The following is a 119,748-nucleotide window of genomic DNA, read 5'->3' on the forward strand; positions in this document are numbered from 1 at the left end:
GTTTGATTAAATTTCACTTCACAATGTCTCAGTTATGAGAGTTCATTTTTTAATTTAAAAATAATAATAATAAATAAATAAAAATGTAAGCAATACACACTCAAGCACGCCACACCGATGTGAGGCTTGAACCGCTCACCACTCCAAAGAGGAGGAGAGCTCATACCACCTAGGTCAATGGCCAATGGTAGATTTGATGAGGTTCCATATACCATCCACCTCCTTAGTGAAATTTATGAGTTTCTAATGATATGCTCCTCAGGCAGTGGATAGAATACAGAGAGCTGCACCGAAGGATTGTGAAATGACCCTAGATGATCTCTTAATTCTTTCTTGTGAACAAGATTATGCTATGTGTGTGCCGTTCCTTGAGAAAGGTATAGATTTATCCTCCATTTTTCCTTTATTTGAGACTTATCAAAAAAAAAAAATTTCCTTTATTTGAGACAACCAGTGATTACTTGCAACATTTTGGAATTTACTGTGCTATGGCAGGAGCAGCAGTTTACAGTTCAGAGCTTCTACTAAATGGTATAGTGATCCAGAAACTAGAATTTGAGAGGTCAGTATGGCAATGAAATAGTGATTACTGTCTTGTTTTCTCCTATATAGCAATAGAATTGGAATGTTACTAAGCCATATTATTTTAGGTGCTTAAAAACATTTCACATACCCATCTGTTTTGCACGCACTGAAGCTGGTAAGAACTTGGTAAGAACTTGCTCCACAATGTTAAGCAGCTAGTGTCCATCAAAGTGTTGTCTAATTTGCATTTTGGACATACTTTGTCTGCTTTAAGGAGCAAAATTAATAATAAAAAAAGAAATAAGTTTTTTCATTCTAAAGCCTGAGAACTACTTTGAATTGCTTAATAATGATTAATTTCTCTCTAGTGTTTCTCCGACTGATGGACACCTTTATAGCACCAACTTCCAACCACACAAATATGGTTTAAAAGCAAATCAATTCTATACCAATTGGGAGCAGATTTTTCTTGTTGGCCTCATCCAGGTCCACTGAGAAATTGACCTGGAAAGATAACCATTCACTTTAGAGACTGCTCAACCTTTATTTTGTTGTTGTGCGACCGAAGCATCTGGATAATTGATTATTCATATAGCCTACTTCAACTGAAGAAAAATTGCAAAAAGGAATTATTTAGAGAGCCAACATGATGCTGAGTCCGAGTTTCTACGATTAAATCAAATTTTTGCCCATAATTTTTTTAGTATTATAAGTGACCTTATGTATCTGGCTATTTGAACCTGATACACAAGCTCTAATACTTGGGATAAACTGAATATTAATATAGCTAGTGGGTCATGTGCTTTTTTGGAAAGATTACTGTATCAACTTATCATTATCATCCTTACCTTTTAATCCAATATGAATGGGGTCAACCATATGAATTCTCTCTTCAATCTCTTTTATTACATGCCATTTCACCTATTTATAATATTTAACTTATTAAAGTCATTTTACTTTGGATAAACTGAATATTTTTGTGTTTCTCAATGACAGACATCACCTCTTCACAGATCATGTCAAGAAGAAATGCTCTTAACATACACCCGAGGAAAGATGGTTTCAGTTTCTCCCTGTAGCAAGATGCAGATAGTTTTCCTTTTTGTTGCCGCATTCCCGGTGGTATCTGCAGATTTCTTTTTTGATTTTTCCTTTTGTTTTTTTGTTTTTTTGGCAGGGCTGATTCTTGTACAAAGACAATACAAAAATTAATATGTCCTTCTAAAATTTTCACCCTTCATGACTTTGAAGATTTTGACAGTGAACTATTGATTGCCTTTAGGACCAATAGGTCAGTGAATATAATTTTATTGCTGTAGAGGTCGCACTTTAGGGGAGGGTGTGTGTGTGTGAGAAGCGGTAGTTTTAGTTAAGCAGTAACATAGACTAATTTCATGGGGTGATCTGTCTCTCTTAAATACCAAAATTTTAAGTTGTGGGGTTGTAATTGGCAGTTTTCTACTGGATTTTGAAAGGTTATGTTTTAGCATCCATGGGTGAGCTCTTGCTCAGCATGACATTTGATATCCATGGAATGGGAGGTCCAACTATTAATTAGGTCACACTAGCACAAGTTTGTGCCAGTGGTAAAGCAGTCAGTTTCTCTTACATGCTAGTATTTCTCTCTCTTATGGTCTTTTTTTTTTTTTTTTTTTAGTTGGCACCAGGAACTCCCCCACGTAGGGCCCCACCATGGGCTACAAACTTGGGGGTGTAGGGCAACCCTTACCATACACCGGGTGAGTCGACGAAACTAAAAGGTTTGGTAGAGGACTCAAACACTGGCCTTGTGTGTGCCAGGCCCAAGTCCCACCATCACTGCTAGTCCGCGGGGGCTCTCTCTTATGGTCTTATATGCATATGTGCACTGCATTTTGGGAGTATTGTGTGAGATTATGACTCGGTCGCGGTTTCCTTGCTGAGAGCACATAAAATTGTTCATTTTGAACTGGATAAGTTAAAAAAAAATCCTTATATAAAAGTAAAGTAAATTAAATTACCCCAAACTAGATTAAAAATTGAGTAGGTTACGAATTACTCGAGATTACGGTATTCTTATATCTTAAATCAGTTGAGCAGTGGAAACATATTTTTTATATTACTCTTTTTCAAAGTTGATGGGTTCAGATATGATATGGGAGAACGCATGAATAATATATATATTTTAATTAAAAACATTTTGTTACTTACATGCTAGTATTTCTTTCTCCTATGGTCTTATATGCATATGTGGTGTGCATTTTGGGAGTATTGTTGAGGACATGGCTCGGTCGCGAATGTTGAGAGCATGAGCTCACGTAAATTTGTTCATTTTGAATTTGATAAGTTAAAATAATAATAATAATAATAATAAATAATAATAATCCTTATATAAAAGTAAAATAAATTAAATTACTCCAGATTAGATTAAAAATTGGATAGGTCACGAATATGCTCGAGATCACGGTGTTTTTGTGTCCTAAATCAGTTGAGCAGCGGAAACAGGTTTTTTGTATTACTCTTTTTTAAACTTGATTCATTCAAATATGATACGGGACTACGCATGAATAATATATATATTTTAATTAAAAACATTTTGTTAACAAAGGTATGAGATATCTACTTCTCTTTTAAATTGAAAGGTAACGAGTTTGATTCCTTGCGAGAGAATTGTAGGAATTATGAAATAAGGTTTGCTAGCAACAGTCGGCTAGGGCGACTGCTACTATCAGTCGTGTGATTTTATTGGTCAGTTTTGAACCCAATATTACAAGTTAATTATTTACTCATAGACTTTCTTGATTTTAGAAATCCAATTTGGAGATCTAAAAAGTGGTTTATTTATCTTGTAATTATATTATTTTATGAAACACACTTTGAAAAGAGTCTTTTGACTTACCTTGTGACCTGTTCTACCATGTTCCTTTGAATAACTTGTATGTCAAACAAATTCATATATGTATGTTAAATAAATTTTTTCTCAAATAAATATTTCATGAGAAAATATATTCATTCTTTTTCACAATTTTGGTTGTCATTATAAAAATTAATTAATAAGTTAATGTGTATATGGATAAAAGTAAAATAATAAGTTAATGTTGAATTTTGAAAGGTGAGGGTTGAAATTTTTCTTAGACAAAATGATTGTGGAGGTTTTTTTTTTTTTTTTTTTTTTTTTTTTTTTTCAACAATAAAATTAAAATTAAACTGTTGGAGGGAGTAGATTGCTGTTTCCTAAATTAGAGGGACAACAAAGCAAAAATCCACCAACATACTCTTTTCTTCACCTTAGAAAAAAAATAAAATAAAATAAAAAAAATGTAAGAAAAGACAACCCAGTAGAACCGGTCACAAGATAACTCAAATGATTCTTTTCAAAGTGTGTTACATAAAATAATATAATTAAAATATAAATAAATCACTTTCTAAATTCCCAAAATTAGGTTTCTAGAACCAAGAAAGTCGATGAGTAAAAGTGAGCTTAAAAAAAAAAACCTCTTGTGAAATTGTTTGACATGATAAGAAAGGGGAAAGGGAAAAAAATCTTATGGAAAAAAGAAAGAAAAAATCATTTTCAATTTACATTATTTAGAATGCTAATTTTTATATTTCAAGAAATTAATATAATTTTTATTAGAAATAAATAGGTCTATAATATATGATGTCAATACTATATAAAACATAAAAGAAGCTGGTCACATCATGAACGAAAAAACTTTTAAAAAAAAGAAAAGAAAAGAAAGAAACCTAAAATGGGCCAATGACACGAATAAGAAAAAGTCTGAACAGGAAAAGTCTAAACTAGTTGTCAAAAACTTGAAAAGTATCAAGAGAGATTTATTAATAGTTTTGCTCTCTTGAAGAGGATGTAATTAGGGAAATAGACTATAGTTTTTACCAAAATTAGTCAAACTTGGGATTTCATAAATTATAATTAGGGAAATAGATCTTCCAAGTCCAAACTGAATTGGGGAAAATGGAAATTTTCTACTTAAGTAGCCTAGCCATGGCCAATGGGTCCTACAGTCGCCAGCTTCTGTTTACTCCGTTTAGAGGGAGGAGAAAGAGCTTACTTAATCAAACAAACATCTTTCTGTTATGCAACTGACGACTGCAAAAAATGAATGGCAAATCATCTTCCAGGGAGCATTCGCCTTCAGGTTTTCTCCATCTTTCGCCTTCAGGTTGAATTTTAGTTCCTTCCTTCAAAATAAACAGATCTGTTCTTTATCTGATAAATTGGTCGCATTTTTGAAATCGTTTAGCTTTATGTAAATTGTTCCTTTCTTGAAAATAAAGAAATTATTTATTTGCTTCAGTTCAGGATACACCATCTCTAGACGCCTGCCAATGTATATAATTTTTCTCGGGAAAATGTCTTTCATGGAAATATTTTCTGCCAAAAACAGAGCCTTGATTTCATGTTTTATTTTCTCGTCTCTTTTCTATTATTAACATTATATGTTTGTCTTAGATTAACACATCTTGTTTTCCCTTCTTTGGTTCTGATGTGCGAATTTTTTTCTATATGCGTAAATTGAATAATTCAGGATCTGTGAAAGTCATTGAGAATCAGAATTACACAGTTTCTCCATCCAAGGTGGTTTATCACTTTGGTACCAGTGGAATTTCTGTTGCAGCCGCTACTGCCATCACTCATCCACTAGGTTATTCTCTTTCCTCTGGTTTCATATTTGAGAACCCCTTTTTCTTGAGCTTCTTTCTTTAATTCTTGCTTCATATCAATGGCTAACTGTAAATGCAATATGCCCCTTTTGGGCCCTTCTTAAGTCATACATCACATGCGGTAGGTAGAAATTGAATCCATATTATGTAACAGTGTCTTTAGCCCCCAACATGACAAAAAAGAATGCCACTGAACCAATCTGAAAGCTTAGATGAGTAGATCCTTATATAAAAGCCTAAAGCAAGCAAACTAAGGCACTAATTGATTGTGCTGCCACTGAAAGCTTGTGAAGCCACCTGTGTAAGCCTTGTGGGGCAAGTGATGTTGTCACTTAAAAATCTGAATTGTCCTGAAAACAATTAAAAGCTCTCCCAACCTCTTTTAGGATAGTTGCTTTTAGCAAGATCAGTGCTCAAAGACTTGACCAAAGACTCAGATGACTTGGCCAAAACAGATTGGTCTTTGGGGTCTCTGTGATGAGATCAAGTCATGGTACTGTTTTTGTGATGAGTGTTTTAGTCGAATTTTGAAAGCTGATAAAGTTGATGGTTTGAAAATTTAAAATAAAAAATGGAATGGAATTCAAAGCAATAAAAAAGAGATATGGCTTCATAACATGTTTTAGATATCAGTTGAATGAAACTGGCCTACAATTAAGCCTTTTTTACCTTCCCAAAAGGAAGACTGAGGAACGAAATTAAGAATGAAAATAAATTATGTAGTAAAATTTTTATATTGCGTTGACGTAGAGTATTTAATTATTTCCCGTTTATTTGTAGATGTCCTCAAAGTTCGGCTGCAAATGCAACTTGTTGGCCAGAGAGGTCCCTTAACTGGAATGGTATGAAATTAATCAGTTTCATTATTAATGGTAATCTGCTTTGCTTGATTAACTTACATCTAGGTTTTATCATACATGGATGTGTACAGGGTCGACTGTTTGTTCAACTTGTAAAAAATGAGGGGCCTAGGTCCTTGTATCTTGGATTCACGCCTGCATTGATGAGGTCAGTTCTTTATGGAGGCCTTCGTTTAGGCTTGTACGAGCCATCAAAGTATGCCTGTGAATTGGCTTTTGAGTCCACCAATGTCTTGGTTAAGATTGCATCTGGAGCATTCTCTGGCGCCATTTCAACTGCTTTGACCAACCCAGTGGAAGTTTTAAAGGTATTACAATATAGAGACTTTTTCAAACTTGTTAGACCTTGTCTTTCATTTTTGCTTTTTGTTTCTTAAGGTACGAATACAGATGAATCCAAACATAAGAAGAGGAGCAGTCGGAGAAATCTGCAAAATTGCTTCAGAAGAGGGAATAATGGCTCTTTGGAAGGGGGTTGGCCCTGCTATGGCCAGAGCTGCTGCTTTGACTGCATCGCAGCTGGCAACATATGATGAATTCAAGCGGGTCAAGTTCTAAGCATGCTAATTTTCACTTTGAATGTCTCGAAGTAATTTCCAAAGTTTCTGAATAGTTTAACATTATTTTGTAGTATAAAATGGGTCAAGTTCTTTACTTCGTATCTGTTATATTAATTTTCATTTCATTCTGCACTATTGCAGGGTTTGGTAAAGTGGACGCCTCTTGAAGAAGGTTTTTATCTTCATCTCATGTATGCATGGCTCATAACTGTCCTTTTCTTTTGTTTTTTTACCCAGTTTTAGTGAGCTTATTGATATTTGAAACCCATGTCATTCGACTCATTCCTCCACTATTATTGGTGTTTGAAACCCATGCCATTCTCAACTCAACCAAAGACTTCATTCCAACTATTTGGGTTGGGATATGAATCTTGTTTTATTATAATACTTTATCTAAGGCCATTAATTTTATTAATTATACACTATTATAGTTTTTCACACTATCTCATTCTCATGTTAACTTGGATCTTTTCATTCCCTAACATTATTCTCATTTTGGACCACATCAACTCTTCCTCATGAATGCTTTTTTGTTATTTGTTTACACATGGCAATACCATTTTATCAGTTTATGTCTTTTTTTTTTTCCTTCCTTTAATGGCTTTACTTCCATCATATCCTGAATGTACACATTTATAATTGTAGCATTTCTATTTTTGCCACACGTCTATTTCAGTATTTGCATTATGGAGCAATCACCAGCTTTTAATCCCACAACATTCAATCCCATAAAAAATATAGTTGATCTAACAGTTCTATAATAAAATTTCTTTTTATTTTTAGAGGTCAATCACACAATATGCCAAAAGCACTCACCTACTTAATCCATCTTGTTATTATTCTATGAACAACATCATCTTCCTTTTCAATATTTTCTCTATAACTTTACCTTATTATCATAACAGTTCTTTAGCTTTGGATGTTTGTTTATTTTCATATATAGGTTGTAGAATAGTCTTAAACACTTTCAAGTCTCAATAGTCCTAAAATATTCTCATTTCATCATCCTCAATGCACTTTTTACCTCACCTATCCCAATCATGCAATATATATATATATATATATGCTAATTTTCTTATTTACAATGTTCGATGACAACAACCACCAAAGCCTTTTTCTCAAATACTTGGGGGCCATGGCCTCAATTAAACCATATGTTATCCTATATTTTCTTCCTTACTAAAGCTGGTATTCCTCTTCCCCTAGTATTACTCCAATGTGGTTTCTTAGTTAGAATTTTTTATTTATTTAATTTATTTTTTATACTGTAAGCATACTATATGATTTTCATTAAACAACCTGTCCATATATTTTTTTTATCGCTAATTCCACTATCTTCGTCAAGACCCTTACATCTCTAGTCTTGATACATCTAATATTATTAAAATTTTGGGTCTTTCTCTCTTAACTTGCCAAGTTTATACATATTTCTCTCTATCGTTCGTTATGCTCTAGTTATAACGTTTTTACTACTTCTCTAACTTCTTCTTTCTTTCATTATTTTTTTTTTAATTTTTTTACTACTCTCTCTCCCCTTACTCATGACATTAACTTTCAAACCTTCATTCTTTACTCTTTTAGTATTTTATTCTTAAGTGATAATACTTTCTTCCCTTTAAATTCCTTCAACTAAGTCTTAGGTTTCTAATCTATTTTCTCTTTCTTAGTTGTGTTCAATATATGCATCTAAAATTGTCAACCAATGCCCATATTAATTATCTCTTGAAACTGCATGCTAGTTATTCTACTATTCCAGCTAGAGGAAAATCAATCTAAAAACTTGAGTTTAATTCACCATCACTGGGGGGAAAACATTGATTCAACAGGTTTATTATGTTAACATAACCACCTAAACCAAGTAGGTATATCGTGTTGACGCGAGATACTGGAAAAACATCACTAGCATAATATTTATGGTCTATGAAATGGGATTTGAATCACCAGTTTGACATGCACGTGTTGGTGTCTTAATTTATTTTTTTCTATAACAATGCCAAGATTCTTCCTTCCATCTGATATCTAACTGGAGTTTGCACCTACTGAAGCTCAAGTACAGTAGCAGGCACAGTGAGCACCCTCATTACTGCACCAATGGACATGATTAAAACCCGTCTCATGTTGCAACGAGAATCTAAAACAGCTGGAACTTATAAAAATGGGTTTCATTGCGCATACCAGGTGACGTTATTTTTCTCTAGTTCCTTGTTTCGACTTATTGTTTGCTTTTACTTTCTTGTTTATAACATATTCTTCGCTTTTGTCTACTTTTTTTTTTTTTGTTAAACTAGGTTATTCTACTTGTTTATTATTTAACCATCATTGTTTACGTCATTGCTACTTTGGTTACCATCATCGGTAGGATATGATTTTATCCCCCTTAATTGGAATTGATTTTAAGGACAGACCTATATGTTGCACCTGATGAACTCTATGAATTCGTATTAATTAGTATTACTGTTTTCAATAAAGGTTCACAGCCTGAATTAAATTTGTGTATGAATTCAGGTTATGCTTTCAGAAGGTCCCAGGGGACTTTACAAAGGGTGAGAGTTTGTCTCTTCTTCTTAACTAGATAGTCCTTCCGTTTGTTTTCAAGTAGAGTAAAAAAAAAAAAAAAAATAGTTTGATTGACTCAAATTGTTGAGGATTCTGTATTTTTTGTTTGTGAAGATTTCAGGATGTTAACTTATAAAATTTTCAGGGGCCTTGCAATCTTTGCAAGACTAGGTCCACAGACTATGATTACCTTTATACTCTGTGAGAAGCTACGGGAGCTTGCTGGATTGAAGGCAATTTAGTCCTGGAATTCTCTGTTCGCAGTTACACACAATTATTTTTGCCAAACAGCTGCCAATCTCGCTGGCAAGGCTGTTTGGAATAACTGATATGAGTTTTTTTTGTCTACTGTTTCGGAAAATGGAGTGGAATTAATTTGTTTAGGTTGTACGGAGTAGTTGGAATGGGTTAAACTTAACACCCGTCCTTTAATGGGTCCATTTATTGTTTTGCAATAATGTATTTTTTTCTAGTAAAAATTTTCTCATGTTGTCGTCATAATTGTGTGACCACATCAAAGAATTGAATGATATATATTACTTTGTTTTTAAGTAAAGACTGCGCAAGTTCCCATTTTTGTCTGCATTGATGTTACTATATATGTATGTTGTATGCCATTGTTCAAGAAATTGCTATTGTTGACTTGTTTCTGTTGAATTGGAAGCTACTAAGAAACGATCTTGAGATTGAAACCCGAATGACTTTGGAGTCTCTTTTTGATTTGTACTTTTACTGATTGAAGGTTTAGGAAGTTACTTGGACGTGTGTGTGTTCTTTTGAGTATGAGAGACGAGATGACTAAATTAAACAATTTTTTTTTTTTTTTATTTTATATATTTAATATTTTTTTAATGTTGAAATATATATAATTTTTTAACAATCATCCAAATATATATATAATATGGACTCATGCATTGACTATGTATGTATATGTATATATCTGAGAGGAAAGCATATACGAGAGCTAGTGCTTATTGGCGGACACTTGTCTGTTTTGTACCGGAAAGAAAGAGCTAGATCTCAGGACAGTAGTGGAGAAGTGGCGGTTTGTCTGTTTTGACCATCCTCATTGTGACTGTCGGTGAATTGGTTGTTACATCCGTACTTATCTTTTTCGAGTTAGAGATTGGGATTCAGTGTTTCGCTCGTTTTTTGATAGTTGATTGTTCAATCATCAATGTGATTTGGATTTTGGAATTCACAAATTGAAATTTGAAGGAACAGCTTCATTTCATTGGAGGAGCTTTGGCGGGACAGTCTGTCATGCCTATCAGGTTGCCCTCGCTTTCCACGCTTAACTACCATATTACCCTTTCAGAATGAAATTCACAATCCAAAGAAGTTTCGTATTGTTGGAAGAAAAGTCGTCTCAAAAACAAAAAACAACAGGGGTCACTTTGCTTGCCATTTTACTGATTTTTTCAAAGAAAAAAATTTTAAATAATCAACTAAACAAAATTAAAATAATTTTTTTCCCTTTTTTTGATTTGATTTTAGTCTATTTGTGAAAAAAAAAAAAAAAATGTGCCATAACCTCTTCTCTTTTTTCAATAAGTTAAAAAAAATAATAAAGAAACTCTCTTGACATTTTTTTTTTTTTGAAAGGTTAAGCAATGTATTGATAAAAGAAAACTGTACATGGGGGCCTTTATAGTGGAAGAGGATGATTCTTCGTAATTTCCCTTGCATGTCAAAGAGCATTCCATGTAATTCCTTTTGCCGTGTCTGAGTGTCTCAACGTCTCATGAAAACTCCCGAAATGTCCAAACGGTTACTTTTAAATTATTTGTAAATAATTAAAAAAAAAAAAAACAAACTATCAATAAGTAATAAAAATACAACTACAAGGCTATTTATAAATAATTTCAATTATATAAATCAACTTCGCCATCCAACTTCATCCTCCCAAAACGGGTCTCTTTCAACGACCGAAGACTCAAACGTGGAGAACAAGAGAGAGAAATTTTGGGGAGAGAAAGTAGAGAGAGAAAACTTGGAGAGAGAAAATTTTGTTAGAGAATGTAGAGAGAGAAACAAGAGAGATCAGAACGGAGTTTTGCTGGCGAAGACTCTCCAACAGTCGGCATTAATGGTGGAAGAGCAAGGATCGCGAGAACACAGCGAAGATAGCGTGAAGCTGTTCGTAGGTCAAGTGCCAAAACACATGACTGAAGAACAACTTCTCGCAATGTTCAAAGAGTTCGCTCTCGTCGATGAAGTCAACATTATCAAAGACAAGACTACCCGCGCTTCACGAGGTCTTACTCACCCATACTCTTCAAATATTTCTTTCTCGTTATCAATTGTCTTTCACATTTTCAACTATTTGGTTTTTTGGATCTCAATGTGCGATTCTGAGTGGTTTATTGAATTTTCTTTAACGGTTTGTATGGTTTGAAGTAATTGAATGTATGAAACCCTAATTAGTTTCTGTTATCATTTTTTTTGCCTTCTTTTCAGGGTGTTGTTTTCTCATATGTCCGTCAAGGCAAGAAGCAGACAAGACAGTGAATGAATGTCATAATAAGAGGACTCTTCCTGGGGTAAATAGTGTTTTTTTTTTGGGTGTGTGTTCTTAATTAGGATCTGAATTGATAAAAAGAAGAATGAACGCGCTGAATATTATTGAGTTGGACTGTTATCGGTCCACCGGAATGGCTATGTAAACGTCAGTTGTAACACTCAAATTTATTAACTATTTCTTGGTTGGGTATCCCGCATCTATAGAGAAGATGAGGGGAAACAATAATTAGAAACATTTACACTTTATTTTTGGAACTTGGAAGTGATATATACTAGTTAAAGCGTACTCCATCTGTCTCAAACTAGTTGTCAACTTTTCTTTAATTTTCTTTTTTTTCCTTTTTTAGATATTCCCTTTAAAAAAATCCATGCACAATGGTAGTCAGTTTCTTAAATTACCATCTATAATTGATTATGAACTTTATAAGTAGTGAGAGTAATTTTAGCCAAAACATTGTAGCACAATGGCAATTGCTAAGATGACATCTAAAATTGATGGGTTGAGATTAGGGATTTTGGTTCTTATGGGGATGAGGGGAAATAATTGCAGACATGTACACTTTATTTTTGGAACTTGGAAGTGATATATACCAGTTAAAGTATACCCCCTTTATCCCAAATTTGTGCTCCATCTTATTATTTTTCAGATGTCCCCTTTAACAATTTCAATGCACAATGTCGGTTTCTTAAATCACCATCTGTAATTCATTATGAACTTTATAAGTTGTTTCAATGAAGGATTAATTTTAAAATCTTGAATATGTCATCTTGCTCAGATTACAAATTGGAATTTTTAAGTTACAAGAACTTATAAAGTTCATTAGAGGGATAACATGCTTTGGTTGGGCTAGCAACAAAACTACGACACAGACACATGTGTGCCCCATTGATTGGGCTAGACATGTCACATGTGCGTGTGGCTCAGTTTTACAGAAATTTTAATTTTTCCAAACTGAAATCTAGAGAATTTAGTGGTAGCTACATAGACCATTTGGTTTACTTCTTAAAGCCACTTAATTTTTTGAACCAATGGATTGACAGAGATAAAGTCTGAAGAATCAGTTTCAACTTTCAACTGTTGAGTCAGCTGATTTAAAGTCTAGACTCGTAAATCTCATTCTTTTGACCATTAAATTCTTACTTACTATTAGACGCCGTCTCAATTTGAATGGGCCATTAAAGACCAGGCGACGCCCTCATGTGTGTGTGTCTATATATATATGAGGCCTTTCATTCTGTCAAAAGCCATCAGAACAAGCTTCCATTCTCAAACCTTATTCTTATTTCCTCTGATGCTAGTTATAGCCACTACTAGTCCAGTAATTAATTAAGGACTACAAATAATTATTTTTCATGACTTGGACAATAATTATTTTTCTTCCTTTATTTTTACTAAAAGTTCTTGGTTATATATGAAGTTAAAAAATTTCATCTTAGTAGTGTTCAAGTAATTAATAAAGGAATACATCTACTATTTCACGTCAGACAAACCAAATCCTTTCCACTTATTAGTGGGTTGAAAGGTGGTGGGAAGGGGCTTTACAATTCTCAACCCCCCTCCTTTCTTGTGTGTGCTTGCACTTTAAAGGGCATCCTTCCTCCATATGGAAGGTCATAATTGTAAAATCAAGCAACATCTTTTATTTTCTTTGTTCCTTCTTGTTCCACCAAATTGATAGGATGGAAGGATAACTTCCTATCTCTAGAAATACATTTTCCATCTTTTTGTCCTGCCCTTCTGGTTCCCAAACTGTGTAGTAAAGGGAGCATAGGATTTTGCATAAGCTGCCAAGTTTGTTCTGGAAATATGTAAAAATGTTAGTAATGAAGTAATATATCAATTGGCATCTGCAAATTGGAAGGTAATGGAGGAAAGATTAGCAAGTAATTGATAAGAGTTTGATGACACACGTAATAAGTAGTTTGTATTGGCATTTATGTGTTAATTGTGAACATAGAATCAAATTTCAGATTATGACAATCACTTGTGGATTATTTAAGCAAAGGGTGATAATGGTGATTCAATGAGAAATTGACCAAAGCCATGCCAAATAGATAAGCTATTTTACCCAAAACAATTATTATTGGATTAGATTATGATCTAAAAAATCCCCTTGGTGCTCATTAAAAAGAAAAATAGAAAATAAAATAAATAATACTTAGCATGCTGATGTAAACAAAATGATTCAGAAAAAGACCCCAAGTGAATGATGTTGGTCAACCACGGATCACCAAAACACGTAGTGACAGGTCCAAATCACATTGTTGTGTATGAAGATTGACAACCTAAATCACATGCAATGCAATGCTCTCTAAATTGTGTTTGGTTGTTGGGGAAGCTGAACAATTGATTGGTTAGTATCATGTTGACTATTTCAGTTTTATGAATTCTTTGGTGACTAAACATCTTACCATGTCAAAGTAGTATAAATCCAGGTCTGCCCTGAGTTTGCCTCCCTTGGGATCCAGGCATTCGCCTGGTAAGCTATCAGTCTGGCTTTAGCGTAGGCCAGATAGTTGCTTGTAATTCTTCAATTGATCTAAATCTCATAATTTGGTACAGGTATATAAATTTAAAGAAATATAAATATAGTCATAGTATTTAGAGATACTTAAGAACATATTTTGTTTGGAAAAAAAGTTAAACTTTATATACATCTTCTATGCTTCTGTTTCAGTGTGATGCATTTTTCTCTTTCTGATTTAAAGGAATCCTGTTCTCTCTGTCCAATTCAGGCATCTAGTCCGTTGCAAGTGAAGTATGCAGATGGCGAAGTGGAAAGGCTAGGTGTAATATGATTTTCATTGTTTTATTGTATATTCTGTTGTTAGAATGGTTCCCATAAATCTTGGTGGTGCAAGTTCTTGTTCTCCATTTAATGCTGAATTACCCGCTCTATGCCATCTTATGTTGTAGCTTCATTCAATTTGATAATTAACTTTTGATTGTTATTTATGCTGTTCACAGAGCACAAAGTTTTTGTTGGTATGCTTCCAAAGAATGTTTCCGATGCTGAAGTATCTGCGCTATTTTCTCAATATGGAACTATAACAGACTTGCAAATTCTTAGAGGATCTCAGCAAACAAGCAAAGGTGCATTTTAGTCCTGACTTATTTTGTGGTTTCATTTCAACCAAACTGCTGAAAATTTGAGCATGACTTAATCCTGAGAACTTTGTTGGTTGTTCTAAGTATTTTAAATAATGGTAGGCTGTGCTTTTTTGAAGTATGAGACAAAAGAACAAGCTCTTGCAGCTATTGAAGCCCTTAGTGGGAAGCATAAAATGGAGGTATGCTTTAATCTTTCTCTTGGTGAACAATTCATCTTCAACACGTTTTCTGTTGGTGGATAATTTTCTGACTTGAAGGAACACTTTTTCTGTATTTTATTATCTTTTTCTATATTAGGGTTCAAGTATTCCTTTAGTTGTCAAATGGGCAGATACAGAAAAAGAAAGGCAAGCTCGGAAGGCTCAGAAAGCTCAATCTCAGGCTTCTAATGGGCCAAATGTTGACTATACACAACATCCATCTTTAGTTGGAGCCTTGCCAATGGGTTATATTCCCCCATATAATGGATACGGTTATCAGGTTTTTTTCCCTCATTTATTAATTTAAAGTTGCTTTATTTCCTGCAATGGATATTGTGTTGGAGGCACAGTGATGTTCCTGTGTCTGAAGGTACTCCAACAACATTTTATCTTGTCCTCATCTATAAAAATTTCACCCATGTTGATTGTTTGCTTTTGTAGCCCTGCATCTTGTTTTGCTACTGTTATTCAGTATTGACAGTCCAGTTTGATTGATGTACAGTTTTTTTTTTTTTGCAGACTTCTGGAACTTATGGACTCATGCAGTATCGCCTGCCGCAATTGCAGAATCAACCTGCTTTCCGTAATATAATTCCACAGGTAAACCAAGGAAATCTGTTGCATGGAGTTGCACCTGATCTTGTTCCTGGTATGGCCCCAAGAAACTATGCTACACCGCCTATGACTTATGCTGGCTCTGCTTATCCAGTGACTGGGCTTCAGTATTCTATGGCATACCCTGGGGGTATGTTGAGTAACAGGCCTTTGAGTGGTTCCCCTGTTTCTGTTCAACCTGCAAGTATAAACAGTCACTCTGCAGCATCTTCAAGTGACGGTGGGAGTCCTGGGGGTCAAATTGAAGGTTGCTGAAGTTTGTATTGAGTTTTTAATTTATATTTCTTATTCATGTTATCTTTCACATAAGGTCTTTGTCGTGGTTACCTTATTTGTTAACAATTGCTTTGAACTAAGGTCCATCTGGTGCGAATTTATTTATATACCACATTCCTCAAGACTTTGGTGATCAAGAGCTTGCAAGCGCCTTTCATGAATTTGGTAGGGTCTTGAGTGCCAAGGTCTTCATTGACAAAGCAACTGGTGTTAGCAAATGCTTTGGTATAGACATCTCTTCTTCTTTTTCTCTTTCTAAAATCTGAAGTAAATATTGTCAAAATGTTTCCCTCTAATCAGCTTTTGTTGGCAGGATTTGTCAGTTTTGACTCACCAGCCGCTGCTCAATCTGCAATTAATATGATGAATGGCCACCAGTTAGGGGGTAAGAAGTTGAAAGTTCAACTTAAAAGAGAGAACAAACAAATCAAACCTTACTGATTTGAAGTTAAGCAATAACACGAAGCAGAATTCTCTGCTACATATGGTCACATGCAGCCCTGGATTTGTGGGAGTCACTGCAGCATCAGCTATTGTTGGGTGGATAAATCATAAAACAATTAATAATTGTATGTGCCACTCCATCCTACTGGTAGCATCATGGGATTGAAGTCCCTGAAACTTGTAATTCTTGGTTAAGTATGTGACAATGTAATTTATAATTTGTGTAACATAGAACTTCATTTGGACGTTGATTATTAATTTATTGATTTTTCCCTCGAGAACATCTGTTAATGGTATATTTCTTTAAACAACTTTATGATAAACCAATGTTTTTTGCTCTTAAATTTACTTTTCTAGTTTCTGCTGTTTAATAACCAACAATGGTTTTACTATTTTTTTCCTTTCCTTGTCATGTAAATGTGTTCTCAGAAGTACAATTATTGTTTGGTGAATATACTTTGCAAGTGTCAAGTGTGTTCTCTCCTTTGCATCTTTGGGCTCACAGTCTCTGTACCTTATGTCTTCCTTTTCTATAACTTGATGTGTGAGTCATTGTTTCACTTGTACATTTACTTACCTGTGAAGTTATTATTTGAGTGGCCACTGCAAGCATTCTTCCCATTGAAGCAATGTCCTAGGCAGATTGTTTTGAAACTCAAAGTCACATGAACCATGAAGTCCTTGCTCACCATGTTGTTTCTGTTGAAGATTTGTTGCCTTGTTCAGTGAATCTCAGGTATTTTGTTTCTGAAGTCAATATCATTCTGGTCTTCTTTCCTATAATTTTTTTTTTTTTAAATTCGTCTCCTAGTTTTGTTGCTCAACCACACCCATTCTGTATGGATGGTCATGCATGAATCTTTGCACCTTGTTTTCTTTTTCCTCCCTTTGTTGAAGCCTTGTTATTTCTCTTTTTCTAGGTTAGGCACCTTTATTGCATCTACCCCTTTGTGGAGACTTCCTTAATTTGATAGGGTAAAAAAAACAATTGTTAATCTTAATGTGATAGATAAAGAAAGAGGCTCATTTTAAGTACTTAATTTCATGCTAATCTTTCTTTTTCATTTACATTTTCCAGTTGTCTGAGATACATCATCTGGGTACTTTATTTGCGCATTTGTATTTCACTTACCAACTGATGCTTCGCCTTTGGCACTATCATCACTACAGTGAGAGCAAACAAACCATTCGTCTTTCTTACATGGAATAACAAATGGACAAGGTACGTTATCTTCAGCCCATTCAAGTTTGACTTGATCATACTTTCTAAACACTATTGCCTACGGACACACACGATTTGCCAGCTCCTAATATTTAGATATTGTATCAGGTTAAATATTTGTGTTTGTATTGCTATGCACACAGGCATTTACATATCATTGTTTAATTTAGTGCATTCTGGGATTCATCACTTGAACACTGTTGTACAGTATTGTATGAGTTGTCACCTACCCCTCGTTACCATATAGAGAATTACCATGTAATAGGATTTACTTGTTCTCCACTCACTTACTCCCGTAGCTTCTCCTATATAAACACCATTGTATTATTGTATTACTCACTCAATAACATATAAGTTTTCATATATTCTGTTTCTCTCTCTCTTTCAACATGGTATCAGAGCGGAATTCGATCCCTCTTTAAATTTTTTATTTTTTTTTCAAACTCCGATCTACGAATCAACTCGTCTCGGATCTTTGCAACTCGTTTTGGACTTTCAACAATTTCGTACTTAGTTTGAAGTTGGACACTTGGGTTAAAATCTCCATGTACCAACATGAGCAATCTCTCTCGGATCCCTCCTCAGTTTTCTCCTCGATAATTTCTCTCGGGTTCATCTCAGTTAGATCTTGGTTCTCTTATCTCGGCTCCCTCTTGCTATTATATCTCATTTGTTCGACAACTCTTGTGATGGATGCTAATGATTACCATCTTCTTGGGTCAATCACCAGCACAAAACTGGTAAAGCGTGAGCATGCAAATCAGCACTCCTCCACCGCTACTATCGTTACTTCAGGTAACACATGTCTCCATGCTTCATCTTCTACACCTTGGATCATTGATTCAGGGGCATCCGATCACATGACCGGTAACCCGTCTCTTCTTTATGATATTTCTCATGTTTTCTAACCATCGGTTGTTACTATAGCGAATGGTGCCAAATCACCTGTTCATGGAATTGGTACCTTCCGCACTTTGGGTTTCACTTTTTCATCAGTTTTATATATTCCTCAATTTTCATTCAATTTATTGTTAGTTCACAAAATCATATCAGATTTAAATTGCTCAGTTACTTTTTCTCCTTCCCGTTGTGTCTTTCAAGATCTCAAAATAAAGAAGACGATTGGTGGGGGGTTTGAGAAGGATGGTCTTTACTACTTCCAGCCAACTACTATTCCGACAGCCCTACATTCCACCTCTTCTTCAGCTTATTAGTGGCATTGCCGCCTTAGACATCCCTCTTTCAATAGTCTTTGAGCCTTAGTCCCTTCTTTAGGTGATTTTTCTAAGTTTAATTGTACTACTTGCAAACTTAGTAAACATCGTCAGGCTACTTTTAAGTCTCGTTTTGATAAAAGTTTAAAACCTTTTGAGTTAGTACATTCGGATGTTTGGGGACCAGCTCGTACTACTGGTTTATTTGGTGCTCGTTATTTTGTGTTATTTACTGATGATTATTCACGTTTAACTTGGGTTTATATTCTTAAAGATAGATCTCAAGTATTCTCTGTTTTTCGATCCTTTTATGCTGAAATTCAAAATCAGTTTGATGCAAAATTACTTGTTCTTAGAACAGACAATGCCCTTGAATATAAACTTAATGTTTTTCCAAAGTTTCTTGAGTCGAGGGGCATTATCTATCAAACATCTTGTGTTGATACCCCTCAACAAAATGGAGTTGCTGAAAGGAAGAATGGCCCACTCCTAGCTATTACTCGTGCCTTAACAATTCAAATGCATGTTCCAAAACATTTTTGGGTAGATGCAGTTTTGGTTGCTGCTTATCTTTTAAACCGCATGCCTTCTAGGGTCCTTCAAGGAAAATCACCCTTCCAAATGATGTTTTCTGACAAAATTCCTTCTTCCATTCCTTCAAAGGTGTTTGGGTGTGTCTGTTTTGTTCATAATCTAAGCCCGAGACGAGACAAACTTGATCCTTGTGCTCACAAATGTATTTTCTTAGGTTATTCTCGCACTCAAAAGGGATATAAATGTTACAATCCAACTCTTCGTAAACATTTTGTGTGTGCAGATGATACTTTCTTTGAGGATGTTCCTTATTATTCTCAAGACGGTAGTCGCCTGGGGGACTCTATTCTTCAAGAATTTGTTCTTCCAACTCCAATTTTTGATTCTGACATCCCACCAGCTCTTCATGTTTATACTCGTCGCCAGGAAAGAGTAGCTAATCATGTTCCAACGACTGAAGTAGTAAACCCAGCCTTGTTACTTCCACTAGTCGCTTCAACGCTTGGAGATTCTTCCATCTCTCCGGACTCTGATCTTAATCAACCTATTGATGTTCGGAAAGGTAAACGGTCTTGTACTAATCACCCTATCTCCAATTTTGTATCGTATAATAAATTGTCCTCCTCCTTTTGAAGCTTTTTCTTTGTCATTATCCTCTATTACTCTTCCTAAGTCCTACAGGGAGGCACTTTCTCATCCAGGGTGGAGGAAAGCTATGGAAGAAGAAATAAACGCTTTAAAATTGAATCATACTTGGGACCTTATTCCTAAGCCTGCTGATGCTCAGGTTGTTGGTTGTCGTTGGGTTTTTACTGTTTAACAGAAGCCTGATGGTACTATTAACCGTCTCAAAGCTCTACTTGTTGCTAAAGGATACACTCAGACTCATGGCCTTGATTATACTGAGACGTTTTCTCCTGTGGCCAAATTGAATTATGTTTGTGTGATAATCTCTCTTGCAGCTAATCTAGACTGGCCACTTCATCAACTTGATGTTAAAAATGCCTTTTTGCATGGTAACCTTACTGAGACAGTCTATATAACTTAACCACCTGGGTTTGAGCCTAAGAGGGAGTGTGTGTGCCATCTCAAAAAGTCTATCTATGGCCTCAGACAGTCCCCTCGTGCATGGTTTGATAAGTTCAGTAAAGTAGTGGTAGCTCATGGTATAACTAGAAGCCAGGCTGATCACTCTCTCTTTCTTAAGAAAACGAAACGTGGTATTGTGATTCTTATGGTGTATGTAGATGATATCGTTATCGCCGGCAGTGATAAAGATGGGATACAAGTTTTAATCCATCACTTGAGTTCTAGCTTCCTTACTAAGGATTTGGGCAAACTTTGGTATTTTCTAGGAATTGAGGTGGCTCGGTCGAAGCAAGGCATTAGTCTTTCTCAATGGAAGTATACTCTTGATCTCTTACAGGATACTGGATATCTTGGTTCAAAACCTGTAGCTACACCCATGGAGACTAATGTAAAACTTAAGGTAGATGATGGTGACACACTCAATGATCCAGAGATGTATCGAAGACTTGTAGGTAAACTTATTTACCTCACAATCACTCGTCCAGACATCTCCTATGCAGTTAGTGTTGTAAGCCAATTCATGACCAGTCCTCAGGTACCTCACATGGAGGCAGTTGTAAGCCTCTTGAAGTATCTCAAGGGTGCTCCGGAACGTGGTCTGTTTTATCGATCTTCTGGACATCTTCAGATTGAGGGATACGCAGATGCAAATTGGGCCGGTTCTCCTTCTGATCGACGGTCCACCACGGGTTACTGCACCTTCATAGGAGAAAATCTAGTAACTTGGAGGAGTAAGAAACAGTCAGTTGTGGCTCGTTCCGGTGCTGAAGCAGAGTATCGTGCCATGGCACACACTGCTTGTGAACTTACTTGGTTGAAAACTCTTTTACAAGAACTTGGGATTTCAGTTCAGTGCCCAATTCCTCTCCATTGTGACAATCAGGCAGCTATTCATATTGCTAGCAATCTAGTCTGTCATGAGAGGACTAAACACATTGAAGTAGATTGCCATTTTATTCAACCTAAAGTTGACTCGAATGAGATTGTTACACCTTTTGTTCCTTCTGGTAGGCAACTGGCAAACATCTTCACTAAGGCGCTTCCCAAGAACTCTATTGATTCCATATGTAGCAAGCTGGGAGTTATTGACATTTACTCTCCAGCTTGAGGGGGAGTGTTGTACAATATTGTATGAGTTGTCACGCTGTACAGTATTGTATGAGTTGTCACACGTGTACAGTTAGTATTGTATGAGTTGTCACCTATCCCTCGTTACCATATAGAAAATTACCATGCATAGGGTTTACTTGTTCTCTACTCACCTACTCCCGTAGCTTCTCCTATATAAACACCATTGTATTATTGTATTCCTCAATAACATATAAGTTTTCATATATTCTGTTTCTCTCTCTTTCAACAAAGACAAAGTACATTTGTTTTTTCTGCACATATTTCGGTCAATGAAGATGAAATTTTGGCAAATGTCCCAATTGTTGCTGGACACATTTCGGCTCAATTGCCATGTTGAAAAGAGTCACTCATCAATTGCTGATGGGGAATTTTCCTGGATACCGTAAGTGAATTTTAATACTCACTAAGCTTTATCCTCATTATACTCTTCTAAAGGATCACCAAGTGAATCCATTAATCTTTCAGTGTGACCTTTGGTGGTTTGAGTGATGTACAAGGACAGGTTGGGATAAATACTGGTGATCAAGTGGGAAAATATACGTTTATGCTAATGTAACAATGCTTAGATTGAGAACTAAAATTTTTTACTCTTGATATATACTATGCAATCGTTTGAAAACAATTATTTAAAATTCTTGGATTTATGTTTAGATCGCCCTAACAAATGATCTTACAGCTCCTCGATATTTGCAGAAGCTCATACAGATTGTAAACAAAATGGGATCATGTAGCTTGCATTTGTTTTGATTAAATTGCTTTTGAATTGTTCTTACTTCTTTTATTCCACGTTATCTGAGATTTTGGTTTCATTTAGTGATAGTGATGCATAAATCACCATTTACTCTTGAATCAGGGCACACAATGAGGGCTTCATTGCTTAGCTGCATTGCTTTGTGCTTAGTTGCATATATTTGAATACCTCTATCAGCATCTTGTCAAATAAAGGTTTATTGCTTGCAGCCCTAGTGGTCTGGAAGCATGTGGATTTCAATGGAGACTATGGTTGGAATGTATAAATATTTGAAAACAGTGAAGTTATGAGATAATACTTGATGAACTTGAAGGCTCCCTAGAATTTTTAGAACTCAATTTTTTTATTAAGTGACCAATTTTTGTAATATATACCTAGTATAAAGGTTTTAAAAATAGTAAAGCATTAAAGTTATGAGATAATTATTTGATGAACTTGAAGGCTCTGCAGAATTTTTAGCACTCGATTTTGTGATAAAGTGCCCAATTTTCGTAATGCATAGGGTGTTAAAATAGTAGCTGCCTGTTAAGTGGTGTAGACTAGGCACACCAAATTTAGGGACATTTTCACAGGCTTCTTTGGTTGCTTTCATAATCATGCTTTTAGGTCCTGAAGTGTCATCTACCTTTGCACTAGAGGTTGCACTTGATCCTCTTTGTCTGTTGATTCTGGTGCTGTCCTAAGTTGTTGTAACCACTCATTTAAGTTTATTAATAAACGCGTCTCTGGCATTTTCTTTAGAGTGGTTTTACATCTTGTGCTTTTACTCTAGTTTGGAGATTATGAAACTCTCACGTATATGTACCTCACTTTCATCCTCTGCAGCGGACAAGTTGAATAATCCTTCAATTTATACATTCTATTTGAAAATAAACCATTTTAATTTTTACCTCCCATAACATAATAAGGAGACCTCAAATCGTGCACCAATCGAGGATTTTGAGCAAAGTACTTGGAAGTTGGTTTGAAGCTTCAATTGTAATGAATTCTAACTTGAATTTCTTCAATTTCAGAACACTTTGGGAGTTTGAGAATGCCTGGGGAGTCTTAAACTCAGATGTTTGTGCAAATGTGCCTCTCTTTCATATTGCTTTTCGTATTTTCTTTTTATTTGAAATGTATGCCCGTTTGTGCTATGCTTGAATAATTTGGTTTGATCTTGGCCTTTAGCTCTTCTTTATGATTTTTAACATGTTTTTCATTTATTGGAGCATGCTTTGGATTCTGTTTTGCTTGCTATTACTATTTTAAGCAGGCTAATTTGCACAATTTTTAGGGCTAGGGTGAATTTTATTTTTTTTCCCTACTTGATATGTGAATGTTCTAAATCAAGATAAATGTATGTTTAGCCTCTTATGTGTACATGTTCTTGTGTATTAACCTATTTTTGGTTTTCTTTCAAACAAAAAAATTATAAATATAAAAAGGTTCAGTCTTTTTGGAAACTATTATAAGGGGATGTTTTAGGTATTTTTTGAGTTTATCTTGCTGGAGTTTTTAGTTTCTTTGGCTATGGGAATCGTAATTTGAAAAAGGCATTGTTTTCATCTGTTCTCAAACTCCATTGTTTTTTAGTTGCTTTAGTTCTTGTTTCTTCTTAATCTAGGACATTTTTTAGGTGTTGGAATGATGTCGTATTATGATCAGGTCAGCATGATTAGCTTATGTGATTAACTCTGCTTGTTCTGTATAGTTGAGCTTCTAGGACTGTATAATTCAACTTTTGCTAATTGTTTGAATGATAATAATTTTCTCTCTTCCCCCCTCCCCTCCCTAGTTATCATAACACTCTCTTTTTTTGTGATATGATTTGGTATTAAAAAAAATCCTAATATTTGCATTTTTAAATTTGTGGCTTGCATTTATTATGGTTTTCAGGAATTAATACACTAAATTTACATATGAAGTGTTTATATTATTGCAAGCTTATAGGTTTAAGGCCAATTTTCTGTGCAATGTTTTATTTTTAGGATTTCCTTCGTGATTTAATACTCGGATTATGATTTTTTGATAAGGGTGTTTGAATTATAAATTTGGCACTGTTTTGCTTATTCTATATGATCTGCACTATAAAGAGCCATGTTTCACTCGATTGCACATAATTATTTAAGTTCATATAATATCTTTGGCATGGTTAATGCATGTTTGGTTGTTTTAATCTGTGATTAGTTGCTGGAATTGCACGACTTCAGTTAGTTCTGAAGTTGTTCTATTTTGATCTTTAACTGTTGTTCCCTGGCTTTGTTATTAGCATTGGGCTCATAGAATTGCTTGCATTGAGGTATAATGATAATCTTTATTATTATTATTTTTTCAGTATTAAATCTTATTTATATTTATTTTCCTAATTTTGTGCTCGGCTTAGGAGTTAACTATGTGCTGACCTTTTCTTTTTCCTGCTCACTTGAGAGGTATATGTAACATGCCTTATTTTATTTCTCTTCCAATTTTTTTTTTTTTTTGAATGTGAGTTTGTATGGAATATAGCATTTTTATTATTCACGGTTGTTTTAAGTGTATGGTCAATGGCCATTGTTGATAACTAGAGGCCTATCATTGTTGGGACAAGATGAGGCGCCCAAGGTGATTACCCCTTCTCATCTTGTACTGTAACCACCGATTCTAGTTATCTGGATTAAGCTCTACCAGCCTCTATATGTCTTGAGAGTGTGGTTTCCACTGCTACAATCACCATGGCAAACCTGGTCAGCCATCAGTCTCATGCTTTGAGTATATCAAAGGAGTTGTCAGGTACTGAGGCCCTCTTTGTCAGAGGGGACACCTGGCACTGAACCACCAAGCTTTTAAGCATTTTAGTGGACCCTAGTACCATCTTTAATATTGTCCGTGTTGGATTGTGTGGATAATATCTTTGTTTTCGTGGAATTGTGACATGGATTCTTACGAATTCGAATAAGCCTCATGCTCCATTTAAGGGTCTTACCTTGTGAGCTGGTCAAAGAAAACAAGATTTAGTCCACGACCATGTTATCTTCATGCCTCTTATATTAGGATATAAAGGTGCCAGTCAATCCTCTTAAATCAATTCGCAGCTGTTTCTAGCACTAAAAGAAACTCATGCTATGTTTGGTAATACTGAATTGGCACTTTATTTATTTATTTATTTGGTGTTTTACAACCATATACTATACTGTAGTCATCTTCTTCAAGCATATGAGCAGAGTCAGGTTGTTCTATATAGCATAATATTCCGTAGGCTAATTCAGAGGTCATTATTTGCTCCTCTGTGCCTTCGGTTGTTACACTGTGATGGTGGGATTAGCGTATGAGTAGTCTTTCTATAATTTCTTTGATATGAAGCTCTCCCTCCACTTAGCGCAAATGTCCATTCTCAGTACCCTAGTTACCAGTTCACAACAAATAGAACATTGCTGAGAAAGGTATGGTGTCTGCATGTCATGTCTAATCCATCTTCTTTCATTGGTGAAGAAAACAGTATGGTGTTATGTCCATCTTCTCTCACTTGTGAAGAGAAAGGTGTACGTGGTGTCTGCATGTCATGTCTACTTCAGCATATTGTATCCGTTCAACTCTTTCTCTCTCCCTCTTCCCCAAACTTCATTGCTTTATGCAGATTACATTGTCTGCAGATGAATAAGACATATTTATTATATGATTCCAAGACTCCGCCGTTCATTTAAGGTGGAGTTTATGAATAGGATCTCTTTTTAACATAAGGAGGATATTTTAGTATAAACATGTTTTTACTTTCCGATTTGTGTATGATGGTCGTGAACGTCACTGCATCTAGTTGATGTCTTTCTATCATCGCCGGCTCTCTGTTGGCAAAGGTTTGGCAACACAGATGTTGCTTGCCATTTCATTCCTTCCTAGTTTTAATGATCTGCCATTTTTTTTTATTTTTTGTTTTTAACGGATATTTTTATGGTTAAATGCTTTGAACAATTATACAAACTAAGATTTGAGCACTTTGTGTAAATAATATCAGAAGTTGCAGTTGACCAATGACCACGACGAGCACCGTACTATAAAGGTAATATTTTTTTATAAATATATTTTATATGCGTATCATTAAGCTCGCTTGGGCATGTATGAAATTTGCAATGGTATATTACATTTAGCCCACATGGGTAATCATCCTTTTTGCTTTAATTTAAAAGCTATATTCAATCGAATGAAATTAAAGTTTTGAAATTGTAATTAGTAAAATTAGAAAAAAAAAAAAGTAATTCAATTTTTTTAAATAATCAATTTCATCAATTTTAAGTGAAAAAGGTAATTCATAAAATTGAAGTAAATTTTTTTTTCAATTTTTCTAATTTCAAGTCTGAGGCCTAATGAAGCCCAACATAACCAAAGAGAATTTGAGACATTGAATATTATGATGAGATGATTGAGATGGTGTTTTGACCATTTGATTTGTGGGTTAAATATCTTTGAGGGACCTAAAAAATTAGGGATTTGAGCAAGTATTGGGTATCCGAGGGTACCCAAAAAAAATGGTAGTACTGAGCCAATCATTCATTATTTTGTCCTAGTTAAAAAAAAAAAAATGGAGTAACCATTCATGCATGGTGATTTCTTATTAGAAGGAAAAGGATGTCATTGTTGGGGGTACCGGCTAGAAAGTTATCAAGGGATTTGGATTATGAATAGCCGTTGTAATGATAATAAACGGTTACAAACACTTTATTAAAGTATATATATTAATCTTTTAGTTCTATTATAAATTTATTTTACTTTAGTGGAGTATTTGTAACCGTCCGTTGCATTATGTTACATTCTAACAAAGTAAAGTAGACCCATATATGTTGATAAGTGCACCTAAACTCAGCCATATGTATAAACTTAAGGGAACCTCTCAACTGATAAAGAATACTTATCTTTTTGTAAATTTAAAATTTGTAAAGAAAAATAAAATATATTTTCTCCCTATCCCTCCAAATCAACCCTACCAAACACACCTTAAAAGAATACTCCTACAAACCACTACGAATTCTAAATATAAGTAAATATATATATATATATATATATATATATAAACTTAAGGAACCTCTCAACTGATGAAGAACACTTATCTTTTTGTAAATTTAAAATTTGTAAAGAAAAATAAAATATATTTTCTCCCTATCCTTCCAAATCAACCCTACCAAACACACCCTAAAAGAATACTCCTACAGACCACTACGAATTCTAAATATAAGTAAATATATATATATATATATATTTGTATTTGGGTAGGATTAAGTGGAGAGATAGGGAGGGATAGCTATCCCTCCCTATCAGTTGTTGGCTTTGTCTCCTAATTTGAGAAGATAGGAAGAAAAAGGATAGTGAAATAAGTTGTAAATTCCTAATACCAAAAATGCCCTTTAAAAATAAACATACTGAATAGTAATTCTATTTATGTCCCAATTATATATTATTCTTACTAGGGCAACAACCGATTGTGAGAGGCGACACAATCATTGTTATCATGTGGTATTTAGATTTTGATTCTCATATTTGATAATCCACTCACCACTTTTGTTATTTTACATGAATTGGAATGCTTACCACATTTGTTGATCTAAATTCAAGTAAAGCGTTTTTTTTATGTGTTAAACTGAGCAGGAGCAAGATTATTTATGAGTCAACTGAGCAGTAGTAAAAGATTTTGGCATTTGCTGATGCCATCATAGCCTTTTTTTTTTAGACAAATTTATTTTTTGGTTCATATCGTCTTTCTTTCCTCCTATTTTGAATACTTAAACTAGAAATGTAATAAGTGTGTTAAATCACATTTTGACATGTAGGGTGCTTCTCTATGGTCAAGTTCAAGTGTACCAACTTGGTTTGATAATATTGGAGTCTTCTCATTGTTGTATTGATATATTCATGTCAGTTGAATGGGTTTCCTACTGTTAATATCTTAGAGAAAAATGATAATAGGATATATAAAATAAGGTAGCACCAGGGCCAAAGTTGAAACCATTGAAATGTATTAAAAACAGTGTTAAAGTCATAAAACTCAGATTTATATATGGTGGTTCGTTAAGAATGTTTTCTATATGGTTTCAAGTATTGGTCTATATCACAGTATACGTATGGTGATATTGATAAATTTTGGTGTTTGTGTTGATTGATTGTAAAGACATGTGATTGTATGTTGACAAATCCAGTAACAATTTTGCAATAATGGAATTTGAACAAAACATCCATCTAAATCCATGTTAGTTAACTTACCAAGGTTTTCAACATTTTAGTGAAGATATTAATGAAAGGGTAAAACAGTAATTTGGTCACTATCATTTTTTTTCTTTTCTCTCCTCTATCTTATCTAAACAAAAATATCTATCATTTCATTTCTTTTCTCCCTTTTCCATCCAAAACGAATAGAAATTATTATTATCATTTACTTTCTCTCCTAACTAATATTATCCTTTTTTTTATTTTCTCCCCTATTTATCCAAACACACCCTTAGGGTAATTGAAATTTCAAAATTGTATGCTTCATTTTAATTTATTTATAAATTAAATAACAAAAATAACCCTTAACTATCTTAGTTGGTCTCCTCCTCTTTCTCACTTCTTTGATCTCTCTAGAAGTCTTATCAAATAAAATTCACTCTCATTTCCATTTCTTTTATTTCCATCTTTGTATGTTTATTCTTTTTACTCTAACTGAATCACAAAGGCCTACCATCAAATTACTCTCGTTTAAATCTTTTCTTTTTCCTTTTTTTTGTATGCTTCCATTTTTTTCTCCAATTGACGAACACCTACCATTTACAAATACCTATTTATCTTATTTTGTGGTGAATTTAGCAAACCAGTGTAGCCTTTTACGGTCAAATTTTTGGAATAGCTGAAAAAAAAAAAAAAAAAAACTAAGAACATTGAATATCTATTTCTATCCAGGAAGCTATCAAAGTTGGAAAACTCTATACTTACCACACCCAAAAAAAAAAAAAAAAAAAAAAAAAAAAGAAGTTGAAAAACTATGGAGAAAGAATACGACTTTTAAAGAGAGTACACAATTTATGATTATAGCCTTTGAGGTTATATTAGGTAATGTCTTGTTGTCCTAGTCTTTATCGTCAATATTGTCTAAAAATATAATTACTACTTCTTTTCACCTTCTTTCTATATTGCTCTAATTAATCTCTTTTTTATTTCAAATTGATAATATTGACAATGATTTGTGTTTTTATATACATTGAGCAATCTAAATACGAGTAGAAGAGGAAAGATGATAGGGAGAGAGGAGAGAATGGGGATGAAAGAGAGAGGGAAGAAAAAAAAAAAAAAAAGACAAAATAGTTGAAAAGTAAGTTGATAGAGTTGTATTAACATAATTTAGGATTATTTTTATTATTGAATTTATAAAAATATAAAAAATAGAGCTAGCTCCCTTCTTTTAATTGGCTTGGAGGGAATCTCAGAATTTTGGCATGAATTGATTGATTGATTTATTTATTTATTATACGTTATCTGGTAAATTCTTCTTGATAAGGTTCAAAAGAAGGATGTCTAGCCTTTTGAAAAACTTGGAAAGTGCCCCATACGATACCAGCGGTTTTTTGGCTCTGAAAAGGTTAGCTGTGTCAGCAACACCACACTTATGTAATATGACATTATCTACACGTTTTAATTGTAAGTAATTGTTTTGATTCACAGATTGATCGCCAAACCAGCACAGCACACAGGAAAAGAACTGGCCAAGTCTCGGTTCAAATGTTGGCTTTATGTTTCCGAAGGGAAAATGATTTCCTTCTCTCTTTTTTCGTTTGAATTTTGTCTGGTCAATTTGTTCGGTTCGGCTTCATTGATGTGGTTGATTAAAACACCTTGTTTTTATTTTTTCATAATTTTAAAAAAATTGCTTATCTATTGTAGTACTTGATTTTCTTATAATAATTATAACATCATTTTTGTTTTTTAGATCCATTTATCCATTTATTTGTTTAATTTCTCAACAATTCTGCAAATCTATGGTCAATTAAAAAACATGGAAACTTTTGTGCTTGAAATAATAAAATATTAAAAAATAATAATAATAATAAAATATATTTAACGTCAACGTGTGTATATACACCAACACCTATTAAAAAGAGATTACCTAACTTTTAATCTCCCATCCTTTGTGATTGTCTCCATTCAATTTTCCTCAAAACTAGTGCAACCTGTATCATATCTCACAATATTAATGCTGTGAAGGGTAGACAGCATATTAAGGAACTTGTTTTATTTTAATTTATTTTTTGTGGTATTCTTTTTATTTATCTAAATTAAAGATCCTAATATTAATGCCTGTGAAGGGTAGATAGCATATGATTTTGACTTTTGATGGTAGTGGTCTCCATTAAAAACAAACCAACATTTTGGCGTCGTGAGGTGTATATATGTATATATAAATGCATGCGTACTTTCAATCTTAATTTCGTACGCAACTTGTGGATGTTTTTCTGGTGACGCAAGTTTACAATTGAAGAGTAAATCTGGATACTCGGTGATCTAGTTTTGGCACGGCAGTTTGACACGTACAAGTCAAAGGAAGTCACCTTCCTTCTAGAAGGGAAGAGTATGTTGTCAATTGTTACTGAACATGATTGTTTCCTTCTAGAAGATGGGCACATGTCCGATTCCTTTAAATCTCTCGTGCCTCTCTCTCTCTCTCTCTCTCTATATATATATATATACACACACACACATATACACGTGTGTGGGTGTGCGAGTCTATTGGTCTAATTCAAATATGAAAGAAGTCGGCATGAACAACCCAAAGATTTAAGTTAGCCCACCATGACATTAAAAGTGTCAAAAGAAGACAACCCACGTCATACTCTTATCTTTTTTAATCTCTACATATTTTATGTGTGTCTAATGTCTATATATATATATATATAATTTATCTTGATGTATATATATGTAATGTGGTTGTGAAGGGGAAAAGGAAAATGGCTGGAAGGAATGTTGTTGATGTATCTTCTTTCTTGCTCTTTGAGGCCACCGGTGATTCTGAAGCTGATTCTGATCTCAATATGGTTGCAATGACCATGGAGGTGGATGTAGCAGACGATGATGCACAATCATGCAGCTGTGATTCATCAGACTGTACACGTGTTATAGAGTTTGATGATGATTGTGATGATGATCTTGATTATGAACTTCATACCAGTGATTCCGACGATGATGATGAGAGTGAGGAGGAAGAAGATCAGGAAGCTATTGATCACCGAGATTGGACGGGTGATAGTAAGTTGGTGCCACCCAATACCGTGCGAGGTTTGGTGACAGCAGCAGGGCTACAAAAGACATCAAGGACTTGTGTTGAATCAACCATGGAGATGATCAATGAGATTGAAAATAACAGGCTTTTCTGGGAGGCTTGTTTGGCATCTTGAGTCATGAATTCCATCTGTTCTTGTTTTGTATTTTTTTTTTTTTTTTTTTGTCTCTTTTTAGTATCTTTTTGGTGTTCAAGAAATGTAAAGACCACTTTTGGGCAATCAATTTCCTGTTTATACTTAACTTTCATTATTTTGTTTATAAAACATTTAAATTGTTAAAGTCTATGTAAATTGCACACAATTCATTTGGCTTTTGCAGTTTGTTTATCAATCAATAAGAGGATGCATAGTGTCATATGCTGTTAAACCTAGGTTTACAGATTCCAGTTTGAAACTTGTCACTTTAAATTACTTTCAACCTTGGTAAACTAAGAATGAATGTCGAGCAAAGTAACATAAGCAACTGGAAATTTGAACACATCTCATATGTAAAGTGGTCAAAGTTAAAAATCCTTCAGTTGCCTTTTCTTTTTCTTTTTTTAGGACAACTGCAATTCTAAAATGGTCGCCGGTGAGGTGAATCACTAAATTACAAAAGAACACAGGTCCAGCCATAAGCTGAACAAGGAATGAAAATCAATCACAAGCAAACCACTCACATCCGCTGTTAGACAACCAATGCCAAACACACAAACACCATCAATTTACAGAAGCAATTTACCATGGCTATAGCTTCCAAAACAAAATCACCATGACTGTAGAGGGAAATCTGAAGTCTGCAAAAGAGGTACCACCTCCACCAAATTTGCAAATGAAATCTCGAACAGATTTACCGGACACCAAGTGAAGGCATAGGAGAAGCAGACACCTTGGTGGTGTCTACCACCTCCACTCCATTGGTGTTTTCATATCTTTTTGATGAGATTAACGTGTTGTCCTTCCGTCCAAGAACAATCATGCTTGCTACTGAGTCTTCTCCATCACTTGTGCTCAAACCAGAACTCCCAGTTTTCGTATCAGATAATGGAACACTACATTTTCCTTTGAAAATAAAGTCTTTCCTGGGACTCACATGCTCTTTCTGCTCATCTCTTACTGAATCTTCTAGTGAAATATTTTGGGACTTGTCACACTCGTTCAATTGTCTCAAGAAACATTTCTCTATCTCACTTGACTCGTACTCATCTTCGACTTCATCTTCACTACAGTAGCTGTAATGGGCATGATCATCGTAATCCGATAATGGACCCCTCAACTCACAGCTGCTATCCATCTCCTGCTGGCTATCAAATTCCTCACCAGTTTGCTGATCAGAATAATGAGAGGACATGGGTGAGTATTCACCACTTGCAGTCCCATTGCGTTCTCTTAGTGTTTTCATGATCAGGGTCTTGAGCAAGTTCATTACTTGGACAGCGTGCATCAGGGCCGTCAATGGATCAGACATCTGATCAGGTAAACAAAAGAAAAGAGCTTAAGTTTATCGATCAACTATACTAGTCAATATATATCATACTTTGTGAGGTGTACTGATTTACCTGAGTCATGTTTGGAGCAAAAACCATGGCGATATTTCTAGTATTCATTTTGTTGGATTCCTCTTGCTCTACGACATCAGCCATAAGATCAATTGCCCAATTGAGCAACGCTGCCTCGGTTGGTTTTAGCTGCTTCATGAGCTCAATGGACTCCTCCTCCGTGTTGCATTGCAAAACTTGTTCCTGGGACAGACCATCTAACACACCCGAAGGCAGCTCTCGAAACCAGGCTTTGATGAGACCTGCCAAACAATGGACATCAATGTCATTTGGCACAATGCCTCTGTTCAACTGGTTCCTGACATGCTCCTCTTGGCTGTTCTCAGGGTTTATACGGAAAATTCCTTCCACCTGTAAAAATTTAATTCAAAGAGTTCAGTTGGAAACTCTTTTAAACATCAAAGCAAGCACGTGTGTATAGCTATTCTTATGTTCCTTTGAAATGACAGCAATATTTAGCAGCATTCAGTAATGTACCTTAAGACCTCCTTGTGAGGATAATCTCTCCTGCATGAGCAAGAGAATTGTAGGGACACTGTTGCCTCTCGAATCATAAGAACACTGCATCGATTCTGCTGAGACACCAAACACGCTTGCACTACAAAATTGCGTATAAACAATTAGCAATGCACACAAAGTTTAGGGGTAAAGAAACATTGGGGTAAAAACAAATGGTTTCTTACTCTCTGTATATGAGGTAATTCTACTATCCTTCAAATCTTAAAAAGCTTTTTTTTGGGCAACTATTTTTCTTGGCTAGTAGTGTGCCGTTTCAGTTGTCAGGGGATAAGTTCATGACACTTATATGTGTGGATAACTGGTGTGTAGCTGGATTTCAAGGAGGAGTGGTTGTCGCATTTTGAAAACCGTAAACAAGTGAATGAATCTTATGTCCTATCACTTCAATTGTTTTGAGCCCATTCTCCATGAACCTCCATTTTGGTTGTGGATAAAGGGAAAATGAACATGTTTATATGAAGTGAATGTGTAATTAATATGAAGATTTTAACAGCAATAGTACAGTACATTGGAAATTAATCTTGGACAACTTCATAATCTCTCTCTGACACACATATTTAACGATGATAAATTAAAATTAAACACTATAAGCATACGGAAAACCCAAATAAAGTATTTAGAAATTAAAAGTGCCCAAAAGAAGCCAGATCAATAATTAAGAAATTAAGAGTACCCAAAAGGCAGAGGAAGAGAGATGATTAAACCTGGCACTGGGGACTCTACAGGGGATCTCAACTTGGAATTCAACGGGAAGACCCAGGAAGCCATTGAAGCGATCGAATGTGACATGGGTGATGTGTTGAACATTCATGGGCCACCCGATTTCCATGTGATTAACGGTGGAGATGACGTCCTCCCGTCGATCTACATCGCAATAGACCATGGATTTTCTCAGAGCTGCCAAAAGAAATCCAATTAGAGATAGCTGGTTTTGCTCTTCAGCTCCCTTTGTTCCCTTTCCACTACCACCACTCCCAACACCATCCTTTCTCACCATCACCATTCCTGTCATATATATATCTCTCTCTCTACTGTGTATGTTGAGTGAGGTGAAGAAGATAATGAATCAATTTGAATATTTGGAAAAGGCGTCTTCTTTGTTGAACTTCGAAGTTCTCTATCTAACGGCCACCCGTTTCAAATTTTCACATCTGCTTTTTTGTTTTTTTGATGACCTGACCTTCCCTTTGATGATAATCACCGATATGCCACTCGTTTTTTGTTTATAAAATAACTTTTTAAATAGATTTTTTCAAGCAGATGTGAATAGTGAAGTATTTTTATCCTTTTAGGTGATGGATAGTCCACATATTTGAATTTATTCAGATCATAATAAAAAATTCTTTCATTCCTTTGATGAAAATCTAAATAGCATTGCTATTGTTTATAAATCGTAAAAAAGTATGATTACACACCAATAATATGTTATTTTACTTGTGACAGAGTATATGTTATTCTACTTAATTTATTTAGTACAGCATCATTTTATTTTCTCTATTGTTCTATTCTTAAATGGATGTTTGATGGATAATTTTTCATTTCATTTGTTAAAAAAATAAGCATTACATTTATTGAATTTTGAGACTAATTCAGATTTCTTAATCTAGTGTAGCATTACTGAATGTGCAAGAAACTACTCCCTGTTAGGAAAGTAAATTTATTAATCAATCCCTTACATTCCTCCTATTTTTATCTATTTATAGAAGTTTATCCTTACCCACAAAATCCATTGGTCTTTTCTAAACCTTGAGATAATGTGGGCTCTATCCCTCCTAAGCGACCTGGATCTCTTCTTGGGCCTCACTCTCAGTCAGCACAGGCCCTGAATGAGAGTAAGTGAGCTGGGGGCCGCTGGGTCCCTTCCTTAATTGGCGGGCTGAGCTGAAGTTGGCCCAGTGGGATTTTATTCCCCTTCAATTAGCAAGGGCCTTGTAGTTCAGTTGTATTTTATCTACTTTCAAAGTGGATAGTGATTGTCCGAGTCTCCAAAGGAGCAAAGTAAATATGTAGATGTGGTGTGTGTGAGTTTTTTTTCAATAATTAAAAAATAAATAAATAAAATTAAATATAGTGTAGCATTTATTGAAATCTCGACTTCAATTCATTCAGTCTCAACTTCAATCATACCCCCTACCCCAGCTCGGCCCCAAACCAAACAAAAAAACTTGTACTTGTTAAATAATCACAATCAAATATTTTTCGTTTTATATTACTATCTAAAATAATGGATTAGGGTGGTAATTCAAGACTTGAAGGAAATAAATCTTCTTAGCAATAGTATCGATTTATAACATATTGATTTACCAGCAAACAAAAAAAGGAAAAAAAATATGCTTGTAAATCTTATGAAGGGTAAAATTTGGTCCTAAAATAAATGTTGGTGCCATTGTTTGCATATGAGGGCTAACAAACATGCATTGAGTCCCACTGCATCAAAATGAGGGCTAGATCCTCTTAATATGATACGGAAGCATGCATTCTTCCATGATCGATCAATTCTTGCTCATTTAGGGGTTCTTGCTTCTATGTTCATTGAGTTCCCCGTGATCCTGTTCTCGAGCACTGAGTTCTTATGCTTTTTGTGATTGGCAGTGGTTCTTTGTGGACACCGACAATTCTGATGTTGATACATTATCAGCGAACTTTTCATCTTTTCCATCTCGAGCTCCGACGGTCCCACCATGTCCTCGAGCACTATGTTGTTGTGCTGTGTGGTGTCAAAATTTGGATTACTTGTCAAAGGGGGTCAATTGTGCGTGAAGGACACGCAATGCTTCTCGGGTTGCAACATGGGCCTGCAACTAACGTGGCCTCAACTCTAACCCGAAACTTGCTCATTGACAATATAACCAACCAGTGTACTCTCATTGGGTTAATCCAAAGACAAACCTATTTTGCAATGGGTTGTAGCCTAAAGGTCCTCATTTTAATGTTGTACAGAGGGGTGTGCTTACTTGTATATTTGCCCAGGCCTGAGCGGATACTTATGCGAACAGGCATGGCTATGTGGAACCAACGAAAGATCCAAGTACCGGTACATTACAATACCCATTAAGAAGTGCTACCACCATTTTGTTCTATGTTTGGTTGCCAAGGCATGTTACCTTGCCTCAAGTATGGAAACCACCGTGGAAGGGAATGGTGATATGTATTATGACTGTTGGTGGTCCAAAACATGTTTCATGTGTGTGCTTATGTTCGAAGGTTTCAATTGGGCGATGACGTTTGCCTTTCCAAATGTGTGATTTGAAGGTGATGCCTTGCTTAACTACTATATGACCAAGCTTTTAATTACTGCCTTCGATTATTCTATGTGTAACAGTGGATGCTTATTCATTTATTCAAAAGTTCAAACTGTTGGGTAGTGCTGCATACCCATCCATTTATACCTAATCACTTTTTCATCTAAATCCGATATGGGACAAATGATCCTTGTTACATTAGTCTTATATGTTGTCAGGACCACATCATTGCGTTCGCAAGGAATGACATATCTATCTATCTATCATTTTTTTTTTTTTTTTTTTTGCGAGAAAAAAAATAAATAAATAAATTGGGCCGTCCAATTCAATGATATGACCAATGTTGATGTTTCTAATAATAGTGGTTGCTTTTATGTTAAAGTGTTGATTTTAAAGCTGAGAACTTGGGCATGATTACCCTACTATTTTTAATCGGTCAATATTGGACATGCCTAATATAAGAAAATGGGACCCTTCACTTCATTATCTATTACATAATGATCACCCATCGAATGTATCCGGTTAAAGTATTTTGTCTAATGGATTGGCCCAAATATTACTACTCTTATGTTAATTAGTATGTAAATAGAGTTACAAATTAATCGGATTGTTCATGGATACTTCAAACTCAATTTAGACTCGTTTATTAAGCAAATGAGCCAAGTTCGAGCTTGATTTCTAAGCTCGTTTAGTAAACAAATTGATCATGAACAATATTGGGCTTGGCTTGTGTAGGTTCATTTAAATTCACGAACATAAAATCGTATAGGATTCGTATATGTTTGTGAACCATTGGCTTGTGGGCTCATGTATATTTGTTTTTACTTTTTATTTGAACTCTTTAATATTTGAAAGTATATTAAAAAAATATAATGTTTTACTAAACGATTCTGACGAGTTTGAAAACGAACCTAAACATATTTTAAATACAAGTTCAATTTGTTTTCTTAAATGAGACAAGCCAAGCTGAACCCGAGCCTGAGCTCAGTTTTTTTGAGCTTGCCACAATCCAAGTTGAGTCCGAGCTGATCCTATAAATGAGTGGAGCCCGAGCAGCCTAATACTCAACTTGATTTGTTTGCAACCCCATTAGGCCATTAATTGGGGGAAGGGGATTCTAATCTTGTTTTCCCTAATTTTGTTTATTTTCAAAAAAAAAAAATAGTTCTCCATCCATCCTCTTGAATATTTTAGTTAAGATGGTAAATTGGATAAGTTAATTTTTTTTTTTTTCATGATTTGATTTGATTTCGATTCAAAAAATATAGCACTATTTATAAGTGCTTCGATTTGGTTTGAAATCTAAATTGAACTAAAATAAACCGTTATATAAATACATGTTAATTTGTATACTATCACATATAATTAAATTTATAGAATAATAACTACTATAAAATATTCATTAAGGACAAGAATATTAAATTACAACTAAATTTAACTAATTTAGGGAGTTGTCCATCGTGTAGTTTTGACAAATTTCAAAAAGTTGAAGGGGTTATTTAATATCAAAATATATATATAAATTCAAAGGGTGCTTTTTTTTTATTTATCAAAAGAAATGGAATAATTTAAGAGAGTTAAGTGTAATTTGTCTTTTCTCAATCCTTCAATTAATCGTGTAAAAAAAAAAACTTCAATTAATCACAGCCCTTGAGAGCTATATAAATTATGATCACGGATCAAATGCTAACATTTTTATGCTAACATTTTTAGATGCCGTACGCTTAAATAGGAATCCTTTTGTAATGTAACATTAGGAATCCTTTGTGATGTGTAACATTACGTGTGTTATATATATATACAAATATCTAGTTTTACTTTACCGTTCTGTTTCTCAGATGTTCTTTACCCTTTCTTGCTGCACAAGAGATACTCCACTTGAGAGTGTCTCACACGCACATCCACTCCAAATTCTCTATTGATCGCGTTAATCCGCCATAGTTGATTTACAGTCCACGACCTCTGTAAACATCTCTCACTCTGTTCTATTGATCTCGTTGTTTTTGTTGTCAAGATGATGATCAGAATTCGAAGCCGAGATGGGTTGGAGCGAATCACGATCGACAACCCACACATCACAATCGCCCAACTCAAAACCCTAATCGAATCCCAACTTAGAGTTCCCGTTCAGAACCAAACCCTCTCCACCAACCAAAACCTCTTGCTCGCCAAAACTCTAGAGGACATCGCTCGATTCACCGACATGTCCAATCCCCAAACCCTAGTTTCGTCTATAGGTATCGCACACGGCTCGATTGTCTATCTCGCGTACGAAGGCGAACGAACCGTCGCCGGTCCCAATGTCAAACCGGCGGGATCATTCGGACGCAAGATGACAATTGAGGACCTAATCGCCAAGCAAATGCGAGTCACCCGTCAGGAAAACCCTCATTGCGAGCTCGTATCGTTCGATCGTGACACCGCGAACGTGTTCCAGAACTACGTCAACGAGTCGCTTGCTTTTGCGGTGAAGCGCGGCGGAATTATGTACGGCACGGTGTCGCCGGAGGGCAAAGTGGAGGTGGATTTCATCTACGAGCCGCCGCAGCAGGGCACAGAGGATAATTTGTTGCTGTTGCGAGACCCGGATGAAGAGAACTTGGTGGAGGCGATAGCTTTGGGGCTTGGGATGAGGAAAGTAGGGTTTATATTTACTCAGACGATAAGTCAAAAAAAGAAAGATTACACGATGTCGAATGCGGAGATTTTGCAAGCGACGGAGCTTCACGGTCAGAGTGAGTTGAAGGAGTGGGTGACAGCGATGGTGAAGTTGGAGGTGAATGAGGATGGTGGTGCTGATGTCCATTTCGAGGCGTTTCAGATGAGTGATATGTGTATTAGGCTGTACAAAGAAGGGTGGTTCGAGACAGAAATCGGGGAAGAAGTTGATCCGAAGCTGTCGAGGATGAAGAAGGATGTGGTTGTTGGAGTGAAGGATACCAGGGAAGTTGATAATGATTTTTTCTTGGTGGTGGTTAAGATATTCGATCACCAGGTGCGTTCAATTTTCCATTTTTGGTTATTTATCTACGCAGTTTACCATCTCTTTTGACTTAAATTTCTTGATTGTCTTTATCAATTTGTTTATTGCATGAATCTGGTTTTGGGTTACTAAAAGAAGGAAAGTAGTCATCAGAACATCTTTTACCAGAAAAGCATAGAAACAATTGAGGGTGAGATAATTGGATTGTAAGAACAACTGATGGTGAGATAGGCCTAGGAATGGCGATAGGCTCAGCTGGAAGACCCGATGTTGGGCAATTAGATTGTGGAACATTAGAAAATGTTTGAATTGCTATTGATGAGTGTCTATTTTGGAACTAACATTGTTGTAGATTTTTGTGAATGACTAGGAAGTTTCATAACTGTGATGAGGCTAACTGATTCCTCCTCATGGCTTATTCTCTGATACATCTGATGAGTTACTAGAAATATTTGATAAATTGTGTCTGATAAATACAAAAATTGCTAATTATAATTTGTTGGCTTTGTTTTCATTGGAATGCTAGAAAATTGTTCCTAGTAATTTTTGGGGGCATGAAGATATAGTTCTTCTATATCTTTCTGCATTGGTCTTGTGTATTTCGTTGCATCTTCTTTTGGTACTTTATGATATGAGTTTCAACTCTTATTATAAAATCCTTATTATAAAATCCAATGAAAGTAATGAAACAAGTAATTTGGTGGCTAAAACTTATAACTAGGTTATGCTATATGAACTCTTTCTTATTTTATTTTATTTTATTTATTAGTATGTTATATGAATTTTTCAAATGTGTGAAGTATCCATGTTGGGCACACAAATGCAAGGTATGCAATATGTGTTTGATGTTTGGTTGGTCATTCGCCTAACAAATATACAATAATTTAATTGAAGTCAACTATTTAATTGTGCATATGTTTTTTATTTCATTATTATTCCATCGTAATTGAGATGTCCATCTATGTCTCTCATGTACTTCCATATTCCCATTAAATGTCACTGTGTCAACCTCATACTTACTGGCATTGGACTCAATGATCCTCCAACACGTGATGGAAGAAGAAGAAGAAGAAACTCAAAATTGATTGTATGAAACCTCTTTTTTTCAATACATTCTATTTAATCCAAATTAATTGGGTATTTCTTTGAATAAAGAATCTTCATACATCCATATAGTAATTGACGTAAAAGGTATTTGAACATACAAGACATTTTTATATACTTGTACTTAACATTTGCATAGATTTCAAGTTAGACCTCTGTTGTTAGGTTCTGAACTTGATACTCATACTTGTGTCCATGTGGCATAGGTGTTATATGAAATGCTTAATGTTACATAAAACATTGAGAAGAAAAATGTTCATGAAATGCAAATTTAGTCGTATTTAAGTGCCCTTGGTTCCCTTGATAAATTTGGCACTTCAACACATACCTCTGTTGAGTATTCTATCCTGCTCAATGTAATATAGCCTACAGGAGATATTAGTATGTGGCGTTGTTGGGATGTGCTTATATCCCTTGATAAATTTAAACCTTGTTTGTTAAGTTTGTGGACGTCTCCTTGATTTTATTACCTACTGAACTAGAGCCTCGAGTTTTGGAACAAAATATGTTTTTTGAGTAACTTAATGCAGAGCAGCTTCAACTTGGAAAATAACCTGAAAGAGTTCTACTCCTAGAGCTCGATTCAAGCTCAAACTTGTTTTCATATTAAATCTGTAGTTCTATATATGTATAAATGCATACACATATATGTATGAACACTACATATTATATATCTACACTACCTATCTTGTCAAATATATCTACACTACATACCTACTAATGATGCCAGCTGAGTGAGATGAGAGAGAAATCTGCCCAACACCCATCATGCGGATGAAAAAAAATACATGGAGGGAGAGATATATGAGAAAACATAGTGGAGAGAAATAGTGAGATTATGAGCACATGAGATCTGGGGAAGTGTTTGAATCGTGGAGGGAGATGGGAGTGTTTGGATATGGGAGAGAGACGGATTTGCTGGTATTATGACGGATTTGATAGGCTAAGCTTATATGGGACCTGTTGACGAGTCTGTATGAGCTGAGTCGGGAATCATTCGGGCTTGACTCATTTATTAAAGGAACCTTCAAAAGGAGCTTGGGCTTGGCTCGTCTTCTATATGAATGCACCTAAAACCGAGCTTAACCAAAGCAAGGACAGTTCAGTTCATTTACAGTCCTGTTTGTTTTCTCCAAAGTTACCCTGTTACATTTCAAAATTGTATCTTATTTGTTTTGCTGGAAAATTATGGGCGGATGGAATTTGATGGTCGGCTTCAGGATGATGATGGATGGAACCAAGATGTAGCATAGCCCTATCATTGTATCTAGATAATTAATTCTGTTAATCAGGAGGAGCAGGTCAATGCCAAATTGATATCGTAAAAATAAAAAGTCAATGCCAAATTGATCATATTGCTGCATGGTTTCTTGATTTCTCCTGTTGCAATGGTTGCTACTGTATCTAAACTTTCTTTTTCCCCATTTGAGAACTTATTGTTGTGAGCTCCCTGATGTGTTTTTTGCTATGCCCTTTATAAATTTTCTTTTAGAACATTATCACTATCCAAATAGATCTGTAGAGCCTCCATTTTGGATATTCAGAGAGAGTAATGATTAACATCTTTTTCTGTTAGGCTACACTTCATTTAGTGGCTGTCATGGCCCATGGGAGGCATCACTGTATGATTTATGATGGCATAAATCATGGAGCACCTTTAACTCGAAGATTAATTTTATAAAATAATGATATTCTTTAATTTGCATGCATAAAAAATGTTAAAATACAATATGAAGATATTATGGATCAAGTGGAGTGCGGTGCTGACTTGAAACTGGGTGGTACCAATGGTAAATGACAATACATATAATTTGGGGCAAGGCACTAAAAGATGCCCTCATGTTGACAGTCACAAGATATGCTGGACTGCATGAGTGGCTGGCTTGCTATTTTCCTCTCTTAATGAATAGAAGAAGCATGGTTGCAGGTAATGCAAATCAGAGCAGAGTGAAACTATAAAGAATAACTCAGTTCAAAAGGTTGTGATATATTTGCTTAGGAGTTCAATGTTACTCAGTAATTTTATCAACTTAACATGTTGTACTTGTTTTGAAGCATTGAATTTTATTTCATTACTCAATAATAATTTGTTAGCGGGTGGCCAAATTTGTATGATAATGCATTTCTATTCACTACTACTTTCCCTATCAAAATTTGTACGATAATGCAGGGCCCACTATCAACGACATTTCCAGTTGAAAACAGGAATTCCCCAGTGACAATGAAGGCGCTGAAAACCCATCTGGACCGAACAAAGACTCTTTCATTTGTTAAGCGAATTTCCGATTTCCATCTCCTGCTCTTGCTTGCCAGAATTTTAGATGTCAATGCTGATGTTCCTGCGTTGGCAGTGTGTGTGCAGACACAGACATCAGTGCCAGAAGGTTACCAGCTTCTAATAGAGTCCTTGGCCAGTGCTTCTTAATGTGCCTCTATGTCCTTTTGGTGAAGCAAGACTTGTCATCAGGCCGTTTGCGACAATGATGCTTCGGTTGAAGGGGTCCATTGAAGCATTCTCAAATTGCATTTGGACATCATGCATGCTCCTGAAAGCTTTCCCGACTTTGGCAATTTAATTATTTATGTCCTCACGTTATAACCACACATTTATAAATTGCTTCAATGTATCTGGATATTTATGTTCGCTAAAATGAGGCTGTGTGTTTACAAAGCAAGCCGTCTTGATTTTAAACAAGCAAAAAATAGATTTTATGGTGCCCTTTACCTGATTTTTTATTGTCTTGAAAAAACGGAGCAAGCTGACTTTGCCAATAATTTCCCTAATATTTTCCTATTTTCTTTTCAAGAATTTGATTACCTAAAATATGCAAATTATTTCTTGTTTTATTTATTTTTTCTGTTTTCAAATTGTTCTTTTATTTATTGTAGGAGTTGCAGAGTTTTCCAAAATCTATTTAACACAACTGATGTAATTTGTTATCTGAAATCTTGTCGACGCTGAACTTATGAGGTTAAATGGTGATATGGCTTTTATAAGCATGATTCCTGACTTATGAGTAAGCATGATTCCTGAGTTTAATAAGACCTGAGACCTATATTCTACAAGCGGTTTGTTCACAAACTGATGTACAACGTTATCGTATGGGTGGCAAATTGCAACACGATACAAGTTAAAAGAATTTGGATTGGGGTCATAAAATGGGTTTGGGTTTGGATTATAAAACCCAATTACTATAAATAATTAAATCATTTCAACATAAACCTTGTCTATACTTTATGATTTTTTTATTTTTATTTTGAATATTTGGGTAAATTGTTTTAATCGTTTTGATAAACAGATTATTTAATAAGTTAAGTTTGAGTTTACCTATTTAGTATAATATTCTTACATCGACATAACACGAACACAAATTGCCACCCCTACATTATTGCACAGAATAATTGGGGTAAAAATCTAAAGGATTGTGTATAAAGATATTGAAATAGTTGCTAATTTTGGTAGATATAGCTTCAAGGAGAAAATAACATTTTTTTTCCAACTTTCTCCGACTTGAAAGAGAGCAGCATATAAGTGTATACACACTACAATTAGGATAAAGTGAGAAAAATACTGATAATATTTAAAATTTGAACAAATAACACCCCTAACGTTTATTTTAGATATATAAATTTTTTCACCTTTTTTTCTTCTTTTAAGTACTTAAGAACGCTCTAATCTTTTTATTGCTCCACTAACAATAAGCCCTTGTTCATATCAAAAATAAAAATTAAGAACTTTTAAAAACATAAGAAAATGATATTTGCGCCGATGAATTTGTTCTATTTGTTAAGCAGAATCCTAATCCTAAGTGGTGTCTAATTGGCAAAAAAAAGGTCATGCATTCATCTTCCAGTCTCTCCTCTCTCTCTCTGTGGCCTGAGCAACGTTCCACCTCCCTCTTTTGGGTCTTCTTTGATGGTTCAGGCGGGGAGACTGAAATTCATAAATCAATAACAAAGCAATTTTATAGTATTTTATATTGATAAAGCTATGTATACAGATAAGTTAAATCACAATACAAAGAAGCAAAATTTGTACTTAGAACACATCAAACACATAGAACAATTAATTAATCCATCCAAAATAAAATTCAATAGTGATTAATTGATGGTTCAGGCGAGGTGCAGGAAAATGTATTTTGGCCTATTTCTTGCTCGCCTGAGATCTACGCCAAATTGGGAATGTTCTTATTGGACTTCGAATTGCGTGAGTACCTCTTCTTACGCAGAGCTGACGTTGTATTAACTCGGGCAGAAAAAACCAGGCCTTTCGTCCACAACTACACCTTGGTCAGTAAAAAAATCAGTCTTTTGTGTTGAAATAGTCCTACTTTCCTACCACTCCAGACTAATAGGAGGTACCTAATTTTCTTAATGGAGTGAGAGTTGGTTCTCAACTTGCTGCGTAAGAACCTATTTACAAAGAAAATGTGGAATGCCACACGATCAAGAACTCATTGTCGGCGCGTCACAACTGGGTTGTTGCACCTCTGCAACTTCAGGCGTCGGCCTTGCGGGTCAGATTCCACCCAACACAATCGGAAAATTGACTCAGCTCCAAGTCCTCAGCCTTAGTGCCAACTGCCTCTCCGGTCAGATTCCCTCCGATTTCTCCAATCTAAAGCTTTTTCGGCGGCAAGTGCGTCTCACCGTTTTGGGTGGTATGTTGTTTCTCAAACAAATTTTCACCATATCACAACCACATCCTGATGTGCTGTGCTACTGCAACCAAACAACCATCGCCACAGACATCATATATGAGAATTAGAAAGAGAGAGGAGAAGTTGTTTTCCTTTTAATTGTTTGCCAGCCTAGTTGCTTACCCGGATTGTCACATGTATTATGTCAAACTAACCAGCCAAAATCATCTGTCATGTATCACGACCCAAAAACATATAAGAATTATATACCCTATTATATATCATACCAACGTTTATTGCTCTTTACCTAAAATTTATACTGATTTATAACTCAAAATTTTCAACTTAAAAACTTAAAAGCTGAAAGTAGATGTGACTTGACTTAGGTCATGAGTCTTTAAAACCTATTAAATTTTGTTTTATTTTTTTATACATTTTATTATATTATGAATAAATGAATATGAAAACTTAAAAAATACAAAATATAAAGTCTACTAGACGTGTGACGTGTTCACAAATTTACACGGAGTACAGTCCATTAATCATTATTGTTGTGATGAATGATGATTAGAGTTTTATTCATTTCCAAATCTAACAAAGCGAAGTGGGGTTATTCTATAAAAATAGCAGGGGTATGACGGTTCTTTCACTTCATGGAGAGAGAATCAAACTATAAACGTAACGCCCAAACAGATAAAGGCCTATTTATACACTTGGACCCCTACGGTCTGAGGTTATTCTTACACAACACCACTACACCAGCGCACATTAGCACCGCGCGTCACTGACAGAGACCAGTATATGATGTATATCAAACACAAAAGCGTATGCATATATATATATATATATTAACGTAGTCCTCAATCACACATTACCACTCTCAAATCCCAACTCGACGTGAAATAAATCTGTTAATTTTTTTCCTGATTTTTGGCGCTCAAAATTTCTTTTTCTCGAGATTCTCATCACGGTTCGCAAGGTCATTTTTACTGTTCTTGAATTTTATTTTCGCTTGATTCTTTCGTGTGTTGTATCTGTTTCTTTACATTAATCTTTGGAATCTTTCTCATTTTCTAGGGCTTTAACGTCTAATTTTTCACCTATCTGTAAATCTAGGGTTTCTTTCGTTTCTTTTGAAGGTTTTCAGAAATTATACGTTTATTATAACGTATAGATTCACATTCACATACATATATATACACTTGTGTATTTATATATGTATATTTTATTTATATTGTGTTCTTTTTGTCGCAGGCTCTAAGTCCAGAACAATGAGGCACGCCAAGGAAGAACCGTCAAGCAGCACTGAGAAGCAAGTGAGTATTGCATGAACGATTTGATTTAAGTTTCGGGCCTTCTTATAATTTGTTTTTTTGGAGGCTGGCGATAAGATTAGTTGTATGATTTTTTTGTTTTCAACCTAAGTGTTACAAGCTGGGTAATGTTATGTGACATAGCAGTTGAAACTACAATTTTACTGCAGCGGAAAAATAAAAAGAAAAAGAAAAAGAAAATGGTTAATCATCCAAGTAAATTCAATTTGTTGGGTGGAATGGGAAAATTGGTTGTTGTTGTTGTATTGCTTGGATGTTATAAGACTGAAAATTAAATTTAGAAATCTCATGTGAAACCGACTATTATGGAATATAAAGGCCACTATCCAATGTGGTCTACTCCCGATTAATTTAGAGTGCTTGAAGGGACAGACTGGGTAGAAATCTAATATTTTTGGCAAATTTCTTTTTTGGCACAAGTAGCTTCGCTCTGACGCCCGAGCTTTTAATGTTATACTAAGCATTAACCTTAGAATGGGTTCTTTATATAACTAACATTAGCATACAACAGTATCAAGCAGAATTTTTAGTGGAAGTGCATGATGGTTGATTGGAATGGTGTGTATGCACAAGAAGGGACGCATTTAGGTTGTGTTGCCACTGGTCTTATGTTCCTTTATAAAGCCGGGTTAACTTTTCCTCATTACTATTTATCCCCTTCCCCACCCCTCTTTGGGAGAAAATGGGCTCAATTATTTTTCCAACTTACTTCCGTAGGCTTTAGTTCCTATATATGTCAGGCTTATACCATTTTTTCTTCTTTTTTCTCAATCAGGACATTTTATGTCTTTTATTAAGACAATTTGTGAAGATCTACATGTCCAGATGGCTATTTTTCTTTACTGATACTTTAATATTTTTATTACCTGAAAATTGCTTGCCAGATATGCATGTGGTTTTGTGCATTTTTTTTAATACTAAAATTCATGCATACTAGTTCCTTTCACCAGTACATTTTGTTTTTGATTGACTAGCATGCATATACGAACGAGTTTATAGGGAACTACAGCCCTAGTGTCGGAACATCAGGTGCATGCATATTCATTACCTTAGTGGTTGCTGTTCACGCTTCTCTATGCTTCAAAGATTTTACTAAAGCTTGAGATAACCAAATTCTTCTTTCTGCATTACTTTTATAACTCTGATGAGATTCTATTCTCCGCCTAACTTTTATAACATTAAGAAGAAAATGACATGGAAATAAGGATCAGCGAGGGAGTTGCTTTTTCTTAGCTCATGTCATTTATTCTTGCTTGTATAGTTTATATTGGACTGATATTTGAGTTCTATATATAACATGCTCTTTTGTTGCATGTTTGAATCTTGGTTCTGTATTCAATTGTATCTTGTCTCGGATAGAAGTTATATTGATTTGATTATCTGGCTGACTCCAGTAGTTTCTGCTGGAATGGAACCTATTAAATGATGCTCTGCAGTGCAATACACCACTGAGAAGTGCACTGACTGTTCAGCCCCCCATGTTACTGCTTAATATTTTTCATTTGAACTTGCAAATCCTTCCTTTAATTAAGCAGTTGCATTTGGTTTAGTAGTCCTATGTTCATTTCTGTTCCTTTGAATTGAGGTTTGCTCCTCTCTCTCTCTCTCTTTTGGATAGGTTATCGACTTAATCTCAGCAGTGAAAGAATTGCATGGACTTAGCTCACAGGAACTTAGTAAGCTAATCAGGGACTCTGAAAATAATACGCTCCAGCACTTAACTGAAAGTGGATCATCTATACGGGTTGGTAGTTATTGATAGGAATTATAGTATATAACTCACCATTATACTCTATTTGATCAGTTATTTTTCCCTCAATGTGACATAATTTTAATGTTTCAGATCGATGTGGAAAAACTTGCTAGGTATCTTCCTTTGCATCTTATTGCACAGCTTATGTCATCTAAAAGAGATGAAGCCTTGTTCAGATACTTGTTATGCGGAATTCAGCTCTTGCATTCCTTGTGTGATCTAGCACCTCGGCACCCCAAACTTGAGCAGGTTAGCGCATATTTTGGTAGTGTGTGTATCATTAAGGGTCTGGACTTTAAGGGGATAGATATTATATTTAGGTCTTAATGGAAGATAGGAGAATTAAAAGGAGATGAAAATCCTCCTCCTTCCTTACGCTAAAAAAAAAAAGGAAAAAGCTTCAATTGCATGTAGCACATGCAGCCAGCAAGAGGGGATCAGAGCTGCACCGATTGTGGGTCCGACTTACATTGTTTCATTTCTTAGAGAGTGCATGAGCCTGACCAATTCAAATTTGCTGAGATTGCCTCGTCATTGGTAGTGGCTATGACTGTGGTTCTCAGCATCTATCAATATTATATTTTGGATGACCAGTTCTGGGTTTGATTCAATAGCTTGGCATTGCCTTGAAAAGCGATGTGAAGCCCTAGTTGGAAGTCCAAGTATCTCCAGCCTAGGAGCGGGGAGCCTTTTACCTGTTGTTTTTCCTGACTAGCCTATAATTCTTTCTATAAGTAGGCTTGCCTCAGCTGTGCAGGGACTGGAGTGCTGGACAGCCCCTCTCTTGTTTTCCCAATAAAAGCATTAAGTCACTTGCCTTCTTCATCACTTAACAGGCCATCGTTCCTGCTTCTTTTGCCTTTGATACTCCCATTACTTTGGCCAAATTTGTTACCATTACTTTGGCCAAATTTGTTATTTATTAGTTATCTTAGTTTGAAATGCTTGTTCATGTGTGGCTTCCATATTAAACATTTTCTAATGAGTTTATTGACTTTATGACACTTTAAGTGCTGTTTGAAAATTTCTTGTGGCATTAGAAATGTTTCTGTTCATATGCAGTTTGATGAACTATTTAAGAGGAGACGTGAATTTTGGATGCATTAAGTTGATCTGTCATCTGTGTGGTTCCATGAGTTTTATTCTTGAATATTTGGCTTATCTTTCTTTGCTTTTGGGGTCTTTTTTGTTCCCGATGACTTCTTTGCCCCTTTGTACCTCGAAGTTTCAAAAATATTATGCCTTCATAGAGGAGTTTAATTTAAGTTTGACCATGTGGAAGAAATTCATATTTGATTTCAGAAATATTTCTTCTCACAGGTTTTGCTCGATGATGTAAAAGTATCAGAACAGCTTCTTGATCTGGTCTTTTATATGCTTATTGTTCTTGGCGGTTATAGACAGGTTGCTATCTATCCTCTTCTTTAAGATCTATCTTCAATATTATTCATCTGTACTGAGGCTTACATTTCCTGATCTAGGAACATCACATTTCAAGTCCTATCCCCCTTCTGCATTCAGCACTGGTGGCCTGCAGTCTATATCTATTAACAGGATGTATTTCTTCACAGTGGCAAGACCTTGCTCATGTTTTGATTGCTCACCCTAAGGTAAAATTATCTCCACATGATTTTTTTAATCCACGGAACACGGTTTGGTGACACTCTGAGCAGTCTTATCTTTAAAGCCACTCATTTGCATGTTTAAGATCCTTTATAAAGAGTTTGGTTGCTGTGATATAAGTTCTTTGATTAGTTAGACCTCATCTTTTTGCTGGATAAGTCTTGATATGAATTATCTTCTATTCTTAATTTTATGGTGGATACACCTTTAGCAGATGGCTGATCATGGATTTTTTTGTTGTAGGTTGATATATTTATGGATGCTGCTTTTGCAGCAGTTCTTGTAGACATCAAGTTTCTCCAGATGAAGCTGTCAGTTCAATCCACTGATTTCTACATCAAGTCAAATACTACTGAAGAAACATTGAACCATCTCTTCCAACAGTGCGAGGCTTCTTTACAGTTTCTTCAGTCATTGTGCCAACAAAAATTGTTCAGGGAGCGCCTTGTTAAGAATAAGGTTTTTGGTTTAGAATACTCGTAATCTGTACTTCCAATATAAAAAGAATTTTTTTTTAAATTTTTTATTCCTGAATAATATAAAAGGAATTGTTAAGAGAGTTTGTTATTATTTCAGGAACTATGTGGTAAAGGTGGTGTTCTTCTGCTTGCTCAAGCCGTTTTGAGCTTAAATATTGGACCGTTGTTTAGGGACTCCTCCTCAGTTGTGGCTGCTGTATCTAGGCTGAAATCTAAAGTTCTACAAATTGTAAGTCCCTAGAGATGGACTGTGGTCATTTGTACATATCTCTGGAGGCTTAAACTGCTAGAGAACACTGTAGCCTTTTACTTTATGATAATTTTGTAAATAAACTTCATTCACTAAATGAGCCAACTTCTCTTTTGGCAGCTGTTGCATCTCTGTGAAGCAGAAAGCATATCTTACTTGGATGAGGTTGCCAGCACTCCTCAAAGCTTGGATTTGGCAAAGTCGGTTGCGTTAGAGGTTGGTCCTCAGAATATGATATAGATATTGTTACCTTTATAGATAGATATTCATCATGTAGATAAAGGTCATTACCCACTGTCATCAACATCCTTGCCTTGATACCAATCAAAATTATTTTGTTCCCCGCCAATTGAGAGTGTTTGGAGGGCATGCTATAGACATAACCTCTGGCATTGTTTTTCCAAAATGCGGCCCTCAGGCTTGGCCTTTTACCATTATACCCAGTAATGGCTCATTATTATTTTCATAGAGCAGTATTATTGGCATGGCTTGTTGACAAGCATTCTACAGGCGAAAATGTGAATTGTTTGCTTGTCGAAATATCTGCTGCACCAGAAGAGAATAACTTATCATCATTTTCTCATCGAAAACTGTGTGGTCTTGTCAAATTATGATCATCAAACTACAAGCATCTCATGGCAGTGTTTGCCAACTCATGTATCCTATTATGAATCGTGTCTTGTTTTGTTTCATGTATCATGATATACATTTACTTTTAGGACTTAATGAGTATACTTATACATTGAATGGTAAGAATGAAGCACGAAACAAAGTGCAATCAGTTTTATCAGAAAATAAAAAAATTGTTGAGGGGACAAAAACATGCATCTATCTTATATGTGACTTTAAAGTGCATTAGTTAGACAAAATAACTCTAATATAAATCTAACATCACTGCATTAGATCTATTTTAAACCATAAAAGAATATATATATATATATATATATTTATAAGTAAAATGATAAAAGAATATTTGAAACTTTAACTGTAGTTCAAATCCCTCTACTTCCCAAAAAGAATCCAATAAGTGCACTACCTGAAAGTAAGCTACATAAGATCATTTCCTTCTTCATTCTTCCTCGTTTCAGCCATCTTCTAATAAAAACAGAATGAAAGCCAAAATGTTAGGGACCTTTTGGTTGATGAAATTCATTTTTAATTGTTAAATTATGCGATATTTTTTTCAATCTTATCGAACTTCCATCCAACATGGCCTCTCCTGCTAAAAATGCATGGAGAAAACTGAAACCAAGTTTCAGCATTTGTAGGGAGAGATACTTGAAATCTCATTAAAGAATGGAACAAGCCCAAGAACATTTAAAATAAAAAAAGCGTGATGAAAACCAAAATAAACCTATCTGGTGTTAGAAATTCTTTAAAAATGTTCCTCTCTCTCTCTCTCTCTCTCTCTAATTTTATCTTCTATCTTTTGATGGAAAGGGTAAAAAAGATAGTTAAGAAGTTTTGATTAGACTTTAGAGCCTCCTTTCTTACAGCTTTTGAGAAATACAATTGACTCACCAAATGACTAAGTTTCTGTTTGATAAAACTACAATTAGTTGGCACTGAAAGAAGTCATTGCCAAATTATTATCTTATGTAGCTGAATCGTTTAAGATTTAAATTTAATGTCATTGCAAAAAATCAGGTGTCTGGTTTAGAAGTCAGGTTGTTTTTTAATGAATCATTATATATTATTAAGTGATGGTTAGTATTATAATCAGATATTCCTAATTTACGAATCTATGTTTTTTGTTTTTGTTTTTGTTGTTGTTGTTGTTTTATCCCTCAATGAGGTAATCCCAGTAAGTGAGCTAGGTGGTTCAACTACCTCATGTTTTTTATTGTATTAAGGTACTTGTTCACTTGTGTGGTACATGTTCATTTGCGATATAATGGCATGATATGTAGTTATGTGTGGTGAATTTTGTGTATCGAACCAATTTAACAACTATGCCAAGGACTGTCCATCTTGGTTTCTTTATTTGTTTATTTTTGTTTTAATTTTTATTGTCAGTCAATTTATATTCAAGATTCGTCACTTTTGTTTGTGAAACATTCTTTAATCGATTAGCTGATCGTATTAGTTCAATTGCCTGTAGGTTCTTGAACTGCTGAAGACTATGTTCAGTAGAAATCCCAAACAACTTGGTGCATGCTCTGACAAAGCTTATCCAAGGGGGCTTTTGCAACTCAATTCAATGCGTCTAGCGGACATCTTCTCTGATGATTCAAATTTTCGATCATATATCACAATATACTTTGTAAGCTTTGTGATAATACCTGTAGCTTGTCATGATTCCCTTCATATATATATATATCTGCTTTAATTCCATTTTTTGGGTATGTAAGCAACCCATGTACACTCACTCTCTCTCTCTCACACACACACAAACACCACTGCCCCATGTGGGGCTCGAACTGCTCAGCTCCCCTTTGGGGAGGAAACCTCTCACCATTGGGCCATAGGCCCGGTGGTTTTTGATTCCTTTCTTTCACTTCATGATAAATTACTTAAGTGCTTCCAAAGACAACTTAGCTCTTTTGGAACTAAAGGAACAATCAAATATTTTACAAGAATGAATTCTTGCATTTCTTGTTAAGAATTGCTTCATTATGGGTTTTCAATGTTATATTGACACCTACCATGTATGGCTTAAGCATTTGGGATGATGAGGTTGGTGACTGTGTTACTGTATAATGTACATTCAGACAGAAGTTTTGACTGCAATTTTTTCACTCCCACATGGAGAATTCTTGTCAAGTTGGTGTTCATCTGATCTTCCAATATCAGAAGAAGATGCTACTCTGGAGTATGATCTGTTTGTTGCAGCTGGCTGTGTTTTGGATTCATATTCAACATCAGACTTGCTGAATGCGACAAATTCAGGATCCACTTTTACTTACAGTAACATGCCCAGGGCTTCATATGCACATCAAAGAACATCATTGTTGGTCAAAGTAATAGCAAATCTTCATTGTTTTGTACCAGACATCTGTAAAGGTTAATGTTTTACCCTTAGCTCTTTTCCAATGTACACAAATTTGACTAGTATCTTATCAGTGATTATTCTTGTTTATTAATCAAGTTCCTTGTTTCAATCCACAGAAGAGAAAGACCTCTTTCTTAACAAGTTTCTCAAGTGCTTGCAGAAGGAGCTACCAAAAAGATCAGATGGGTTTTCCTTTGCTTCTGAGGCTGAAAAAGCTGTTGTGGTTAGCACGAACCTACGTAATAATCAGACTTAGCTGATTGAACCAATGGATAAAAATCGTTTTTAATTTTGCATTCCTGATGACTGTCTTGCATGTGTAGGTTCCTTGTTAAGCCATGCAGAATCTTTAATTCCTACCTTTCTGAACGAGGAGGATGTACAGCTCTTGAGGTGAGTTAACTCTAGACTGTACAGTCGGCAGTTTCTACTTTATTTTTTCTCCTGAAAAATTATTTGAGTTGGTTGACAATATCATGAGATTTTTGAATTGCCTTTTATTGATTAATCACCTATAACAGTGCAACATGATTATATACTTCTAAAAAGTGTAATATAAACACTATCTCATGGTTATATATTATTCCTTCTGTCCCAAAATAAATTTCATGCTCTCCATTTTGTGGTGTCCTAAAACAAATGTGCATCTTTTTTTTTTTTTGTGGGATATTCCAAATTTTAACTTTTTCTAAATTGTCCTTTGATTTTGAAAACTTTAGTTAAATCAATAAAGTAATTTTTGTACTTGATTTAGTTTGTAACTATTAAGGGGGCATGCACTTAATATATTGTCCCCTTAAAAAGTTGAGTCCCAGAGGGTGTCATTTATTTTGGGATGGAGGGTGTAGAATTTTTCCGCGGTATAAATTTGTCTGTGGAGGGAAAAGACTGGACCAATAAGAATAAAACATTTGTACAAAGAAAGAACGAATGGAAGTTGGACACGTGGCGTAACCCCATCATGATATGTGGCGGGGCAATGCAGGATTTGAATAAAGTCAAAGGCAAGATCGAAGGAAGCGTTGCCAAATCCTCTGCAAATAATCCGCCAACAGGAGCAGATACATAGCAAATCAAGGAAGAAAATCAGCTTAAGACATTACAATATCACTGTATAAATAGACAAGGACATGTTCTGAAAAAAGGGCATCGAATATAATAAATGTTGAGCTTCAGAGGCTTTTGCCTAAGCAATAATATAATTCTGAATATTCATCTTGAGTGTTTGTGTGAATCTCTAGCTTTCGATTCTCTGCACCTACATCTCCTAAAATTATGTGGAGAGCCAACAACACACAGCATGACTCTTCTTATACAGGAAAGTTACTTGTCTATACTTCAGCGGTCCCTAAAAGTTAGCACTTCTAATACATGTCCTTCACTGATTGTTATCTGTGTCCTTTAGAAACCTTCCGAATTATCTATCACTAGTTAAAAGATAACTTGTGATCCTTGACATAGTCGATTGGTGCATGTGTCTCACAAGTGTGCTGAAGTTATTAAAGGGAGAGCTCATAGCAAAAGCATAGTGAGAGTGCCCTTGTATGGTCCCACTCAATGATATATATGCTTTAATGGCAATAATTTGCTGACTCACTTCCAAGTTGTAGATGTACATTGTTTACAAATAGTTGGTCGTCCTAACTTATATTGTTTATTCACTGTATGTACAATCAAAATATTATGTATTTATGTTCACATTTATCCATTTTGTACTTTGCTTATCAATGCACATGTCTTCAGTCTTCACTTGACTTGTTTAGTGCTGCAGCTCAATTTGCTACTTTCAGGAATTTAAAAAAAACAAAATTGAAACTTCTCCCTTCAAATTTCTATTGCAGGGTTTTCTTTAGGCAATTAGAATCACTAATGACTCCTGCTGAATATGAAGTTAATCGAGTTCAAGTAAAATCTTTCATCCTCTATCTATTGTTATCTTTTCCCTCATTTTGATTACTCTTTCCTTTCCTGTGGAATATTTTCATTTTTTCTTATTAATAGTTATGGTAAATTGTCATTTTGTGCCACTCAATGTGATTAAAATATACTACCAAGTCTTTGCTCTAGTGGTATCTCCGTTACTTTCCAAGTGGAAAGTTGAGTGTTCAAGTCCCTATAAGGGACAATTGTGGGTTTTTTGTGTCTTACTGCCAAAAAGAAATGATCAAAGTATGCTTCCTGGGGAAATTTAAGAAAGCAAAATTTGAGGGGTCAATATATGTTAATAAGTTATTAAAAAAACCAAGTATTAGCAAACAATATTGGGTGACTGGTAGTTTATCTCAGTTTACTCACGGTTGATGGTCACATTAGCTAGCTGAACTTCAGTATAATTTTGGTCAACCGTGTTTATTTAATGCTGACTGAAGGTTGTGAAATTCATGATTCGTGACTTTATTAAAGGTTATAAACTTCAAATCTTGGTAAGATTTAAGTTTTTTTTAATTACTTTTTTGTTTTTATAATTCAGTCACATTTAGAACCAATAGATATTAATTAAAACATCAAACCATTGTTAACATCTCTTACATGAATTGGGATGAAATGACACGTGAAAGTCCATTTTAGGAATCTAGTCATATTCTGTTTTGTAGTAGCGTGTTTTTTTGCTTTATTATTATTATTATTATTATTTTTTATTTTTGGGGGGGGGGGGGGGGGGGGGGGTTTGATATAGTATTCTAAGGAATAAAATTTGATTCGCTTTAGGAGGTTCAAAGTACAGGTGGATGCTCATCACCTCTGATACGAAAAGTAGCTCCAGATCTTACTAACAGAATCAGTAACCTGAAAGAGGGCATGTCAGAAAATTCAGCTTTCCAAGAAGTGGACCAGTTCTATATCAGGAGCAACTCTATAGATCAATCTGATGATATAGGGAGGCAAGATAAGAGGGACAATGAAGGTGATTTGGGAAGGGGTGCTGCTAGAGGGGTGAGAGAGATTGACAGAGATGTTCAGAATGGTGAAACAAGTGCGTCGGATTCAAGCACTACACGAGAAAAGAATTTTATTGATCCAATGGACAATGTCGAGTTTGCAAAGTCAAGTGCGCACATCAAAGAAAGTGGGTTCGGAGGAGTTCAAGAGGAGGAAAAGGTTGAAAATATTCAATGTGAAGAGAAGCAGCAAAGAAAAAGGAAGCGGAGTTTAATGACTGCTGAACAAATTACCTTAATCGAGAGGGCACTCGTGGACGAACCTGACATGCAGCGTAATGCAGCTCTGATACAATCATGGTCTGATAAATTGAGTGTTAATGTATGTAAATGCACCTTTTAATTAGTTTCCAAAATTTAATTTTGTTATCATTTTAATGACAATTAGATCAGATGTGTTTCATCCATAAAAGTTATTAATTCTTTTCCAGGGTCCTGAGATTTCAACTTCCCAGCTAAAGAACTGGTAAGTAAGCTTCTTCTCTCCCCTCCTCCCCCCAAACATACTTTTACATGTTTTAATGCTTTTACTTATTTTTATTTTTGTTGTTTTGTTTAATGCCCTTTAATCATAGGCAAGATGTTGGGGAAAAAGCCAGGCCTTGAAATGTTATGATAGGTTAAGTTGTTATGATAGGTTAAGTTTGGAGGGCTGTCACAGATTCCATATTATTTTATCGTCTTCTTAATGGCTTTTTGGCAGTCAAATGGAGCATAGCTGATGCTGTTAGTGAAAATTATTAATTTTTCTCTTTCTCTAACTGGGTTGGAGTGTCATCCCAAAGACCTTTTGATCACTATTATAACTCAGCCTACCAAGCCAAGCGGGAGAAAGATCAAGCCTGGTATTTTATAAAAGCTAGCGTGGCTCAATTAGCTAACAGAATAGCTTGAAGCAGCTGCAAAACGAGAAGTCTGAGCTGCACATGAGCATATCCCAAAATCCTTTCACCACTTCTATGACTCAGTGTCTCGGCCTACCAAGCCAAGCAGGCAAAAGATCATGCTTGGCTTTTTTAAATAACTAAGCCTTGTAGCCGAGCTTGGCTCAATGAGCTCACAAACAAGCTTGAAGGAGCTTCAAAATGTGCAGAGTCTGAGGGTGCTTGTGAGCAGTCCTGAATCTCCTGATCATATTTCACCCTATTGTTAGGTCTGCCTCTAGTTCTTGATCTTAATGTTGCAAGCCTGTCGTACAAGATATCCTTCCTTAGGTATCAGGATTTTAAAGTTATTAATAAATTCGAAGGTGCATGGGTCCACTTGGTATGTAATAACTGCAAAAGTGGAAGTGATGAGGTTTTACAACTATTTTTATACTTTGACAATTTTTTTCGTCAATTCTGATGTATGAACAGTTATTTAAAGTATAATTCATGCATTGTGTTCAAGATTTTTTAAAAGGTTCAAGCATTGTGTTCAGGATTTTTTAAAAGGCATTCTAGATCCTCCTCTTTTACTCTATATAGTATAGCTATTTTCACTGGTTCTTGGTGAAAATCTTATGGATCACTATAATTGAAACTTGATTACAAACCAAGTTGACTGGGCAGTTCTTCCTTGGTTAACACCTTTGTTTGCTTTCTTGTGAGACTGACTGGTAGTAGGATTATAGGGGTAAACTTGAAAAGGGATGTTGTGCAAAATTCTTTTGGTGTATTTGCGTAGCATGTAGGCCCAACATTAGTTGAGAAAAAGTTTATGTGCAAAATTCTTTTGGAGACGGTTGGAAGAAAGGCCTCATATAGGGGTTAGAGGGCCTGGCAAGATTCTGCCTCCAAAAACTTCCCCATCCCGACTGCCTTTGGCGAGTGCTCAGTCTCCCTGTATACTAAGTATAAGAAGCATAAAAGCGAGTGTATATGTAAAGTTTGTCTCCCACGTTATTGCTCTTTCCTTTGCCACTCCCTGAAAATCCCATATGACAACTTGGGTTACAACGTGTGCAAGGCTAGGCTCCGTACTTTGGAGGAGAAGGTGTGGAATAGCATCCCCTCATCATCCGGGTTACTTACCTCGGCGACACTTAGCAATATCTCTTTCTTGAGGCTCTGCATGGATGAACTACAAATCCCCTCGTTCGAAAGGAAAAGGGATCCTCCTCCAAGGACCAACCCTGCCACTGGTTCGGGCTCTGGGAACCCTACACCCATTCGGGAGTCCGTCCAAGAGAGGGCGGCCGGGAAAAGACCTGCCTCGAAAAGGGGCAGTGAAATTGAAGATGATGCTACTCTGTCTCAGAGGATAAGGGTTTCTCAGACAGCCGTTCCCAATGCTCAGATTGAGGTGCCTGCTCCGACCGGAACGACTGGAGGAGTAGAGGGAACATCTGACCCTCTGACAGCGATTCCATGGGCTCCCAAGTTTGTCAGGGCGGATGGGTTGATGGTTGAACCCAGCAACACCATGTTCAAGCATGGTTCGATCGCCCTGGCTTATTACTCGGACCTGTGGTCTCCCCAGGATGTGAAGGTGCAGAGGGAGATGTCCCATAAGGGCATGTTCACCCGATTCCCTATTTCTGCCATGGACGTAACTTGTTATTTAATACTTATTTTCGTTTTCCAATCGCTCTAACACTGCTTTGCTTACACTAGACATGATAGATCTCTCTTGTTTGTATACAGACCCTATTCGGGATGGTTATCATGCAGAGGTCTCTTGAGATAGCCGATCAGAAGGTGCACACCCTCTCCAACGGGTACAAAATAGTGTCCCATGACCTGAAGAAGGCAAATGCAAAACAGAAGCAGACAGAGATCAAGGTCTTTGCACTTGAAAAGGAGAGGGACGACTTACAGGTCGCTCTGGAGAACGAGCGGGCTACTCGGTCTGCCTTGGAGAAGAAATCTTTAGATGACTGTGCGACCCTCCTTGGTGTTATGAGCAGGGTCAAAGGTGGGGTTAAATCTCTTTATGGCCGTTTCTCCCGTGTAGCAGCCCTCTGGTATGCTCAAGGTTACAGGGATGGATTCACAGACTGTTCCCCTCCTGAGGGCTAGAGGAGGTCTTATGATGACCCGGACGACTGCGATCGTGATCTCGAGATCAACCCGCTCGGCTATTATACCGATCCAGCTCCTGATCAGGTCGAGCTCGTTTTCCGGGAGTGCAAAGAGATTGTTACTTTTGGGGTCATCCTTCCCGTTCTTACCGTTTAGCTTCTGAACACCGCTCCTTCTGCCACATCCTGGAAATGGAACTCCACCCGGTCATGCTTCTGACAGCCAGGCTCAGACACCTGAAAATGTGGTTGATCTTGATTGTCCTTCTCGAGGGGATAAGGTGGTGGAGGATGCTCGGGATGACGTAGGATCCGCCCGGGAGGATGAAAGGACTGTTTAGGGGTTAACTGTTTTTATTTTTGGAATTTGATTTTTGTAAGGCTAAAAACGCCTGCTAATGTAATCTTCGGAATTTTTATCAATGAAAAAACTTTTTGGATTCCGTTTTGTTCTCTCTCTTATTTGCAAATTTTAACTAGTGTTTGGCAATCGGCTCTTATTACCATTTGTCACGGACTTAAATGGATTTAACAAGTGCTTGGCATTCGACTCATATTGCCACTGACTTGAATGAATTTGCATAAGTGCTTGGCGTTCGGCTAGAATGCCATTTGCCACTGACTTATATGAATTTTGTATAAGTGCTTGGCGTTCGGCTCATAGTGCCATTTGCCACTGACTTATATGAATTTGTACAAGTGCTTGGTGCTCGGCTCATAGTGCCATTTGCCACTGACTTGGTCAATTTCTTGGCAGTCGGCTAGAATGCCACTTGCCACTGAATTATATGAATTTGTACAAGTGCTTGGCGTTCGGCTCATAGTGCCATTTACCACTGACTTGGTCAATTTCTTGGCAGTCGGCTAGAATGCCACTTGCCACTAAATTAATATAAATTTATACAAGTGCTTGGTGTTCGGCTCATAGTGCCATTTGCCATTGACTTAGTTCTGCCATGTTCAAGTTTTTCTTTCTCTAAAAAACTCTTCTCTTTATAAATTTCTTGTTGCTCAATCGTCTTACATTCGCATAGACATACTTTTGAAAGGAAAGATAATTCAAATGGAAACTTAAATGACAGTTTCATTTTAGTGATAGTACCTCTTCAGATATGTTGCATTCTATGGCTTGGCAATCTGCCTTCCGGCTAATGTCTCCAGCATGTATGCCCCCTTCCCTATGACTTCTGCGACTCTATAGGGTCCTTCCCATGGTGGCATTATCTTAGGGGTGATGCCCACCTCTCAACACTAGCTCTCCGGGAGTAAAGTCCCTATGCCTCACCCTTTTATTGTGACTATTGACGAGCATCTGTTGGTATGAGGCAAGCCTGATTGTCTTGTTTGTGATCTTAGCCTGACCGTTCCCTTACGGATGGCTAACAGTGGCAAGCTTCTGATTGATCCCATGTTCATTCAATAGGCTCCTCACGTGTTGGTTATCCAAGTTGGTGCCGTTGTCCATAACGATCGACCTTGGGACCCCAAATCTGCAAATTATGTTGTTCCATATGAAGCGCCTCACTTATATGTGCGTCACGCTGGGATATGGTTCTGTTTTTACTCACTTGGTAAAATAGTCTGTTGCAAGTAGAATTTATTGGTTTTGTGACCTTGCTTTGGTAAAGGACCAACCACATCCATCCCCCATTGTGCGAAAGGCCATGGGTTGGTTATTACGTGCAAATCCTCAAGTGGTTGGTGTATCAGTGGTCCATACCTGGCACTTATCGCACCTCCTAGAGTAGTCTTCTGCATCCCGTGACATGTGTGACCAAAAGTAACCTTAGGTCATTGCCTTATGCGCCAGAGATTTGCCCCCGGTATGATTGCCACACACTCCCTCATGAATGGTGCGTAGGACTTGCCTTGCCTCTAATGGGGTTACACATTTCAAGTAGGGGCTTGAAAAAGACCTTCGGTAGAGCTAGTTGTGAAAATTTTCATACTTTGCAGCATTCGCCCGGATTCTTCTTGCTTCATCCTTTTGTCCAGGCAACACACCATCTCTTATGTAAGATATGATCGGGTTAATCTAGCTAGGCTCGTAAGGTATTACGCATACCTGCAGGTGTTTGAGGCCGAGTGGCCCCTCAAAGATTGACGGTTGGTACAACACATTAACAAATACTACTCTTATCAATGTATCTCCTGAGCTGGACACACTGCAAGCTAGCCGATCAGTATCGCCATTCTCCTCTCTAGGCAGCTGTGTGAACTTTACCAGGTCGAACCCTTTTGTCTCTCGTTCTACAGCAGAACAGTAGGCCTCCGTTGTGCTGTCCTTGGTGCTATACTCCCCAGTCACTTGCCTTACAATCAGCTGTGAGTCGCTGAAAGCGCTCAGGCTCTTGACTTTTAGCTTTTTGGCGAGCCTCAGTCCAGCTAGTAATGCCTCGTACTCTGCTTCGTTGTTGGTTGCCTCAAACTCAAGTCTGACTGCCTGGCATAGGCTCGTGCCTTCGGGGGTATGCAATTTAACTCTTACGCCTACCCCCATCTGGTTGGATGAACCGTCAACATAGAGCCTCCATGGCAGGTCCTCTAGGATCTCCTCTCTATCCTCTGTGTCACATTCCAATAGGAAGTCAGCTACTGCCTGGCCCTTTATGGCCGTTCGGGGCTCGTAAGTGATAATGAACGAACTTAACTCGATCGCTCACTTGGTAACTCTTCCTGACAGGTTTGGTTCGTGCAAAATAATCCTGATCGGATAAGTGGTGAGGACAACAATTGAGTGAGACTCAAAGTAATGCCGAAGCTTCTATTTGGCTTGCACCAACGCTAGTTTAACTCGTTCTGCCTTCGAATACCTTTTCTCGGGATCAGTCATCATTTTACTAACATAAAATGCGGGGTACTGCTTCCCGTCTTCTTCCCGAACCAAGGTCGCGCTTGTTGCAGCATTCAACACTGCAAGATAGAGGTACAGCCGCTCGTTCTGCTTTGGGGCAGAAAGGATTGGTGGATTTTGCATATACTTCTTTAGCTTGGACAATGCTTGCCACTGCTCATCCCCCCAGTCCTGTTGCCCGTGACCTCTTATGGTATCGAAGAATGGCTTGCAGCGGTCTGACAACCTTGAAATGAACCTGCTAAGTGTGGCTATTCTTCCTGTAAGAGCCTGGACCTCTTTAAGGGTTCTCGGCTTCTCATTCCTTACTAGCGCCTCAGCCTAGGTTGGGCTTACTTCGAACCCTCGACTGTTGACAATGTGACCTAAGAATTGTCCAGTGCCCACTCCAAACGAGCACTTTGATGGGTTGAGTCTCATGCCATGCCTCTGCAGTACCTCAAACACATCTTACAAGTGTGCCAGGTGATCCCCTTTCTTCATACTCTTCACTACCATGTCATCAATATAAGCTTCCACAGTTCTACCCATCTGATCTTTGAAAATCTTGCTAACTAGCCTCTGGTATGTGGCTCCTGCATTCTTCAGCTCGAAGGGCATCACTCTATAACAATAGGTCCCTCGCCCTGTCACAAAAGATGTATTCTCCTCATCGTCTGGATGCATAGGGATCTAGTTGTAGCCCGACTAAGCGTCTAGAAAGGTTAAATGCTCATACCCAGTGGTTGCATCTACCATCTGACTGATCTTTGGCAGGGGGAAACTGTCCTTAGGGCAAGCCTTGTTCAAATTAGTGAAATCAATGCAAACTCTCCATTTCCCATTATTTTTTTGGACAACTACTACATTGGAAAACCAAGTGGGGTATTGAACCTCTCTAATGAAACCTGTTTCTAACAGTTTGTCTACCTCATCTGCTATGATCTAATTTCGCTCTGGTGCAAACCTCCTTTGCCTCTGTTTGACGGGCTTGAAATGTGGGTCAACATTGAGGGAGTGACATGAAAGGGACGAATTGACTCCTGATATGTCTAGATGACTCCAAGCAAATACATCTGCATTCTTGGTTAAAGTCTCGACCAACAGTCGCTTTTCCTCCGCGGTCAATTTTGACCCTATCCTTGTTGTTCTCTTGGGGACCAGAGGGTCGATCTGCACCTCTTCTAATGGTTCCTCGGTAAGGACCATTGGCTCTGCCTCCACTTCGACTCCTTTGGGTGGAGGTTTGCTATTTTGGGCTCACAGGACGAACGGCCGCCTTGCCCTTTTCCGCTGGCCTTGAGAGTCACTACGTAGCACTCCTTTGCTGCTACTTGGTCACCATGGATGTCAATCACTTCGCTCCCATCTGGGCTTAAACACCTCATGACGTGGTGCAAGGTGGATGGGATGGGACTCCTTGAACCCGGTGGATCCACCCTCTCCCCATCAAGAAGTTGTAAGAAGGGTGAACGTCCACTATGACAAAGTTCTCTTTCAAATTCCTCCTCGCAGCACACATTTGGTAGCTCAACCACTCCAATGGGCTCTACTCGTTTCCCGTCAAAACCTATCAAGGGATTCCCTGTGGGTTTGACTTGTTTTAGGTCCACCATCAGCTGCTCGAAGGCTATCTTCCTTGTGATATTTGCATTATTACCCGGGTCAACTAAGACTCTCTTAATCAAGCAGTTCGATACATCAAGCTGATCACCAACGGGTCTTCATGCGGAGTTTGGATCCTCAAAAGGTCTGTCCAGTCGAATCTGATCAAAGCCATGTTGTTCTCCTGGCGGATCGTGTTGACAGTGCCGAGCCTCCTCATCTTATGGGCTTAACGGAGGCGCGTCCGCCGCAACTTCTCTGACTAATCCTTAGCCTCTGGCCATGTATGGCATTTATGACTCAAACCGGCCTTCCTGTGGATTCGACCTTTGATTCCTCTTTACCTGATCAATCGGGCGATTTTGCTCCTTGACTTGGCCTTAGACATAATTGGCAAACTCGCTTCTCGCAATCAGCAACTCAACCTGTCTCAAGTTTCTGCATTCGTTTGTTTGGTGTCCAAAATCGTTATGGAACGCGTAGTGCTTGGACTAATCTCGTTGTTCGAGTGGCTGTCTGATCGGTTGGGGCGGACGGAACATCGTTTTATTCTCTTGGTACAGTCATGCCAAGGTGACTTTAAGGGGAGTGATCATATCCTCCTCGCGTGGCCTCTTCTCTGCCCTCCAAGGAGCTTCAGTTGGCTATGCCACTAAAGATTTCTGAGTCGTCATCTTGGCTTTGGATCTGTTCTCCACTGTGACCATCGTCGTCTTCCTCGTATTGACATCTTCATCTTCCTCCAGTTGTACATAGCCCTGCGCCCTAGTATTTAGCTCATCCATAGTCTTGGGCGTCTGCATAACCAAAGATGTGTGAAACTGAGTCCCTCTGATCATAACGAGCTTGAATGCCTGCACTACCGATGAAGGGTGGCACTCAATCACCATGCTCTTCTCCAAATTGAATCTAGTAAGAAAGGCCTGAAGATGATCGCCTTCTTGCTGTCGCATAGTGAACAGACACGATATATCCTTCTTTATTCTCCTGTTGCCGAAGTACTGACCTATGAAAAGATCATAGAGTGTTCGGAAGCTTCCAACTGTGCCCCTCGGTAGGTGCTTGAACCAGTTGAGTGCAAGTCCGGTCAGGCTCGTTGGTAAGACCTTGCATGTTAGAGCGTCATCCTCTATATCTAGGGCCATTTTCAGCTGGATCTGGTAGACATGTTCAGTTAGATCCTTGGTCCCGTCGAATAAGGTAAACGTTGGCATCGAAAACTTTCTAGGCTTTGGTGCTCTCAAGATCTCCTCTGTGAATGGCGAGTCGTTCGTCCGGGCTGAAGTCCGAAGGGCCTCGTTGTTCATCGGTGGTGCCCTCTGCTCGTTATGTTGCTTTCCGATGGCCTTCTGGTCATGGTTGCTCACCATCGACTGATGCAAATCATCGAACACCCTGTCTGCGGTTGACTCCTTTTGCTATGAAGGAACAGTCTCGCCGCGCTGCTGCGGGTCTTTATGAATGGATCCCTCTCTCTACGCCCGACGGTTGGCGTTCGGGGGCACCGCTCTCTCATCCACCACTGGTGGTCGAGGGAGCAGCGGAGCCTCCCGTTGTTCCATTCAGGCCTTAAGCTCCTCGTTCTCTCTCCATAGGGTTTCAATGACACTCATCAACTTGTCGTGCCTCGCTTGCTGATCCTCCTCTTGCTGCCGGGATCCTTATCCTCCGATCATTGTTCCTGAACAGAGTTATGTCATTTGGTGTTGAAATCAATCGGATCTACTCTTCTTTCCCACAGATGGCGCCAGATGAAGATGCAAGAAGTGGCTCTCTATATTAGGAAAGTATTTTCTTACACTCCACACAAAAATTCCCCCCTCTTTCTCTCTTTAACTTCTATTTATAGAAGTGTACGCTTGCCCTAAAACCTCTCTCAAATTTGGGCCTATCTTCGATGGGTCTTCCCTTTGGGCCGTAGTGAATGGAAGGCCCTTTCATAATGCATTAGAGGTTTGGCTTGGAGGTGGTCCAATAGAGCTCTGGCCAGATGGGTCGATCTGTAAGCGGATCAATGGCCCAACTAAGCTCTGGGCCTGGTGGACCTGACCACACATGGCCGGTCCACTTTTGGTACCTTTAGTACCCTTAGATGAGCAGCTTTCGCAATGGTGAGGGTGTTGAGGAGGGATGAGATGCTCTTTTCTGCCAATCATTTGTACACCCTTAGGTTTCATGTCCGTCCATTCCACAGTGTAGCTTGAATCTGTCTCCCCTTCAAGTAAACCCTAATTTCTTTAGGATTTTATCCATCGTCCTCGTTATGAACCAAACAGGGGATCTTAATCTTGGGATCTTGGATCTCTTTATCTGCTACAAAGTGTACCGAATTCGAGATGAGATAGATAGGTTCCACCTTTACCCAACCTCAAAGGATAGGATCATCGGTTGTGACAACTCCTCTTTTGAGATGAACTGGAAGAGCTGCCTTGTACTTGTTGGGGGTGAGTGGAAGGTCTCTTCTTCTTATAACTGGAAGATCCTGAGGGTGTTCAGCTCCTTAGGTATTCCCTCCCATTCCCACCCTCACTTTTAGGTATTGTTATTGCTTCATGTGTGATGTCCACATCTTTTAACTTTGCAATTTTACTGGTACAGATAAGGACAATGTTCCTTCTGCCGAAGTCAAGCACAGACTAGATTACCTTCTGCAGAACGTGTGGAGTAACGTCCCTTCATCATCTCTCTTTTCTTTTGATAAGTTGAGGTCTATTTCCTGATGTTATTACTCACAAATACAAAGAGAACTGAAAACAGAAGCAAAGAAGATTTTCTTTTAATTTTGAGTGTTCTTATTCTTAGTCTTGATAGAACAAATTTAAATTCTGAAGATCAAAATTTAATAAGCATTCTTGCTAGATGATGTGAAAATAACAGTCCATCTGGACAACATGGGTCCCATGCCAATCAGACAGCTTGAGATGTCAATTCCATCTTCTCCATGTTATACTTTATAATAAGCTTTTCATAGTTGATTCTCTTGTTCTATCACTTTCAAAATGTCAAAAGTTTATGAACAAACATAAAATTTAGTGCAATAATCCCTATCCCAATACTTTCCAGTATGTTTTGACTGGTTTCTTTTGCAATGGAAACGTAACATTTTCATCTCTTTATGATGAGCAGGTTGAACAATCGAAAAGCTAGGCTAGCCCGCGCGGCTAAGGATGTCCGAACACCTTCTGAAGGGGACAATGCTTTTCCTGACAAACAAGGGGGATCAGGTATTGCACTCTGTGATTCACCCGCAAGTCCTGTTGAGGATGTTTATGTCCCATCGACTGCAAGAGGGACTCATCAGACTGGAATGGCGGAAAGCACATTGAGAACCGCTATTAATGAAAAATCAGAAACTGTGCTTGCAGAATTGATTGATATTTCCCCTGCAGAATTTGTTCGATGTGAACCAGGTCAGTGTGCCGTGCTTGTAGATGGGCAAGGGGAAGAGATAGGTAAGGGAAAGGTGTATCAGGTGCAAGGCAAATGGTATGGAAGGAACTTGGAAGAATCGGAAGTGTGCGTTGTGGATGTGCTTGAGCTCAAGGCTGAGAGGTGCATGAGGCTTCCACACCCATGTGAAGCTACGGGCACCACATTTGATGAGGCTGAAACAAAACTTGGATTAATGAGAGTGTTGTGGGATTCAAACAAACTTTTCATGCTGCAACCTCGGTGAATACCTCTGGGTGTCTCTTGATTGAAGAGCTATGGTAAATTTTTTTGCCTGCAACCCTTTTTTTTGTGTGGAAAGTAATGCCTGCAATCCTTGAACTATAAATTTATGCTGTTTGTAGTTTTTAACACTTGAACCTTGATAGAAAACATTAGCATGTTTGATTTAAGATTTCCTTTTGATAAATTCTTTAATTTTGTTGTGCTAGAGTGTTTCCTCTCTTCTGTGAGATATTCCTTTACGTATAATTTCTATATACAAGACTAAAAATATCTAGTGATGCTTTGTGCGAGCTGCTTTTGGCTTTTGTCAGTCTGGATATTCAGTTTACAATTGCTAGGTATTTCTGCAGATTAAAGTTATAGCCTGAGGAGTGAGATACACTGGTTGGACAGTTCCAAGTTAGTTCAATGGTGGGCCGCTTGTGAAATGCATCCACCTAGGAGAGGCGGCCACAGTTTATACGGTTGTAACTAATGGCAGGAGGAGCCTTCTTGTAAGTTGCTGGAAAAATCATTCAGTTGCCTAACGATAAACGACTCCGTCTGGTGGAATTCAGTGAGCTTCGTAGGAATGGTCGGTGGCATTGATTCTATCACATGGCACTATGGCAGAAAGAAAAAGGGAATTTTGCCCAAGGAGGCCTGTGTTGGCCCTCAGTCAATGAATCTCAGTATTCTTTCTTCTGTGTATGTTGACTAAAGCCTTTCTTTCTTTTAATTTTATTTTTCTCCATTTAATGGTTATGAATTAACATATATTGTTTTTCCTTTTAAGTGATATGGAGTTAGTTGTTGATGTTTGTACTGTTGCTTTTACATAGGAAGCTTCCGAACTTGAAGGAAACCCATAGTTCTGACTCCCTTTGCTTACTCCTATTTCAACTTCATTTCCAACGTGCCACAAATGTATGCTTGTATATGTGCCTAATGATGGTATGTTTGTCTACACAATTCTGTTTGTAGCCTAAAAAAAAATGGTACACGGAGGGTGAAAGAAAAAAAAGACCAAAATAAAGAATTTGCTGAACTAAACCAAGAAGGATAAAGATGGTTTATGCTTCTTTACATCCTGTTCTAGTTATTGTATGTAGGTAAATCTCCTTTGTAGTTTGTATGGTTCCTCTTCCAAAAGTGTAGTGTCATTTTTTAATCATCGTTGTCTTTCCTATGGAAGAGCGAAAATCCCAATGGAATTCTTCTTTATTTATTTATTTATTATTTTTAAATATTGGATTTGGTGGTATAGTTTGATAGAATGTGGCTTCAACTTGCAATGGCATTTCAACGCAAGATGTTCCTAACTGGAGAAGGTTATCAACACGTGAATTCATTTGTGGTGAACATGTTGTTGATCTATGAAGTATCTAACATTACAGATGCATCTTGCAAGTTGTTCCCTTGCATTGCAATTTGACTTCTCAACTATTGAAAATGTGGGGAGCTGCATATCCTCTCCAGTACACTACTTAAAATTTTGATGTATTATGTGGTATATGATATGGATGTAATATGTGTGTTGCATTCTCAAAATTAAATTGTGTTTTTTTATTTTATTTTACATGTACATTAGTATTGCACTGGAAAAGGACCCTGATTCTTGATGCAGGGAGGCAAATTGCATACTTTTAATGGTTAAAGAGATTGTAATATAGGGCGCAAAAAAAAAAAAATTATGTGTAGTACAGGGAGAATTTTTGCAGTAACCCTTAACATAATGTTATTCATTCTTTAATACCTTTATTTTTATTTATATATATTCATTCATAACATCTTTTATTTTATATATCAACAAGATTTGTAGGTGATATGGTTAGCATGATAACGAACATGTTCAACCTCAAAACTTTCCTTCCCTTGGGACAGCAGAAGGATCTTTAAACATTTCTTGCAATTTTTCTTTATTATGGATAAAGGCCTTGTATACGGACTTTTTGTCTTACCAAATATCATGTAACAAGAGGATTGTACCCCTTCCTCGAACTCTTCCATAAAATTGGTTTAGGTGAATTTTACAACAATTTTTATGCTCTTTTCTTCGCTCTTTTTGTTCTTTCCTTCTCCAAAATGGATAAAGAGAAATGTATTAGGTCTACTAATATTTTACAATTTTACCCCTTCAAATAATTTTTTTTATATACAACCACCAATGTCTATTAATTTTACATGGTCCAAGACTTTATGGTCCCAGCCAATCATAACTTGGGATCATGTAATAATTTTTGTTTTTAAAATAGAGGGCTCCTCCTCTGAATTTTGTTTAAACGGCCAAAAAAAAAAAAAAGAAAAAAAATCCCTTCCATATATAATTAAAGTAAAATGATACTATTGTCTCTATTTCAAAATAACCCAATTCACCTATTTGATGTGGAAAATGTGGGATAAAAAAAAAATACGAAGCAAAGGGAAATCAAAAGACCTAGCCTTGAAGGAACAGAGGGAGGAAAGCGGAAGAAGGAGAGCGGACAACTGAGTTTAGGTTTAAATAGTCTGTTGAAGTATTGATTAATATTACACAATTTCAATAAAAATGGACCATATAACTTTATTAGTCGGGCCTTTAAAATTCAGAACTAGTGAGAAAGCAACTCCACCATGTCCAAGCCTAACTATTTCTTCTTGTAAAATATAATAATTAAATAATTGCAATTCTTAAAATCCTTATGGTTTGGAAAATATCACACAACAAAGAAGTCTCTAATTTGAGTCGTCATGGTAAATGATGTTGCATTTTTATTTTAAACTAGCAAAAAGTAGCGGCAGAGATCTGGTGCATGCGTTAAACCAGATTCAAAGGTTGTGGGCGAACCGTAAGAGAAACTTTTTGGTTCAACAGAAAGAGGGACAGTGGTGGTAGGCTGGTAGCTGGGTATCTTGAGAGAGAGGGGGGAAACGACACCGTATCAATAGTTCGTGTACACATCTCGAATTCACTTGTCATCCTTCTCTTGCTGTGCCCTAGCTTTCTTGTGATTCTAGGTTCAGATGAGCTGCGCTCTTCAATTAATAATTTGTTATTGTTACGCCATTTGCTTAATCATATCAAATTTTTCATCGTTGCCCTAGCTTTCTTGTTTATTTCGTTTTCTCACATTTTTTCTTATGAGGTGTGATCGGTTCTATTTTATACTGATTGTTCACTGGCTTTTGTGAGTTTGTGCATTTTTATTTTTATTTTTATTTGCTTCTCTTTAACGAGTACATATTGTTTGACATCTATATATAGCACGAATGTTTTTTATGCTGCTTCAATCTTTTTTTTTTTTTTTTTTTGGGTATATATGTCAGTAGATTATCTAGATTCTATATTTTGATCTATTTCTCACTTTTTACATCTTTGAATTTGATTCGTGAGATTTTGTAGGATAATGAACAACCATGTGAAGATGACAGATTTGTAAATAATGCTGGTTTAGTTCCCTTGCAATGAATTGTCTATACACTCAATGGATAATTTTGAATCTTCAATTGCTATTGAAATAATGGTACCGAAGGTATCAAGCTTTCAGAAGAAATGCACTCTGCCACCAGTGACGAGAGCATCTTCCATGCTAAAAAATTAAAAAGTTAAATTTAAATGTCAAATTTATAATTTTTATTATGTTACAGTGTTAAAAATATTACATTTTAGTAATTTTAATGATATATTTGATGTATATTTGTATTATTAATATTAATATTAAACACTAAACATTAGAAGAAAATTAAAATTAAACCCAGAAAGAAGTAAAAATATAAAATATTTGGTCAAAAAAAAGACCCAAAAAGACAAAAACTAAAAAAAAAAAGAAATAAAACAAAATGATATAAAAATAAATATAAAAAATCAAAACCCATATCTTTTAGCCTGCCCAATCGCCTCCATCTCTATTCTCGTTCTCAGCTCTGAAATTGCCCCCTCTCGCTGTTTCAGTTCAGGTCCGCCGTTCGCAAGCTTCAGTTGTTGGCTCTCAACTCTCAAGCTTGACCCCCTCTATCTCTCTGCAACTGCTAACTTGTATGTATGGGTTTTGATTTAATTTTTTTTCTAAATCAACTAATCAAGCTCTGTAATTTTTTTCTAAATCAACTAATCCTTTTCAAACCAACTCAGTCCCAAAGAATGGGAAGAAGTAGCCTCTTCATGGCCAACAAAAGCCTGATCAGAGGTTAAAGCTAACAGGTTGCCTTAGAAGAATTTGTAAATTTGACATGGGTTTCCTCTTTCTCTTGAAGAAGCTACAAGGCCTTGATCGGCCAGGTGAACTTCAAAAGTGCTGACTTTTCGGTAGGCGTCTAACCTTAATTTAAGGAAGTGAACTTCTATACCAAAAGGAACATAGAAGAAAAGGAAGAATTTTGCTTATTCTTTCAGTGAGCTCCACCCTCTTTATATTGTAACAAGAGAGAAAGCGGTTCGTATTCAAAGTCAGGACTTGAGATGGCGGAGTTGGTATATTATAGACGCTAGGGATGCCCCGTTCATGACGAATTCATTTGTCAACCTCTTGCCAGAAGGTGCGCTAGCAAGATCGAGAACACTCCTTTTTGGTTCAACTCCAAAATACCTTGTGCCTCTGCGCTCTTCCTTCTTGACATCAAAGGCCGAGAAACTCTTCACCAAACCCATTGACAAAGAGGTTCGATTTTTGTCTACTTTTTTTAATCAAGGTCTGTAATTCTTGTTTTGCAAACTAAATCCTATGTGGTGAAATTTTTTATGATCTTTTATATATATATATATATATATATATATATATATATATGCCAAATCTGAACCCCCACCTCTCTCTCTCTGAAATAGCAGTAGCTATTTCTTGTGCTACAATTGGCAAAACTTTTGGCAAAGTTAAAAATTGGCAGCCCTTTTAGCATTGGATTGGAGATGCTCTAAGGCATGCGGCTTGGGCGGCTGTCCTGGATGATGACAGACAAGTTTATAATGATCATTTGAAGGAATTGATATGATATTATATTTCATGTTTTGCTAGTTATTATCAGATGTTGGATGAGTCAAAATATGCAAATATAATTTAAGTGAAATGTCATTATTGTCTTTATTTCATATCAATAAAAATAAAGTATTAGAGGAAATTCATTTAGTTAAGAGAGAACAGAACTAGGAGTAGTATTTATGGAAAAGGGTTTGAGTTTCATAATTTCATCTTACTTTTCCATTGTTTATGTTATCTCATCGTCTCCAGTTTCTATCCCTTGTATGAAACTGAACGCTGGAAGAAAGCCACATACTCCTTTGCCTATCTGACTACGTCGCGGTCCATTCTTATCACGCTTCGTAACAGTATATACGGTTCAGCTTTACACACTTTTTACTTTTATTCTGTAAAACCTGTTAATTTTGTTCATATCTTTAAAGGAATACATGCAGCCTTATAAGTGCAGTTTCTATGTAAGCTAGGTGATTGTTCAAGTGACTGAATAGGAATGGTGGCTCTAGTCTAGTTGTTGTTAGGTTCTCATTATGTTCATGTTTTTTTCACGTGATTGGTTGAGTTCGCCTCTTTTGTTTTAGTGTCTTGTAGTAGTTTTCTTTTTTAATTAGGCTGGTTTTTGGTAGTTACTGATCTAGTGCTAGGTAATCATGGGTCTTATAAGCAAGTGCTAATTTGCAGAAGCAAATGTTAAGATCCCAACCAATCAGCTGTAATCATGTTGTTACATTTCCTGCATCCTGTTAATATAAAAATCTTGCCCAGTCAAGGCCTTTAATATCTTCTGTCTGGTCTCACTTGGATGGTTAGTTGATCAAATGTGTTTTTTATTGGTGGGGAGGGCTATATTTTATTTCTGCCCCCTGAAAGATGTTCCTGAAGCCATTTAGAGTATTTGATATCAGTGTTGTGACATAGTTTTGGGCCTTGCTTATTCCTCTTTTGCATGATGTGGGTTATGCCCCCTTTTCTAGTGGTCTGGTAGGGAGTTGGAAGGAGGAGTTAGGTGCTGTACCAGTTGTCAATTAGTAACTAGTTGTAGGTTTAGGAAGGTGTGGGATGTGTTGTCACTTTGCCTCAGGCGGTGAATTTGAAACAAAATAATAGGACTTTGAAGAAATGGAGATTTTAGTGAACACATTGGAAGATCTTTTGTTGAGATCTTTATTCTTTTGGATTGTAGAATATGATCCAGTGTTGGTATGTGTGTGTATTTGACATGAGTATTTGTTCTTGAGCTTTTTTGGTGTTTTTGTACGGTTGTTGTATACCCCATGCTGTTGGGCACTTATAGTAAATTTACTTATAAAATAAAAAAGAACATTTGAGAGTCATTATGAGGCTGAAATTATCAAACTGAATTGATTTTCAGTTCACATTGCCTACTAAATGAAATCCATTCCATTATCAATCTCATTCTTCTCTTTTTCCTTTCCTTTATTTTTCCTTTTCACATTTATGTTGGCATCGAAACTGGTGAAAACTATCATACTTTATGATGCTATATTATTGGCCTTCCATTAGCCATCTTTATGCCTTGTAATGTTTAATTCAACATAATAGGTCTAAGATTGAATACAATCAAGAACTCTCGCTTGTTTTTCAGGTTTTAGCAATTACTAGCAAGGATGCTCTCTTTAAAAGACATTGTACCTGCAGCTCAGAATAACATAAACACACGGTTCATACTTTTGGATAAAGGAATGATAACTTTAGAAGGTCAATACAAGACATGCTTAGCACTTGTGGCCGATCAGACTGCTGCAGTTCATTTTCAGCTCTGGGGGGATGAATGCGATGCCTTTCAGCCGGGTGACATTATACATTTGGCTAATGGCATTTTCTCTTACAACCGGAACAATCTTGTGCTTAGGGCAGGCAAGAGAGGGAAGGCAGAAAAGGTGGGAGAATTCACCATGGCATTTGTTGAAACACCAAACATGAGTGAGATTCGTTGGATTCCTGATCCAAATAACTCCAGGAGATATGTGCAGGAGGCTGTTATTTCTCCCCACTCACGAATTTTTCAACCAATGCTTTAACTTCTGTACTTTGCATTTGTTGGATAGCCGTTGTTATTACAAAGGAAAGGCCATAGATTGTGAGGCTCAAGTTTTGCCTAGCATGGTACGCATTCAACTCAACATTGTATCTGTTTGATTGAATTATCTATTTTGCATCATCTTATAGGGTTTTGTTATTTCTTAGTTTATCAAGACATGCAAATCTACATTTGTAGCAGAAAATTGTCTACATGCATATCTTTTCCTTCCTCCCTCTCCATAAACACAGTTGAAGTTCTGGTTCAAATAAGCACGAATTATTAAGCGGAAGATTTGGCTTGGGTGGCTCAGAGTTTGTTGCAACTTAAGGTCGTTAATGTGTTTTGCCGCTGGCTTTGTTTGAGGCACCTAAAACAAAATTTAGTTGTATCACAAGATATCATCGTTAGTGCTTTCCTATTCAGCCACTCTGATGAATTAACTAACTAACTAACTGGGAAAATTATGGTTGATATAGTCCTTGAATTGTTTGACATTCAACTCTTATGAAGTTGAATTGTTGAAATATTGATGTGGCCTTTGTCACATATCTATGACCCACAAATTAAAGAAAACTCGTTTAAGAAATGGACATAAACATATGAATGGTAAAACCTCGTTAACTCTCCATTCTCTTTGTTCTCTTGTGCCTAAAACTAGTGGGCTCTTCTTCATCATCATCATCCTTGCCTTTGTCTCATATGGATGAGGTTGGTCATATGAATTCTCTTTTTCCATTCTTTCACATTATACACTATGTCTTTTCTTAAATTTAATTTTTTAAAATCATTTTAATTACTTCGTCCTACATAAGCTTTGGTTGGCCTCTTTATCGCTTACATTCTAGACAAACTACTCTTTCTCTTTTAACAGGTGTTTATCAGGTTTACGTTGAATATGATAATACAGCCTTAGTTTACTTTTTCTAATTTTATCATTTATAGGCTTTATACCTACATGTTATGACAAACGCAACGAACTTAAGTTGAATCAAGAATCACGACAGAAAAGTAAAAACGCCACACAAAGAACACCAAGATTTATACGTGGTTTGGCAACAGCCTAAGTCCACGGTTGGGATCCGACGAAAGTTTTCACTATGTGTCAAATCGGATATTACAAGTTTTCAGCCCTTCACTCTGTTTCTGTACGAATTTCAGAGTCTCTCTCTTCCACCACTCTAAACCCTAAGCGCCATTATATATTGGGCTACAAGAGACTAATTAGGGTCCAACAGGTCGTTAGGTTATAAATGGGTCACGTTGACCCGGCAACAAATTTGAGCCACAATATCACACTACAAGTGACAGTTCGTGTTGGCGGATCATAATCGTATCGTGTCGTCCTAGGAGTATTCTGCTAAAACAGTCAACCTAAACACGACCATTTAATAATCGTGTCAAGGACTTTCTCGAATACGACCTATGTATTTTTTTTTTTTTTTTGATAAGTAAAATGTATTAAAAGGCGTTCAAAAGGGGAACGCGTCCCAAGCTATACAAAAAACTGAAACTATGATCTCAAGGAGCCCAAAAAATCCACAATATCCTCAATGGAGGAAAAATCTCTCCCCCAACCCCAACAAAAAAGAGTACAAATAATAGAGAATTTCAACACCCCAATGGAGGACTCCTTCCCATCAAAAGATCTTCTAGTCCGCTCTTTCCAAATGCTCCACCAAACACAAAAGGGGGTTACCCTTCAGAAGACTCTCGCCTGAGCCCCCACCCATTGGCCCCTCCAAATATCCAGCAATTCTCGAGATGTCCGAGGCATAACCCAATGAATACCAAACAAATCAAAAATGAGACTCCAACAATCATGAGCCACAGGACAATGCAGCAACAGGTGATCCACTGACTCCCTATTCAACTTACAAAGACAACACCGATTAACAATAATATGTCTTCGCTTCCTCAAGTTATCCAAAGTCAAAATCTTACTCCAAGTTACAGTTCACACGAAAAAGGCCACCCTAAGAGGCGCCTTAAACAACCACACCGTCTTCCACGGGATGGAAGTGCCATGAAAACCAGAAAGGCATACAAAAAAAGACCGGACCTGGAACATCCCCTGAGAAGAGTGCACCCAAAACAGGGAGTCAACACCAGTGCCCTCCACCTCTTGTCTGTACAAGAGAGCCAACAAGCCAGTGATATCATCCAACTCCCAATCCTGAAAAGATCGCCGGAATCGCACATCCCAAGTATAAAAAGCAAATATTTAACCCATTTAACTTAAATGGCTCATGTAACCTGTTTATTAACCTAAGTATAAAATGCAAATATATATATATAAAAATAAAAATAAAAATAAAGAGTTAATGGATGACTAAATTCATGAAAATGAGAATAATTGGCACAATACAATTACAAAAAAGGCCAAATATTCAAATTGGATTTATATTAAAATAATAGAAATGTTCATTGTAATTGTTGTGTTAAAATAGGTTATGAGTTAATCGTGTTGACCTGGCATGATTGTGACACGATTAATTAAATGGGTTGAGCTCTAAAACACGAACACGACACGATTAATTGAATGGGTTTAAACGGGTTGACACGATTATGACACGAACACGATTAAGGTCAACTCAAATCCACTAACTTCATGTCGTATTCGAGTCGTGTTAAATTTTGTTACCTCTAGCTATAACTATTGTTCCCATAACACGTTCAGTATTTATCTTATATATTCTAGTAACTCCTATCATCCAACGTAACATCCTCATTTCCGCTACATGAATGAGTTGTATTTGTATATTTTTCAAAGCCCAACACTTCACTCTAGACGATATTGCTCGCCTAATAATTGTTCTATAAAATTTTCCTTTTAGTTTATTTGATATTCATTTGTCACAAAGGATACTACTAGCTTGCTTTCATTTTGTCCACCCGGCTCTAGTCTTACTACATCACCATTTCTCTCCAATTTTATTTATTTATTATTTTTTTTCAGTAATATTAATCGTAGGTCTCGTTAATAGTTATTTTGAGTAACTCTTTGATCTTGAATTGTAATATTATATTGTTATCATTGTTGACGTTATCAAATTTACATTCCATATATTCTATTTTAGTTTTACTAATTCGTAAACCTCTTGATTTTGAAGCCTTTTTCCATATTTCTAATTTTGTTGCCAAGGCTTACAACTATAAACTAATAAAATGTCATTTGCATAACATACATCATCCGATGTTTTCTCGAATATCTTTCGTTATCTCGTCTTAAATACTATCGCAAATAGGTTTGGGCTCAACACCAATCCTTGGTGTAGTCCCACTTTTATGGAAAAGTCACTAGTTTCCCCGCATGTAGTGTAAACTCTAGTCAATATCTCACTATACATACCCTGAATAAGATTTATAAGCTTTATAGGTACTTGTTTTCTTTGTAAAGCTCACCAAATTATGTCCCTTGGCACTCTATATAACCTTCGGCACACTTGTGGGCTCTTCACATATTGGCCGGCCCCATTCTTCTTGTTTTTTTTTTTTTTTTTTTTTTTTTGTGATAAGTATATTGGCCGACCCCATTCATATGGGATTATCTTAAAATTTTGGAGGAATTGAAGTAAATTGGGATTGGATTGATGGTAGCATGGAGAGTTGTGTGGATTATCGGTGAGTTTGAAATGTAAGTTGCCGAGTAAAGAGCTAATCGTGTTGGTTTCAATCACCCATAATGAGGACATGGCTAATGCTATTAAGGAGTACAATCAGATTTTCGTCTTCCCACCTTTTTTTGAAGCACTCTCTCTAACTATACTCATTTCAGTATTTTTGTTCTCTTTTTCCCAATTCCCAATTCCCAATCCCCCCCTCATTGAAATATTGCTCCCACAAATTTGCCAAAATAATAATAAATCAATAAACTTTCAAAAAATGAGATTTAAGTCCTATTTTCGGGTTAGATTTGCACTTAGAAGACCTCAAGTGCAACTGTTGACTTTCTATAATCGAGAAATCATATATTCAAAACAACCCAATTCACCTCATTGATGTAGAAGGTAAAGAAATAGAAAACAAAGGGAAATTGAACGACCTAGCCTTGTAGAACAAATGGAGGAAATCAGAAGGTGGAGAGCCGAGTTCAGGTTTAAACATCAAGAAAGAACAGAATAGAGGGAGAAAACCGAATGGAGAAGAGATCAGAGAATTGATTTGCAGAGAGATATTTAAAAAAGAATACTGGTAGAGAGCAATGGTTGGTTGGAAGCAAGAAGCCGTCTGTTGACGGCATTTTTTCCCCCCTCAAAACTTCGTCATTTCAAGCCTATTACTATGACTAAAGGATGTGGAGCACTCTCAGCCTTAGATTTGTGTCAAATGACGTGTCAAAATCATAAAATTCATCGAAACCCTATCTACCATTCCACTCCTCTCTGTCTCTCCACCGAAAGAAACATTCTCTGCCTTGTCCAAATCCTTCTACCCCTTCAGCAAAACTTGAGTAAGATTTTTAGGGTTCTAATTAGTCTCACAACCTATCTGGTCTGATTTCAGACTCTTTGGTTAAAAAGTTTGTACCAACTTTGGTCCTCAACCCATACAATTCTTTTTACCCCCAAAACCCTCTCCACTGAAGCCCTCTCACCAGTTGATGCTCGACCCCTGCCGAGCCCGCAAAACATTGGATTCTCAGCTCTTGACATTGAAGCAGAGAGAATGACAGACAAGTTTATAACGACCATTTGAAGGTAATGACATGATATTCAATTTCATGTTTTCCTAGTTACTATCAGATATTGGATGAATCAAAATATTATTGACTGGAAATATTTGGACAATAGAAAATTGAGCCCCTCAGGCCACAACAGAAAGCTTTAGGCACGTCAAGCACGAATGACTTAAATTTTCCTTTTATAGTACTTTCAGTTAAAAATGTATCATATAAGCATTGAGAATTGCAAATAACACCACATATCAGCTATTCTTTTAAAATTACTACGTAGACAATAGAAAAGAGTGGAGACAGATAATTCATGCGGCCGACGTCACTCATGTGGGATCATCAAGGCAAAGGATGATATGATACCAAAATTGATAGTCCTTGTGTTGTGTCAAAATGCAGTAAATTAATTTATTGGTGGGGTCCTTGACAGCAAAAACAGGTGCTGATGTGCAACCCACTGTCATTTTGAGTCGCATTTGGTTTTAGATGGAATTTTTATATTTACTTTTCACCTTGCCTTTAATGTCTCCAGTTTGACTGAAATCGTGAATGTCCGTGGGGTGGTATAGTGATGCTAGTTCTTTCACAAGTACACTTGAATAATTTATGCATTTTCATCTTTACGGTGGTGATAACATGCAATTTTTTTGGTGAAATTATATTTGTAATTCGGTTGGTTTGTGTCATGCTATATTCACGAAGAATGGGTGCAACACCAATCGACATTTCTTTTCCAATATTTAAATGGCCAGTGCTTGTTGATTCCTGAATGAAAGGTTTAAGTAGTTTCTTATTATGCATTTATATTCCCCCATACAAATTCTTTATTGGGCTATAACTGAGGCGTACAACATGATCTGTGCTAACTGTTGCCTAGATTTATTACATGTGGTGTTAATTCTTAGTCAACATGTTGTTCGATATACTACTGTTTCAGATGCTGGCTGTCCCAGTCCGAGACAAAATGAGGTAGTGCACTCTCGGTACAAAGGAAAATTGTGCTAGTCGGTTTCGATATTGAAAATGGGCTGCCTTTTCGTCTCTGAGTTGTGTGGGAACGTGATGTGATGGGAGTCGATCAAAATGAAATGAACTCAAGGACTCAGTGCTTCCAGCGCAACATCAAGACAATTGATGGTCTTTATATTGTTTAAACAATTATTATAGGTGCTAGATACTTAACACAGTGTATGTGGCAATTAATTTGAGTTAAATAAATTTTTTTTTGGCTGTGATTAATTTTTAATTTTTGTCTTGTTAGTTTTGTGTTGCAGATATGTAGGTGTCAGGTGATGAATAATAAATACTCCTTTGTTCCAAAAAGAATGTTCATTTTTTCTTTTTAAATTGTTCCAAAATAATTGTTCACTTTCTTTTTTCAAACAATATATTTTACATCTTAATTAAAATTTCAAATTTAAATATTCAAAACTTAAAATGACTAAGTAACTTTTTAGTGGAACACTATATGGCTAACATGTCCCCTTAAATCTTCAAAAAAGACAATTCTTTTCATAGAGCATTTAAAATAACAAGAAATATTCTGGAAAAATAATAGAGGAGTTGTATACAAACATAGCAGACTTTTGCAAAATATTTATGGTGATCCTGCTAATTTGTTTTTTTCCAAAGCTTGATTTATACCAAGATATAAAGTAAACAATTCTGCCAAAGAAAATTCACGTAAACAGATTTCTTAAAGATTCTGAAGAAAATTCACGTTTATACGCAAATTCTATTTTTATTTTTTGCATTTATAAATTGAGATACCTCTGATTATACATTGTACCTACTACACCAAATGAACTGTAACAAAAAATTTCTACAAATATAGAGAGTTCTACTAAGAAACAATTTATAATCGCAAATCTGGACATAAATTGAAACTATATATAAATATCATCTTTTTAAAAGAATAATAAAAAATAAAAAGAATAGAAGAAACAGAGCACAAAAACAGTTAAATAAAAAATAAAAAATAAAAAGGTAATTTATCTATAATTTACATTACAATACAAAACCTTACATGACAGCTCTCTCTTAATAGTACAGATAAATGGAGCATTGGAAAAGGATGATGATCACAACACCAGTCCTCTATCATTCTCAAGTTATGTGTACACCGACATGCCGCCTATCATGAAATCCTCTCTTAGAATACAACAATGTGCTGTATGCAGTGACAGGTTGCAGATTTTCTGCTTGCTACTGAACGGGACTACGATCATCTTGCCATAGGAACTTGGGATTTCCAAATTGGAAAATGATAAATATAGAAATAAATCAATCAGACGACCTCAAATATATGCAAGTGAGCTCCGGTCGAGGTCCGGCTGCGGGCGACCTCTAGTAGGAGTTGGTGGCCTTTGAATGTTAAGCTCCTGCAGGGACCAATGCCAACAAATTTATTCTATAGGCAAACCCAAAAAAAAAAAAAAAAAAAAAAGAAGCTATTTGTGGAAAAATTCAGCACATAAAAGGGCCTTGCTGCACCATAGAAATTGCAAAATTCTTGGCAAATCTCACCTGCATCCAAGTGTCTTCTAAAACACGTTCAGGAGATGTCTCTGGTGACTGAAGAGGTGGTGGCAAAGGATGAATCAATTTAGGAACCACAACTAACCCCCTGCCAACTACCAGTATTGCTCCAGCATTGTTGGCAGTCCCTGAAATCATTTCCTCAATTAGATGCAGATGCTTGAACTGGAAAAGGAGAAAACTCAAAAGCGATTAATGCTTACCACAATAGTTGGTTGCAGAAAAAAGTGTGATCAATTGCCCCTGAGCAAACCGTTCAAACCCATCCATAACACATTCATGGGCTCTTATTATGAGTTGTAATTTGTTTCTCTTACAGAAATCCGTGACTCGATCAGGCTGCAAGTAAATAATAACAGTAGGATTATAAGCGTATGCACATGGCAAAATTTGCACAAAGATGATTACCAAACAGCGATGTGAAAATGCTCATGTCCAAATCATTATTATTTTATTTATGACAATGATCACCAAATATTTATCATCATCATCATTATTATTATTAGTTTCATGTTGATATAAGTAGTAGAATTGGAATAGGCTGGGCAAAATGGAGCCAAGCTAGTGGTGTCTTATATATTGGGTTTCTGCATTATTTTGAGTTTTAATGAATTTGCTGAAAGATATGCATATGAATATTCATTTGAAGTTTATATATGTGTGTGAATACAAATATTAATTTGATAAATTATGGGTTTGATTGATGGTTAGTACTTTTTACCAAGGCCCTCCAGTGATTGCACCCCCACACAACCACCAAAAACAGCTAATCCGTTCCAAATAGTGTTGGGCACTCTATTTGGTTCTTAGTTTGTGAGTTTAATATCCATGGAAATTTTGATCTGGAATTAGAGAGAGACAGAGAGGATCTATGACTGAATGGTCAAGATGGAGGGTTAGTAATAACACTTGACATTGTAATTTTTTGAATCTCAAATGGCTACTAATGTGTTTTAAGGGAAAGAACAGATCCATCGTAACACAAAAATTTATGACGGTTCTAATGGCTGATTGGAGGGAGGTCATTGAGCACACGTGCTCAACTTATAAGAGGGAGGGGGGGGAGGGGAGGGAATGTACCTGAGTTAAAAAGAAAAGCATATATAAAAATCATTTTACCGGCTACTTTATATGGAGCAATGTGTTGGTTGCTAATAAAAAAACAAGAATGGCCAAATGGCACATTAATGTGGCTGAGATTAAGGATGACAACAGTGCGGGTATGGGGCCGGGACTTCGAAAACCCCGCCCAGCCCGTTTAACCGTTCCCATCCTGAACCTGAGACAGGTTCCTTTCTCATAGCCCATCCCTGTCTGAAAACAGGAAACTTAACCCCGTCCCGACCCATTTAACCAAAAAAAGCCTAGCCATTCTCAGATTATTTACACTAAAAAAATTGTGTATATACACACAAAAATATACAACTATGTGCTTGGGTATACATATGTCTATGTAGATCGGGAAAAAAAGGATTTACTAGTAGCAGTTGCAATGTGATGAGGAAAGTCAGAAGATGAAACTTGCCAGAGAGGATTCACCAAACGTAATGGTTCTACAATCACATCTAGTGCCACATTGAAGCCTTACGAAAGAAACCTTGACATTGCTTGAGATCACCATCAGATGATTGTTGATCATAGATGATGGAGATTGTCGGAGAGAGAATAGAAGAACCTCGTATCGCTGGAGAGAGAGAACTGATAAAGCAGATTGCCAATCAGCCTTTGGCAACTGTGGGTGTCACTGTGGAAGAGGGAAGTGGGATGGGCGGCTGATGGGCTTAGATAGAATTGAGGAACCCTAACTTTAGCTTAGGTAATTGTGTTCCCATACCCGTCCCATTATAGGGGCTGAGCGGGGGAAATTGTCACCCCTAGCTGAGATGCAATTGTTGAGATGGATGTTCGGAGTAACTAGAAGAAATAAGGTTAATAATCAACGCGTGAGAGAGCAATTAGTAGTACCGCTTAGTGAGAAAGTAAGAAAAAGTAGAGTAAGGTGTTATGGACGTATTCAATGCAAGCCTTTAGATGTACGGTGTACCAGTGAGAAAAAGAAGAATAGTTTCTGTCGAAGGTACGAGACAAAAAAGATGACCAAAGCTAACATGGAATGATGTGAAAATAAGAAAAGATTTGAAAAAATAAACTCTAATAGGTGAAATGACTTGTGATAGAAAATAATAGAAAACAGAATCCATGTAGTCAGTCCTGTTCGTATGGGAAAAAGGGAAGGATGATAATGATGATTGTTTATTAGTTTGATAAAGATCCCCAAATCCCATGCCTTGACCAATATCCATTTAAAAAGCTAACGATCACCAAATTTTGCAAGTTGTCAACTTTGCTCAATAACTTCTAGTTTAATTGGGATGTGGAAAATGGAAAAGAACGCGGCTTCTAGGACGTAGGCCAGGAATAAATCTTCATTTTACTTCCCTTGGTCTACACTGGTGAGCTTCAACTCTAAGGAAACAGGCAACTAGGGTAATTACTATATTATCATGTGTAAAATGTGTGTTGCATGCTATCTAAAATATAGTGTAGATCCAAGCATTGAAGCAACAATACACACCAACCTACTATTGTCACCAGAGAAATTTGCACATGAAACTCTGTAGATGACGAAACCTAGAATATATATTTAACAGTCATATGATTCATATCCTTGAAGTCAGAGAATCAAGGTTTTTTTTAAGAGTAAAGATCAAGCCAAGAGAAGAGGCATTCTTCTTTCAATCCATATTTACAAAACACAGGAACTAATAATTGACCAAATAAAATCACAAAGCCATTCCAAGTACAATCATGCTATGTTTGGCAGCACCAAATCGGTGCCTTGGATTTGGGATTGGAGAAAATTTAATACAAAATTTAAACTAAATTTCCTTGAATCCAAAATTCAAGACACCAAATCGGTGCTCCCAAACATAACATCAATGAATTATAACATACATACCCCGAAAGTGACAAGACCAGGTCCTCTAGCATTTGGTCTCAAGCCCTCTACGCTATCATTTTCTGTGGGATCAGACCTGTAAGTGAAACGATGTAAACAACACTGGATGGAAACTTAAATATTCGAATGAGCTACAAGACTTCAACATACCATAGAAGATCCATCAAAATTATAGATCCAGCATCCATCGTTATGGGCCTTTGTAGTTTCTCTATCTGTTCTACTGAGTTTATTGATCTCCCTATGCCACCATGCATACAGATAATTTTTTTCTCAATAAGAGCAGCAAGTGGAAGACAGTTGAAAAGTTGATTGAACCGTGTCCATGCCCAAATACCATCATTCTCTCCCTATATACACATCTGTTAATAGTACATTCAAACCTTCAAAGGAGAATCGTTTAAACATTAATCCATACCATTCTCTCAATGCATTCAATGCGAAAACCAAAGAGTGCATTTATGTCTGCAGCCTCATGATTTCCACGTATCAAGTGAACATTATCAGGATACTCAATCTGAAAAATCACCACAACGGCCAACAAGGTCAGATAAAAGAAATCAGCTAAACATAACTAAGAACTAAAACAGTCAAGGCAGAAGTTTGCCTTCAGAGCAAGAAGCAAGGTAATGGTCTCCAAGCTGTGCTGTCCTCGATCCACATAATCACCCAGAAACAAGTAGTCAATATACCTGAAACATAAAAAGACAGCACTGTAAAACAAGTCACAAAATCCTTACTCTCAGAGACAGAGAGAGAGGTCATGAAAAACTGTTTACAGGACTAGTTATTCAGATTCTTAATTTATAATGATAAATAAACTTAATAGATATAAGCATTCAACCAGTGGGGCCAATTCAAGCAACAATAATAACAAGAGTATTACATTGTGCAAGAGCAACATTTGCCAAACACATAAGCAGAGTGGTCTATGACACACTCCAGAGGCAATAACCTGCCCCTTTGATCGCCTGCTACATCAAGCATCATTGCTTCGAGATAAGACTTGAGCGGTCTAACATCCATGTCAAATTATGTAGAGCCTCGGTGACCTGAACATAAAGCTGTCTGAAATCTGAGTCAATAGCAGCAATACACACTGCACAGATTGACTAGAATTCATGCACGGGTGAAAGGCATGGACTACTTAGCACAAAATAGGGGGTCCTAATCACACACCACAAATTCCACAACAGCGAGTAAATTTATAGGCAAAGTTGCCTATGCATCAAGCGTTTGAAACCTTTCCCCACATATTGATGATTCCATGCTTGCATCGGACATGCGCTATTGGGTAATTCTCAAAGACCACCTGTTAAAATAATTAGCATGCTCAACTCTTTTTATTGCCATTTAAAGAGCCTTCACAGGATATAGACTTTGATTCTGATATTAAATTAGGTCAAATTATTTTCTGTTGTAAATTTCCACAAAAGGTTTTCTTAATTAATTTGCTTCATCAGTTGTTCTAAATGATGGTCCCTGACCAACTTACTTGGTTTATGACAAAAGCACGAACCAGGCTCTATACCAGCACAATAGTACATTAATAATCATATTTTAATTGACCGTTGGGATTTCAGATCTCCCTCCACCAATTCTATGCATGTCCTCTTGCCCTTTCCCCTATACAATTTTCAAACATTATCAGCTTTCGATCTTCTAATTCTGACATCAAATGAAGAATGGGAATAGGGACCAAAAAGAATATCCCTGTATGTGTGATTGTGTGATGTGCGTGTGGAGGGGGAGGGGAGGGGACTTCAACCAATCTCAATCCAATGTCCCAGGATTTACACCTACTAGAGCTGCACTTGCATTTCTTACAGAGCACTTTTCAAATCTAGCCTCTCCATGCCCATTCACATTGATTGAATTCACTATATATCCTCACTTGAACCTAATTCTATGTGCAACTCCTCTTGAAGCTCTCCCATTGACAACTATATAAGCCAAGATTGTCTTAATAGTTATTGCGAGGATCCGCAGTTATTGCGCTTGCCTGGCACTTGAGTTCAAATAGGCATATTAAAGTGGCATTTAGCATATCTCAAAATCCTTAGCTCCAAGTCACAAATAAAATTCTGGTAATGTATCTAATTAGTCTCATCCACTGTTGAATATGTGTGTTAAATTAACACCACGACCTTCATCAAACACCACAGATTCTAAAAGTAAAGCAGCCTGTATGAGAATGAGAAAATAGAAACATTAAAATCCCTATTATAAAATTGGGGCCCTTTGAGACTTAACAGAACTGTTTGCAGTTATACACTTCACTTCTAAAGGTGCATGAACTCATGACCTGGTATTTATCATTTCCTGAAATTAGCTTGCTTTTATTTTTAGAAGTGAAATATGAATCAAATTTTGAATATTTGCATAAACATCAATATCAAGCTTACGTTATGTCTCCAGCTGTGGAAGGAAATCCATATTCATCAAATAGCCGCATTAAATCACCAAATTGTCCATGAAGATCACCAAATATTTTGACAGGAGCTTTCAATTGAAGAACTGTGGGCTCATGCATAAAGATTTGTTCAGCAGCATAGCAAAGCTCGCCCACTTCATAAGAATCCAGAAAAAACCTCCTATTAACAGGAGCTTTCCAGTTTCGAGGCCTAAGCAAAGTAGAAATAATCTGCCAGAAAGCAAATGATAATGAAGATTATGCAAACATTATATTATCTTAAAAGAGAAAGAACATTAGAAGTGTGTTAATGTTTGCCTTCTTATGCAAGCCTTGAGGAGATTTTTGCCTGGTGAACCTTTTGGTAGGATTTGACAGGTCATTATGCAAGGGAACCATCCGTCTACTCTCATTTTCAAAATGATCCAAGGATAGCTGCCTAACCATCCCACCAAGATTCCCTATGGTCTCTTTAGCAATTACAACCTGTAGCATCAGAAACAGCATGATTTCTCAGCTTGAAGATGAATGGAACACAATGGATACAATGTAAGAGCAGAGGACATACAGCTCTAGGGTGAAGGCGAACATCCGCCTCAGTGTCACTACCCTCTGAAGTAGTTTCTGCAGCTTGTGAGTTGTCATCTGATACAGATGTTTCTTCTGCAGGATTGGCCGATGCAGCCTGTACAGCTTGCCACACGGCACTAGCGGCCTCAGCTTCAGCAGCAGAAGCCTCAGCCAATTTCTCCATTGAATTTTTATCCATGCTGTAAAGATGAAAACGTGTCGCAATGTTTTAAGGAAGCTCAGCAAAAAAAATTCATAAAAATAGAAAGCGTACTACAGAATAAAACCTCATGCCAGCGGAAGAGGGGATTTCAGGTTTCCCATCCAAAGTTGGTGTTAAATTAAAGGAATTCAAATTGGAATGGTTTGCTCTGGGGCTTGTCACATTTGAGGCCCTTTCGGATGTTAATAAAGGAGAATTAAGATCAGATTGAAGCGGAGAATTTTCCGCAATCAAAAAATCATCTAACAAAATATCTGCACCAAGTGACATAAAGAAATATTACTATGCAACAAAACAAGGGAGAGAATAAAGAACAACATAGAAATTACAAAAATAAGCTTAAACAGTTACTCAAATACAGAAGAGATAAACAGTTACTCAAATACAGAAAATTGAAGAACATAAAACATCAAATGGATAATCGAACGAGATTACAATTTGAGAGAAAAGGTTGTTATGTATCTATATTTCAGGACAAATTTTATTTCTTTATTAAACAAATCTACTCCAACGACTGTATTGAAAGTGTAAATATGAGTACCAATTAACAATAAAGGTCAACTTTTCACTATTATTTGCATCAGTGGAAGACAACAGCCGACAGTAATTACTGCTCATTTTCCGGTTTATACTTTGCATAAACTAGAAAATAATAGTGGCCGACCCCGTTGGTACAGGATAAAGGCAAGCATGACGATGATTCATGACTTGGCATAAAAGGAAGCTGATAAGCAGAGTAGTTGAATATGTCATTGAGAAGTATATCTCAACCAGAAACAATTATGATACCTTATCTGGATTTTCAGATAAATTCTTTCCTATAGAAAGGAATGTGGTAGGCTAAGCTTCCCAAGGTGGCATTATTTTGGGTGTTGGTGGCTTGACGCTTCACAGTTTGGTGTTATCGTTTCATTCCCAGATGATGCTGCAAATGCAAGAACAACGGAGAGTTGGTCAGCCATCTTATCCATTATGATGTGGCTGGATTTTCAGATAAATTCTTTCCTATGGAAAGGAATATGGTAGGCTAAGCTTCCCAAGGTGGAATTATTTTGGGTGTTGGTGGCTTGACGCTTCACAGTTTGGTGTTATCGTTTCATTCCCAAATGGTGCTGCAAATGCAAGAACAACATAGAGTCGGTCGGCCATCTTATCCATCATAGGCTACTTTTTGGGTAATGAGGGTCTTCCCCCAATCAGTGACTCAGCTATCTCATAGTTGAAGAGGGAGTTATCAGAGGAATCCAACGGGTGTGGCCCCAATATGCATAAATTGGTTTCTTTGGGGAGAACAGCATCAGAGTTACTGTGAAGGGATTGAAGAGTGGGTCCACAAGTTGAACGATTCTCAGGTTTGTTTTACAGTTGGATGACAGGGAGGATGAACCCCTAGATAATCAGTATTTGGAGTTTGCACATAATAAGGACTCTTTTGATTGTATGAGAGAAGTAAAATTAGGTTGTATATGGCACCAGTTCACGGGTTGCGCATCTCTTTAAGCAAATTTCAGTGAACACTCTTACTTGTCAAAAGCAGAGGTTTAATGGTTAAGACTCAATTGGGACAAAGTGGTGTGTCTTACCTATCAAAATACATACATTCATACGTGTGTGTGTGTGTGTGTGTGTGTGTGTGTGTGTGTGTGTGTTTTATAAATACAATCTTCTTGGCAGTAAAATCGCTTGAAAGTAGTATCCCCAACATAACAACTATTCTGTGTGACATTCGCATGATTTAGTCCCATGGAAATGTATTCCTATCAGGACTTCAGAACAAAAAGACACTCTTAAGTTCTGCATCTACCAAATTATAGTACTTACCTCCTTTAAGACCACCATGAATATATATCCGAACACCAACAGATGCAGCCGCATGGCGACAACGACGCATAAGCTCCAAAGAAGGATCATGCTCGGTTTGTCCCTTACTCGTGCGTGAGGAAGTCACCAGCCCATTTCTATCTAACCAAACTCCAGCAGCAGTGTCCAATACTTCCAAAACAGAAATGCCACCAAAAAGATTAAGATTGAAAATTTCCACATTGAATGTATTATAATTATCCTTCATATTAATGTACCGGACAACAAAACCCAAAATACCTGCGATAGCTGCTTCTCCTTCTACTGCCCGACCACCTCTAAGAGCACCTCCAGTTACATGCAATCGAGCACCAACAAATACCTGATAACCAGCAATGTTAAGATCATCAGGACTAGGGGGGAAAAAAGAAGAAGATAGAAGTAAACAGATCCATAAATTATGCCAGTAGCGATCCGCCGATTCCATAACCGAAGACCACCAGATCTTTTCAAAAATAAATATGAACTTCAAAAATCAATAGAAAATTCCTACCAACACAAAAGGGAGGGTGAGGGGGGAGTTGAGTAATTAAAGGTTCATTAGATATGGGCTCCTGTTCTACAGCTACCACTTACCGCAGCATGTTGATACCTTGAAGAAGGAGACACGCCGGGTGCAAGAGTCCACTCCCACTGACCATTTCTATGCATGAGCAGCCCATAAGCATCTGCCAATGGCTGGAGATGCAAACGTACAACCAATAATAGTGTTAGACAGCTAAACAATACTGAATGTTCCTCTATATAAGATCCAACTCAGAGGACAAAAGTATCTAGAAAGTATTTCAGCTCAGGAAAGAAGATAAGGTCTTTGAACAGTATTTGATTGCTTTAAGGAATGATTATTACTAATCATTAGTTTGGACCATTTTGTTATTCATTTTTTAATAGTTAGCAACACTCGAAGTTGATTATACAAACATACTGGAAACTAATTGTCAATTTGCATGGGCTTTATAGTTGAACCTTTTAGTCACAAAGAAGTAATAACTAAAACCTAACAAAATTGATCTTGAAAGAATTAAATCAAGCACCAACAAATACCTGATAACCAGCAATGCTAAGATCATCACAATTAGACGGGGAAAAGGAAAAGGATAAAAGTAAAAAGGTCTATAAATGATTCTATTAGCAATACAATGCCATAACCGAAGACCACCAACTCATTTAAAAAATTATTGGAAATTTTTGACACGCATCAAAGAGAGGCTTGGGGAATCGATTGTAGATACGCCTATGCCTAATTGTCAATTTAAATGGCTTTATAGTTAAACCTCATAACAATGTAATAACTAAACCTAACTAAAATCAATCTTCTTCTTTATTATTATTATTGTTGTTGTTGTTGTTGTTGTTGTTATTAACTAATCCAACTAAAATCAATCTTGCAACGATTTAATCCCAACTTCATGTTGGTCACAGAAAATCCTTCTTTGCCATTAAAATCCATCAAGATCCATACCCTCCACTTATTCACATGCCATAAAGTCTTCACTCAGGCCCTCCTTTTTTTCTTCCTCTTGTACTCGCATTACCCTCCACTTGAAATCCAGTCACTTCTTACCAGTGCATTACCACGGGACTGCTTCCTATCCATGCTAACAAGTTAATCCATTCCTTGGGGGAAAAACAAGTAAAATAAAACAGGGAGAAGATTTGTCAATGTACAATGTTCAGATTTTCAGATAGATAATTAATCCAAGACAATCTTGATAGACTTCTTTTTTTTTCCTAGTTGGTACTCACACACACCCCCTCCAAAGAATTGTTTGCAACTAGCAGGAATCGATCCCGAGACTTGATGCTTCATGAGGCACCAGGGCCCAAGTCTTTTCCAAAGAATCTTGATAGACTTCTTGCTATTGGCAAACCTGTATAAGATAAAGTCTCAACTACAATTGTGGTAGTACCTCACATGCTAAGGGTATTCATTTCCACGTCAAGCTCAAACCTGAGCTTACTCGTAATAACAGTTCCTCAAAATGATGAATCCTTTGTGAACGGACATGTTTGAAAAGGGATTTGCATCTTTGAGGAAGTCCAAAAATCAGCATTTCAAAATTTTGAGCATAAGGGAGACATGAAAAGGGTCATCTAACTTTCAACAAGAAAAATTTGAATCTCAAAACTATTTAAATTATGAAAAAATATTTTTAAAAATTTTGGGCTGTTTGATTCCTTGGGGTTTTACCCTAAGAAGTCAAAAGGTAGTGATAGTGACTCTACCACTACCTAATCTTTTTATTTGTCAGCTAAACTCCCTTCATCTCAAATTCAAGGGCCTTTTTTAATTAATTAATTACAAGCCCTTCTCCTTTTATAGCATTTATTATCCAATGAAGTCAGGTTGAGAGGTATCACATTACATTTAACCATCAATGAATTCAGCAACAACAACAACAAAACAAGGGTGGCTTTGTATATTTCACCTACAGAGCCATGATAACAGAATATTACAATATGGTGACTCAGTAAGAAGTGAGAACATACATATAAACGCTTTCACATTTTCGCCAAAAGCAAACTAAGGAACTAGATATAACATTATTATACAGTAGGCCTTCATGTCATGCAATATATTAACTAGTTGATAGTTTAAGCCTCCACAAAAAAGATAGACTATACCGTGCCTGAGGAGTCTCTTCCACCGCAAAGCAAAAACATGCCATCCGAACGGGAGCTAGCTGTTGCATACCTACAACAGAAGATGTAAAATTAGAATATGCATTGTTTAAAGTTAAGATGTAAAACTGCAACCATAACATAGCGAAGAAGTTGATTCTAGATTGAAGTGCCAATAATCAGGGGTATTGTTAAGTATATCCAGTTGTCGTCCCATTGTATTTAGTTTATTGCCACCAGCTGTTTTAAATCAACTAGTAACTCTTGCCACCCTCATAAAAGAAAGGTAACATGCCATCCGAAAATGGGTGAGCGTGTTGCCGTATCAAAAGGGCAAAAAAAAACTTAAATTTTATCATGGATCAAGTTGTATATATATTTGTTTTTTCACGTATCATATTCTATTATGTATCGTTAGATACAATGAGTTTTAAAATTAATTTGTAAAATTAAAAGCAAAAATATTAAATAAGTAGGAATTAATGCCACAAGAGAAAATGATTTACATGATACCTAAAGGTGCCGCATATTCATGTCATATTTTACGAGCTCTATTTTTTTTTTTTCCCCTTTTTAGCGTATGTAAATATATAACTTTGGAACATTAAGTTCCATTCATTTGCATTGATTAATGAAAAAGGCGGACAAAATAAACTTCAAAGATTAATTGGTCCCAATGGTTCACTTCAAAAACCCAAAAATGAGGGTTAGAGTTGCAGAAATTCTGTTATGCACTACTCAAAAAACAATGCTTGTTGGGTTTGATGCGTTACCACATTATTCATACTCCCTAACTTACAAATTCCTGGTATGTAATTTTTTTTTCCTAAAAGCACATAACCCCCATATCCTTCCAAGACTGAGAAAAGTAATTAATAATTATATTCCAACTAATCTTTAGGCCAAAGACATATGGATTTAAATAATTAAAGTTACAGATAGATTTTTGTAAAGGAGGCAAAAGAGAGCAAAATTAAATGCCATCTTAATCTTAATGCACCTTTAAAACAATATTTTGATCTTTTAACAAAGTCTACATGATTTTTCAAAAAGAAAGCCAAGAGCAATCCAAGTTTGCACATACATGTATCATATATGGTGTGTCGCACGTGCATCATAAAGTATAGACGGGATGAGATTTGCATTAGGGATACATATCACTTTACCTCTAGAACATATTGAGTCATGCTTATCGTATTCCGTATTGTAATGCAACACTAACAACTATGAGCATAAATCCAACACAAATCACAGCAATCTGCAACTGAGTGATTGTGTACTAATTCTCTAAAGATGAGGCTAGGGTTAGTGACTGCACAAAACATGGGCAACAACAAATCTCCACAAGGAAAGAAATAGAAATTTTGAAAAAGAAGATAATGAGAAAAGCAAGTGAAAAAAAAAAAAATAAAATAAAAATAAAAATAGGTAAGTCAGTGACCACGCTAATTGGGCAGAAGGAGGATGTTGCGCAAGGAAAAACTCAAAAATCCAAAAATATAAAACTACATAGGTCCATTCCTCGTCCACTGGTTTGGAAGAAAAATGACAGTCTACAACAAAATCATAAGGAAACAGCAAGTTGGTGACTCAACTCAAAGTAACCATATTCTTCATTGATGTCCCGTATATAACTTAGCTACCACGAAACTATTCATTCCCAAGAATGACTCCTCAAATAATCTTTATTTAAAATGCACTACCCCTTCTGGGTGCTCGTTCATGCAATTTTCAACTTTGCCTTGGCCCTTCAGAAGCTGACTAAGATTAACAAGAAATGAGCTTCCCAAGACAACACTATGGCTCTGTTTCAAATAAATGTCAAGGAAATTTTCTTTTCTAGACATCACGTGCATAAATACTACTAAAATATAGACAGTTAACACTGTATAGTAGAACAGTTCTAAAAGCAGTGGACCTCCTTCCATTAAATCGCAACAAAGTTGTAACACTTAAATTGAAATGACACACTACCCACACCATTCACCAGTCCCTAAGACCAAGTTTACAATTTTGAAAAAAATAATATTTACTCACATTCTAGCAGAAGGTCTATCACCTTCTGGATTAAGCCTCTGCCATACATATGGTTTTTGAGCAGTATCCAAAACCCAAGCATCTGACAGCACCCTTTTCCCTACGGAAGAAAATAAATTTCTGTTAAGAGTGTTAAAATATCATATAAAACACACGAACAAACTTTTCTTTTGCAGTACAATAAACACGCGCATGCGCGCAAACACACACTATCAGCAATGCTAGGCCAATAGAAGCGGAAAAGTAGCTGGCATAAGCTTTAATTTACTCGAAGTTACCTTCAATCACAAACATGTATTGGGAATAAAAGTAATAAGAAACTAAGATATGGTTTTATGACTTAAGACAGGAATGCAAACCCCAATCAAATGACCTGGGACGGAGGCAGTTAAGGACCGGGGGGGCACGTGCCCCTCCTGGATTTTCTCCCTCTCTTATATTCTATATATATTTTTAATAAAATATATGTTTTTTAATGAAAATATGGAAAGTGCCCCCCCCTGAATTTTCTCATTCTTCATAAATTCTATATATGTTTCATATTTTTTTCTGCTAAATTGTTTCCTTAATACTTATATTATATATTTGTAAATTAATTTAATTCCAAAAATATCACTATCTCTTTCTACATATATATATATATATATATATATATATATATATATATATATATATATATACACACACACTTATATGCATATACATTATATTGTAAATATATGTTACGGTATACCATACTTATAATGTGCCCCCCACTGCATATGGCCTTCCTAGCTTCTTGTTTTCTCTTCCCTAAATAACAAACTTGTGTACTGTTACTCTTGGTTGCTTGAGGTTAAATTGCATGACCAAGAAGATAGCTTCTTTTTTTTACCAATTTACCCCCCTAAGCCATCAAGAATAGCAGGCCAAACTTCACGAGAGGATCATCTGCTGATAACAATTGTCCTCCAAGGAGTTTGTTACTTAAAATCTTATAAAGTTGGTTAGTTGAAGTAGTAATATTATCCAAAACCAGAGTTGTTGTCAACTTATTTATAAGATCACATTTAGCTATAATAGGTGAGACCTGTACAAGATAAATATAAAATCCTATAGCAAGATTGGCCTTCGTTCCTCTTCCTCCATATCTAGCTAGGGAAATTGTGCAAGCTCACTCTTCCTTGAAGTTGAACCACATAGGGTAGAGGTCTTGTGGTCACCAATTCATGTCAATGGTTTATTACAGGCACTACTTCTACCAGCAACAGGCTGTTGGAATTATGATCAATTTACAGAAAATTCGTGTCAGGTAGATGGCTGGTCATAAAACAACCCAGACCTTGATGGATCATAAATTGATCCATGAAATCAACCCCCAAATTGTCTGAAATTAAGGCTTGGTGATTCTGGCGATATATATAAATTGAAATATTTTCTTCCGATACATTCAGTACTAAGAGCTATCAATAATTTCATATGCAATTAACTACACATCTTGCCCCATTAAGACCCAGAAAAATGACTCACGGTTAATCGCACAGAGATACGATGATGATTCAACCTGTCATTTCACATTCTCTGTGCAAACTATGGGTATGTCATATCAAACCTAAGTTGTGTCTTGTAATCCTTTTAGTCGGAACATAATACATATAAACTAGAAACACACCCAACTATGGGCATTGGGCTTTCTGGAGGACTATAAAAGTAATTCTGCGGTACAACATTATCAAACAACTGATACACTTGAAGTTAAGCTTCTGCCTGCACAGTTACTCATTTTTCTGACAGCATCACTTATAGCATCTTTCAGTTAAAAAAATGGCAAATAATAAATACATCCAAGTGATAAATTTAATATAGAAGGATAAATCGTCTTACCGTCATAGCCACTGACAGTAACAAGGTATCTTTGGGCAACCAAATCCATTACATGGCCATATCGAGGTCCTAGACCTTGTCCCTGGACAACAACTCTACACCACAAAATACATTAACCTTGTCAAAATTTAATAAACCAAAATGGGAGAAAAACACATCAACTTTATTTTAAGAAGCTTACCTGTGCCACTTGAATTTGTCATTTGCCATGTCAAGAACGTAAAGATCATCAGTTGAATGCCCAGCAGGACCTATGCCACCCTAACAATATGCATCAATAATCAAAATTAAATTTTTTTATATATATAATAAAAATAAAAATAAAAAACATACACACAACACAAGGTAAAAAAAATTAGGAGATCAATCTTTCCTCGTAATCACCTGAAAGACAACCATTGTGCCAACTGCAGCTGCCGCATGGGCAGCCCTAGGAGAAGGTGGCTCGCCGGCTGGTCGGATTCTATTAATAAATAAGGAAAGAAAAAACAGAAATATTTATAATTAAAATTCAATTTAAATATATATGTGTGTATGTGTATATATATATATATCTCCAAGTATGATACACATACCTGGTCCATTTCCTTGTGAGAATATCATAAGAATGAACAGAATTCGTCACTCCCGCTAACCCTAAGACCAAATCAACAAATAATTCAGCAATTCCAAGTTGAAGTAACCACACAAACTCTCTCTCACACACATCCACAGAGAGAGAGACAGGAAAAAAGGAAAGAACTATAAAAGAAGAGAAAATATACTGATTCCGGACGCGCCTCCCTCGATGGCGGTGGCGCCGCCGAAGAGGATGAGGCGGGGGCCGTGATTTTTAGTGGCGGCGACGGCGGTGAGAGTGTGGGCGCAACGGGGACCAGGAGCGTCTTCATCGGTGTCCCAGTAGGTCTCCAAGGAGGTATAGTTCGGAGCCGGATGCAACCACGGCTTCGAACCCATCAACACCCACAATTGAGATCGAACCAGTACAGAACAGAACAACAACCTCTGCTGCTGTCAGTGTACAAGAAGAAGAAGATGACGAAAATGGAAGAACCCTAGAGGGCAGGTGATGTGGATCCGAGCCCCCGGGTGGGGGTGGGGTTGGTGGTGGTGGACGGTGGGGCCTGGGCTCGGCCGAGGGTGCCACGGACCCCTGTATCTCTCCTTTTACCACTTAACTTTGTTTGTTGGCTCTTTTTGTTTTGTATTTTTTTTGTTTGTTGGCTCCCAGAAAAATATGATGAACAGAGAGAATGTGATGATTTTATTTTCTTTAATGTTGAGGGAACCTGAGTCAACTATTTACCCTGTTGCGGACTTTGACAAAGAAGCGAGCAGGACTCAGACGCCATTGACAGACAGACAGACACTGTCAAAGTAACATGGTCTTAAGATCTAACGCCTTGCACAAGTTTTTGGGGGCCTGAAGTAGTCTCCTTTTAGTCACAAGAAAGAAAAAGAAAAGTAAAAGCCTCTTTCTCGCACGTATAGTCCATGTCTTCTTTTGCATTATTTTTTTCTTTAAACAGCCGGCACACTAAAAAAACAAAGTTTGGGTAAAGTACAGTTACACCCTTTAAGATTTGATAAAAAGACACTCAAGTAAAACTTATCTATTTTTTTAGACAAAGACACTGCCTGAAGGTTCAAAAATGAACAAAAACACCCATTTACATGAAAAATTGACCAAATTACCCTTTGACCATTTATGAGACTTTTTTAACTTTACAATTTAATAAATTGGACCAATCTACCCTTATGAACAATTTATACATAAAAAAAAAGTAACAATTTTTTTTTTTTTTTTGTTATTTACTCCCAATTTCTTAAAAATGTAGAAGTCTAAAATGATTTTTTGATCCAATACATATATTTCAAATAAATTATATTTTGTTATTACTTTTTTTTTTTCCTTTTTTTTTTAAATTAAGATGCTTAATTCTTTCATTTAAAAAAATTAAACTAATCTCTTTTCCTTAAAAATAAAAAATATGATACCAGTATAACTTTATGCATCTTAAATTATATATCAAATATTATGCATTTCTCAACATAAAAAGGAAAAAAATAATAATAATAAAACAAAAGGGAAAAAAAAAAAACAAAGGCATGCATAAAGTTAAGATGCATAAAGTGATATTGGTACCTATTTTTTTATATTGGAAAATGCGTAATATTTGATATATAATTTAATATGCATAAAATTATACTGGTACTATATTTTTTATTTTTAAGGAAAAGAGATTGATTTAATTTTTTTAGATGAAAGAATTAAGTATCTTAATTTTAAAATAAAAGAAGTAATAACAAAATATAATTTATTTGAAATATATGTATTGTATCAAAAAATCATTTTAGACGTCTATATTTTTAAGAAGTTGAGACATTTAAAAAAAAAATAAAAAAATTTGAACAATATAATTTTTTTTTTTTTTTACTTTTTTTTTAATACATAAATTATTCATGAGGGTAGATTGGTCCAATTTATTAAATTGTAAAGTTAAAAACGTCTCATAAACAGTCAAAGGGTAATTTGGTCAAATTTTCATGTAAATGGGTGTTTTTGTCCATTTTTGAACCTTCAGGTGGTCTCTTTGTTCAAAAAACAAGTAAGTTTCATTTGACTGTCCTTTTATCAAACCTCAGGGGGTGTGACTGTACTTTACCTAAAAAGTTTTTAATATCTTGGTCCTATTACGTAATAACGTATTTGAGAATTGTTGAATATTGGGACAAATTAAGAATTATTAAGATAATTTGAGAATGATTTTGAAAATAAAATAAACAAAGTTGTTGCTTCTTACACCCTCGTTAATCACCGAGGAAAAAAAAAAATGGTCTATTTTAGTGACAAATAAAGGAAGATAAACCCTTCTTAGCCTTCTATGTAGATATTTCATTGATGAGATCGTTGATTCAACCTTCTTTTTCTAACCATAAACAGTGGCGTAGCCAAATAGGGAACTTTTATGGAGTAATTTTTTTTAATTTTATACGAATTTTTTTTTATATTTGTATAATTATTTCCTCTAAAATTTAATACTGCACATATATATATATATATATATATATTATATGAATAGTGATACTCATACCAAACACTTGCAGTGAATTGTCTAATCGAATAATTTTTAATTGATTATTTATATCAAATACATCTAAATAGAGAGCTTCACTTTTTTATTTGTTGCATAATTGACCAATTAAAAAAGTAGGTCTAATAATACAATGTAACTATTCGGTGCAAGAATCATTTTCCATATTACATATAGAACGATACTTAAGTCATCACTAGCGAGGACTTGCACCATCCTTACTAGTGATGTGGAGATATCTGTGATTTGGTAAGTAGGTATTTACCCACCATATTAAATTTAACAATTAAAGATAACATGTCTATTTATTATTGGTCCACATCACTAGTGAGGATGGTGTAGATCCTCACTAGTGAGAACCTAAATATTGCTCTTATATATATAAGCAAAAGCCCATTCACGATTTTACAAAATATTGCTTTCTCACAAAATATGATATTTTTTTCCACTTTTACAAAATATTATATTCTTTCCCACTTTTTCAAAAAAAAAAAAAATACATTTCATCAATTTTGTTGTTCTTTCAAAATTTAATTTGTGTAATTGTGTTATTAATTACTATTCTCTAAATAAGGCTTAGAATTTTTTTTTATTTGCTTCCCAAATCACAAATTTACTTACTTTATCAAATTTTTCGATGGATTGGATTATGTGGTTATATTAGTTATCTTCGTATCTTGCTTTTTATTTATATATTTATTTTTTAATATGAATGAATTATTATTAGTAGTACATTGATAGTCTGACATAGTTATTAAGAGGACAGTTGTGAATGTATTGAATAGATATATTATGAATCAATGTTTTAATTTAGGCTAATTACAAAAAATCTCCATTTACTATTACCCAGTTGCGAAAAACCCCCCTTATTAATATTTTTGGCAAAAAATTCCCCTCAACTATCCCAAAGGGTGTTTTTAACTAACGTCCATTTAAGTGGTTTGTCTAATGGAATTTTTTGAACGAAATTACCCCTTAATAGATTATTCTTCAGATACTTTATTTATTTTTTCGCTTCTCTCTCCGCATCAAGCAAGCCTTCTCATTCCTTCAAACACAAAGCTAACAGCGAAAAACCCAATTATGGGATCAAAACAATTTTCGAGTAATAGGTGGTGGAATCAAAACAAAATATAATGAGATGATAAATGCATTTCTCTCAAAATAAATTACTTAAATATCCTTTATAATTAGATTATTGTAAATTGAATAAAATGCAACGATGTCCTTTCACATTAAAAAGAAATTATGTTACATTTTTTAATTGCCAATTTTAGTCCAACTTACCTTGCTGTAGCATAATTCAATTAAGGAAAATAAAGAAATTGAACTAAGGAAACATGACAAATTATTAATTATTTTCCTTAAAATAATTAACTATTATAATGGCCGCCAAAGATACGAAACATGACAAATTATTAATTATTTTCCTTAAAATAATTAACTATTATAATGGTTGATAAAGATCAAGTGCACGCCTTCTCTCTCCTGTGTGGTTGTATTTAATTTAATTTTATTTTATTTTATTAATTACACATAGCTTAAATATGATTTTATTGGCTTTCCATTTTTTATTTTTTTTGAGAATTTTTTTTTGCTGCTTCACATACCTTGCTTAACTGAAACAGAGAAAATAAATAAATAAATAAATTGCCAGAAGAATAATCTTTTAAGGGGATAATTTCATCCGGAAAATGATCTCAAACAATCACTTAAACGGATCTCAGTTAAAAACATCCTTTAGGATAGGGGAGTTTTTCGCAACTGACAAATAGTTAAAGGGAATTTTTTGCAATTTGCCCTTTTAATATATATATATATATATATGGTAGACAAGAAACAATAATTACCTGACTTAATGTAATTGGTGGATATGGTTTGAACTACCTAATACTCTATAATTTCTCAATATTCTTGAGCTCAACTTGATCAAATTGGTGCTGGGCAACAAAAACTCATTCTCAAACTTGAGCTTGAAATCAATGTTAAAAAAAGAAAAAGAAAAAAAAAAAAACACTTACATATTACAATGATTGACCACATTCAAGCTACAAGCTTCATTCCTGGATCTGTCCCAAAGCACGAAGGTATTAAAAATGAAGCTAGAAATTCGTTTGGTTATGACATGGACAAGTTTGAGTTTAAGCTGTTTGTCAACGGCTGCTCTCATTTGGCAAAACCATTACATTATCTTCTTTTCTGTCTGTACTACAATAAATCATACACGTTCAATCAATATTTAACCCCACAAACATGACGATACTGTGTACTAACTATGCATTGTCACGTACAGTTGTTGTCTGGACTCTGGCCCCAGGTCTACACCTTCCGGTACCCAGCCCATGCAGGTGGTCACCCCTATGGTGCCAAACAATGCTGGAAAGACATGTAGATTGTAAGATTAACATATTACCATCCAGCAAAAATCGCACTGTTATTGTTATTTCATAATAGATCATACTATATATTATTTCAAAATTTTGTTTTTTACCTGTACTTGCCCGATTGATATATCCATGCTCCCCGGTTTAACTAATTTGATGTTCTGAATATTCCCACTTCCAAAATTCAGAATCTTTTCTAGCCTGAAAAAAGTCAACTCCGATACATTGTTTTTACAGGGATAATATTAGATGAGAAAGGAAATCCATCTTAGCCATACCTATCTATAATTTTAAAATAAAAAGAATCTAACCGGTTTGAGAGTTCATCAGGGGCAAGGGTTTGGAAACCTTGAATGGACCTTGTCAACATCCGCAATTATTTCAGGATTGAGCTTGACTTCACATGCATTGATGACTTGTTGGAGCTGCCACAACTTTGTTGCCCCAAAAACAGCACTGGCGACAAGAGGGTGTCTCAAAACAAATGCTGCCCAAAGGAACCAAAAGTGAGAATGGGAGGAAGAACTAGCAGAGAAGGTATAAATATACAAAACTTGTTAATGGATCAATAGCCTCGAACAAGTCATGAACCACACCCACAGACAATCACATATCCAAGACATTAAGAAACTTACGGGTAGATTCAGTCAGGCAACAAATAACATTCCTGCCTCTCATCTCATTCATCATTCAAAAACAAGCCATCAAAGCTAATTTAGCTAATTTTTTATTTGGTATTGGTTTCAATTTATAGGTGGAGTGTTGAGATTTCAAGTATACAAACATTAGAGAAGCCAATTTTACCAGCACACTTTGGAACATATACTTGCCCAGAAATAATAAGATTCTATTGAAGTGGAAAAGGTGAATAGCAGTTTGATAGAATCACATTTTCCAAATTCCTAAAACCACAAGGTGTCCACCTATGAATCAATCAAGGAAGAAACCCAAAAAAATAAATGCAAAAATTAAACAGATGGAAGAGCCACAAAACGGCATCCAAAAATTAAACAGATGGCTGAGCCAAAGAGGGCAAGACATTGATGCAATGCAATTTATAAATTTTACATTGAAATAAACTAAACTACAATGAAATTCAAAGAGAAAATTCCAAAAACTACATGATTGACCAATACAGATAGGTGTGTGGTCTTGCACTTCCACAGAAAGTGACCAAGAGAGACAAATCATCATACCAATTGCAATTGACACAGGATGAACACCATATTTTCTTGCGATGTCAAGGTATCCCTGCAAAAGATTAGGTTAAGCATGCATCAGTATCAAATGGAACTAAAAGAGTCCTGCCCATGACGAAAATTAGAAGCTAAGAGCCTGAAGAATTCCTCAACAAGAAACCTCTTTATTATTACAACGTTAGCTTTTGTAAGCCCCTCCAATCAACTAAACCCAACAATGAGGCTACATATCCATGAGAGAGAGAGAGAGAGAGAGAGAGAGAGAGTATAAAATGCCTAAGGGCATGTTTGTTAAAGTTTTTGGAAAAATAGTTTCCAAGAATTCTGATACCAGCAAACAGTTTTCAGATAACCTTAGAAGACCGCTCTCTGAGTTTGTAACTTCTTTGAACTTTGTTTCTTGTTTCAAAAACTGTCAACCAAATAAATTTCGATTTGAAAACTAAAATCTACTCGGACGACTGAACCATTACAGGCCTTAAATAATTTTTTATTTTCAAATAACAAGCTAAGAGGTATACCATTAAAAGGTTCAGGTTATACATATACAATGAAGAGTATTTTATAGAACAGTTATTAGGTGAGGAGGAAATGAGGATGTTAAAATGGATGATAGGAGTGACTAGAAAAGATAGGGTTACAAACCAAAATGTGAGGGCGAAATTAGGTCGTATAGACACATACATAAAAGATCTGTAGATGCACCGATGAGAAGAGGAAAGTTAATTTTCTTAGAGGGTAGGTAGGAGGCAGAGAGGGCGCCTGAAATTAACATGGGATGAAATCATTAGAAATGATTTTAAAAAGTTAAATATTAGAGGAGAGATGGCTTGTAATAGAATAGGATGGAAAAAGAGAATTCATATCCAAAAAATACCATATCCAAATCAACTTTCCCGAGTGTAAGAGGATGATACATATCCAAAAAAGACCACAGTTCTAACACTCGGGAAAACACCAGCAGGAGTAAGCATTTTTCTTTCCCAGTAAAACTAATTCAAATTTTTCAAAATACATTTTTCCAATGTTGATGAACATCAAAAAATTAACAATTTTGAAGATTAGCATTGTCTTTTGTATTTGTATCAAAAACAGTCTTTCAAAACTATACTACTTATATTCAATAATGAAAACTAATTGCATACTTTGGCGGCATCTCTAATTGTGGTGTTGGACAGATTGTATCTTGATTCCCCTTCCGAATACCTTCCTGGGCAAAAGAAATGAAACAAATTAGACATTAAAGAAATTTATCAGTACTTGCTGATTTTTGTTAAGGATAGATTTGCCAGTAGATTGCATGATTCGGGCAACTTAACAATTCAACCTTTAAAAAGATTCAAACGAGCATCTGCTGGACCACCATCAGGTGAGAAATACTTTCCAGAAAGCATGCCCATTGCCAGAGGGCTATAGGCCAATAAACTTATCCTAAAAAATGTCAAAAATGAGAGATCAAAGATACGAAGTGAAAATCAAGATAAATTTTCTCGATAAGGAAATCCAGAAGATAAAATTAAATATGCAATACAACAGCAAGACCAATCGAGCAAACAAGTCGGATTTAAGGGGCTATCTTGTCTTGAAACAAAGTTGCAACAACAACAAAACCTTCCTCCATATATGCATCTCCTAATTTCTCGGTTGGAAGTACAATCCTGTTCCCTACCTTCTCCTTGCTCAAACCACCAATTTCCATATAAAACTAAAACTCCATTTCATCAACATTTTTATGCTATTAAGTGCCAGTTCAGGAAGCAAACTGGATATTTTTTAAAATGAATTTTGGACGGAAAGGTGTAATTAAAATAAAATGAAAATGAAAATCATGTAATCATATATTGCAATAAAGCCACTTAAGCCAGACAGTTCAAATCCTCTTGCTGGAATTCAAACGACTAAAATCTAAAACTAATTTCAATTCCCAGTTCAATAAAGGATTACCATCCAAGGGTTGTAGCCTACTGGCACTTCCTCAACAGCCAAAGTAGAAGGTCGAGGGTTCAAGTTCACATAGGGGCAAAGTAGGCAAGTCTTGACTAGGAAAAAATGAAGGATTACCAAAACATTGGAAAAATAAGGAGATTGAGAAAGGTTATAGTTTCCCCTTTCCTTGTGTCATTGTCTTCCTTGTTTGTTCATTTAGGAATGACAATGAAGTTCTCCAATGCACACCTAGAAATTATCAGAAGCTACTGACTAGATTTACTTATCCCCTAATTTATGTATAATCCCCAAATCTGTTAACAGTAGTACCTTGTAAAGCGTGATAAAGATGTTTGAGAAAGTAAATTTGCTAGCATGAACATGAAACCACTGAACTAACACTTTAACCACTTCCAATGCTAACACTGCAGAAGCATAGAGCACAATACTAGAGACAAGGCATGTCAAAAAGCACTTAAGGTGCCAGATTTTTGTTTCAAGTCCACAATAGAAGGATAGATCTCTCATGGATGCAACCAACCAAAAAAGCAGACTACAGAGGAACACATCATAAATGTTATGAGGAAAAGAATTATCTATAAAATGTGTTTGGAACTATATCTGTGAGAACCAATTACAGCTCCAAAGAATCAAATATCATGATAGACAAAATTTAATGACCATATGCTTCCAACGACGACTTTTTTCTTATTGAAAATTTATTTTTTGTTACTTAAAAGTCTTTTTCACAACAGTAAATAATCAGCATGATATCACTCACTATCTGTTTCCAATCATAAATTGTTAGAAAGACCACAAGTAGATACAATATTTTTTTTAACCTCATTCTGAACAAATTTGAGTGAAAAATAACAAATTAGTTCTACATAATTGGTTCTGTAAAAAATCAAAAATCTATATAGCATAATGATCTGTAGAGACCAGAACTTTTTTATTCAACGTATTTCAAAAAGTGACATTCAAGCAAATTCTTCTCTATCATTTCACACAGATAAAGTTGAGTTGATGCACCATTAATGATAAATAAGATATGGAGTACCTCTCGTGGTGACAGCACTCAGCCATTCCAGAGTCAAATTTTCGGCAAAGCAAGCTGTATGAGTTCTAGACAATAAAAAAATGAATGATTCTAGAACAAAGATAATGACTTGAATTGTAAATTAGCCTCAGCATGACTGCATGAGTAGATATATGTGGATATATATATAGAGAGAGAGAGAGAGAAAGAGAGTATTTTGAGCAGAATTGACAGATAAATACCTGCACAGATACTATCTTTGGATATCCAGCACCACTTTCGGCAACCTGAAGAAACTTCATGATGCCATAAGGTGTTTCATTGCTGAGTCCAACATATCTGATCTAGAAACAATATCTCCCATTTTATAATCAACCAAAGTTCATGTTTAAGAAAGATTGACAACAGAAGCAAAACCCTTGATATCATCACTAACCTTACCAGCATCAATAGCTCTACCTAGAGCATGAAGTTGTTCCTCTATATGTACTGAACTGAATTGTCGGACAGGATGATATTCAGTTTCTCCAAACATGGGAACATAGCTACAAGAATACCCATTAACACTTCAGAAAGGGGAAAAAATTAGGGAGTGACGGACGAAAAATAGAATGTCTGAAAATAAAAGATAGGATTAGCATCCAAACCGGTCAGGCCAGTGAATTTGATAAAGGTCAATGAAGTCCGTTCGCATTCTGGACAAACTGCATCAGTTTAATTAAAAACCATTAGCAAATAATACGACTTCCACAAACTGTCATACGAAGTCTCATACATCTCTACCAACAACATAACTTCACATTATATAAATATAGCATCTCTGAATTCAGAAAAAAATAAAATAAATAAAATAAAATAAAAATTAACCATTAAGTGCCAAAGTATTAGCCAATAAAGAAATACAACAGTTACTGTGTCGTGGCAACATGTAATACATGTGAAGCATACATAAGGATAAAAAATTCAATGAGATTTAAAGGTTGAGGGTGGACAAATTAGATTCACTAGAAAGATCCATTAGAAGACAATTAAGTTTTAGCGATTACTTATTAAAAAAACGATTGCAAGTGACTGCTCAATGTCAGTGGTTGGTGGTGACTCATTACGACTTTGTGCAGTTCACACTTCTTAAAAAGACCACTCAAAAAGGTGTGAGCATAACAAACTTAAGGCTGACATACACTCAAAATCAACTGAGCGAAGGATGCAGCTAATAAGCAGTATTTTTCATCAGAGAACATATTAGATCCCAGAGCACATTTTAGTCTAATCAATGTGTCAGTAAATAAAGAGATAAACTTACTAATATACATATATTAGGAGGAAAATGAAGTTGACAATACTAGTTTATTAATTATAAACAAAACATAATGCAAGAACCGCATATTTAAATATAAAAGTTTGTTAGAAAAAATTAAGTTTTGTAAGAAGTTGGCTTAAAGAATTAGAATTACTCGACCCCTGTCTTGTTCTAAAAGAGAGATATGTCTATGTCCAGTAACTTATCTTGTGCAAATGGCTTGAACTGCCCCTAGAAAGACTCCAATCCACAAGATTAAAACTGAGCTGTGACTGTGAGGTGTCAATGAGAGCAAACTATGAAGTTCAAATGAAAAATAAAGTTTCAAAAGAAATACAATCATTTCAGTAAAACCGGAATTTGTTTCTTTATTTACTTTCAAGTTTGAAAGTTGAAAAAAAAAAAAAAAAAGCATCAATAATATCGAAATTTCAAAAATCATCTAAAATTGTAGAGAAGTATAAATTGGCATAAGGGTCAAACCTCAAACCAACTAAAATGCTGTAAATCTTAGCCATAATGTGGATTCAGGATTCTAAGAATTAGAACTAAAAACCATAGATAAAAATTTTGCAATTTAAATATGATTACACCAAACTGAAACCAGGTTGTTGGAAAAAGGCTTCGTGAGGGTTTAGTTAGTGAGTTCCTAATGCATTAATTTCTAGTGACCAAGGGTTTTGGAGCTCCTGATCTGCCAAGATTGTTTTTCACAAATATTTTGAGCCTGTTTGGACACTGCACTCCTGTAGCCAGTCCTCCTTTCCTTGATAATATAAAGAACTTCTAAACTGATTCAGTCTGTTTTAGAACAAAAATTGAAGATGGAACATCATGAGTTTTCCACAATGCTAACGAAAAGAAGAAAGGGAAGGGAAAAAAGGAAAAAGAAATTTGCTCAGGCACTTTCTGAACTTCGATTATGCAACAAAGTTTATAGGTTTGTGAACTTTGTGTATGAGAGTGTTCAGTGCCTCGGTACCATGATTTCACTTTTCCATTCGTTCATAAAAGACACATTACCATAAGTTCTAAACATTTAAAGCTGGTGTCTCTCAAAAGTGCTTCCAGCATTGTGCTTCACAGCATCTCCTCAAACACATTATGATATTTACTTGTACCAATATATCCAATACAATAAATAGAAGGCTTCAATATATTATGCTGAAGAAGTGACTGTGAAATGTACTAATGCAGAAGCAAAATCTGCACAGGCTCTACAATTACTCATATTGTCAGTGGTCTATGATGCTACGAATGAAAAAGTTCTAGTATTGTGCTTCGTAACTTTTATTCAGAAACTATATGATTCTACTAGTGCCCATAAAGCCAATACAACACATAATGTGGAAGGCTTCAGTATCCTGGGCTGAAAAAGAGTGTCAAACGAAATAAAAAAGGAATAAGTTCTCCATAGATTGTACAACTAATCAATTGTTTAAGACAAACCCTGTACTTTCAGTAGCTTCACAGTTCAATATAACCAGTCATAAGGCAGAAAACTGTCCCCAAAATATATGGATAATATTTCCCCCTAGTCAGTTATCAAGCAACTTTGTAAATCTCGTATGCATATAATTTCAGTGTTCTTACTGTCTTACCAAACAGACACGTATTAGAAATTGCAACACTAAAATATATATGAGTAGTGAACCAACCTACTGTCAATGGCCTCAGTGATATTCCTGGCATCCAGACACTTTGGCCCTCCTCGAATCCAGGTCATCTGTCCAGATGGCCCTGTCACCTGCATCAAACCATTTAAGATAATATTTCTTGTTTTAGATAGATAAAATTCAAAGTCTAAAGACATAACAAAGTTTCCTAATGACATTGACACCAAAAAGTAAAAATCAAAATTTAGTACCATTTTATGGTGGATTTGATGAATTGGTGGTCTGAAAGACAGAATTTGCATAATTTTAAAGGATTTAAAACATGATAAAGCCAGAAACGTCTCTCTTTATTTTGAAAAACTAAGGCATATTCCATCGACATATCTAAACAGCAGCTTTTATGTTGCCACACTAGGTAATGACCAACAAAACAGTCCTAAATCAACGACTATAGTATTTGAAGCTAAAATTATACATTGGGTCTCAATTAAGGCGCCTGTAATTTGTCCTGATACTAGTACCTGAAAGCAACTCCATAAATCAACAAAATTCAAGGACACCTCTCCGAGTCCTAAATCATAACTGATAACGTACAGAGAGATTCGCCATTGTGCCTAAGACCGACACAATCCCTATGTTCTTTTCCCAGATCCATGTCAAGCATTCAAGAACACCCACTGACCCATGGCAAGAATTCTAGAGCACCAATCTGATCCATGGCAAGAATTGTAGAGCACCAATCTGATCCATGGCAAGAATTCAAGAATAAAGAACACCTCTCCGACTCCTAACTCAACCAAAGACGAAACAAATAGGAGTAACTAATAGTGGCCAAGACAACGCAATCCCTATATCTTTTTTCTTCTGAACCATGCAAGAATTCTAAAACACCTCTAGTCCCAAATCAACGAAAGAGTAATGAAATAACAGATAATGTAGAGAGAGAGATTGACCTTTGTGGCCAAGACAACACGATCCCTGGGAATTTTTCTCTCTCTAACCCAACGGCCCAAGTAATCCTCGCTCCTCCCCTGGGTTTCCGCACGCTGAGGTACTGGATACCTGAGTCAAAAGAAGTAAAAATCAAAAGATATACAGACCGAAGGATTTAAAAAGGGATAAGAAAAAGATAGAAAGAGAATAATACATTTCGGCAGAATCGAAGAAGTTGATTCCAGCATCGAAGGCTTTGTCTAAAAGTTGAAAGGACTGGACCATAGAGTTCTGCTCACCAAAAGTCATGGTTCCTGTAAAAGAAAAAATCAAAGAAGGTTAGATGTTCGAATTCTTGGATTACAATGTCACTATTATTCCTAAATGGATATACAATATATGTGTGTGTATATGTGTGTGTGTATATATATATATAATATGTATGTATGAAACTATGAATTAAAGAGCAAAGAAGACAGATGAAACCGAGGCAGAGTTTTGAGACAGTTAAATCCGGAGCCAGATTGAAAAGGGGAACGGCCATTGGGAAACCTAGAAAAAATGGAAAGAGAGTTTATTGTTCTTGATTGGAGAACGGACTGCAATTTCAAGATTTTGTATCACAGCGAGAGCGGGAGAGGAACGAGAAAAAAGGAAAAAGTACCAAATATTGGGGATGAGAGGAACGTTTTTCAACAGTGAACGTTGATATAATGGAGATGCAGGGTATCGAACCCTGTACCTCTCGCATGCAAAGCGAGCGCTCTACCATTTGAGCTACATCCCCATATGCCGATAAAATACTGGAGTATTTTATTTAAAATTTTCAATCGAGGGAAACCCAAACCCACAATATATTGATACTTTGATACTAATATTACTTCCATTGTTGCATTTATATTTTTACACTAATAATCACGTAATAAAAAATGCAATCTATGCAGTTCCTTAATTTAAATGATTTAGGTTAGTGTGTTAAAATGTTGACAAGGAGCATAAAGAACCCTCACAACTTGAGCGTATAAACAACATAGCCACCAAATTTGAAATATGGCACTTGAATAATTGAATTTGAAGCTTAACACTTGCATCAAGGCAATAAAATTCCCACCACTGTGCATCAAGGCACTGAAATTAAAAATATAACAGTCCAACAGATGAAGATACTGTCCAAGTTTGATTTTGTATGAATAAATTACCTTACCCAGAATAATTCTCATAATATACAAATTAACAAAATAAGTTAACAATGTCTGAGTTGCAAGCATGTTAACATATCAACAATATATTTACAGAAAATAGTAATAATAATAACATTCACTATAAAATATAAATTTATAACTAAAAAAGAAAAAATATGTCAAGAGAAATTAATTATCATGCCTTAAAAATTTCTGTGATAACCACAATCAATGAAAGAGCACAATCAAATCAAGAGTGTTAATGCTCGCCAAATCTGTAAAACCAAATAACATTTAACAACCACTAATTCTTTGGAATAAATAAAATTGAAAACAGAAAATAACAAGCACAAGAGATGCTCAATCAATAGGAACAAACCGATCAGCAAAGAACTTAAAAGAGTGGAAACACATTAAAAAGCTGAATATTCAATCAAACGGTAACAATTCCATGCCATCAAATCTCCCACAGAAGTGAAACTCATAATTTGACCAAAAACCATATCATAACAGAAATTATTGTTTTCATTCCTCTCTATATCCAATCAAAATTACCCAATATCAGGGTTTACAAAGATCTAATACCACAAATAAATTGAAACCTTCAGACATTAGACTCTCCCACAACAGCAGAAACCCTAAAACTCTTGCGACAACAACAGAAACCCTAAAACTCTTGTGACGCAGATCCAATATCTGCCTTTCCTTTGCCGGTCTTGTGCGGTAAAAGATTCTGATGAATGTTGGGCAAAACACCACCATTCGCAATGGTAACAGTCCCCAAGAGCTTGCTCAACTCCTCATCATTTCTCACCGCAAGCTGTATGTGCCTTGGAACAATCCGATTCTTCTTGTTATCCCTTGCAGCATTCCCCGCAAGTTCAAGAACCTACAATTAAAAAATAAATAAAAAACTCAGATCAGAAAGAACACAGGAACAATCACAAACCCTTTTGGTTTCCTCACAAGTTCAAGGTATACAACATAAATTAAAACTTCAAATCTAATGCGCCGAATTTCATCAAAATCCGTTTCTAGGGTTTTACGTTTTAGTTGAAGAATTTGAGAACCTACAAAGACTAAGAGATTCTGGTTTCTTTCACTATTTTCTGCCCAACCAAACGGAAAACTATATTGGAGGAAAGAGAATAGATATATCACCTCAGCGGCTAGGTATTCAAGAACGGCGGAGAGGTAGACCGGAGCACCAGCACCTACTCGCTCCGCGTACTTGCCGGCTTTGAGGAAGCGGGCGATTCTGCCGACGGGGAATTGAAGACCGGCCTTCTGAGATCTGGAGACTGATTTGGAGGACTTGGGCTTGCCTCTCCCTCCTTTGGTTGAACCTGCCGAACTCATCGTCTGTGTGTATTTGCGATGTAAAAAAAGCCCTAAAGAACGAAACAGCTAATCTGCAAGGAACGAAGAGATTTGAAGGAGGTTTGGTTATTGTGAGATGAGAGAGGCGAAGAGGAATGGAGAGAATATATAGGGGTTGCGAATGGGAGTGCGGTGAAAACCTTTGTTCTGATTGGTGGACGGGGAAGGACACGGATTGCCAGCGTGGAGGGTTTAGGGTACGAAAGACGCTAAACCTGATGGCACCTTGAAGTCTAGAAGAAGATTAGAGAAAGTGGCTATTGAATGTGAATGACAAGGCCCAAACCCGCAAATCTCAGTATTAGGCCCAGACTTAGCCCATGCGGATTAGTGTTGGGCTGCAAATCGATATATTTATATAGATTAGTTCTAGATGAGTAGATCATATCACGAACCGCTCAGATTAGTCCGGTGAACGATGCAGTGGCTGCTCTCACTGAATTTTTCCTATTTTGCATTATTATTTATATTTTTTGTTAAAATCTTGAAAATGCCCCATCTCAATTGATAAAAATATCACATTTAACATTCTTACCCCCACTGATTTTTTTGAATCCAAAAGATAATCATCTCTTTTTTACTCTCTACTGCCGTCACATTCATAATTCTCTTTAACACACTTTGATATTCCTACTCAATTTTTAAAAATACCCACTATATATAATCTTGCAAAGTAATTATGAAAAAATATATATATTCTCGTAAAGTAAAGTAAATTGACTTTTTTGTGACTTAGGTGCTGTTTGATAAAATTGAAAATTAAAAGCTAAATTAAGCGTTGAAATTTTAAAGTATTAATTAAAAAATAAATTTTTTTAAAAATTTTCAACGTTTAGCATTCAGCATTTAGTGATAAGTGATATATTTGTCACTTAAAATTTTAATCCATTTTAAGTAGCGTTTTTCAATGATATTGCCCATTTTAAGTAACTCTCTTAGTGTTTTGAATGAAGTTAAAATTTGGAACTTTTAATAATACATCCTAAATAGAGATGAATATTGAAGATACAATATTCCATTTCATCTCTCTCACTCTCGTCATAGTCTATTTATAGGCCATGACCCTCTTTTGCAGTTAACCAATTACATTAGGCTTATAGCCGAAAGTTCTCTTCCTTCTGGGCTGGGTCTTGTAATGGGCTTGACCTTCCTCGGTGGACCCCCCACGTTCGGCCCATTCCAGGGTGCTTTGGCATGGATCCTTCTTCAATCATTCGACCCGATCTCGTTTCCGCGATCCATATCCCGCCCATGCCACTTGCCGCATCCTCAACTACCCCTATAATTACCCCTTATTGATTAGGGGGTAATTATTAGAGGCTACTAATGATGACCTGACGGCTCGAGGAGATCGTGTGGGAGAATGGACGGTTAGATCTAGGGGTCAGCCCTTCGAGATTCAAAAAGACAACCCATTGCTTTCCTGACTCCTCGGCTCTCGGGCTTATCTCGTCTTTATAAGCTCCATCAACTCTCCATCGATCCTCTTTACCGTCTCCATCTCACCTTTTGCTGCTTGAATCCTCTCCGGCGATCTCTTGCGAAAGATCTTCCTTCCAATGGCTTTGCAATACTTCTCTGCCGTTTTCACTCTCTAAGGTTAGTTTCATTTGCATTTTTCTTTTGGAAGACTTCTTTCTTCTCCCCGGAATCCTCATCCACTCACACCATGACAGTAGATCTAGACGTTCTTTGCATGAAACTTCAACTTCTTGATGATGTAGAAATTAGAAACTGCCCCCGGGAAGTGAATATTAGAACCGGTGCTGGCCTTCTTCCCGGCGAGGCCTTGTTTTCACTCCTCCATCTCAATCTCCTTAGATTTCCTCTACATCCTTTCTTTTGCTATGTTTTTAACAAGCTAAATCTTTCCCCTTTACAAGTAAACCCCAATTTCCTTAGGATTTTATCCGTTATGCTACTCCTGATTCGTGACAGAGGTCTAGATCTGGACCTCGTAAATCTCCTCCTCTGTTACAAGGTCAGCAAGATCAGAACTGACAAACCGTTTTACCACTTTTTCCCCATTGAGAAGAGGTCTATCTGCACGGATAAGATCAAATCTGAGAAGGGCTGGAGGAAAAACATTATTGGGGTTAGGGGAGCCTGGTTCTCTCCAGCTGCGGAGGGTTTCCCTATCCCGAGCGCTTTCGGAGAGTGCTCTGTCTCTTTTTACAAGAAATATAAAAACCATAAGAGTGACTGTCCTTGCGAGATCTGCATTCCTCGTTTTTGTTCTTTCTTGTGCCATTCCTTAGGCATTCCTTGTGATGACTTGAGCTACAGTGTGTGCAGGGATAGGGATAACTACTTGAAGCGGTACGTTCTGACCAACGTTCCCTCTTGCTCGGACCTTCTCACCTCAGATAATCTCCTCGACATCTCAGTCCTCGGCAAGACAATGAGCCAACTCCAGATCCCTTCCTTCGGTAGGAAGAAATCTGCCCCCAGGCCTGCTATCACTCCTGCATCAAACTCCTTATCGGCTTCAGCATCTTCCTCCGCTACTCTTTTTGACACCACTCATTCCACCGATCCATCCGCGACGGCTGCTGACTCGGTCGCTAACGTGGCGACTGCCAGCCGGAACGTTGCCCCCTCTGTCAACAATCCTCCTGGCTCTACTGCTGCTTCCGCACGGGAAAAGGCTAGAGGAAAAAGGCATCAACCTGACAGTGCTCTGAGCATGGATGACGTTCCCTTGTCTCAGAGGGTTAGGCCCTCTGGGCCGAATGTGATTTCCCTGGCGAGACCTCCTCAAGCTAGGCCCCCCACCCCTTCTGGGCAAGCCTCCGCTTCAGGAATGGCACCATGGAGCCCTCGCTTCATCCGAACAGACGGATCGTCTGTGAAACCGACCGAGACCATGTTCAAAGATGGTCAGACCGCGATGGCCTACTACAGGAATATGTGGACTCCCAAAGACATCGAGGTAGCCAAAGGTTTATCTCAGAGGGAGGTGTTCAGCCGATTCCCCTTGACCGCCATGGAGGTAACTTCTACCCCTTAGTCAATAAATCTTTACATACTCTTGCCATTTATTTTCTTCTAACCATCTGCTCGGCTTAACCAGTTGTCCTGTATATCTCTACAGACCTTGTACGGGATGATAGCTATGCAGAAGCAAGTTGAGCAGCTGAATGCTAAGGTCCGTGCGCTTTCTGACAGCCTTAGCGCAGTGAACAAGGAGAACGATAACTTAGCTGCTCAGAAGACCGAGTTGATGGTTCAACTTGGTAAAACTGAAAAAGAGAGGGATTCGCTAAGGAGGGAGACTGACTCTCTTCAGGATGAGCGGAATGCCCTGCAACTTGAAAAGAGCGTCTGGCAGACCGAACGGGAATCCCTTAGGGCCGAGAAAGAAGAACTGCTTCGCCTTCTGAATGACGAGCAATCCGCTCGGATGGCCTTTGAGAAGAGGGCCCTGGACGAGCGCAACGCTTTACTTGATACCATCAGCAGGGTAAATGGTGGTATGCTAGCTCTGCATGCTCGATTCTCTAGAGTTGGGACCCTCAGATATGCTCAGGGGTTCCGAGAGGGTTACGCCGATCGCATCCCTGATGAGGGTCAGACTAGCTCTACCCCTGATGATGTTGATAAGGATCTGGATGTTGATAAGGATCTGGATGTTGACCCTCCTGGTGTTTATATCGATCCAGACTCCACCGCTGTTGAGGGGATATTTGATGAATATCAGGAGATTGCGTCTTCTCGGATCACTCCTACTCCTCCTGCCGCTCTGGCTTTGGACATTCTTCCTGTGTCCACTTTAACTCCCTCTGCCGTTACTGCTGAAGATAACCCTCAGCAGAATGATTCTTCCAACGCTGCTGAGGGTAGGATTCAACAGAACGATTCTGTTATTCACCTTGACTCTCCACTTCGTGAGGATGGCGGCACCACCAACAATGAGGAGATAGCCCAACATCATCAAGAGGCCGACGAGGCAAACGCCTCTTAGTTAGGACCTCTCTTTTTTTTGTTTAAATGTACTGACTTTGGCATATGTGCCATCTTTACACCTCATTTTTTGTAACCTTCTGAAGATTATTAATGAGATGGCCGACTCCTGATCAAATTTTTTGTGTCAACTCTTTTTTTTTTTTTACAAGTGTTTGGTGTTCGGCTCATTGTGCCGATTGCCACTTACTTTGCTCAGGTGCCTGGCGTTTGGCTAGAATGCCATTTGCCACTTGGCCCTCTAATTTTCTTTAGCAAGTGTTTGGCGTTCGGCTCATAGTGCCAGCTGCCACTTATTTTGCTTAGGTGCCTGGCGCTCGGCTGGAATGCCTCTTGCCACTTGGCCTTTTATTTTTCTTAGTAAGTGTTTGGCGTTCAGCTCATAGTGCCAGCTGCCACTTACTTTGCTTAGGTGCCTGGCGCTCGGCTGGAATGCCTCTTGTCACTTGGCCTTTTATTTTTCTTAGCAAGTGTTTGGCGTTCAGCTTATAGTGCCAGCTGCCACTTACTTTGCTAAGGTGCCTGGCGCTCGGCTGGAATGCCTCTTGCCACTTGGCCTTTTATTTTTCTTAGCAAGTGTTTGGCGTTCGGCTCATAGTGCCAGCTGCCACTTACTTTGCTTAGGATTTTAAAGAGGAGTGCAATATTTATAAATCTCAGAAACTCATACATTCAACTGTTTTTAATTTAAAATAAACAGAATTCAGTACTGAATCTCAACTTTTTATTGATAATACCTCTTTAGAGAAGTAGCATTCTAAGGCTTGTTAACCAGCCTTCCGGCCATGGTTTCTAAGGTATACGCGCATTTTCCTATGGCCTCTGCAATTCTGTATGGGCCTTCCCATGGTGGCATCATCTTTTTGACTATCCTTACATTCTTTTTCAGAACCAGGTCACCTGGCCTAAAGTCTCTGTGCTTTACTTTCTTGTTATGGCTGTTCGCGAGTGTCTGCTGGTAAGAGGCGAGCCTCACCGCTGCTGCATCTCTTTTTTCTTCCAGCAAATCGAGGTTAAACCTTAGCATATTGTCATTATGCTCACGGTTCCATGCCAAGCTTCGAACAGTTGGAACTAAGTGCTCGACCGGTATAACTGCCTCGGTTCCATACGTCATGGTGAATGGACTTTCTCCAGTCGGTCTTCTTGGGGTCGTTCTGTAGGCCCATAGGACGTTCAACAGTTCATCTAACCACCTTCCTTTCCTTTCTTCTAGTTTCTTCTTGATACAAGTAAAGATTGTTCTGTTTGTAATTTTCGCTTGTCCATTGGCCTGTGGGTGACTTACTGCTGCCAGCTTTTGATTAATTCCATACTCCTCCAATAGCTCTCTTACCTGCTTACTGTCAAGGTTGGTACCATTATCCATGACGATTGACCTCGGAACACCAAACCGGCAAATAATATTACTCCAAATGAATCGTCTCACATGAGTTTGAGTAACGCTCGGGTACGGCTCTGTTTCCACCCACTTAGTAAAGTAGTCTGTAGCCAGTAACACATACTTGTTCTGAGCTCTGGCAGTTGGTAGAGGACCAACTACATCCATCCCCCATTGTGCGAAAGGCCATGGTGTGGCTATTACATGCAAGTCTTCAAGCGGTTGGTGGATCAGTGGTCCGAACCTTTGGCACTTATCGCACCTTCTGGACAATTCTTCCGAATCTCGCGACATGTTTGGCCAGAAATACCCTTGCGCCATTGCTTTATGTGCTAATGATCTCCCCCCTGAGTGGTTTCCACATACACCTTCATGAATAGCTCGTAATATTTGCCGAGCCTCTGTGGGGGTAACGCACTTTAAGCACGGTCCAAAAAAGGATCTTCTGTATAACTAGTTATGCACTACGGCGTACTTCGCAGCATTCGCTTTGATTTTCCTAGCCTCATTTCTTTATTCAGGCAGAGTACCATCTCGGATGTAAGTTATGATCGGATCAATCCAACTTGACTCATATGGAATAACATTCACTTGCCAAGGATCTGAGCTGAAGGTTCTTCGAAAATGGATGGCTGGTTTAATATTCCCACTGGAACCACCCTTGCCAATGTTTCTCCAGAACCCGAGGCGCTACATGCTAGCCTGTCGGCATCTCCGTTATACTCCCTCGGAATTTGAATGAATTCAATTTTTTCAAAGTTCTGTGCCTCCCACATAACAACAGAACGATATACTTCCATCGTTTCGTCCTTGGTTTCATACTCACCCTTCACCTGCCGAACGACTAACTGTGAGTCACTGAAAACATTCAAATTCCTGACCTTAAGTTCTTTGGCAAGCTTTATTCCTACCAGCAACGCTTCATATTTTGCCTCATTGTTCGTGGCTGCGAATTCAAGCCGAAGCGCTTGGCTTAAGGCTGTACCTTCTGGCGTCTACTGTTTGATCCCAATGCCTGCACCCATCTGATTCGAGGATCCATCAACGAAGAGTTTCCATAAGCACTTATAAAGATCCTCCTCCACGTCTTCTGAATCACATTCCAGTAAAAAATCTGCCACCGCCTGCCCTTTGACTGCTGTTCTAGGTTCGTATGTGATATCAAATGAGCTTAACTCTATGGCCCACTTCGTCATTCTTCCGGAGAGATCTGGTTTGTGCAGGATTATTCTGATAGGGAAAGTGGTTAGAACGATAATGGGATGGGATTCAAAATAATGCCTGAGCTTTCTTTTCGCATGCACTAGCGAGAGTATCACCCGCTCTGCCTTTGAATAACATCTTTCGGCCTCAGTCATTGCTTTGCTAACATTGAACACTGGATATTGCTTCCCTTCTGCGTAGCGGATCAAAACGCCACTTGTTGCGATGCTGGATACTTCGAGATACAAAAACAGCTTTTTGCCTGACTCTGGAGCTGACAGTGCCGCAAGGTTCTGCATATATTTTTTCAGAGCAGTTAACGCTAGGCGTTGTTCATCTCCCCAAACCTGCCTGCCGTGGCTTCGGATTGTGTCA

General features: G+C 36.6%; 12 protein-coding genes and 1 non-coding gene across 25 annotated transcripts in view; 8 read left to right on the forward strand and 5 right to left on the reverse strand.

The window, feature by feature from the left end:
• Positions 1-1,708, forward strand: part of LOC132268546 (uncharacterized) — a 7,510-nt gene extending 5,802 nt beyond the window's left edge. The window contains exons 6-10 of the mRNA XM_059769378.1: positions 296-377; positions 496-562; positions 651-711; positions 1,522-1,647; positions 1,703-1,708. Coding sequence (XP_059625361.1) covers positions 296-377; positions 496-562; positions 651-711; positions 1,522-1,647; positions 1,703-1,708 — 342 coding nt within the window. The remainder of the gene's footprint in view (positions 1-295; positions 378-495; positions 563-650; positions 712-1,521; positions 1,648-1,702) is intronic.
• A 2,643-nt stretch (positions 1,709-4,351) lies between these two features.
• On the forward strand, positions 4,352-9,740 carry LOC132268886 (uncharacterized). Of its 2 annotated transcripts, none has more exons than XM_059769784.1 (9): positions 4,352-4,688; positions 5,055-5,171; positions 5,971-6,032; positions 6,122-6,358; positions 6,429-6,596; positions 6,752-6,801; positions 8,656-8,788; positions 9,116-9,153; positions 9,312-9,740. In XM_059769784.1, the coding sequence occupies exons 1-9, from the start codon at positions 4,625-4,627 to the stop codon at positions 9,406-9,408; spliced, it is 966 nt and encodes a 321-aa protein (XP_059625767.1). In that variant the 5' UTR covers positions 4,352-4,624; the 3' UTR covers positions 9,409-9,740. The 2 variants fall into 2 exon arrangements, with proteins under 2 accessions (XP_059625767.1, XP_059625768.1); XM_059769785.1 differs by having other exon boundaries at positions 4,352-4,664.
• A 1,317-nt stretch (positions 9,741-11,057) lies between these two features.
• LOC132268887 (RNA-binding protein BRN1) lies at positions 11,058-16,680 on the forward strand. Its single transcript, XM_059769786.1, has 9 exons — positions 11,058-11,424; positions 11,627-11,709; positions 14,426-14,477; positions 14,658-14,783; positions 14,901-14,980; positions 15,099-15,281; positions 15,521-15,863; positions 15,974-16,117; positions 16,206-16,680. Exons 1-9 carry the CDS (start codon positions 11,256-11,258, stop codon positions 16,331-16,333), a joined length of 1,308 nt encoding a protein of 435 aa, XP_059625769.1. The 5' UTR covers positions 11,058-11,255; the 3' UTR covers positions 16,334-16,680.
• Positions 16,681-20,161: 3,481 nt separating this feature from the next.
• LOC132268547 (uncharacterized mitochondrial protein AtMg00810-like) lies at positions 20,162-21,503 on the forward strand. Its single transcript, XM_059769379.1, has one exon. It carries the CDS (start codon positions 20,541-20,543, stop codon positions 21,501-21,503), a length of 963 nt encoding a protein of 320 aa, XP_059625362.1. The 5' UTR covers positions 20,162-20,540.
• A 9,695-nt stretch (positions 21,504-31,198) lies between these two features.
• Positions 31,199-31,645, forward strand: LOC132268548 (uncharacterized). The gene has a single exon (XM_059769380.1). The coding sequence runs from the start codon at positions 31,199-31,201 to the stop codon at positions 31,643-31,645; it is 447 nt and encodes a 148-aa protein (XP_059625363.1).
• A 23-nt stretch (positions 31,646-31,668) lies between these two features.
• LOC132268888 (rho GTPase-activating protein 2) lies at positions 31,669-34,665 on the reverse strand. The gene is made up of 4 exons (XM_059769787.1): positions 34,293-34,665; positions 33,547-33,667; positions 33,070-33,420; positions 31,669-32,978 (listed from the first exon to the last, which is right to left on the reverse strand). The coding sequence occupies exons 1-4, from the start codon at positions 34,598-34,600 to the stop codon at positions 32,361-32,363; spliced, it is 1,398 nt and encodes a 465-aa protein (XP_059625770.1). The 5' UTR covers positions 34,601-34,665; the 3' UTR covers positions 31,669-32,360.
• Positions 34,666-38,639: 3,974 nt separating this feature from the next.
• Positions 38,640-43,636, forward strand: LOC132268889 (NPL4-like protein 1). Its single transcript, XM_059769788.1, has 2 exons — positions 38,640-39,825; positions 43,088-43,636. The coding sequence occupies exons 1-2, from the start codon at positions 38,845-38,847 to the stop codon at positions 43,340-43,342; spliced, it is 1,236 nt and encodes a 411-aa protein (XP_059625771.1). The 5' UTR covers positions 38,640-38,844; the 3' UTR covers positions 43,343-43,636.
• Positions 43,637-46,263: 2,627 nt separating this feature from the next.
• LOC132268890 (nodulin homeobox) lies at positions 46,264-69,725 on the forward strand. 8 transcript variants are annotated; one of them, XR_009469389.1, is made up of 19 exons: positions 46,267-46,536; positions 46,812-46,873; positions 48,510-48,635; positions 48,735-48,893; positions 49,965-50,048; positions 50,126-50,254; positions 50,511-50,726; positions 50,844-50,975; positions 51,117-51,212; positions 53,098-53,259; positions 53,708-53,999; positions 54,105-54,227; positions 54,312-54,381; positions 55,830-55,893; positions 56,698-57,249; positions 57,359-57,393; positions 67,496-68,079; positions 68,395-68,731; positions 68,866-69,725. XR_009469389.1 is itself a non-coding variant. In XM_059769789.1 (18 exons), exons 2-17 carry the CDS (start codon positions 46,829-46,831, stop codon positions 68,043-68,045), a joined length of 2,835 nt encoding a protein of 944 aa, XP_059625772.1. In that variant the 5' UTR covers positions 46,267-46,536; positions 46,812-46,828; the 3' UTR covers positions 68,046-68,079; positions 68,395-68,844. The 8 variants fall into 8 exon arrangements, 5 of the variants coding, with proteins under 5 accessions (XP_059625775.1, XP_059625776.1, XP_059625772.1 ...); XR_009469390.1 differs by having other exon boundaries at positions 68,870-69,725; XR_009469391.1 differs by lacking the exons at positions 68,395-68,731; positions 68,866-69,725 and adding an exon at positions 66,968-67,033 and having other exon boundaries at positions 46,265-46,536; positions 67,496-67,588.
• Positions 69,726-71,723: 1,998 nt separating this feature from the next.
• On the forward strand, positions 71,724-80,934 carry LOC132268893 (uncharacterized). 2 transcript variants are annotated; one of them, XM_059769796.1, is made up of 3 exons: positions 71,724-72,660; positions 74,579-75,099; positions 80,626-80,934. In XM_059769796.1, the coding sequence occupies exon 2, from the start codon at positions 74,601-74,603 to the stop codon at positions 75,012-75,014; it is 414 nt and encodes a 137-aa protein (XP_059625779.1). In that variant the 5' UTR covers positions 71,724-72,660; positions 74,579-74,600; the 3' UTR covers positions 75,015-75,099; positions 80,626-80,934. The 2 variants fall into 2 exon arrangements, with proteins under 2 accessions (XP_059625779.1, XP_059625780.1); XM_059769797.1 differs by lacking the exon at positions 71,724-72,660 and adding an exon at positions 72,795-73,331.
• A 624-nt stretch (positions 80,935-81,558) lies between these two features.
• Positions 81,559-98,199, reverse strand: LOC132268892 (serine/threonine-protein phosphatase BSL1). Its single transcript, XM_059769795.1, has 21 exons — positions 97,538-98,199; positions 97,349-97,409; positions 97,158-97,236; positions 96,955-97,034; positions 96,774-96,868; positions 94,911-95,010; positions 92,877-92,946; positions 90,828-90,929; positions 90,492-90,573; positions 90,213-90,383; positions 88,456-88,645; positions 88,167-88,368; positions 87,917-88,084; positions 87,591-87,829; positions 85,793-85,877; positions 85,604-85,702; positions 85,336-85,535; positions 85,186-85,261; positions 82,430-82,565; positions 82,215-82,354; positions 81,559-82,069 (listed from the first exon to the last, which is right to left on the reverse strand). The coding sequence occupies exons 1-21, from the start codon at positions 97,728-97,730 to the stop codon at positions 81,986-81,988; spliced, it is 2,652 nt and encodes an 883-aa protein (XP_059625778.1). The 5' UTR covers positions 97,731-98,199; the 3' UTR covers positions 81,559-81,985.
• A 3,803-nt stretch (positions 98,200-102,002) lies between these two features.
• Positions 102,003-110,946, reverse strand: LOC132268894 (uncharacterized). Of its 4 annotated transcripts, XM_059769798.1 has the most exons (14): positions 110,752-110,939; positions 110,480-110,579; positions 110,286-110,394; positions 109,375-109,463; positions 107,064-107,120; positions 106,853-106,961; positions 106,659-106,760; positions 106,438-106,502; positions 104,779-104,882; positions 104,597-104,661; positions 103,449-103,503; positions 102,564-102,739; positions 102,360-102,453; positions 102,003-102,244 (listed from the first exon to the last, which is right to left on the reverse strand). In XM_059769798.1, exons 1-12 carry the CDS (start codon positions 110,807-110,809, stop codon positions 102,579-102,581), a joined length of 1,074 nt encoding a protein of 357 aa, XP_059625781.1. In that variant the 5' UTR covers positions 110,810-110,939; the 3' UTR covers positions 102,003-102,244; positions 102,360-102,453; positions 102,564-102,578. The 4 variants fall into 4 exon arrangements, with proteins under 4 accessions (XP_059625781.1, XP_059625783.1, XP_059625782.1 ...); XM_059769800.1 differs by lacking the exons at positions 102,003-102,244; positions 102,360-102,453 and having other exon boundaries at positions 102,575-102,739; positions 104,597-104,657; positions 110,752-110,944; XM_059769799.1 differs by lacking the exons at positions 102,003-102,244; positions 102,360-102,453; positions 102,564-102,739; positions 103,449-103,503 and adding an exon at positions 103,891-104,213 and having other exon boundaries at positions 110,752-110,945.
• Positions 110,947-110,979: 33 nt separating this feature from the next.
• On the reverse strand, positions 110,980-111,052 carry TRNAA-UGC (transfer RNA alanine (anticodon UGC)). Its single transcript has one exon. It is a non-coding gene; the product is annotated as a tRNA-Ala (tRNA).
• Positions 111,053-111,953: 901 nt separating this feature from the next.
• Positions 111,954-112,912, reverse strand: LOC132268895 (histone H2AX-like). Its single transcript, XM_059769802.1, has 2 exons — positions 112,608-112,912; positions 111,954-112,335 (listed from the first exon to the last, which is right to left on the reverse strand). The coding sequence occupies exons 1-2, from the start codon at positions 112,803-112,805 to the stop codon at positions 112,114-112,116; spliced, it is 420 nt and encodes a 139-aa protein (XP_059625785.1). The 5' UTR covers positions 112,806-112,912; the 3' UTR covers positions 111,954-112,113.
• Positions 112,913-119,748: the final 6,836 nt, after the last annotated feature.

Source organism: Cornus florida, unplaced genomic scaffold (assembly GCF_030987335.1).
Source record: "Cornus florida cultivar Cherokee Brave unplaced genomic scaffold, ASM3098733v1 CherokeeBrave_3.0.0_Hap2_Chr08, whole genome shotgun sequence".
Taxonomy (NCBI): Eukaryota; Viridiplantae; Streptophyta; class Magnoliopsida; order Cornales; family Cornaceae; genus Cornus; species Cornus florida.

What these genes read in the sequence shown, in the direction of transcription:
- LOC132268547 (XM_059769379.1), top strand. Translation starts at nt 20,541, where the DNA reads ATGGTGTATGTAGATGATATCGTTATCGCCGGCAGTGATAAAGATGGG.
- LOC132268889 (XM_059769788.1), top strand. Translation starts at nt 38,845, where the DNA reads ATGATGATCAGAATTCGAAGCCGAGATGGGTTGGAGCGAATCACGATC. An exon ending in TTAAGATATTCGATCACCAG is followed by an intron (nt 39,826 to 43,087) that starts GTGCGTTCAATT and finishes ACGATAATGCAG; the next exon opens with GGCCCACTATCAACGACATT.
- LOC132268888 (XM_059769787.1), bottom strand. Translation starts at nt 34,600, where the DNA reads ATGACAGGAATGGTGATGGTGAGAAAGGATGGTGTTGGGAGTGGTGGT. An exon ending in CCTCACAAGGAGGTCTTAAG is followed by an intron (nt 33,421 to 33,546) that starts GTACATTACTGA and finishes AAATTTTTACAG; the next exon opens with GTGGAAGGAATTTTCCGTAT. An exon ending in TTGCTCCAAACATGACTCAG is followed by an intron (nt 32,979 to 33,069) that starts GTAAATCAGTAC and finishes TTACCTGATCAG; the next exon opens with ATGTCTGATCCATTGACGGC.
- LOC132268893 (XM_059769796.1), top strand. Translation starts at nt 74,601, where the DNA reads ATGCTCTCTTTAAAAGACATTGTACCTGCAGCTCAGAATAACATAAAC.
- LOC132268886 (XM_059769784.1), top strand. Translation starts at nt 4,625, where the DNA reads ATGAATGGCAAATCATCTTCCAGGGAGCATTCGCCTTCAGGTTTTCTC. An exon ending in GGTTTCATTGCGCATACCAG is followed by an intron (nt 8,789 to 9,115) that starts GTGACGTTATTT and finishes GTATGAATTCAG; the next exon opens with GTTATGCTTTCAGAAGGTCC. An exon ending in CCCAGGGGACTTTACAAAGG is followed by an intron (nt 9,154 to 9,311) that starts GTGAGAGTTTGT and finishes TAAAATTTTCAG; the next exon opens with GGGCCTTGCAATCTTTGCAA.
- LOC132268890 (XM_059769789.1), top strand. Translation starts at nt 46,829, where the DNA reads ATGAGGCACGCCAAGGAAGAACCGTCAAGCAGCACTGAGAAGCAA. An exon ending in TGTGGTTAGCACGAACCTAC is followed by an intron (nt 54,228 to 54,311) that starts GTAATAATCAGA and finishes TTGCATGTGTAG; the next exon opens with GTTCCTTGTTAAGCCATGCA. An exon ending in GAGGATGTACAGCTCTTGAG is followed by an intron (nt 54,382 to 55,829) that starts GTGAGTTAACTC and finishes TTTCTATTGCAG; the next exon opens with GGTTTTCTTTAGGCAATTAG.
- LOC132268887 (XM_059769786.1), top strand. Translation starts at nt 11,256, where the DNA reads ATGGTGGAAGAGCAAGGATCGCGAGAACACAGCGAAGATAGCGTGAAG. An exon ending in ATAAGAGGACTCTTCCTGGG is followed by an intron (nt 11,710 to 14,425) that starts GTAAATAGTGTT and finishes TGTCCAATTCAG; the next exon opens with GCATCTAGTCCGTTGCAAGT. An exon ending in TCCTGGGGGTCAAATTGAAG is followed by an intron (nt 15,864 to 15,973) that starts GTTGCTGAAGTT and finishes CTTTGAACTAAG; the next exon opens with GTCCATCTGGTGCGAATTTA.
- LOC132268892 (XM_059769795.1), bottom strand. Translation starts at nt 97,730, where the DNA reads ATGGGTTCGAAGCCGTGGTTGCATCCGGCTCCGAACTATACCTCCTTG. An exon ending in GCACAATGGTTGTCTTTCAG is followed by an intron (nt 97,035 to 97,157) that starts GTGATTACGAGG and finishes GCATATTGTTAG; the next exon opens with GGTGGCATAGGTCCTGCTGG. An exon ending in CTGGTCTTGTCACTTTCGGG is followed by an intron (nt 82,566 to 85,185) that starts GTATGTATGTTA and finishes ATTTACTTGCAG; the next exon opens with CCTGATCGAGTCACGGATTT.
- LOC132268895 (XM_059769802.1), bottom strand. Translation starts at nt 112,805, where the DNA reads ATGAGTTCGGCAGGTTCAACCAAAGGAGGGAGAGGCAAGCCCAAGTCC. An exon ending in TTGAATACCTAGCCGCTGAG is followed by an intron (nt 112,336 to 112,607) that starts GTGATATATCTA and finishes TTTTAATTGTAG; the next exon opens with GTTCTTGAACTTGCGGGGAA.
- LOC132268548 (XM_059769380.1), top strand. Translation starts at nt 31,199, where the DNA reads ATGGCTGGAAGGAATGTTGTTGATGTATCTTCTTTCTTGCTCTTTGAG.
- LOC132268894 (XM_059769798.1), bottom strand. Translation starts at nt 110,809, where the DNA reads ATGGCCGTTCCCCTTTTCAATCTGGCTCCGGATTTAACTGTCTCAAAA. An exon ending in GAGTGCTGTCACCACGAGAG is followed by an intron (nt 104,883 to 106,437) that starts GTACTCCATATC and finishes GACATTTTTTAG; the next exon opens with GATAAGTTTATTGGCCTATA. An exon ending in CAATTAGAGATGCCGCCAAA is followed by an intron (nt 103,504 to 104,596) that starts GTATGCAATTAG and finishes AATCTTTTGCAG; the next exon opens with GGATACCTTGACATCGCAAG.